This window comes from Carassius carassius, chromosome 30, assembly GCF_963082965.1.
Source record: "Carassius carassius chromosome 30, fCarCar2.1, whole genome shotgun sequence".
In the NCBI taxonomy this organism is placed as follows: domain Eukaryota; kingdom Metazoa; phylum Chordata; class Actinopteri; order Cypriniformes; family Cyprinidae; genus Carassius; species Carassius carassius.
Genome location: NC_081784.1, coordinates 22531668 through 22675846, shown reverse-complemented (window position 1 = coordinate 22675846; position 144179 = coordinate 22531668). Strand labels below are relative to the sequence as shown.

The following is a 144179-nucleotide window of genomic DNA, read 5'->3' as shown; positions in this document are numbered from 1 at the left end:
ATCCACATGTAAAACTATGTGCAGCACATTTTGCTGAGGACAGCTTCCTCAATCTCAATCAGTTTAATGTCGGAATCGCACAAAGATTATTCTTGAAAGATGGAGTAGTTCCCTCTTTGTGTGGAGAAGGCGTTGTTTATGGACCACAACCGGTAAGTGTATTTTATTATTTAAGTCGGTGCGTTTAACAGTTTCTGTAACTTATTACACAAAGGGCAACGCTGTTTATCTTTGTTAACTAGATGGTAGCACTGTGAAAAAAAATCTAATGCGATTTTCCTGCGCATCTCGTCAGTAAAAATGCTCCTGTGATTAGAAGTACATCTCCAGCATGTGCGTTCAGATCAGGATTGCCAGGTTTTCAAAACAAATCCTGCCTACTTGCTTCTCAAAACTACTCCAAAACTAGCCCAATCACGTTTCCAGGAGGGCAGCGTGCTCTAAGCTGGTGTTGAATCACAACACAGGAACCGCTGGCACAATCAGAACTCATTACGTGTTTCTAAAGGAGGGACTTTATAGAACAAGGAATTAATCAGCCCGTTTTTATGACAGTGAAAACAGCGGTATACAGATACTATGAAAAATACTGTGTTTTTTCACACGCGAAACATGAACACATGTATATTGCACCCTGTAAACACAATCAAAGCTTCAAAAAAGCACGAAAAACAGGACCTTTAAGGTATATTTTATTTGACTTTAAACGCTTGTCAGAACATTCAGCAGTACACTTTATCCATATTTCAAAGGTAAGAAAATTAAATTATGAAATTACATATAAAGATATACTTCAGTCCTACTGAAGTGGGTCAAAAAGTGCTCATATGAATTGCATTTAATATCAATTTAAACTTGCAGACTTGCAGATAATGTGAAATGTTTGGGTAGTTCATGATGAAATGCGTCATTGTCGTCTGTGTTCCTGTCCTGTAGACGGCCTGGCTGTTCCATCTGTCTGTGGCCGCGGGCACCGCAGGGGGGGAGGTGGGGACTGAGTTCGAGCAGCTGGTTGGTAAACTGCACAGCATTGAGGGAGATCCAGGTGAAAGTCTCACATCTGCAGGCATTTCATATATTACATTGTGGTGTCTCCCATCAGTCTCATAAAGTATACGCAGAAGACATGCCACCTGTCGTGGGAAATTAATCCCTGTGTGTCATTAAAAAATAATGAAGCAGGAATCTCTGTGATTGGCTCCCAGGAAAAAAAAATATATATTAATTATTAATATAAATTCTTACAGTGAAGACTATGCTGTTTTATTTTACATTCAGTTCTTACATTTCTGGCTGTTAGCTGAATACTATAACATAAAGCACTGTTTGTTTCATTTGTATCACTTTTTTCTATTGTATTTGTCCTTTGCTTTTATTATAAAAAACTAAAATAAATGGAGGAACTTTTTTGTTTGTTTTTTACTAATATTAATAAAATCTATAAATAAATCAGTCATATAAAGTTTTGGTCCTGTGGCCCACTCATAATCGTGATTATGATTTTTGCCATAATCAAGCTTTTTTGTCAATTGTTTTGTTCATTGGTTTGAACAATCCTTGTTTCTGGTTTCTCTTTCTAATAAACCTTGCATTGGGTTAGTCACTCAATTAATTCTCTTTCGCTTCCTTTCCCACCCTTCTGAATTATGTTGCATAAGTCTTAAAAAATGTCTTAAAAGGTATTAAATTGAACTCAATGATTTCTTTATATACCCTGCAAAAGTAGCACCGGTTTCAATTAGCTGGATGTCAGCTAATATACAATACAGGCATATTTATAATGAATATACAGTTATGCCACTTCCTAAAATATTTTATTGAGTAGTTGAAATTGTTATGAAAAATATTGTAATAAAATTGTTATTCTTAACCTTTATTCAGTAAATGATGAACAACTGGAAAAGTTGTAAATTGGTTAAAAAGTAAAGGAATACTAAAGAACATACAGCTCTTGCCACGTCTTCAAATAATGTTTGGATAATGGGAGGCATAGGAGTTTAAGTTTAAGTGTATCTTTTTCTGTTCTCATTTTCATGCAGTTCCATAAACTATAAGCCAACAAGACTGTAATGTAAAAAAAGATGCAATAACTAAGTGGTTTATTCAGCTGCTTATAGCCAAGCATTTGTGCTGTGGTAAACACTTGTAAATGAAAGCACTGTGGCGTGTGGGTGTGCCGCTTGAGGCCGAGACTGATATGACATTATGTTATTAAAATATGAGCATGGCAAGCATTATATCATAAATTCAGTTTATTCCAAAACTTGTTTACTTCAACCCCATGCTGCACTTTTAAACTGTAGCTACAGTATATAGAAACAAGTTAATGTCCATATTTGTCCCGTTGTTTCTCAGGGTCTCTGCTCTGGAGACACCCGACGCTGTGCTTCACTAAAGAAGGACTGTCATCTCCACTCACCACCCTTCCTTCACAGGCTCTACAAACTGAAGCCATCAAGCTCTTTAAGGTAATACGGCTTTGTTTATTACACATTTGGAGGGAATAACCCACAGAACAGGCAGAAACCCTCCTTTTCCTCACTTTACAGATATGTCAGCTCTTCATAAACGTGGCCATTGACACTCCAGCTATAGATTATCACGTGACTCTTGCCCAGTGTGCTCTACAAGTGTGTCTCACCCATCCAGAGCTGCAGAACGAGATCTACTGCCAGCTTATCAAACAGACACGCAAGGGGCAGTCCCATGAACCGCCGGAAACCCTGCAGGTCAGATGATACGTGTGATGTGAACACACAGCACTAGAGGGAGCCATTGCTTTTGGCTTGTGTCTGTATTCACCTTGGGATCTAAGCTACAAGGTGATGTCTTGACTTGTTTCCATTGTGTTGTAACACAGGGATGGCAGTTCCTGGCTCTGTGTGTCGGTCTGTTTCTGCCCACACCCCCTATTCTGTGGTATTTGCAGGTTCACCTCAAAAGACACAGAGATTTGAGGTAAATCGAAATGAATATTCCTGGAAGCCCATCCCACAGTCGCTCAGTCTCTGCTCTTTTGTTCCCAGGACGGAAGTGGGAAAGCATGCCATTTACTGTCAGCGCTCCCTGGAGCGGACGCAGCAGAAGGGAGATCGGCAGGCCCGATCGTCACGAACCGAGATCCTGTCAATTTTACTCAGAAACCCTTATCATCACTCTTTGCCCTTCAGTGTGCCTGTACACTTCCTTAACAACACCTACCAGGTGCACACATATGCAAAATAGGCTTATGATGAAAGAACAGTTTGTTTAGAAATGAACAGTCTGTCATTATTTACTCATTTTGATGTTCTCCTACATCTTCATGCAGCTCTTTTCAATAATATCGAGCAAAAAGGACAAAAAAAAAAATCTATAAAACTATTATAAAAATGCTAAATAGTTGATTTTAATTGTGTGCTATATTCCAAGTCATCTGAGATATTTGATGGATGACTTAAAACTGTTTATTGTGAATTTTGATGGGGTCTTCATGAATTATTGTGTGCTTTTCCTGTAGCTTGAAAGGTAATGCATGATGTTAACAACAACAACGTCTTGGGTTTGCTACGCAGGAAATGCAAAATCTGCTTTTCAGCATCTGCAAAATGCCTAGATTTTTAGAAAACAGCTGTGTGATGATTCTTTAAAAGTTATACTCAGCTGGGTCTTCTAAGAGCTTATTGGAGTATAATTTTTCAAATGTATTAATTTAACAAAATGCTAGACTACTTATCAAAAGTTTAGGTTCTGTACGTTTTTTTGTTTGTTTGTTTTTAAATCTTTTTGATCTCTTCTCACTAAGGCTGCATTTATTTGATCAAAAATACAGTAAAAAAAAAAAAAAACAATGCAGTGAAATATTTTTAACATTTAAAATATCTGTTTTCTATTTTGAAATATTTTAAAATGTAATTTATTCCTGTGATGCAAAGCTGAATCGCTTCTCTAGTCACATGATCCTTCATGAAGTCAGTTTAATATGCTGATTTGATTCTCAAAAAGAAAAAAAATGCTATTGAAAACAGTTCTGATTTTTTTTTCTGGATTATTTTTAGATAGTTATTAAAATGTTAATATTTTCTCTTTGCGGTCACTTTTAATCAATGTATTACATTCTTGCTAAATAAATGCATTTTATTTTAAGGAAAAGAAAATCCATACTGATCCACACAACTCTGTTAAACTATTAAATAGAAATTCTCATCCAATAGACATGAAAAACTGGAAACATCATATAAATGTATTGCCAAAATATGCAGGAATCAGATGTTCTTATTGTTTATATTCCATGGAACAAAAATACATTTCTAACATCATGAAGGTGAATAAATCATTTGAGAATTTTCATTTTGGGTGAACGGTTTCTTTCGATATGAAAACAACCAATAGGTAATTCACCATCTGTCTGTCTAAGCTAACAGTCTTTGTGTGTCAGGTTGTTAGTTTTGATGCTTCAACAACAGTGGAGGAGTTTCAGAGTCGGCTGAACCAGGACACAGGCATGAGGAAAACTGCTCAGTCTGGTTTCAGCCTTTATTCTGATGACCCCACTGACAAAGACCTGGAGCACTGTCTTCAGGGAAACCTGAAGGTCAGACACACACACACAAAAAAAAAACATTCTTGTTATTTTGGAAACTCTACTTTCTGTCTTTATCTTAACAAAATGTGCTGTGTCCTCAGATCTGTGACATTATTTCCAAATGGGAGCAGGCCTCGAAGGAGCAGCACACAGGGAAATCAGAGAATGCCAGGACGGTGAAGCTCACTTATAAGAACCGGTAGAGAGCAGACTCTTAAACAGAACATAAGCAAGATGATCTCCAAAAGGCTGTAATTTGTGACTAACTGTTAGTTTGTTTCCTCTAGGTTATACTTCTCCCAGCAGATGAGAGGGGAGACCGAGAGAGAGCGTTTGCTTCTGGCGTACCAAACTAATGAGGAAATCACAGCTGGTCACTTCCCTGTTAACAAAGAGCTTGCTTTAGAAATGGCGGCCCTGCTTGCTCAGGTACACAGTGGCGCTCCTCAGAATATTAGTGCATCTCACAAAGCTGTCAAGATCATCTTCAGGGTATATTTTACCTGTCTTTATAATTGAGTTAAACAGCCTACTAGATATCTTTAACCTCACACACTCTCGTCATCGACCACAGCGACACATCTTAACTTTCTTCTACGGATGTATACATTTTTTTTTATTAAATCTGAGCCTAATTACCAAAACTTGAGCTCTTTTCCTTTGGAGATGCTGTAAGCAATTGATTTTGGATAGGAATGGGATGGGAATCAAACAGAAATGACATAGTATGGTTCTTAACCACTTCAGCTGTTATTTAGATTTTTTGAGAATTAGGCATATGCAATATTGGACCCACCGGTGGGTCCCCAGAGTTGATGTGGTTAAAGGACACATCATTTTCATTTCCATAATGAAACATAAAAGAACATAACAATAATAATAATTTTGGGAGAAATGTGCTTAATTGTCAGAGAAATAATGTCATTATTCAAAATAACTTAATGGTCCTAATATAGGCTTCATTTAACCAAGTAAAAATTTTTTTTTGTGTCATGCAGGTGGATTTTGGGGACTTTGAGCGTCCATTTTGTAGTCCAGGTGCTTCAGGAGCTGCACAGACTAAGTCTAACCAGACCCTAAAACAGGTTCTAGAGCGCTTCTACCCGAAACATTACCGACACGAGGAACAGATGAGGTATTTATGCCTCCTGTGACATGCACTCAAGTATGAACACAAAGAATCTGTTTGGCCATCTTACGCACGTCCACACATACGTTCTCAGGCTGTTGCTGCAGAGGCTCTCTACCCGATGGGCTTCTCTGAGGGGTCGGGGTTCATCAGAGTGCGTACGAATCTACCTGACAGTGGCTCGCAAGTGGTCATTTTTTGGAGCCAAACTATTTGAGGCTGAGGTGAGTGTCCCTCTGAGGCTAAAGGTGATGTGTACAATTTCTTCTATATTTAAATACTCAAAAAAGTCTCATTATTGTTTCTTAATCTCACTTTTTTCTCCTTGTAGAGAAAGCCTGTAGCTCCGTCTCCACAGAAGAACGTGCGTGTTTGGCTGGCAGTGCATGAAGATGGAGTCAGCATGCTAGAGTTCAACTCTGTAGTAAGTGAACACATTCTCTGCAGAGTTTCATGTTATTTTAAAACACTTAATATTGTTTGTGAAGAGTGAAGATGAGTTTTCACCATGTGTTTTCTAGAAAGTCCTTGCATCCTACCCTTATAAAAGCATTGTGACATTTGGAGCATGTGGTCAGGACTTTATGCTGGTAGTAACTCTGAGTTCTGGCACCAGCACATCCAAAGATAAATCTACAGAGAAGCATCTGTTTGCTATGGCCCCGTCAAAGGTAGGTACTGTGTTCTCTTAAATTAGTCTTTTTGTTTTTGTTGTTCTGGAAATTACAACTGTGGAACAGTTGAAATAACCAGATTTTACTTTACCATTTTTTTTCTTTTTTACAAATTAAATGGACGGTTAAGACAGCTGACTTCACTGTGTGAACCTCTTTCTCTCTCTTTCTCTCTCTCTTTCGATCTCTCTCTCACACACGAGACACGCAAACCAATAACATTATTAAACTAATAACAAAACATACTTACAGTAGCTGATTCAGAAGTGCCAGATTGTCGTAGCAAAGTCAGAATTACCTCCTCATGGTCATCCACAAAATGCATTTCTGTTCTGTTGTAAGTAATCTTAAAGATTCCTAAATGCTTCTACTTTCAAAAGCCCAAATAAAGTGCTTGATGTCTCCCTGACATGGCTGCTTCAACACTAACTGGTTACTGAAACCACGCCTTCTTTCTTTGCGTGAACATTTGAGCGGCATTACGCAAATATTTCCACATAGTGACATAGACATGTGGGGGCGTGTTTAAACGAGGTGTTTTAGGGGGGCGTGGCAGAGTCTTAACTTTGATAAAGAATGCCTCTTTGCATTTGAGACTTTAGTCTTTGCAACTTTACAGATCTTCTTCATGCATCAAGAGCTTGTAGCACTCCAAAGAGAAAGAAGAAATTGAAATCGCATCATATGACCTCTTTAATACTTTTTTTCAGAAAAAAAAACAACATTAAATTGATCAAGGGTCAATGTAAAGACTTCTGTAATATTACAAAAAAAAACAAAATATATATATATGTGTGTATATATAATTATGCAAGAAAACCTCGTGCTTTGTTCATCTGAAAAATGTATTTAGACTATTTATTTAATGCGATCATGCACACACTTTAATAAAGCCAAAACCATTTTTGTGACAAGTAAATACGTTCGTTGACTTAAGACATAACACATAAGACACTCTTTTTCGTGGCGTATTTGTGTAATATGAAGAAATTGTCACTGAACGAATCATTTTGGTGTATGAACTGAAAATGAACGAAACTCTTGAAAGAATCAAAATTTCCGCCAGTTAACTGCACGCAACATAAATTGATTTTTAATTTAGTTATGTAATAAATGATTTAGTAATGATCCATCCCAACCAGCCCCGCAAATAAAGTGCCAGTTTCTTTACACACCCCAACCCGACCCGCAGGGTAATGAGACGATCCGCGCATCACTAGTATATATATATATATAATTTTTTTTTTTTTTTTTTTTTTCAAACAATTGTTTTTGTTTTGAACTTTCTGTTCAACTAAAGGTATAGTTCACCCAAAAATAAAAATGATATCATCATTTACCCTGTACTTGTTTCAAACCAAATAGTTGATGGTAGCCATTGACTTCCATATATATATATTTTTTTTTTCCATACTACAATGGCTACCGTCAACTGTTACCAACATTCTCTAGAATATCTTCTTTTGTGTTCAACAGAAGAGGAGAGAGAAATCAATACAGGTGGGAACAAGTGGAGGTAATGAGTAAATAGTGATGAGCAAATATGAGTAAATAATTAAACATTTTTGGGTAGAGTATCCTTTTAAGAATGTTGTTTGGGGAGGGGTCTGTACAGTGCCACGTGAAAGTTTACGAACCCCTTGGAGAATCTGTGAAAATGTGAGTAATTTTAACAAAATAAGAGAGATCATACAAAATGCATGTTATTTTTATTACTGTCCTGTTATTTATAGTACTTTTGGAATTTGAAGATCAAGGTAAATTGTACTTAATTTGTCTTCTGGGAAACATGCAAGTATCTTCAGTAGCTCCCAAAGGGCAGTACTAAATGGAAATATATATATATATATATATATATATATATTTCAACAAAATAAGAAAAAGTTGGACATCTTCATCCTGTTCAAAAGTTTTCACCCCCTGGCTCTTAATGTATTAGTGTACTTCCTATTCTCTTTTACACACACAGACACACACCAAAGTACACAGTCTGATGAGTCCTTCTGTTTGCTGTGTATAAACATTAGATGATGTCATCTAACCATCTGACATTTCATACGCTGCTAGAGAATTGAAATCCCACAACAGCAAACAATCAAGTTCATTTTTCAAAGCGTGAACAGCATTTCTCTGCTTTCTTTGTGTTGTTCAGGTTCGAGACATGACGTTTCTCATAACCAGCTACATTAACTGCACACAACAACAAAAAGCATCAGCGCACCACCTTTCTGCCCCAGCCCTGCTGCTGGCTCTGTCTGGAGAGGTGAAGAACAAGGATTCGAGGAGCAAGTCTCCTCCAGCCGTCTGCAGACCCAGCAAAGCACCCACCCTCCTTTAAGTGGACCGTACAGTTTGTGGTGGTGTTCACTCAGGATAGACAGTATGTCAGTCCATTCCCAGGCTAGTGTCCAAAGCCATATTTACAATATACTGTTTCACAATCTGGAAATGAAATGAGAGACGAATCTCTTTAATCATCTAATACTTCCTGTTGGGACTGAGGGTGACATGCCTGACAGTAGTTCTCAACAGTAAAGTGGATGAGATCTCATGAACATGTCATGTTCCACCCCGTAAATAATAAAAAAATAATGAAAATGACTATTATTATCGTTTTGTTTGTTTGTGACATTTTATGACATTTTCCACCAAATGGTCATTAACATATTTTGTCCAGACATTGTACTTTGTGAGTTTGGTAATGCACATCCTCAGTGGTATTCTCCATTTTCATATATATATATATATATATATATAGACAGTACAGACCAAAAGTTTGGACACACCTTCTCATTCAAAGAGTTTTCTTTATTTTCATGACTATGAAAATTGTAGATTCACACTGAAGGCATCAAAACTATGAATTAACACATGTGGAATTATATACATAACAAAAAAGTGTGAAACAACTGAAAATATGTCATATTCTAGGTTCTTCAAAGTAGCCACCTTTTGCTTTGATTACTGCTTTGCACACTCTTGGCATTCTCTTGATGAGCTTCAAGAGGTAGTCACCTGAAATGGTCTTCCAACAGTCTTTTAAGGAGTTCCCCGAGAGATGCTTAGCACTTGTTGGCCCTTTTGCCTTCGGTCTTCGGTTTTTTGAGTATTGTTGTTTTTTAATTTTAATTATGCATCATTGCAATGTTATTTTTGGTTGAAATGTGCACTATTGTCATGAAAATGTGAAAGAATTTAAATTTTTCCATAAGCCAACAATAAATAACTTTGATTTGGGTATGAAATATGACCAGAACTGTAAAACTTTTCTTGAGATTCACCCAGACACTTGGGTTTAGTTTTTAGGCAATTCATCTAAAATATAAACTCAAAACACTACGTGAACACGTTTCCTTCTATCATTATATGAAGTACACAACATATGTAGGTCATACATTGTTGAGAGATGTGCTGGCTTACTGATGTGACTCAGAATGATCGTGTGATCGCAGAATGTGTAGCTCTAGAGTTATGTAAATTTCCACACTGAAATCTCATCTCACGCTAGCATGTTGAAGCATGTAGAAAGAATGCAAGGATTACGATAAAAGCAGGATGTCCGTTACTAAAAAAACATGTGTGGTCTTTAGAAGTCAACATGGAGTTTACTGTAAGATGGCTGGGGTGTTTTGAGAGTGCGTGTTGTACTGGTGTACTGAACATTGGGTGTTAGATTTGTACAGAGATTCACTGCAGGAGAAAAAAACTAGAAGGTTTTGTTTTGTTTTGAAAACCAAAGCATTAAAGTGTATGACAGGTAATGTCATAGCAAATTGTATTTATTTATTTCTAAAGTGTAGTTTTTATAATTATTATCTATTATACAGCTTTAAATAAATGCTCTTATTCAAAAAGGACATTTTTTAATTTATATATACATCTATTTTTTATTGTAATAGATATATATTTTGGTTGAAAGAAATTCATTCAAGTACACTTCTGTTTAAATCAATTTATTTAATCAAAAATACAGTAAAAAATATAGTAATATTATAAAGTATTATTACTAACTTAAAAATAAAGGTTTTCAATTTTAAATTATTTTAAAATGCAATTTATTCCTGTGATGCAAAGCTGTATTTTCAGCATCATTACTCCAGTCTTCAGTGTCAAATGATCCTTCAGAAATCAGGATAATATGCTGATTTGCTTTGCAATAAACATTTATTATCATTATCAATGTTAAATACGGTTATACTGCTTCATATTTTGTGGAAACAGTGATTCTTTGATAAACAGTAAGTTAAAAATAACAGCATTCATTTAAAGTGGGAATATTTTCTAACATTAGAAATATCCTATCACATTTGGATCAATTAAATGTGTCCTTACTGAATAAAAATAAGCATTTTATTTCAAACTTTTGAACAGCGGTGCATCTATGATACATGCACTTCTTACGAATACAACACAGATTCAGCAATTTATGACTGCATGCCAAGCTTCTTCTTTTCTTTTTTTTTTTTATGTAGAGCATATGAATGATTATTTGGTCTGCCATCAGTGTTCTGATGATGCAAACTCATTTTACATATTACTCAAATTACTGTTTTGTTTTGTTGCCTCGGTTGCCACTCTTTCTTAATTTCCCAATCCAGTGAAATTAAAAACTGGATATTCTCCCCATGTCACAAGCTCCTACTTGACACAACATTGTTTTTATGTGATCATTTCTTCTTGTTCTAATAGCAGACTGCCTCACATCATTACACTGATTAAAATCCATATATCACTTATGCTATGTTACATGGAACCATTCTCCCTTTGAATAATATTGTAAGTTTCGTAATTCTCTACCTCCTGGTTTTACCAGCTCTGACTCATATTATTGTTACAGCAGGAATGCCGAGTATCTAGTGATCTCCATAAACACCTGATGAAAACTATGACTTATATACTCTAAAGCCAAAGATGTAACAAAACCTTCCAAATATTGACTTGATTGATAGGAATTGAGTGATTTTTAGTGTACTGCTTTTTGCACATTGCTTTAAATAACTAAATTATGTGATTTTTAAACACTGTTGACAATGTGAACTGGAGCACAGATGAAGGTGAACCGTCCTCGTGAAAACGTCCCTCCCTGCCATGGCCCACACTCTGATAGGCTTTGTCATTTGATCCCTCCTTTTCTGCCATGGAAACACTAGAGTCTGTATATGACTTCCAACTCAGGTGTATGTGTGTGGATGGGGGAGGGCAACATGTGATCCACCCAAACCTGTCTCGACTAGTCTTAGGAACAAACGCTCGAGGCTCTTAAGGGAAATATATAGGGGAACTACACTGAAAAGGCAAAGAATTCAAGGCAAGGGTGTGCCAGCCAAAGCTATTGTTTGGATATTTCTCTTCAGAAAAATAAGTCAGATTTAGTTTTGACTTTGTTTGGCCGCTTCCATAAAACCTTGAAAAGTTCCATTAGATCACACAAAATTAATGCAGCAACATCTTTGGCAAGTTGTTTTCTGTACACGTTGTAACATGCCATTTCTACTAAGAAGTGTGGGAAAGCTTTTCATTACGAATACATTGGTCATTCATCAATGTTCCTGTTAAAACCTGAGAAACTCTTCAAGCGAAACAGAATTGGAGTAAAAACAGCTTCCTGGTTCGTGGGAGGAGGTTGCGGTCTTTGTAAGCTGGAATTTTGCATAAGTCATACCACAATGATATAGGAACTTTGTTGCCTGAAACTTGATCAACAGGTCTGACCTGTATTTCAAACCGCTCCGTGCACGGCTCTCACAGGTTTAATTATTAGTCTTTCTCTGCACTTGAATGGTCTGCAGTTTCAAGTTAATAAACAGCCTCTTGGTTTTAAATTTTGAAAGAACAAAAACCGTTTGTGGAAATTCACATATTGAAGTGCTGTAGACCCTACAGGCCCTGTATCATTTAAAAACATGCACAGTCAAAAAGAAATTGGGATAATGCACATACCACCATTTGTAACTCCACTTCAGTTACCCCCCCCCAAGTATGTTTTCTGCTTGATATTGTAAGAACTGTCATTTTTACTGGATGGTCATAATCTTAGCAGTTTATAGTGCAAACAATTTATCATTTACTGCATGCTACCAATGAATCAGAAGTCTCACATTTGCAGGAAATAGTTTTGCAGTGCATAACTAAATTGTCTATTTGACACTGCATTATTTGATGTGGACAAAAGAAGGGTCACACTAAAACTAGTCTGATTCAACAAGTCACCATCAGATTTGAATTCTGTGGTGAATCTCATAAGGCAGAGAACCTGTGCAGCTCAACTTGCCCTGGGCTGAAAAGGACAAATCATGTGGTTGCAAACAAAAGCTAGGAATCGTTTTGTGCTAGGATAGTCCTTCTCATTTAGCAAGACCAATACATAGACCAACTATAGTTCAGACTGATTAACTGCATTTAGACTACTGTATGCCTGATGTATATGCCAGAGTTTAAAGAACTTGCAAGGCCACGTTTAAACACCAAAACATATTTTATTAAAAACTTAAGTCACAAACTGTACAGTGTTAAAACATTGATCCAATTGAAAATGAGCCCTCATTAAATAGCAAAAATGTAACAAACATTTAAAAACAAAAACCGTACTCCACATGTAACCGACAGTATCTCGAACATGAAAATGTCGCAAAAAAAAATAAAATTTGAGTACAGCAGGTTTAAGCTTCAGCTTGGGGCACATCCCAGTCTCAGACTCTGGTACATAAGACGTTATTAGCTTTAAGACATGGTCTCCATCTCTCTGGGCTGCAAGAACAAGATAATGGGTTACAAAAGCTAGATTTCTATTGGCAAAGAACTCACACAGTTTGGAACATACAGAAATGAGAACGAACCTGCGCTTTACTGTACTGGGCCCGCTGTCGCCGTGCTAGGAAGAACTAAATGGAGGAAAAACAGTTAAGACAAGCACCGATCAAGTTAAACGAAACTTGAAAAATGTATGGTTCTCACCAGAACCAGAAGTCCTGCAATCACAATCAAGCTGACCACCACAATGACAGCAATGATGCCACCAGTCAGCTTCTGCATGGTGAAGGTGGGTGCCACTTCATCTACATAATACACCAGGACATTCTCCATGGACACCTTTGTTCCCTCAACAGTGATGTCAAATGGTTTGCTTTCATCATAAAAGAGGGGCTTAATTTTGATCTATGAAAAAGACACATTAGTTACACATCAAGTTACAACATAACACCTGGTATGAAGATAAGAAACCAAAATGAGACTCACGTCCTTCTCCATGTAGTAAGTCATGAGGGACAGGTCTGTAATGCGCTCCCCCTTTTCCTTTTGGACATCCACAACAATGAGACGACCATCTTTGTCATACTGGAAAAGAGGAGGTGGTTCGTGTTAGGTTCTGTACTGAAAGCACCAAGTTGAGGGGTTCAATAACATCAGTAAATTCTTACCTGAACATCAGACACAAAGGTCTTTTCCAACTTGTAACGGTCCAGCAAAGCAGTCGCAATCCCACTGTAAGGGAGTAACATCAGTAAAGCAAAACATGAGCAGAACTTCATATTTTTCATGGTCCCACAAGACATTAGAAATCAATTGTTACATACGTCTTCAGTTTGGTAGCATCAAGAGCAACAGCTGTAACGTTATGCTTCAGTTCCAAACGAACCCAGCTAGAGAAGAAAACATGGTATCGTCAGAATTCACTAGTCTTGCTTACTTCCACAAACAGCAGTACTATTCAAACCACACTTCAAACTACGTGCAGCAGTCAGAAAAACACCGTTAACAGCTTTGTTAATACAACACTCACTAGGTCTCCACAGGCTCACACTTGATGTTCTTGTCTCCCTTGTCACTTCTGCGCACACCAGCACTGTTCACACACCAGCACACGTCAGTGCCGTTACACTGGATTGCCTTGAACTTTCCATTACTCTCACACTCTGGGTCATAGATGCCATCGTTGTCCACAAAGGCAGTTTCTACAGGTTTCCCACCAATGGATCTTGTGGTTAGGTTGTTCCTGGCGCGATACATCTCTGCTTTCATGAGGAAACACTTGGGAACCACTGTGGGTACAGGGAGAATTGAAGACACTTACTACACTTGATGGGAGGAACAAAAACTTAAAACCTGCCTGGTTTGTTGGTAGAAGCTAGAAAAGCTGAAGCTCAGCTAGTTTAGGTGGGGTTACCAAAACGCCACAAACCAGACTGACAGCCCAGTTAAGAAAACGTACAATTTAGGAGCAAATATAAAAGAACTCACATTTTGTACAATCAATCGGTTGCTTGATTGATGAAGAAAACTGAAGAGTACATTGGCATGGTGGTCCTTCACATCTGGCCCATTTCATTGTGTCACAAATACCTGTTGGATAAAAAAAAAAAAAACAACAAAAAGTGGTTTTAGAAATACTAAAACTTTATTAGGTAGATGGGTTTAAGTAGAAATGCGGAAGCCAGTATAAGTAGAGCTCCCCCACCCGCACACACTGAACCACACCCTGGATCTCATTGTGGTGTTTGTCTCCCAACTGCCAAATGACTACGGTTGAACAGTTTGTCACAATTTAACCGGATATAACTTGCCTTTTAAAGAATGTTTAAACGGCTTATGTTTTAATTATATCTAGAATAGCCATTACTTACATTGTGAGGCGACGACATCCACTAACACCACAACAAACAAGGCGATCAAAACCTTCATGATGGATAAGAACTGAAAAACAAAAACAGTTTCAGCGTTGTAAATCACTCCGTTAGAGGAACTGATGTTTTAATCTCCAGAATCTCTGTGCAATTCAAACTAGTCTTTAAACTGTAAAACACTGAAGTCTTCTTACCGAAGCTTCCGGGAAAACTAGAAATCCAACCAGAAAGAGTTATTCCGCTTTTAGATGACTCGAGTTTAACAATGAATAAATCCCTCTGATATCCTCTCTCCCTCGCCAAACGACTGATCTAAACGCGCAACAGGTGTCAAATTATGTATACCTGTGGAGGAGAGTGACGTCAGGTGTGAAAGGGAGGAGTTAACTTTAAAACAGATTCACCTTTTTTCCGTCTATGACCATGTATGGGGACTTGACTCATCGAGAGTGAACGCAAAACTTCCTATCTCCATTTTGGAAATATGAAGCACCAACAAGATTTTCGGTTGAAACTCCACACATGCAAACTCTGATACCTGCAAGTGAAACTGCAGTATTTGCTGCAAGGTATATGACAAAGACTAGAAACGAAACTAGACACGTTTATTTTTATAATATTTATATTGTATTATATTCAGGATTTCCCACATATGTAACTCCTATATACTACTTGCATTTAATTCACAATACGGTTCAAAGTGTCGTATGCATACATAATAGAGAGAGAGGGAGAGGGAAAGAAAGAAAGATTTAATAGGGAACTTTAAAAATAGTTTAAGAACCAAAATATTGAATAAAATTTAAAGGAAAGAAAAAGACAAACGGATAATAGTCTAATTACAGAATAAATGTCTAATAAGATAAACAACAGAACTTGTACGGATGTTTAAAAAAATATTTAAAAGGCAACAAATCATACAAAATAAAAGAACGTAAATGTACCTTAAGTATTACATTAAAACGTATCATTGTTAATATATTGTATTACAGTTGAATCTAAATCAAATTCAAATAGGTACTCTTGTTCAATGTGTATATAAGTAGAACAAATGGGACAGTGGATAGACATTTGTGAAAGTGACTGTTATAACTGTTAGGATGTTTTATGCTTATATTTCTTTCCAAGTTGATTTGCTGTTTTAATTATAATGGTTTCTGTCTTCTTACCATTTTTAATTAAAATGATTATTATGAAATGCAGGTTTGGGTGATGGCATACGACATTAATTGTTTACATTTGATCACCACAATAAATTCACACACAACAGCTAAAACACTCATTCAATAATTTACATAGTTTGAGATAAGCATAGTTCTAAACCACTTGCATGCATAGTTGATGTGGGAATATAATATGATATTTTAAGTCACATATTGTGCAAAAAATAAGTTACCCCTCAAAAATGGGTTTTCCCTATTCATGTTTATCAATATATTTAGCAACATAAAAGTTACCCCTCAAAAATGGGTTTTTTCCCTATTCATGTTTATTAATATATTTAGCAACATAAAAGTTACCCCTCAAAAATGGGTTTTCCCTATTCATGTTTATTAATATATTTAGCAACATAAAAGTTACCCCTCAAAAATGGGTTTTCCCTATTCATGTTTATTAATATATTTAGCAACATAAACAGGCCACGCCACTTATATTTCTGTCAGAAGAAGATAAGTGATAGAATAGCAATCACAATAATATGACAAATACACATACAGTGTTAATGGTCAGTAATGAGACATTCAGTGTTAAAGGTAAAGTCATTCAAGACATCAACACACTCTCTCTCTCTGAATGTGTTTCTCAAAGAATGCAGAGAAAACCAGGTGAACAAGTTTGGACAGAAGCGGCCCATCCCCCAGCCATACTTTCTGAGAATTTCACAATACTATTTTGATAGTATGTTATCGATGTTTAGAATTAAACAAAACTTGAAGCTTCTTCGGAAACTTGTGATGAATTTTGGACTGCGTCGAATATTCTAATCTCTGTCATGCGTAAGCCCACAGGCATTATGACCTCATGAGAAGCACAGCTCATGTCAAACCTGAGCAATTTGTAAAATGGACACACCCTTCCAGACTGATACCCACAACAACATCGAAACTGACGTCATGCTCTCTGTAGTATCTCTAACAACATCTCGTAGAAAACTTCATGTCTGAATTTATGCTTGTTTTGTTGTCTTTTATGTACCAGTGGCTTTGTGGATCTGAAACTTCATTTATATATGTAGCTCGATGGTTGTAAAACCTATTCTCTTGGTGTAAAGATCGACTAGACAGACAGTGATAGCGTCCCATACTCTGAATTTGTGCTCCTCATTTATCCTATCCAAGTGCACACACACAGACCGTAAACACACACACAGACCGTGAACACACACACAGACCGTGAACACACACACAGACCGTGAACACACACCTGGAGCAGTGGGCAGAAACTTTGGCTGCGGTGCCCGGGGAGAAGTTGGGGGTTCGGTGCCTTGCTCAAGGGTCTCACCTCAGTCGTTGTGTTGAGGGTGGAGGAGAGCACTGTACATTCACTCCCCCCATGACAAATACAATTTGGGCTACAAGTCCGACTCTCTAACCATTAGACCACGACTTCCCATACCAGGAAATATACCAACACTGGAAATATCTAGTGTCAGATTTACATTTGCAACCTACTTATCACTCTCTTTCTCTCATAAAAAAAACCACACACATGTCAAGATGTCACACAGTTTTGTTTTGTTTTTTCTGATCAGCTTTCATTGCTTGTGTTTGAATGAAAATATGTTATAACAATCAAACACTGTATGTTGTTTCTCTTTATTATTTTCCATATCTCCACTTGATGGCGCTCTTATTTGTTATCTTTCTGTGATCCTGTTTGTTTGTTACATTTTTAAAAGTCTTAATATCAAATGTTGTTCATACCTGGCTTAATACATCAGATGATTTGACAGATACCAGATCTTTTAATAACAGATCTCTGGCTAATTTGGTTCTTCAAACAAGTTAGCAGGTTTAATTAAAATATCTGGATTAAGTTGTCTGAGATTACTTTGTGTTGTCATGTTTATTTGAAAGGGCAGATATATCCATACTCAAAACCATGATCAGCAATGCAGTGATTGGCTGGCAGTAATACATCACATAATTAAGCCTAATGAGTAAAATGACATAAACAATCTAACTGATAAATAAAATGTGTAGCCTAACTATTTTTAAATGATTCCCTTTTTTTCATTGAACTTTGTATTTTTCAATGTCAAGATTTAAGAGTCATTTAATTTTAAAGTGGATTTGTTATACGTGACAGCATTAATCAAAGTTTCTTAATCAATAATATCCATCTTAAGACATAACAACTGTGTTTAAATGAACTGTGCATGATAAAAGTATTTTGAGATTTGAGAATTGGCTACATATCCTGCCATCTATATCAAAGCCATCCTCATGATGCACGACTCAGACAAACTGTGGGGATACGCTATGTAATGTGTGTATGACTGCAATAAAATTATGACATAATTATTCATCAACTAATAAATCTTTCAGTGAGTAAAATTGTGCCGGTCTATTTTTATGGATAAAGTAACTGCTACAGATTATGTGTAAAACTAATAATTCATAATAAAACTAATATATCATAATAATAATAAAAGTTTTTATCTAGACATTTTAGCATTTTTTTTTAACTAAAACTGACTAGAAATCATTTAGAAATGCAACTGTAACAATGTATGAATAGATTCAACTTTGTTCTGTGACACAAACTTAAAGCACCATATATTTTCACGCTGAAGTAAACTGTTTTATTTTAGAAATGCAACTGTTTTAATTATGCAAAATTAAAATAACTATTTTAAAAAATAGTTTAATAAGGTACACTTGTAAGAAAGTATCAGTTGCTGGGACTTTCAGTATAATTTTCACTTAAAATGATACAATCTATCCCTGTTTACGGGAAATAAGCGGCTCCCGAACAGGTTTACGTTAACAGACCTGCTGCTGTGACAGCAACTCCAGGATGAGCTTCCAAGAATTTAACAATCTAGCCAGGATCACGTCAAATCTTCAACAATTAAATCCAGCTGAGTAGGGTGATTTCATCAGGTAAAATGGGCCATTTAAGGTTTGAGTGTCATATCTCTTTAAAAGTTAACAGCCAATGACTGCAAAGCATTTCAAACCGTTGCCATAATAGTACTATTTAGCAAATGATTTCATTGGTCTGAGGTTGCTAAGGGGGAGGGGTAATGCCTCATTTTGAGAGCAGGCCAGAAAAAAGCAAGCTGGGTGGCCTGACATATCCAATCTTACTTCTCAATAATAAGGTGGATAATCAATAAAAAACGAGCATATTTAAAAAATAATGATTCATAACCCATTTCTTTATGGCCTCTGTGAGATTAAATGCTGATTTTGCTAAATAATCCATATATATAAAGGTTTTTTAATTACTGAAGTGTTAGTTACCTGAATGTGTAAAGATAAAATGAGCCATTCGTTTCACTTAAAATGGGCTGCCTTCTGAATTGAGTTTAAGCTAAAATTCTGGTGGTTTCACTTATTAAAAATTATTTATATATTGTATTACTGCATTTGTGACACCTTTTTCACATTGTACCTTCTAAATGTGTTTGTATGTGATGTTTATGTGTGCTCGACTATGTTTGTGTGTGTGTGTGTGTGTGTGTGTGTGTGTGCATGTTAATGAGGCATGTGTATGTGTTTTGAAGACTGTGTGGTGAAGAGAATGGCATTTTTGATGATGACCGCTTTATCTGATAAAAATCTTCAGATCGCATACACACACACACACACACACACTAGTTGATCAAGTTATTGTTATTTTTTTTTTAATAAAATCTATGTTTTATTGAAGAAAATTATTGAAAGGTTTGAGTGTCTTACCTCTTCTCTTCAAAATTATTTTCATAGGCTGTTAACTTTTAAATGGTTGATATTGTAAAAAAAAATATTAAATTTGTTTTATTGATGAAATTGATTGAAACTGATGTTTTCTTGTAATTCAGATTGATGTTCTAATGTAATTGAATAGCAATGTTACACTGGTTACATTATTATAAAATGAAATATAATTAAATATGTTTTATCAGAAATGTCTCTATTTCACTTTGCAGTTTGACTGACCCATTTTTGCTGATCAGATTCAGTTTCAAAACCTGTAGGGCCTGAATAATATTATATCATAAGAACACAGTTAAATGTCTTACATGGGTTTTTTGTTAGTGTTCCAAGCGATTAACCAAAAAGTGGCCCAATTTACCAGATATCACCCTAATCCACATATGAAGAACAGACCCAGAATATAAAGGCTGCCTACTCCTCACTATCCACCGTATTTTAACATTAAAACGGACGTTATTTTTATTTTATTTTTTTACTTTAACCATATTATTGTCTTAGTTATAAAACCACTGGTTTGTAGCACATACAGTTTTACAGTTTACTGCACTTGATATTCTTCTCAGCTAATGAACCAGAAGTCTCAGACATTCACAGAAAACAGTTTACTTCAGCGTGAAAATATATGGTGGTTTAAGTTGGTGTCACAGAACAAAGTTGAATCTATTCATACATTGTTACAGTTGCATTTCTAAATGATTTCTAGTCAGTTTTAGTTAAAAAAAAAATGCTAAAATATCTAGATAAAAACTTTTATTATTATTATGATTATTAGTTTTACACATAATCTGTAGCAGTTTCTTAAATTAACTGGTTAATATTTGTTGTAAACACGTCATGGAAACGGCACTATAAAACATCTGACCATAGTTTGAAAAATTTTCTTCATCTGAAAGAAAGAAAGAAAGAAAATTGGCTAAATGGTTAAGACAGTATACTCACTCAGAATTCACACAATCTGGAAATAAGACGGAATTTAATTTTAAGAGTTATTCTCTAAAATAGTTTCTCTTTCTCTCTCTTTCTCTCTCTCTCTCTCTCTCTCTCTTACAGATTAGCTGTTCTGACCACAGAAACTTTAGATGAGGTTTAGAAGAGCTCATATGTGGTAAAATAATGCTTAACTAATCAGAAGCATGCATGAAAAATATTGTCATTTCATTTTGTGTGAGAAATTAAATTAAGTCTTCGGTATTTGTGATACAAACTCAGATTGAGAAATTTCCAAAACTGTTGGCTAAGATTAAATCAGTAGCATATTTCAAATGTTCAATAAAATCTCCCCAAAGGAATCACTTTTTGTCATTTGACATTTAAAGAACAACATTTGTCGCTTGGAATGGGTTCAGTAGATTACTCTAGACAGGCTAAATTAACCCTAATATAACTGGTTTATTTTCATTCTTTCAGGCTGATTTTTATTCCCAGTCTATCCCTTGTAATAATAATCTAGTATTTGTGTCTGAGGTAAAGGTACATAAAACTCTGACTATTTGATTCTACTCTTTATTGTTCCAGTCTTTATTTTACACCCAGAGGTAAGTTAAAGCCCAATGGGAGTAGCCAATGCTTCTTTTGTCAACACTGCAGGCTCATTCTTCTTTCTGTGACTGTGGTCCAGGCAGAGCCGATCCTCCCTATACGCAAATACGAAAGCTCTGTAGGGCCCCCGAAACACCAAGGGGCCACCCTTGCTCTTAAAGATCATCTAATTAAATTTAGTTTCGTTTTTCAACTTATGTTATGAATTTAAGTTATGAAAACATGAATGACTATTTCTTTTAATGTGGTGCACTGCCGTAGAATCTCGCTCGATACAAAAACAAAAACCTAGTTGAAAGCAAACCGTGAGAGACACTGTTTCTCAAGCGCTTTCTGGAAGTGCGATTCGAGATGGAGTGAAATACGGACAAATGCATTTCATTCATTCGTTCTTACCACCCCTATTTACCCGTCTCTACTTACCTATAGATAGCCGAGGTTCCTCTTACATTGATCTCCTTCACTCCTGAATCCCGTACCCTCTGCAAACCTGCAAAGAAGGCTCCAGATGATAACCAGTGTAAGTCAAACTTAATCTTAAAAAGGCAGGTTTTAAGAACTGTTTCATGCTGAGGTCAATGTAAAAAGTGATTTCACTTTTCTCTGATGATTTTATTTTTATGTTAACTGCAGGGTTTTTTTTCATACAGATATTGTCTTATTTGCTTCTACATTTGGTAAGATGACCTTTAAACCAAGCCAGGTGTGAACTTTAGCAAATGCTTTGGTAAATTCAGATGAAAACTTGCCCGGAGTGGTGTAATAAATTAGCTTAAAAGGGAAATGTATATAAATAATTACAATTAATTATGATTAATCACAATTATTTATATCAGCTGCCAGTAACTGTAGCAGGATTAAATTCCCATCAACTAATCTGTTCGTCCAGCAAACATTCAGTGTAATTTAATTTAACTTTTGGAAAGGAAATTTCTGTGGCCACCGAGAATAACTTTTCTTACAGTAACACATTAGATTACAGCATGTATAGATTGTATCGTAAAGGGACACTATATACAATTGGTGACAGAACTAGAAACTAATGTAATTTGTGCACAAAAGTTTTAACATATATCACTAATACAAACTAGTCAAACAAACATACAAATCACTCATTCATGGGGAGGTTGGAAGTGGATGACTAAAACCATTAGAGAAACCAGAAAATGCAGTTGTGGAAAATGAGTCAGTTAACCACCAGAGTGAAACCATCAGCGTGTTTTATTACGGGGTCTACAACTTATCCTGAACCACTGTTTCGTTTAGTTAAATGTATGATACTTTCATTGTCTTGGCCTTGAACAAAAATGCAGTCTTGATGGTTTGGAGGTTCGGTGGTGTAGGAGTCGTGATCACCTTCTTCCGGGTTTGAAGGGTGATGAACTCCAGACAGATGTTATTCTGACTCTTTTGTGGTCGGGAGAGTTTTCTCCCAGATGAAGGTGATGAAGAACTAAGAGAGACATCGGCTGAGATCCAAGGATCGTTGGTGAATGAAAAATCAAAGCCAAAGCCTGGCACAGGCTTAAGGGTTGCAGAAGAGATTCTAGCTCACATCCTCATCTTCTCAGAAACTAACAGAACCGCAGACTGAAGGCAGGTCACTGATGTGAGCCCTTTATCTTCTATTAAGGCCACACCTCTGGGATTTGAGTGAGCCAATGAGGAATGGTACCTTTGGACCGAAACGTTGCGACCATTTGTCTGTAGCATATTGTTTCGTAAATGAAACTCGATTGGGTGTTCAAGAGAAGAATCTTCAAAATTTTTATAATAAATGTGTTGCATAAGTATCAACATATAATATACACTCTCATTTAGATCATGAAAATACAAACTCATAGATACCAAACATGGTATTGACTTGTGATCTATCATAAGCATTCATAAAACATATGCAATACGCAAATCCATATACAAGAAGGTACAGTAGTATTCATTCACAATGACCTGAGGATATGCATGATAGAAAAATTTGTCTATGAATTAATGTACTATAAGAAGTAATTTCCTATAGCAGTATGTGTCGGTTTTAGGGAGAACTGAGTAGGGAGGAAAATTCTCTCTAAATACTTTAGGTCGATCCTGGCACCCGGTAAATTAATTGGGTGAGGGGGTCTGTGATTATTTAATCAAATGAATAATTTATTTATTAAATTGAATTAACAATTGTGTGTCTGATTGGTCCAAATCCTACAGTTGGCAAAATTTGACTACCTAGTCCTAAAGGATAAATATACGTCCACATTTTTAATAACTAGGCTCAAACTTATGCTTGCAAGGTACGTAACAGATTTTTGGTCAGACAATGAGCTATATTTAGCAATCATTGTTTTAATTCAAACAATTCAACTGAATTTGAACCAGGTAATAAATGGTTTTGTTGATGTGTCAATTATTATTATAATTTGTTAATTTATTTTTTTATAAACTATGAAAAGTTTTAACTGCAGATTTAGGCCACTCTTTTAGCTGAATAAGAAAAAGTTTTTTTAAGAATAAAAAATAATAATTTTAGAGAGAAATGACTAGTAACTAAATATTCGTTTGTTTATCTACGCTCAATCTATATTGCTGTATATCATTAAACTGTTATGCCACCTCAGAAGTCTGTCTGAAATCAGTTCTGTGCATTATGCATCATGTTCTGGAAATAAATTCTTGCAAGATGTTGTGGAAACCTTTCCAGTGCAAGTATATTATAATTTTATATTAAATATTAAAACAAATAGATATTACATAATTTAGTAGTAAAACAAAGCTACCTCATATGTGGCAATTTTTTTTATGACGGGCAAACACATACCTCCGTCATTAGATGGTAAAAAACCTTGTGAACTCCGTATGAGCATGATTTTTATTAAATGTCAAGTAAAAGGAGCTGATCATATAAAACCACAATACCAAGTCTGACAATGCATCGTTTAATTAAAATTAGGTAAAAATTCATAGCCTGAATGCACTGTAAGTCGCTTTGGATAAAAGCATCTCCTAAATGCATAAATTGAATTTTTTAATTTTTAATTTAATTAATTAAAACAAAAAAGTCTCCCTAAATAGACATATGTATATATAAATGTATTACAGAGCTTAGTGGTGTGCCATGAGATTTTTCTTTTAAAAGGTTGGTAACCACTAAACTAGACATACAGTCAGCCTCTGTGTGGAGAAGGTGGGCACCATTTCATCTACATAGTACACCAGGATGTTCTCCATGGACACTTTTGTTCCCTCAACACTGACTTCAAATGGTTTATTTTCATCATAAAAGAGGGGCTTAACTTTGATCTATGAGAGATTAATTAAATTAGTTACATATTAAGTTACAACATAGCACCAGATATTAAGATAACAAACCGAAATGAGACTCACGTCCTTCTCCATGTAGTAAGTCATGAGGGACAGGTCTGTAACACGTTCCTCCTTTGGCTTTTGGACATCCACAACAATGACACGACCATCTTTGTCATACTGGAAAAGAGGAGGTGGTTCGTGTTAGGTTCTGTACTGCAAGCACCAAGTTGAGGTGTTCAATAACATCAGTAAATTCTTACCTGAACCTCAGACACAAATTTCTTATCCAACTTTTAACGTTCCAGCAAAGCATTCTCAATCCCACTGTCAAAGAGAAACATCAGTAAAACAAACATAAGCAGAACTTCATATTTCACATGATCCAGCAAGACCCTAGAAATCAATTGAGACATACGTCTTCAGTTTGGTAGCATCAAGAGGAACAGCCACAGCTTTATGCTTCAGTTCCAAGCGAACCCAACTAGAGAAGAAAACATGGTATTTTCAGAATTCACTAGTCTTGCTTACTTCCACAAACAGCAGTACTATTCAAACCACACTTCAAACTACGTGTGTCAGTCAGAAGAACAACCTCTTAACAGCTCTAATACAAAAACACTCACTAGGTCTCCACAGGCTCACACTTGATGTTCTTGTCTCCCTTGTCACTTCTGCGCACACCAGCACTGTTCACACACCAGCACACGTCAGTGCCGTTACACTGGATTGCCTTGAACTTTCCATCGTTCTCACACTCTGGATCATAGATGCCATCGTTGTCCACAAAGGCAGTTTCTACAGGTTTCCCACCAATGGATCTTGTGCTCTGGTTGCTCCTGGCGCGATACACCTCGGCCTTCATGAGGAAAAACTTGGGAACCACTGTGGGTACAGGGAGAATTGAAGACACTTACTACACTTGATGGGAGGAACAAAACAACTTAAAGCTGCCTGGTTTGTTGGTTGTAGCTAGAAAAGCTGGAGCTCAGCTAGTTTAGGTGGGGTTACCAAAACGCCACAAACCAGACTGAGAGACCAGTTAAGTCAGTCAAGAAAACAAATTTAAGAGCAAACTCACATTTTGTGCAATCAATCTGTTGCTTGTATGATGAAGAAAACCGAAGAGTACACTGGCATGGTGATCCATCACATCTGGCCCATTTGATAGAGTTACAACTACCACCTGTTGGATAAAAATAATACTAATAATGTTTGTGAGAAAAGTGGAGTTTGTTTTAGAAATACTACAACTTTATTAGGTAGATAGGTTTAAGTAGAAATGCGGAACTGCCAAGTTAATGACTACAGTTGAACAGTTTGTCACAATTTAACCGGATATAGTTCCCTTAAGGAACGTTTAAACAGCTTCTGTTTTAATTATATCTAAAATAGCCATTACTTACATTGTCAGGAGACGACATCCACTAACACCACAACAAACAAGGCGATCAAAACCTTCATCGTGGATAAGAACTGAAAAAACAAAAACAGTTTCAGCGTTGTAAATCACTCCGTTAGAGGAACTGATGTTTTAATCTCCAGAATCTCTGTGCAATTCAAACTAGTCTTTAAACTGTAATTAACACTCAAGTCTTCTTACCGAAGCATTCAGGAAAATTTGAAATCCAATCAGAGAGTTATTTAGACATATAAACTTTACAATGAATAGATCTCACATATATTCTCTCTTTATACTTAAAATTAACTTGTTAGTTCACTCTTATCACCAAATTCTCTCTCTCTCTCTCTCTCTCTCTCTCTCTCTCTCTCTCTCTCCCTCTCTCATTTAAATAAACACCCTCATTTGTTGGCTGCAGCTTCCTGTTTAGCTGTTCTGACCACAGAAACTTTCGATTGGGTTTAGAAGAGCTCATCTGTGGTATTAACATGTCACTATTTTACTAAAAGTTAGGCTTAACAAAACAGATGTATGTGAAATGTTTTGTCATTTCATTTGTGTGAGAAATGAAACAACAAAGTATAAATATATAGTTTATCATCTGTATTTGTGATACCAAGACGTTTTTCGCCTCTTTTAAAACTTGACTGAGTTTGGCCGCACAGCATACTTCTCCAGACCTACTTCCCCTTGATAGCACATGTACATCATGGCAATGTCTATTTGTTGGAAACCATAACATTATGAAGTGACAAAAATAAGGACTTTATTCAACAATTTATCTCTTTGAGTCTCTCTGCATCACCATAGCGCCATTTTGGAGAATATCCGCTGAGCACAAAAAACATAGCCTACATATAACATATTAAAGCATCTTTGGATGTTTCCAAGTTTTCTATAAAACAAAACCAGAAATCGAGGGGTTATGATGTCATTGGCAGGTGACACAAATTACATTATGGACACGGTCCAAGACACTTGTTAAAATTAATTTAAATTGTCTCTAAAACATTTGGGATAATGTAAGTACACAAGTCAGCAAAGTATATAGCACATAAAATACATAAAATTGTACACTGTGCCTTTAAACTGTTGTTTTCACTTGAAGATTGGTGTTCATCGATTTGCTATGCTTTTGGCTGTATTTTTATGGAATTCAAACATTCTGTGTTTGAGAGTAAAACTAATTATTTTGTAATAAAAAAATAAAAGATTGCAAAAAAGAAATTCTTCTTAAAGGGATAGTTCACCCAATATGTAAAATTCTGTAATTTACTCAACCCTCATGTCATTCCAAACCTGTATGAGAAACAATTGGTGGTTCCCATTGACTTCCATAGTAGGGAAAGAAATACAATGGAAGTCAATGGGAACCACCAACTGTTTGATTACCAGCAATATTCAAAATATCCTCTTTTATGTTCAACATAAGAAAGAAACTCATCCAGGTTTGGATCGACATGAGGGTGAGTAAATGACAGAATTTTCATTTTTGGATGAACTATACCTTTAATAAAGAAATTGATAACAGTTATTTGAAGTGCGTATAAATCTTTGAAAATCTTTATTTTTCTTTGTACTCTTCAAACACTTCAACGCAAAATCTCAAATGTGGTCTTCTTTTCTGTCATACCTTTTTTTGCGGGTCTACTTTGTTTGCGAGTTGAAGTTTTGCTTGCTAGTAAAGTTGTATATCAGTGGGTGATTTTTACCCACCAGGATAAAAGGCCTTTTTCTATAGGTCACTCTCAGTTAAAGTCACAGGTAGACCAAGCCCACCATGTTTCCTCAGATTCCCAAAGCGAGCGAGGTTGTATCATGGCGAGACACAGGTTGTGTACTGGGTAAGTTAACTAACTTAACATTTTAAACTCAGTGACACAAAAACTTAATTATTCTCTCCTCTCCTCTCCTCCCAACTAAATATGTAACGCTAGATAGGCCCGTTGTAGATTTGATTAGCCAACATTATAGCTATCTTCCAAGTGTCAGGCCAATATTTTCAGAGATTATAGATTATTACAGCTCCAGTGACATGAGGTGAGTAAAGCACATCATATCACAAGCCCATTTGGCAGATTATGATTCATAACCACTGTAGCCTTGCAGAGACTTTGCTTTGAAGACCTTTTAATGAACTAACTTCCACATTTCAATATGCCCCTGACTTCTAAGGGGAGTTTTCATTTGTGACTACTTAAAACAGCCTAGAATTCAGTAGAACATCACGTTTTTCTTTTCTGTTTGCAGGAAGAAGATTTGGTGTTGATAGAGGAGGGAGTATATCCGAGGCAAAACCTTAGACCTGATGCAACATCATCCAATGTTGCAATAACCTTCAGGAGGTACAGAATCAAAAGCTAAAATGAACATTGTCAATTGACATTTCCTATTTTGCTAAATTTGCCTTCTAAATTTGCAATTTTCTAAGCGGATAAAAAAATGATAACCATAATGTATGGGGGAAGAGAACTTCGCATCACTTCGACCTCTGTGCAGTAATATCATCACTCCTGAAAACTCCTCACATTAGTTGTATTGACAGAAGATAGAGGGAGGGGTGGGGGGTGGGAGATATTACTTCGCCTAGGTCAAAGTGGTGCAAATACATTATATTCATAATTTTTATCCACTTAGGAAATCGCCACTGTTTATTTTGTGTCACCATACTCATGTAACCGTCTTTAAATAGGGAAAACATAGAATTGTTTGATAGCTTTTAAATTCATCCCTGTTTGGATCCTAATGAATGAATGGTGCTAAGCTAAACACTAACATAGTGGCGCCATGCGTTACAGCGATTGAGTGCACGCACTGAGACGGGAGAGGTACGTATCAACCAGTTTCAGTTGAGGGAAGAAGAACATAGTTGAATATGTAAAAATGGTGGCATTTTCCTTTATGGAGCTGATAAATTGGTTCTTTGAACCGGTTCATTGAACCTAAATGTCCAAACGAATCGTTTCAGAGAAGTGAATCTGACTTTGCATCACTAACACGGATCACAAAAAAGGAGTTTGTAACATCACAAAATGAAAGGAGCGTGTACTTCACAAAAAGTGTGGAAATGTGAGTCTTTTTATATAGGGTATCTGCGCATGCTTTTAATCAGATGTCCAATGATTTAGAGCACTGCCAAGTATGAGTATTTTGGGATATGGATCCCCAGTGGCCATGTTTGAAGTCTGAGGTGTATGCTGGGTATTGTAGTTCCCTGACCTTAAAGTCTACAGCGCTTGAATGAGTTATTAATTAAATGTGTTCAGTTGAACACCTTTGTAAAAGAAACAGAATTGTTAAAACATACTTAGACTAAACAATTATATTCAAGAATAATATGATATACGCAGGGTGCGATTTGTGAAAAAAACAGAGTGGGGGATGTTTTGAAACCATTTAATTCATAAAATTAAATCATGAGAACATTAAATAGATGACGTCATGCGCTAATTAGCATTTTATGACGTAAGTGCGTCATATTGTATTGCCTCCCTATGCTCACATACTGCAATTAATTTAGCCATTTAATTAAATTCTCAATAAAACTGTTTTTATTACTATATTTTAATGTTTCTGTTGTCAGACAACGGAATGAATATTACAATGACTGAAACGCGGTCCATTAAGACTACATAACCAGCTCTCAAACATTACTAATGAAATCAAGTACACATAGGATAAAGTCAGTGGTTGTGCTGTGACTGATGTCGGCTATACTTGCTTGTAAAATAGAGTTAGAAGCAACAGAATATCTTTTTTTTTTACTGAAATACTGCTCCTCTCTGCGCTTGCTGAACACAGCAGAGACAGAGAGAGAGGCTCGCGCTGGGAAAGAGAGACCTCGCGCTCGTACGGCAGCACCAGAGAGTCTCAGAGACTAAATAATGATTGCCCAAAAAGTCACTAGATTTGTCGCCAGTCGCTTTTTTGGAAAAAAAAAAAAGTCGCTAAATCTAGCGACGAAGACTCCAAGTTGGCAACTCCACTGCCCAGCGGACCCGGCTTCTACCATCTCGCAAGTGTTGATAGGCTATTACTCGTGAGGTGTAACCAATCAGATAGCGCCATGGGCGGGATATTGAGCAAGTCTGCAGAGTGGTGCATACAGAGAGGCTGCGCGGCAGCCAGCCAAAGTAGCACATTTTAAAATAAAATTGACTTTAATCAAGCCACGGATCCGTGATAAGTTTTTTTGATCCGTCTCGCCACTAGTGTAGCAGCACTGATTACTTTGAGAGGGGGATAAATTTACCAATTTAGTCCCAAGGAGTATTGAAACATTACACTTACAAGTATACTACTAGTACACTGATATTTGCATACTCACTACATAAAGTAAACTTAAAACTATAAATATACTTGAACTTTAATTAAGTATACTTAATTAAATTAACTTAAAGTATACTTCTTTTTGGTAGGGGAGGTCAAGTCATTCAGCTATTTTTACTCATTTTTTTCCAACACAAATTATTCGTCCACAGAAATAAATAAAACTTCAATATCTTATTGCCATTTCCTCTGAGCCACAAGTTTGCTTTACAAAACAGAAAATAGTGATGTGTGGGCACATTGCACAACCACAGCACTTTAAGTAGAGCTACTGGAGAAGTAGCCTATGCCATGTGACCAGAAGTCTGCTAGAGTCAAGTTTTAAAAGAGTGAAAAAACGTCTCGGTATCAGAGAGAGTTTAAAAGAGAGTTGGGTGACCAAGTGACCTAACCAGTTTTTTTTAGAGCATAGAATTACATTTCATCTTTTTTCTAGATTGTGTGAATTCTGAGTGAGTATATTGTCTTTTAATTAAGTTTTGGTTGTTAAGCCGATTCTTCAGATAAAGAAAAATGTTCAAAGTATGATTGGATGGTTGTACCTAGTGCTCTTTTAATGACCTGTTTACAAATATTAACCAGTTATTAGCATATGTGTTGTAATAGTAAAATTAAAAGGTTTTATCTAGACATTTTATCTAGCCATATTAGCTATTTGTTTAATAAATAACACTGAGGAATAAAAATATTGAACTAAAGGTGACTAATAATAATTTATAAATACATTAAAACTGTAACACACATAAATCTAGCGTTTAATAAAATTTGATGAACCTAGGTGACTATAGAGGTTTGAATAGATTGAGTAACACAAATTCCACCATTCTGGTGAGTGAAGTTTTTTTTTTAGATGTAGAGAAATAGCTAGGTTAAATTGGGGAAAAATCAGAACTGCTGACAACTAACAATAGGACATATGAAAATGTGACGCAGTGTGTAGCCAGAAAATATCAGACACCGTATCACCGCAGGACAACTTATAAGAGCATCATCCAGTGAACATATTGAAAAATAACAAAGAGAAACAACATTCAAATGCATTCAGTAGTCAGTTATCACATACTTTCATTCAAACATAAGCAAAGAAGACGGACACCTGTTGAGAATATCAGCAGGATCTATTCATTGTTAAGCTTGAGAATCCACAAAAAGTGGAATAACTCTTTCTGGTTGGATTTTAGTGTTTAAAGACTAGTTGAATTGCACAGAGATTCATGAGATTTACACATCAGTTCCTCTAACGGAGTGATTTATTACGGCAAAACAGAAATGTTTTTCGGTGCTGTTTTTCAGTTCTTATCCATGATGAAGGTTTTGATCGCCTTGTTTGTTGTGATGTTAGTGGATGTGGTTGCTTCACAATGTAAGTAATGACTATTTTATCTATAATTAAAACATAAGCTGTTCAAACATACCTTACAAAGCATATACCCTACTATCTACCAAATAAAATGTAAGTGTATTTTTTTTTAAAAATCATGAAATCTCTCTCTCTCTCTCTCTCTCTCTCTCTTTAATCCAACAGGTGGTAATTGTGACACAATGAAATGGGCCAGATGTGATGGGACACCATGCCAGTGTACTCTTCAGTTTTCTCCAACAATCAAGCAACCGATTGATTGTACAAAATGTAAGTTTTCTTTTATATTTGCTCTCAAAGTTGTTAATTTGGTAATAATTATTTTACTGGTAGTTTTTTGGCATACTTTACTTAAATGTTAGAGAAATTGGTTTTAAAAGATTAAACCAGTCTCCCAGTGTGTTTTAGATAAATTTTGGTATTCACCTAAACTAAGTGAGCTCCAACTTCCATAGTTCATACCAACAAACCAGGCATTTTTTTTCCTCCCATCAAGTGTAGTAAGTGTCTTCAATTCTCCCTGTACCCACAGTGGTTCCCAAGTGTTTCCTCATGAAAGCAGAGATGTATCGTGCCAGGAACAACCTAACCACAAGATCCATTGGTGGGAAACCTGTAGAAACTGCCTTTGTGGACAATGATGTCATCTATGATCCAGAGTGTGAGAGCGATGGAAAGTTCAAGGCAATCCAGTGTAACGGCACTGACGTGTGCTGGTGTGTGAACAGTGCTGGTGTGCGCAGAAGTGACAAGGGAGACAAGAACATCAAGTGTGAGCCTGTGGAGACCTAGTGAGTGCTGTATTAACAGAGCTGTATTGTATTAACAGAGCTGTATTATATATAACTGTATTTCCTCTTCTATTTAGTTCTTCCTCTCACGGCGACAGATAGCCCGGTAAAGTAAAACACAGGTTAGTTCTCATTTATTTCAGTATGGTCCAACCTTAGTGGGTACTTCACCAATAGAATGCAAACTTTTGTATTATAACACATTTCCTTGTGTATTTGCAGGCCAGAGAGATGGAGAGCATGTCTTAAAGCTATTAATAACGACTTATGTACTTGAGAATGGACATCGGAATTTATGGAATGAAATTTGAACAGATTGAATGGAAGCATTAATATATGAATCTGAACTGAATGACTCTGAATATATGGATTGGAAGTCTGAATATATATAGAATGAAACTTGAATATATAGAATGACAGTTTGAATATATGGAATAAAAGTCTGAATATATAGAATGGAATTTTGAATATGTGGAATGGAACTTAAATTTGAATAAAAGTCTGAATATATAGAAGGAAACTTGAATGATATTAAATGAAAGTCTGAAAATATGGAATGAAATTTTGAATATATTGACAAAGTTTGAATATATAGAATGAAACTTTAATGAATGAAAGATTGAATATATTGAATGAAACATAAATATATGGAATGAAAATGTGAATATACTGAATGAAAGTCTGAATATATGGAATGAAACTTGAATATAATTGAATAAAACAAATATATGGAATAAAAGTGTGAATATATGAAATGTGCAGTGTATGGAATTAAAATGCAGTACTTAATGAATAATAATAAAGCTAATTATATCCTTGTTAACAGAGAAATAGCTTTCTAATCTGAATGACTTTCAATTCATTGCCTCAAATTTTCCAATACTTTGTTGAATTAGAAAAATACTTGCAATAGCTGGTCATATTCCAAATGATAGGAACAGTTTGTATACATCCCTTCATCTTGATTTCCACAATTTCAGACATTTCACACAGTTAATTATGTGTTAATTATTACAGGAAATTTTTATTTAGTTAGAAAATCTTTTGACTAAAATCCCATGTAGTTTTAGTCATATTTTAGTCATTTGAATTGTTTTAGTTTTAGTCCACTAAATATACAGTAGATTTATTTGACTAAAATCAGATGAGTTTAGTTAAATTGTAATGCTTTGATTAAATATTTAACTATCAAACAATTTTGTCTGTTTTTGACCATTTAAATGAAAAAAGACAGAAAATAGAGCTCAATTGAGTAGTCGTCAGGGCTCAACGCATACTTTTTATGGTTCTAGATAACTATAATAACCATAATATTTGTAAAATCTATTTATTGAAAAATATGTCAAATAATGTCCTTAGTCTTTCCTTCCTGTGACTGGAATCCCTGAAACAAGACGGAAATACACCAGAACTCTAATTTGCAGTCTGATCATTCAAGCTAAAAATCCAAGATAAATTTGTATTGAAGATAAAACCTTTGGTTTTATATGTATTAACATATACGTATATACGTAAATAAACATGTAAACATAATTATAAAAAAAGCTATTTCTGTCATTGTTCATCCACTCACAAGTTGTCCCAAACCTACAGTTTATTATTTTCCTGTGCTGCACACAAAAGAAGATATTTTGAAGAAGCTGATAACCAAACAGTTGCTGGTCCACATTGAGTTTGATAGTTGGTGGGGGGGGGGGGGGGGGGACTCTGGAAGTCACTGTGAACCAGCAACTGTTTGGTTTTCCACCTTCTTCAAAATAGAGTTTTGTTTAGCAGAAGAAGAAAACTCATTCTGTCATGAGCTGTTAAACTATAAATCAAGGGCTGATTGTAGTCCCAGCTTATCCCTGTAATAATAATCAAAAAATTGTTTAATAGGTAAAGGTACCCTTGCACTTTATTGTCACAGTCTTTATTTTACACCCAAAGGCAAGTTAAAGCCCAATGGGAGTAGTACACTTACTAGGAGAGAGAAACATAATCATAGGAATATCTGGGTGTTCCCTATTTTGCTGGTTTAGGATGTCTCAGGTGATGAGATGGGTCATTATGCTTTGTACCAGGAAAGACAAAGTGTTGTAACCAGGGCAGAAGTGTCCATAAGGAAGTTAAGTCGCACACCTTCCGAATCCTGAGAAGGACCCACTTGCTCTGTGTACTAATGTCCGCCCTGTAGGACAACCAGCCGTCAGTGAGATATGCTGTAAGTACTGATTTAAATTGATCATTTTGGTTGTCAGGTTCCTTTACAGTAAAAGTGAAATTTGTTGGCTTGTTTCTGTAAAAGTGCTGATCGCTAAATCTGTCTAATAAGATTTAGAATTTATCTCTCATGATTCATTTTAAGATTACAAATACAGAATTGAGCAAATAACAGTTTACTCTAATCATACAATGATTCCAGATGATACACTTGAGCTATTTTTTCTATTCTGGATGTGTATGTTCTGAAAGCTGAGAAAACTCATTGTTGTGGACAGTCTGGAAGATTAAAAAAAAATTATATTGCAATTATCTGAAACTTGGGTAAAAAAGGGGTAATTTCAATTCTAATCTGTAATGGTAAATATTTATTTTGGGTTATGATGTTCAGCTTTTTTTTCCAGTAAATTCTAGATGTAATTTGATTCCGATGCACCACATGGATTTCTATACAGTAGATTCCATCAGACAGACAATGACTGAATCTGACCCACATGGAAGTAAAACATTCAGCATGTAACCCTGTCAGAGATCAGGGTTTATTGTCATCATTTTCCTATTCAGGACATTATCCATGTTGACTTCAGTTACCAAACTTGAGAAACTCTTTGTTTCACACTTTTCTCAATGATACCTGTCATTATTTGCAATAGAACATTCCAAGTCAATGAATCAGTACAACTTTAGGGATCCATGCTATAATCAGAAATGCTATAATCTTGAAATTCACTTTGTAAAGTAAAAGCAGAGAAAGTTGACAATGGATATCGGAGATGACAAAATGATAGTATACAGTAAATGACTTCTTCTACAGAAAGATTTTTTTCTTTGAGTCTAATAAAGTATTTTTTTTGGTGGAATGAGTACCGTAGGTTCTTTTGAGCATGTCCATCCCTTTTGGGGCTCATGAATTGAGACTTAGAACAAAGTAATCACAATCCCTCTGTTTTTGTTATGGGTAAACTGGTTCAACTTGATACATGTAACTCTATAGATCTAAAGATATACACGCATATAAGTAACCGGTAGGAATTCACCTAATTACACTAAGAAGTTGTCTTCCTATTTAGTGAGTCATAATCATAGAAAAGATCATAGATCATAGAAAAGTCACAAATAGAGCTTTGCTGCAAAATAATTACATTTAACAAAAACAGGTTTTGCATTTTCTGAGGAAAGAGCTTTGGATCCAATTAAATGTGAGCAAAACAATGACTCATTGGTAACTGCCACCATCTCAAAAGCACATAGAGTCATTTAACCTAACAGTAAATAAAGTGAAACATTTTTTTCTTCATATTTGTTTACCTTCTCTTGCAGGAGTCTTCTGCTGTATCTGCTATGCCTGTGTACTGTGTTCAGGTACACAACTGCAGGTCAGTAACATGATCAAGATCAGAGTGTTCTATGATTGATCAACTCACAGTACAGAATACAGTCATTTTTTGCCGGACTTACCCAACTCTTACTTACCCATTCTGTCTACACAGCTGCAGATCTCAGTGACTGTGCAGCTGCAGGGAGCATATGCCACACCAATGCAGACTGCTTCAAAACACGTGATGATAGGTTTCTCTGCATGTGCCGAATGGGGTACAGGGGCACTGGAGTACAATGTCAGGACATTGATGAGTGTACAACTGGTCTACACAGCTGTCATGTAAAAGCAGTCTGCAGTAACACTCTGGGCAGTTATACCTGTTCATGTCAAAATGGTTATTCTGGTGATGGTTTCCAATGCCAAGATATTGATGAGTGTCAAACTAATAACGGTGGCTGCCATGTTAATGCACTTTGCTCCAACAGAGATGGAGGAAGAGACTGCAGTTGCAGGTCTGGTTTCACTGGAAATGGATTTCAGTGCACTGATGATGATGAGTGCGCAAGACCAGGAATCTGCCACTGGCATGCCACGTGCACCAACAACCCTGGCTCCTATGTGTGCACATGCAGTGCAGGCTACAAAGGCAATGGAAATTATCTCTGCCTTGACATTGATGAGTGTTCAGAAACTCCTGGTGTGTGCTCTGCTTTCTTTGGGTATAAAGGCTGCAGGAACCTGCCAGGAACTTACACCTGCCTCTGCAACAGTGGTTACCAAAGCAACGGACAGACATGTGTGGACATCAATGAATGTGAAATAAACACCTGCAGCTCATTTGCTGAATGTACAAACTTACCAGGTTCATATCGTTGTACCTGTCCTGAGGGATTTGTTGGAAATGGCTTGGCGTGCGTAGACATTAATGAGTGTGACAGAAAGAACAGTTGTGACCCCAACGCAATATGTACCAATTTGCTAGGAAGCTACGAATGCTCTTGCCGTGCTGGGTTCCAGGGCACGGGTACAAAGTGTACTGACATTGACGAATGTACCACCAATAACATTTGTCCAGCCAATGCTGCATGTGTCAACACTGCAGGCTCATTCTTCTGTGACTGTGGTCCAGGCTACAGCTTTAATCAAACCCAGTGTATGGATGTGGATGAATGTGCCACAAAACATTGCAGTGCTTATGCCTCTTGTGAAAACTTACCTGGTTCATTCATCTGCGCATGTCTAGCTGGTTTCGAAGGTGATGGGTTAGTATGCGAGGATATAGATGAGTGTGCCATAGAAAGGCGTTGCCATGTTAGTGCACTCTGTATTAATGTACCAGGAAAATACAACTGCAGCTGTATGGTGGGATACACAGGTGATGGTGTATTCCAGTGCACAGATGTGAATGAATGTCTTGTTGATAACGGTGGCTGCAGAAACAGAGCAACATGTGTCAACAGTAGAGGGTCTTTCTCATGCAATTGCCCCTCAGGCTTTCAGCTAGTCAATCGTACCACCTGCCAGGACATAGATGAATGCCAGCTACCTGAAAAGGCATGTGGCATCAATGAGCAGTGCTCAAACATGGAAGGGTCATATTCATGCCAGTGTAAAGCAGGCTTCAGTCGAATCACTGACAATTTAGACTGCTCTGATATTGATGAATGTGAACAGCAGAAACCTTGTCATCAGAATGCCACATGCCTGAATTTAGCAGGCTCCTTCTCATGTACCTGCAATCACGGCTTCTCAGGAAATGGCATAACATGTGAGGATATAAATGAATGTGCAATTAAGGGGATGTGCCATCTGCATGCCAACTGCTACAATTATCCTGGTGATTTCTTGTGCATTTGCCACCAGGGATTTACAGGAGATGGTTCCACCTGTACAGATGTGGATGAATGTGTCCTTTCAAATAATACTTGCCCAGACATCTCTGTGTGTGTCAATTCCCCTGGAGCATATGTCTGTTCTTGTCTGAATGGCACAGTAGCATACAACAACACTTGTGTCCTACCCAGTCGTGAATGTGATCCTGCCTGCCATCCACATGGACTGTGTCATCCTTCATCTTCAGAGTATCAGTGTGTGTGTGATGTGGGATTCAAAGGTGATGGACTCACTTGCTCAGATATCAATGAATGCGAAGAAAATGTGTGCCCAAAGAAAGAGACGCAATGTGTCAATAAACCAGGATCCTTTGATTGCATTTGCAAAGTGGGTTACACTCTTAATGGAACAGAATGCATAGGTACGTGCAGTTCACGTGCATTAATACAAAATAAATAAAACTAAATAAATAAAAATAATTTATATTTGCATAAGCCAATTTTCTGGGTTCAGTTAGCCTTAATCTTTTTTTCTCACATTACTCTTTTCCCAAACTTTCAGATCTGGATGAATGTGAATCTGGAGCCAATAACTGCAGCAAGTTTGCACAGTGTGTCAACACAATTGGCAGTCATCTGTGTTCCTGTCTCAACGGCTACACTGGTGATGGAAAAAACTGCTCTGGTAAGCCTTTCTTCCATTTCAAAATTCATATTTACACCTCTTTGCTTGCTTGAGGACTCTCTTCTCAGTCTTTTAGGGATTTTTTTTTTACCTGACCCTGTCCCATTTTGGATGACTTATAGACATTAATGAGTGCCAATCCCAACACGGAGGATGCCACCCAGCTGCCAGCTGCATTAACTCCCCTGGCTCCTACAAGTGTACCTGTCCCTTTGGCATGACCGGATCTGGGTTTGATTGCCAAGATGTGGACGAGTGTACTGAAAACTCAACTTTGCCTCATAACTGCAGCCTTCTTGCCATGTGCAACAACACAGAGGGGTCCTACATTTGCAAGTGCATGGAGGGATACCAAGGAAATGGGTTTACTTGTGAGGATGTGGATGAGTGTTTGCCACCCTCAATTTGTGGGAACAACATGACCTGCCAAAACTTTCCGGGAACATATACATGCACATGCACCCTTGGTCTAGTCTATGATTTGGGTACCTGTGTGAATGAGAAGGACTGTAAGAATGTAACCAATGCATGCAACACCCATGCTGAGTGCAAAAACATCCGTGGGTCAAACTATTGCTCCTGCATTAAAGGGTTTTTTGGGAATGGTAGAGAATGTCAGGATATAGATGAATGTACACAAACAGGAGCTTGCCCAGAGTTGTCCCACTGTTTCAATACAGCAGGGTCCTTTCATTGTGACTGCTGGGAAGGTTACCAGTACCACGGCGCAAACTGTGTAGACATAAATGAGTGCAGTGTAGGAACCTTTACTTGCCCAGACAACAGCACCTGCCACAATACTAAGGGAGGGTATAATTGTTCATGTAACAATGGTTTCCTTTACACTAACAACTCTCTGTGTTTGGATGTTGATGAATGTGCCACAGGGAAAGCACAGTGCCCAAATGCCTCCAACTGCCAAAACACAGCGGGATGGTATTTCTGTGAATGCTGGGATGGGTATACAGGCAATCAGACTGTCTGTGAGGATGTTGATGAATGCCTGAACAATTCTACATGTTCAGACCACAGTGTCTGTGTCAACACTGAAGGTTCATTTCTGTGCCTTTGTGATCATGGATTCTCCTCCAATGGTACCAGTAGTACCCAATGTGAGGATATAGATGAGTGCTCAAACCCAGAGTTTGGCACACTCTGCACTAATGGAACTTGCATTAACACAATTGGCTCATTTTACTGTGCTTGTGATATGGGATTTTGGAGCAATGGCACTAGGTGTCTTGACATAGATGAGTGTTCAGGATCAAAGAATGAATCCATATGTCAACCTCAATCTACATGTATCAATTTCCCTGGGTCTTATAAATGTAACTGCAACTTGGGTTACTTTCTAAACAGAACAGAGTGTCAAGACATAGATGAATGCCTAGCAGTTGACCCTCCCTGCACTGCCAATGCTGTTTGTGTAAACACAGCAGGTTCTTTCCAATGTCCATGTGCATCTGGTTTTGAGGCTCAGGGTCCAAAGTGTACAGATATAAACGAATGCCTTTTGAACAGAATGTGTCGTCCCGATCAGGTATGCATCAATACACCTGGATCATACAAGTGCTCTTGTCCACCAGGACATCATGAGGAAAATGGTACATGCATAGACAATAATGAATGTGCAAATAACTCTACTTGCCACTCCTTGGCAAGATGCTGGAACACAGTGGGGTCTTTTACATGCCAGTGTCGCTTAGGTTACACTGGAAATGGGACGTACTGTAAAGACATTGATGAGTGTTCCCAATCATCCTTACGTTGCCGCAAGTCAAGCCAATGCATCAACACCCCTGGATCTTATGTATGTGTATGTGCACCAGGTCTTATTGCACTAGGATATCTTTGTGTGGACCTAGATGAATGTCAGTCCAATAGGGGTGGATGCCATCCAGCTGCCACATGCTACAACTCTGTAGGTGGTTTTCACTGCCAGTGTGGCAATGGATGGGATGCCTCAACCAGAAATGGCCGTGGAATGGATGGATGCATAGACCGAAATGAGTGTCTCTCACCTTACATGTGTTATAGCAACAGAACATGCACCAATTTCATAGGATCTTACAGCTGTGCCTGCTCTACCAGAGATACCCTCTGCCCACAGCTGCCGCCAATGGGTGGGGTATTATATTACCATCATGAACACAACATTTCTATATAAAATAATACCTCTATATTCAATGTTTTCTCATTCTTTCTCTGTCTCTTTGTGTCTCTCTCTCAACCTAATCAATCATGGGAAATGCCCATGCTAACCAGCCAAACCTTGACCCCATGGGGTGCATTTGTTTTTATATATTTTCACAGAAAGTGACCTGTATCCATTTGGAGAGGAAGTAGGTGATGCTGGGTTGCCAAAGACAGAGGCAGATGGGAATACTCCATACATCACTCCTCCAGCAGGCTTTCCATTCATGGACAAAATATATGAGCGACTGTTTGTAAGCATGCACAATTAACTGTTTTAATAGCAATTTAATGGTGAGCAGCATAATATATCTGAAATAACCTAACTAATATACCGTAAACCTCTTTTTTTTTAGGAATCACTGTGGCTACTTACATTTAGGCTTACTTCTGTTTATATTTTAAAGGTTTTTTGACAAATTAACTTTTTTAGTTTTCAGATAATGGCTTGGTGCAGTTCCAGTCAGTCAGTGAGAATGAGAAACTGTTGCTCCCTGCTCCATTCCCAGGGGGTTTTGATGGTAATGAGGGCCAGCCAATGCTGGCTGTGTTCTGGGACGATGCTGACCTTACCCTTGGTAATGGAAAACTGCTATACCAGGTTAGCAATGCTAATAAATAATGCAACGTTTTGTGGCCTTGCTTCTACTATGATTTTTTAAATGAGTTTTTTTATTATTATTATTGTATTGTATTAATAATTAAAAAATATTATTTTGGAAGTACTATGATTTGTTGACCTGGTTATATAGGTACTATGCCAGTAATATAATTACTGTTTTTAAACAGATTTCACAAACATTTAACCTATCTGCCATTTGTTGTACAGATAGTCCCACCCTAAACTCACACCACCAGTTGACACAATATGTTGACTCGGTTGAGAGAGCCACAATGTTTACACTTGTTTACACAATGTTTTCACAAATGGTGTGCATATTGAGACATTGGAAATTACATTTAAAATGTAATATCTTTAAAGTTTCACTTAAAGCATTACTCCACCACAAAAATAAAATTTTGTCATTCACTTACCCCATGTCGTTCCAAACCCGTTAATGCTTCGTTCGTCTATAGATGTTTTGGATGAAAACCGGTAGGCTTGAGACTGTCCCATAGACTGCCAAATAAATAACAGTGTCAATGCTTTTCATACTTAAATTGTATTCTGAAGCCGAACAAAGCTTTTACGGGTTTGGAACGACATGCGGGTAAGTGAATAATGACAAAATGTTAATTTGTTCAGTATCTCTTTAAGTAAAACGTTCCCTTTTTGTAGAAGTATAACTATATAAGTTTGTGGTAAATACCTTGAAGGAAACTTTTAATATTCTCCATTTCTGTCCAACAGGAATACAGTCTCCTTAATATATCTGATATCTATGCTGAGGCAATATTTCAAAGAACAGCAAATGATGTTAGCAAATTTGAGACTCAAAGGGGCAAACCCCCCTTTTCCCCCTCCTGGATATTAAAAATCACATGGGATCATGTTTTGCCCGTGTCCTATCAAAAGATCAATTTCTCTGAGGTGAGTGTTAGATGAATGAATGGAACCAGAGCAACAGTAGTTAAGAATGATGGCTACTGCAAGCATCACTATTAATATTATTAATATTGTTCATAATTAGAGTTACTAATTTCAACAAACTATGTATAGAACTTTAGCAATCAACTCATCCTTCACCATGTGTGGTGGAGGATGAGACTTTGATTATGGTGTGCTATTACTTGATGTTCCATTATTTTTCAGTTTATTTTCTATTAGGTTTATTATTTTTGCCTGGAAGATAATGAAGAAAATAAAATTGATTACCATATCTAGGGGTTGTAATATCACAGAGATATGGGGACAGACTCTTATGACTTGGGTCTCATCTTACACAATTTGAAAGATACATCCTTTCTCTGACTAGATATTTATGGCCTTGGTGTAGTGTTGCTGTCCACACCCAAACCCCCACCCTGTCCTTGTTTATATTGTTAGAAAAATCTTGGGAAGTGTTTTTGCAATGACTAGCAGGCTGTTCATGCAGGACACGTTCTTGTTTTCAAAAATAGCTACACGGAATGGAATGGAACAAACCATGGTAGTCTTGAGACTAAAATACTTTTATCCTGGCAAGTAGATCCTGTTTTGAAGGCCTTTTAAATGCTTTTCTAAGCAATAATTATCCTAATGTCCTCCACAGACAAACACCTTTCAGTGCATTCTGACCACAGATGGACTACGTTCATTTGCTCTGCTCCGCTACAGTGACATGAACTGGGGTCCAGGACAGAGGACTAATCATAACGCTCTTATAGGCTACACTGATGGTAAGAGCAACTTTCACAATGAGGTTCCAAAGCCACCGGACAACCTTTTCAGGCCAGGAGGGCGTTATCGTCCCCAGACTGTCATGGGTAACACAGGAAAACTGGGGCAGCTGGTGTATGACTTTACCGGCTCCCCTGAAGCAAGCTCAGATCCTCAGAGGCAATGCCAGGTATGGGCCTTCAATGAGCCAGATCCTAAAGAATGGGCATTAGGACTGGCACCTTGTCCCTGCACTCGTGTTCAAGCACAGGAGGACCTGGCTTTTAGCCTTGAGAATCCACCATCAGAACAGATGGCACAAGTGAGGGATCTGAGAGCTCTTAGGTGGGGTGGCAGCAGGGGCCGTGTCTTTCAGTCTATCCTGTTTAACAAACAAAGGGCAGGAAAGAGATGTGTTTATGATCCAGAGGGCCCCCTGCTGGCTGGATACAGTGAACGGTTCTTCACTGAGGACAAGATGCAACTACATATAGGTAAAGCCATTCCAAATGTAATTTATTCTTATGAAGTTTGCAGAAGCATTGTAAGTTGAACCTGTAACCACGTGTCACCTGATCTTTTTTTTTTTCATGCTGTCTTTATTACTAGACAAGGATCTTTTACCCTTCCAGTGGTGCTGTGTTCAGTCCCCTCTGTGTGACATGTACTTGGCAAAAAGACCACTAGACCGGTGCCAAGGTTACAGTTGGAATAGCTCTGACAGCAGTATACCTGGGAACAGGGGAGCACCAGGCATTGGTAAGAGATCTAGGTCTCACCAACTCCCAAATGTATGACTACCAGCAGTGTAATATTTGCTTTGAAAACAATTTGATTTCATTAGGATTCCTAACTCAAGTAAAGCATCAAGAAATCTGAAATTCGTTCACAATTTGGTGATATCTGTTAGAATTATTATGGGGTGATTTAAAGTTATTTTCAAATAGTGGAGCAGAACACTGGAACTAGATTGTGGATCCAAGTCTGGTGGATTTAAACATCTGAAAGTATGTGAAGAATTGTAAATTCTTGTGTGGCCAGTAAATGATAAATGAGTGATATGAAAATGTTATACTACTGTAATAAATAAATAAAACAAATATTTTTTTGGAGTACATTTTACAAGAAAGTACTATTTCAGTCTTTCTACTTCAAAAATTCGCATTCAGTATGTATTTACCATTTATTCATAAGTATTAGTAGAATTTACTAGCAATTTCTGAGTTAAAATTGTAAGTGAATTCAACACCAAATGTTTTTCAGTGTATGAAGTCTACATAAAATTCAATAATTATCAATAAATCATTTTAAATGGCATCACACAATTAAATGTACAGTATGAAATATGGATGTAAAATTTTGAGCTTTGGTAAAGATTTCATTTATTATGAAATTATCAATGTTTTAATTAACTTAGTTAACAGTAAAGGTAATCTAAATGCAAATAAAGGGCAAATGAGCGTGCATAACTGATATGGTTCCTATATACTGTGTATCATTATCATACATTATGTAATGCATTGCATTTTCTCTGTCAGATTTGATCATTTTTACAGCCCTAATGATTACCGCTTGATTTAATATAAAATAAATAATCTGAAGCTCATACTGACAAGGAATAATCTTTAAAGAGTCTCTGTTGCACTCTCTGCATTCATCCAGGCATAGTATATGGCAGTCTCCACTTTATTACCTTTGACGGGAGTGAATATACCTACAAAGGCTTGGGGGAGTACGTTGTAGTCCGTCTCTCCTCCAGCATGGGATCAAACATCTTCACCCTGCAGGGACAAACAGCAGTTCTAGTGGTCAACAAGCAGCCCAAACTGGTGCCTGCTCTGGTACGAATAGCCGCCTACTATCAGGGAGCTGGAAAGGTGAGTCTGAAATCTCAGATAAAATACAATGTAGATCTTTGTGCATAAATGAGTGTGTCTACAATGTAAAGGTTGTTAAATGATTTCTCGAAAGGTGGAGTGGCAATGTGCCGAATCTGGTGATGGACTTAAGGTCTTGGTTAATGATGAGGTCATTCCTGTGTCTGTTGGTAAGAAGATTTTCAAGGTTTAACATGCTCAAGCAAAGAAATAATGATGTTGTCCTCCTATTTACACCACTAGTCTAAGAAAACCTTCTCCTTTATTATTACTGTTTCACATATTTTAAAATATTTATTCATCATACTAATAAAATAACACAAATGGGCATATGGCATACTATAAGCATCCTGTTTTTTTTTTCTTTTTCTTTTTTTTTTTAAATGTTCCATGCTCTTGTTCAGTGCTTTTTCTCTTTTTCTCTATCCAATACCATTTAAGTTGTAGTTTTGTAAAGAATATCATATGTGCACACCGCCTTTGAATGTTTGTATATAAAACCTTGATGAAAAAATAAATTATAAACAGACCTAAGAGACTAAACGCAATGTTTTGAAAGGCATTACATCTTGACTGTGTCTGAAAATGTATAGGCCTACACTCTAAGTAAGTACTTTTATTTATAAGTAGTTTGTGACCATTAAGAAACTGTGTTATATATATATATATATATATTAATATGTGTGTAGAATGAATTTGATCTCGACTACATTCGCCATATTGCCATAGTCGGGGGGAAGCTACCAGCTCCCCTGTGGCCTCATGAGATAGTATCGATTTAGTCTCATTCAAAGATGTGCACTTCAGAATCTCGTATGAAAAAGTACGTCATCTGGGCAATTCAGCAACTTTTTTATGAATACTGTGAATTCGGACATATTTCTCCTTTCACATGCTGTTTTTTGCCTACTGTATAGTACCCATTTGTTTTCAATATAATTATTATAAAATAATAATTGCAAACATGATATTTACATGATATTATTTATTTCTTGAAAACATACCAGGTTGGCATTTTCTATGTTTTCTCTGATGTAACCGAGCGGCCTTTACTGTTTTGACAGGAGTGGTGCACGTAAATGAGCAGGGTTTTGCGCTGCGCTGTACCTCTGTGAGCCGCTGTGCAGTGGTGTACGGCGAGGGCCTGAACGTGATCGTGTGGAGAGGTAATGCTGGGAGGCTGAGCACTCTGGTGGAGGTCCCGCAGAGGTTCTACAACCGTACACTGGGTTTACTGGGACACTGGAGCTCCAACAGGACAGACGACTTCCTGCTTTCCAATGGCCGTATGGTGGCTTCTCTAAATAACAACGTCCCCTCTGAACAGAGTCTGCTTCCCTTTGGACAGTCATGTGCGTGTACTCTTCAGCTGGATTCAGAAGGCTATTATTGAGAAAATGTTAAATATTGTAGAAACTGCTGTAACTCTTTATTTTAAGGTCCAGTTCTCACAATTAAACAGTTGCTTTTTAGCTTGCATATTACTATTATATTGGCTGTTTATTAGTACTTATAAAGCACATATTAATGCTTTATTCTGCTTTATTCTCTCTATACCTAAACTTAACAACTATCGTATTACTATTAATAATCAGCAATTTTGGATTTTGTTCAGGGAAAACTCTTTTAATAGTTACTAGTAAATATGTGTTCCCTATTCAAAAGTGTTACCGAAACTGCAACTCGATAAAAATCGTAGACTAATAGGCTACCCTTGTAAAAAAGAAGTGCGCTTAATTGTACTAAAATGTGCACTTATAGCACTTATTTTTTTGTTTAAGAAAAACTGCACTTGCAGATAATATGATATTTTCAAAAAAAATGAAAGGCCATTTGTGAATAAAAGGTGTACTTGAAGATAGACACTTTCATAATTGCGTTTCTTAACACACTTAAGTATACTTTTAAAAATCACAATTTGTCCATGTCAAATTGAACGTTTTACTTACAAGTGCAACTTAAATTATTATGATTTAATAATCTTTTGTCACACTTTAAAGCACGCTTATTTTGATGTGCTGATTAACATACTAAAGCACATGTAAAGCTCTTAATTATGATTTTAGCTGTGGTGTTATTTGGTACTGCATTTACAGTTAAAACATTTAAATTTACTAAGCTGCAACTTTTTCATTTCAAATGTATTTGAATACAGAAATTACATTTGATATTTTAGTTTACAATAAATGTTTGTCAGTACATTCAGCAGTACATATTAACCGTATTTCAAAGACAATAGAAGTAATTATGAAATTAAATATAAATATGTACCTAAGCCCTACTTATGGGTCGAAAAATACCATTTTAAGTTAAACTAATTGCCTTTAATATAAATTTAAACTATAGTACATTTTCATTTAATTTTAATTACATTTAATTTCTGTGTACTTTGTGTACTTTTTCACAAGGGTATGTATTTACCATTATTATGAACTGGCATCCTTTGATCAAATAGTCCTGTTAGAATCACAATTTGGAACCAGTCCTATAATAGAATCCTGTAAGAATCAAATAAGTTCCTACTGGATAAATCGGACTTATGCAAAATATTTTTTAATTAATTGAACTGTTTCTGAATTATTGGGGGGGGGGCTGTTTTCCTTTAAATTTCCTTTAAATTTGAATTTCCTTTGATTTCTTCACTGGTCACTGTATTTATCGTTTCTTCTGTGTCTGATTGTTGTGCACAGGGGCTGTTCCTGTTCCTGAAAGTCTTCTGCTGTCAGAGCCTCCTAGTGCTCCATTCAGTCCTGTCATGACAGAGCAGCTGATGTCCTCAGTGAGCCCAGACGAGCTGGCCAGACACAGTCAGACCTGCCAGGGCAGCATGCAGTGTGTGCATGACATCTTGGCCACAGGAAACACAAACCTCGGCCAGGATGTTCAGAAAGACCAGCAGCAACTTCAGAGCCGAGTACAAATCTATGGTTAGCTGGTCATCCACATCCTTCATCTAATGCACTAAAATATCTTGTCCTAAATTAAGACTTAAATAAACTAAAAATACACTACTGTTCAAAAGCTTGGGGCCAGTCAAATTAATGAATAAATTTAATTTAAAAAAAAAACAAATCCAAAAATACAGTTAAAACAGTAATATTGTGGATAATTAGTACTATTTGAAATAATTGTTTTCTATATTAATATATTTTAAACTGATATTTAATGTCAGCTGTTTCTAATGAGATTAAATGGAGAGCAAATTGGGAGATCACTTGTGTCTGTAATACTGCATCTTAGATTGTCCTCCTGAAAAAAAGACTTGTGTTCAGAAGACACGGTAACAATGTCTCGAACTTGGGCCAAGATTAGAAAAGAGATCTCAATATGAACTCACTCATATTAAATTCATCTAATTCGAGTGCAATAATTGTGACTGCTAAAATATTCCTCTTAGTAGTCACAGTATAATTGTTCACTCAATCACTCACTCACTGTCTCTAGGACATTTTAACAGCTCCCTCCCTTTGCTTTTGCTTGTGTTCAACAGGAAACCTGCCGCCCATTGTGGCAGAGCCATTTGTTATCACGTGTAAAGTCAATAGCACAGTTAGAGTTCAGTTCAAGGCTCAGGATCCAAACAGAGACCAAATCACCTTCTCGCTGGGCTTACCACGTTCTCCACGGGTCACCATCGGCAGCAGTAAGATTTACTGGAAAGCATCCTATTTATAAACTTAGCCTGCTTACAATAATCCTCTGTTAACTACAAAGCCTGAAAAACGAATGGCCTGCTATACATTGTGGTGCATTCATTTTTCACAATTGGTTTATTTGTGCCCTGAAGGTGATGGTATCCTTGTGTGGACCCCTTCTGGTATTCAGCCAGTCAATCTGACAGTTCAAGTGAGCGATCAAACATCCAGTTCTGTGATCACCCCTGTTCTGCAGCTCTGTAACTGTATGAATGGAGGAAGCTGCCAGTATAACAGTGTGGTGGAGAACCATCTGCAGGGAAAGTTTCAGGTAAACATGCAGAGAAACTTTAGATGGAAATCACTTGTGATGATATCACCAGTTGGGAAAATACAGTAAATCTACAAAAATACAGTAATACTGTAATTTAAAATATATATTTTTTTCTATTTGAATATATTTTAAAATGTAATTTATTAATGTGACGTCAAAGCTGAATTTTCAGCATCGTTGCTCCAGTCTTCAGTGTCACATGATCCTTCAGAAATCGTTTTTATATATACTGATTTGCCACTCAGCAAACATTTCTTATTATCACCAATGCTGAAAATGCTTAATATAAATGTCTCATTTATTTATGTGATTTAATGCATACTTGCTGAATAAAAAAGTATCAATTACTTTTTTTTTTAAATGTAATGACACAAAACTGTAATGTATATTAGTATATATCATGAAAAAAAAACCTGATTAGTTAATTAGTATAGTGCAAAATATAAAAAGAAAACATTTTAATGCATTTTAATTTAATAATTTTAATTAATTGCATTTTATTAGCTACAGCTTTATTTAGAACGTACAAGTCACAAGGGAAACTTTATGTTAATCAGTGTTAATTTGTGTTCAGTTGTGTACAGTGGTGCTGTGTATAATGGCATGTAGTGCTTCTTGAACATACACAAACATGTTTTTCTGTTGGTCTACATCTAGGTTGTGGGATGTCTTTGTCCACTGGGTTTCAGTGGCAAGTACTGTGATAACAGAGCAGATGTGTGTAAAGGCAAGCCCTGTTTTCCTGGTGTGGAATGCATAAGACAGAAAGAAGGAGACCTCTTCACATGTGGACTGTGCCCTCCTCCGACTGTATATCAGGGAAAACAAGGATACAAGTGCTTTGAAAATGGTCAGTAGTTATTTAAAAGGCACACTTATTTTGCTATTTTTCGTTGCAACAGCTTCATATGCAGATTTTAGAGCTGTTATAGTCATAAACTAAAGTTTGTCTAACCATGTCCCACAGACTTCTGCCTCCCTCCGTTCCCCTTCCCCTGTCATGAGATGGCAGACTGCACCAGCACTGGCTACAATTACACATGTAAATGTAAACATGGCTACAGTGGCGATGGAAAAGTGTGCGAAGGTATGCAACAAGAATGCACATGCTAAAAGTCACTCTCTGTGGCACACTTGCAGTCATGCATGCTTTATTTCACTCACAGATATTGATGAGTGTCTGGACCCCTCAGCCTGTCCAAATGCTAAATATGAATGTGTGAACAAGCCAGGATCAGTGCACTGCTCATGCCGTTATCAGAAGACCAGAGACACTGACGGCTGTGGTAAGTGGTTTTACTTTCACAACTAATCAACACAACTTAACATTTACTGTACACAGGTAACTAATTGAAGAAACAAAGATTTTGAATCTTTCAATCAATTAAACCAATTGCTTCATAACATGATTGACTGTTTTATTTATTTTTTTGTTTTATTTCACTTTTGTTCTGTTTAATTTTTTTAGGTGAGTCTGCTAATCCCACAGGTGAGACTTTATTTAATTGCTTTGAATGATATAGGTTTCATTATGGCGTGATTTGTTAGAAAAAAAAAAAAAGATAATCTTGACTCATGTAAAACTGTTGACCTAACACTTTCAATCTGTTGGTAGTGGTAATGGTAGTGAAACTTGCATCACCATCTAAGGTCTATAATGGGATCTGCAACCCTACTGACCAGACAAGACCAAATGAAAATATAGCTACAAAAAGCAATTAAAGGGATCATATGATGTGATTTAAAATTTTCCTTTCTCTTTTGAGTGTTACAAGCTCTTGGTGAATAAAGAAGATCTGTGAAGTTGCAAACACTGAAGTCTCAAATCCAAAGAGATATTCTTTATAAGAGTTGAGGCTCGTCCACGCTCCCTGAAACGGCTCGTTCTAACAAGCCCCCCACATCTCTACGTCACTATGTGGGAAGATTTCCATAACGCCACCCAGATGTTCACGCAAAGAAAGATTGCATATCTTTTATTCTCGTTGTAGTATTGTTTTTGCTGCCGCCATGTCGTATAGACCCTGTGTGTTTCACTGTGAAGCGAAACTACTTTGTTTGGCCTTCCAAAAGAGGATGATATCTGCTTCGTCATGCCTGGAGCTGATCTGTGCTGGTCACTGAGGAAATACATCAACTTTGCACTGTGGATCGCTGAATCAGCTTTCACCGTGGACAAAACGGCATCCAGCTGCCTCTGCTCACTCAAGGCCGTGGTGTGTGACGCTGGGACGTTTTGCCTTCCAAAAGAAAACACGACTAGAAACCATGTTTATATCATGTTTATAATGGGTTTTATGTTTTTGTCACGTCTCTCCGGCCAGACAAGGCTTCACAATATGCCATCACACGCTTGACGCATTCGGCCAATCACAACGCACTGGATAGCTGGCCAATCACAGCACACCTCACTTTTCAGAAAGATGAGCCTTGTGAAAATCGGCGTGTTTCAAAAGGCGGGGCATAAAGGAGAAATAATAATGTACAGTATGTAGAAAATAATGTGTTGTTTTAACCTTAAACCGCATAAACATATTTCATTACACCAAATACACAAAATAATTATTTTTAGCAGCATCATATGACCCCCTTAAGGTACCAAGCCAACAAAAGCAGAATGAGGAGCAAGGAGGATCAGACAAAATAAACAAATAAACAATTAGTAATTAAAGACAGTTTAAGGTCATTTTACTCAAACTGGGCTAAACAATCATTAAAAAATCAAATTGAGCTAAAATCAGTTTAATCAGTTTTGACCAGTAGGTGGCACTGTCACCAAATTGATGTGTTGTGGTCTGTGTGAAGTGACAACAGCACACATAAAGTTTGATGTCAGCATGTCAAAGCTTTGCAGAGATAAGCCTCAGATGCAGTATGGCATCATGCCATAAAATTTGTTGATGCGGTAAATGAAAACCGTTTCATCAGCTTCCAAATTTGGTGAAAATTGGACCAATGGTCTAGGAGGAGTACGCAAAAATAGCCAATTATGGCAGAATTGGCATCAATATTACAAGGAATCTATCAAGACAAGTCTCATGGCAATATACAAAACTATTCAAAAGTTATAATTGTTTTTTTTTTCATTATAAGTTTTGACCACAAGGTATCATTTGAGTACCTTAAGGTGCATGGTGCCGATAACACATTCCAAGTTTCAGAATAATACCCCAGTATTTTCTTAAAATATAGCTTTTTTCATAATTCAAAATGGCCAACATGTAAAAATGTTACTGTGCTGCAACTGCAGGTAACCTCAGATAATGGTTATCATAACACACACCAAGTTTGGTCTGAATACGCTAAAGCATTACGGAGATATAGCCTCACATCCACTTTGGTGAGCTCTTCGACAAATCATTTGACTGATCATTTGAATTCAATGTTTTTAAGTCAAAATCAGACAAATGGTCTAGAAGGAGTTTGAAAAAGTAGGTTTTTTGAAAAATTCAAAATGGTGGAAAAAAATTTAGGTTTTGAAATGGCATTATAGGGTGCATTCGTCTTGAGCCAAGAAATCAGAGGAAAAAATAGTTAATTAAAAAGTTATTGGCGCAAACATGAGTGCAAATTTGGACAAGTGGTGATGTTAGTGGTGGTGCTAACAATCTGTAGTTCATGTTCAGACTGTCCTTTATCTCTGTGCCAAGTTTCACAACTTTTACCATAGAAGAAGAAGAAGAATAACACTACCAGATAGACAGTGAAAACTGCCCCCATATCCTCACTTGAAAATTGTACCCTGGATTTCATATTTTAGGAGACACCAACAAAAAAGTATTTTTCTTTTCTTTAGGATGGAATGTTTTTAATGTGTCCATTGGATGGGGAAAGCAAACATCAGCACAAGGACTCAGTAAGGTCAGTGCATGTATCTGAGATGTGAAAATGTCAGATAAATTCAGACATGGCATGTCATTAACACTACAGATCACATTAACTTCTGCATTCTCTACAGCTGCAGGAGATCCTGTCAATGGGTTTCCAGAACAAGTTCTACAACGCCACTGCTATAGCTCCTGATTCAGCATCAGCAGGTGGGCAGAATGAGTACAGGATCAATGTGTCCAGTGACACGCCGCACTGGTATGTCATGGACTATCTGACCCGAGTCAGTCAGTACTACAGCATCCGTTCAGCCTTTGTGGATGGTAAGAAAAAATCCTATAATATTTTATTTTACGCTTAATACATGACTCAAGTGTAATGCTTGATTTTGCTCTACCAATGAAAACTATTTGAAACAAAACCAACCGCTGCATGTGATAGTAGAGCAACTGATAGTAGTTTTGTTTCTGAATGAATCAGTATTGTTTAATGATTTAACGACTCTCTCATAAATATCACCTGTTTTGTCCCTGATTGAATCTGTTTATTTTTTCATTATTATATTATTATAATTATTATTAACAAATATGTTGCATGAATGGGTGACTCATTCATAAAGAAAATTCTGGAATGTATTCAATATTTTTGAGCAAATTGCTTTAGTGTAAATAAGAAATAAGAAAATAACACATTTTATTCTTGAATGAATCTGTGTTTTTGAATTAATCATTGAATGAATGATTCAATTATTCACTCAAGAAGAAAATCACTTATTTTGTACTTGATTAAAAGTGTTTTTGAAGGAATCTTTCAGTGAATGATTCACTGACCTACTCAGTCAAGAAAGTCCCCTGTTTTGTTCCTGAATTGTCCTGTTTTTGAACAAATCCTTGAATGATTAAGTCAATGACTCACTTATAAAGACCACCTACTGGTGTAAAAAAAATTTAACTTGCAGTAAGACTCGATGAAAAATCCCCACCGCCAACACACAGACAAACAACAGACGGTATAAAGAGTGAAATCATCAGTGCTGTTGTACTGAATATCAGCCCTCTTGAAGTGCTTTTCAAACAATTATATTTTGGGAATGCAAATGAACTGTTACATACAGTAAGACATTTACCTCTAGTTCCACTGTGCTTATGTATTCTTAAGTTCCACTTCTTGTCTTTAGAATTTGTATTTCTTGTTTTCTTTAGACCTTGATGAATGTAAGACAAATGAGGCTCCGTGTTCAAAAACAGCCCAGTGTGTCAACACCTATGGGGGCTACAGGTGTGTGTGCAATGGCACTGATCTAAAGGAAGAATCACAGTCATGCATATTAGGTAAGAGCATCGCCAGAAAACAGTGTTCATGCTCTGTGAGTCTGGTCTTTACATTTTTCATAAAAAAATAAAAATAATAATAATAATAATTCTCCTCCAACTCAGACTGGAACAACATTAACCGCACAGTCGTGTCAGGTGCTCAGACTATGGATAAGAAATCACTAATTTTGGGGCTGGTTCTGGGCATTGGTATCCCCCTCCTGTTGCTGCTGTTGCTGGCGGCCCTCGCCTGCTTCTGCTGCTGCTCACGCAAGAAAACCATCTCTGGGGAGTGAGTGTCCTGATCACACATACAGTGACATTTACAGTATCTGGATGATTAGATGCTACAGTAGATCTTAACTCTCTCTCTCTCTCTCTCTCTCTCTCTCTCTCTCTCTCTCTTTCTCTCTCCATCAAGTATTCCACATCGGTTGCCCGAGTACATTCAGGAGCAGTACAACCCTCCGTTCAACTTTGAAGACCCGTCTCTGCACTACATCACCCACGTCAGCCCGCGTATCCTTGATAACCTCACACCTCAGCAGAAGCGCCGGTATCGATAACACAGGCCCTGTGCGGTTCATGCAGCATCAGTGCAGATGTACATTTGTGTTTCAAATTTATCTCAATACAATACTATTTATATTTAAAAGAGACTGCTGACTTTTAGTCATGTGTGAAAGTGAAAGAGTGCCAGACACATGCAAAAGAAACATGGAGCGATTGCCTCAGTTATTTGAAGATACTAACTCTTATGAAGAAAATAATTTGCATATGCAGTGTTCTCATCAAATTTCAACAAAATTATAAGTTTACACGCATTAAATGCATTTCTCTGGCACTGACCTTATGAAACAAAGCTATTGTTTAAACATGTTAATGCAAGAGTAGAAATATTTGAGAACCAGTTGCAGCTATTCCTGGAAATATGGTTACATTTAAGAAAAATTATGCACGGTTTAGGAACACTCAAAATTGTATAAGGTCTGGGTGCATTATAGTATTAAAAATAGTGGTAAAATGTGTTCTAATGTTTAGAAAAAAATTCAAATACCAAAAAATATGGTTATAGAAAACATTTTCCCCCTTAGTTTTATGGTTGTGCAGTACGGCATTCTTCAAGGAATTTGAAATAATAAAATCTTACACATAAGTGAATTGTTTCTCTGGTCAGAGTTATCCTCTTGAAAGCAAAGCAACTGTTTGTACAGTATGTTGTCATTAAGCAAATATATGGCACCATCAAACCCACTCAAACACTTTGTCTTAAAATACTTAGCAATGGTTATGATATGTCTATACCCACTAGTACTTTTTCCTCAAATAAAATAAAATAAAATAAAATAAAATAAAAACTTCTAGATACTAGATACATTTCTGCACCTTTTTCAAACAGAATGTGTGAGGAAACATGATTTCCACAGCATGCAGTGGGTTCTAAAAGTATGAGAGCACCAGTGAATATATTTCTACTTTTCATTCTTTTCTAATATAAATTACATTAGTAGTTTTTATTACAAATTGTGTCTTAAATTAATACTTGGATTCTGCTACATCAGGGTTTCCACTAAAATAATAAGCAGCACAACTGTTTTCAACACTGATAATAATAAGAAATGTTTCTTGAGGATCAATCAGCATATTAGATTGATTTTGAAGGATCATGTGACACTGAAGACTTGATGAATGATGCTGAAAATTCAGCTTTGGAATAAATTACATTTTATATGCATGGCTGCTGGTCTCAGACATTTTCCACTGTAAATGGCTGCATGTTGTAGGCACAAAATAAATGTTTAAATATTAGTGTTGTGGAAGTGTACTATGTACTTTTCACCACTGGGAGGCAGCAGCATCTTTCTGTGATGTGGAAAGCAGACAGTCAATCACAAGAGGCACCAGTCAGACACTTGCACTTCTGCACTTCTCTCTATGCAGTGTGTGTGTGTGTGTGTGTGTGTGTGTGTGTGTGTGTGTGTGTGTGTGTGTGTGTGTGTGTGTGTGTGTGTGTGTGTGTGTGTGTGTGTGTGTGTGTGTGGTGGCGCCTGCAAGATGAGATCATCAGTGTTGTTTGCAGCACTGCAGAGGAAGGTCCACACAGGGAGAGGGGGTCAAGGGCAGGGCAGCATACATACACTTTCCTTTCTCCCTCTCTTTATACCAAAGCACTTTTCTTTCTGTTTAAAAACACTGTGGCCTATTTCTTAATTAACACCCTTATTCTGGCTTTAGGAATGAATTCTAGGTGTTAATGCATAGTACAGTTCTTTTGTGTCACAAAGCAGATATGGACTTTCAGAAATGTGTTCAACATATTACACACTCATAAAAATAAAGGTGGTTTTTGTAGCAAGAACCATTTCTGGTTCCACAAAGAACCTTTCAGTGAGCAGTTCTTTGGAAAAAAAAAAAAAGAACCATTTTTTCTTAGTGTAAAGAATATTTTAATAATCTAAAGAACCTTTTCTACTATTAGGAAAATGTTTAATATTTAAGGTCTCTGAGACGGCCAACTAAAGTAATATGTTTCCTTGCATGTTGTTTGAAGTGAGTTATTGAGTTATCTACTTGGTTCTTCAATGTCAAGTATGATATTTGAGCCTTTAATAAACCCTTCGGGTCTCTTGAGTCCCCAAAAACAACATGAGCTTCTAACTTTCATGAGAGCAGAAATATCCTTTTACATGTAAATCTGGAGTGATCACACATACAGTGACATTTACAGTATCTGGATGATTAGATGCTACAGTAGATCTTAACTCTCTCTCTCTCTCTCTCTCTCTCTCTCTCTCTCTCTCTTTCTCCATCAAGTATTCCTCATCGGCTGCCCGAGTACATTCAGGAGCAGTTTAACCCTCCGTTCAACTTTGAAGACCCGTCTCTGCACTACATCACCCACGTCAGCCCGCGTATCCTTGATAACCTCACACCTCAGCAGAAGCGCCGGTATCGATAACACAGGCCCTGTGCGGTTCATGCAGCATCAGTGCAGATGTACATTTGTGTTTCAAATTTATCTCAATACAATACTATTTATATTTAAAAGAGACTGCTGACTTTTAGTCATGTGTGAAAGTGAAGTGAATTGAGTGCCAGACACATGCAAAAGAAACATTGAGCGATTGCCTCAGTTATTTGAAGATACTAACTCTTATGAATGCAAAAGAAGCACGAAGTGATATGTGAGCAACAAGTTCTGCTGACTTCTTGCCTCGGTTTTAACTCATGTGGAGAAACTAATGTGCATATGCACTGTATGCGTTACAGTAATAAAAATAGTGGTAAAATGTGCTCTAATGTTATGAAATAATGTCAAATTATCTTAGATTGTTGGTGAAATATGGCATTCTTCAAAGAATTTGAAGTAACGGACAAAATTTTACACATAAGTGAAATGTTTCTCTGGTCAGAATTATCCTCTTGACAACAAAGCAACTAAATGTGTGTACAGTATGTTGTCTATGAGCAAATAACTTAGCAAGGTTATGATATTTCTATACCCACTACTTCTTTCCTCAAATAAAGTCAAATAAAAATCATCAGTGCCATGGGATCAGTTTGAATTCAAATCAAGTGCATTTATCCATCTTTTATATTTAAGGTCTCTGAGACCCCAAACAAAAGTTATATGTTTCCTTGAAGGCTGTTTGAAGTGAGAACTATTCAGTTTTTCAATTTTAAATATTATTTTTGAGCCTTTAATAAACCCTTGGGGTCTCCGAGTCCCCTAAAACAACACGGGCTTCTCACTTTCACGAGAGCAGAAATATTCTTTCTTTTACATGTAAATCTGTCATTGTATTGTATAACTTGAGAGGTGTAACCTGGGTTGACGGTATCTTCCAGCTTTTCAGGTTACCTGGAAACAAATGGCTTATACACAACTCTTTATTTCCATTCAGATAAGACTCAATATGTCTTGTTGACACCCATTCTCTCTTGTTCCATTTATAGTGACATTGTTTAATGGCATGAAGTTATGTCACCTAGGGATCAAAACTGAGGCCTAGTCGAGTCTTTGTTGGCCACACAGAAGCAGTAAACTATTAAAAGAAAGAGCTATTGGCTGCCCTTATGGTCCTGCCATTAGACTCTGCACTTTGCATGTGTTTATCTCCCAGCAATAAAACTATAAAGTTTAGGATGTGAACTAAGCTCTTTCATGCTCCGGCCTTATCTCTCCTTTATGTCATTTCTGCAAGCCCTTGACTTGCTTTTTGCCAACAGTTTAATCCAGAGTTGGGCTCTGAGAAATGCTGAGTACAGCTTTTCAATCTAAGTGTAACAGGGCACTTAAGAAACTGCATGAATCCAACAACATCTGGCTGTAAATCTTTCACGAACTCGAGGGTGAAAGTATATGCTGTTTTAAACGGCCCACATCGCTACTAGACACAAACTAGCTTAATAACATTAATAGACGCACACAACTCGGCAGACATAAAGTATCGATAACAAAATGTATGTGTTTTTGTACAAAGCTCAGCACATGAGATGCGGGGAAATAAATATAAAAAAAATTATTTTCCATGACTTCTTTTTTTTTTTAATGGCCATGTTGTAGTGATTTGTTCGATTGTTTTAGATCGGTCATAGTCACATTGTAGTAAGTGTTCCTTTGTTTTTGTTAAATCATGGCTATGTTTTACAACTTTGTTTCCTTGTGTTAAATTAACATGAATATTTATGCATTCGGCAAAGCCTCTTACACTGCATTCAAGGTACACGTGATGTACCTAAAACAAACAAATTAATAAGCCATGGGAACGAATTCCTCATTTTGTATGTTAACATTCTTGAAGTAGCAACATGTAAATACAATACTACTGTACATGGATATTTTAATCATTTAGTACCATGGTACAAATCAAAAATACCATGCTATTACCATCTGACACCACCACTGCTCTCATGAGAGCTGAGTATGTGACTCGTAAGAGCTAAATATATGTCCATGTTGTAGTAATTAATTCCCTCATCTTAGTTAAATCGTGGCTACATTGTAGGCTAGTGATCTGTTCCCTCATTTTAATTTAGTTACTGTAAGTCGTGGACATGATTTACGTAAAAAGAGGAAACAAATTAGTACAATGAGACCACAATGTACATAAACCAAGGGAACAAATGAATATGTCAAAGGAACAGATTCCTAATTCATTGTCCCTTGCATGACATGAGTGGGGCTGTATTTTTTTGAGACACTGTATCATGGTATTCTTGGAGTAGTATGAAAACGCCATACTGCAAGAATATTTTAATCATTTAGTACCATGGTGAGATGAGTATGTAAACATGCAATGTGAATATTAAATCATTTAGTACCTTGGCATTACCATCTGATACCACCTCAGTACATTCTCGTAGAGATTAACATCCTCATACACTCTTGAAAACCAACTCTATCCCCTCCAGCATTGTCAGGCTTCATAAATTAAAGACAACACAACCTCCAGTTACACAGGCGGACATCTACACCCAGACACCTGCTCTGGCCTCACTATCCACTCCCACAAGCCCTATGATGAAGACTCCTGAAGTGAACAGACCTGAGCGTGCCTCGCGGTTCTCAACATTTGCCCTGAAGAGGAGAAACCCACGGTGTAGTTCCTGTAAAGAGGAGTTCATGCGATGTCTTTTGAGTGCCTGACCCTGTGTAGACTTGCCTTGACTTGCTTAGAAATGCTCAAAGTATGAGAGCTCTAATAAAGGTCTGGAATGTTCTGTGGCAGATAAGGCTTCCCTCCCTTGATGTGGCACAGTTCTGCGTGTTTCACAAGAGAAGAGCAAAGCGCTGAGACGATAATTGGGCTTGGAAAAAAAACATGGAAGAGTGAGTCATTTCAAGAGAACAACACCCTAAGAGAAGTATATACATAAATGCTTTGCCTTCACACTCCATTGCACCTATATGGTGTCATCGCATGTCAAGCAAGTTTAGGTTCACTGCGTACTGTCACATTAACTCAAAATTCTCAAGAATAGCTCGAGAAATTCTTAACACCCACAACTGGGGCCTTAATGACAATATTGCTCTCAAAAGCACACAACTTTAACTGATGCTTAATTAGATTTATACTTATTTTATCTGTAGAGAGTTACTAGTAGTGGATGTTGCTGCAGAGCGACAGGAAGCCCCTTTAGTCATATTACATATTAAAATCTGCATGTGTGTATTTTCACATCAATGAACGCTTTTAGTCTTATTGTGAATGATTAATCCATGCATGTGTTTTGACCTTGTAATTTTTTTAATTATAATAATTTTCTGGGTAAAGGACAGATGTCTCTCTGTCGTGTCTGTTAAAAAAAATTGCCCCATTTCATACAAATGAGGTATAAAACCAAGTTTCAACCTCCCTTTTTTGATAGCTAGTTGGTTTCACTTATACATGTCACAATCAGAAAGAAAATATCTGTCAGTTTCTGTTTCATTGTGACTTTATGGGAATGTTCATTTAATTTTAATTTTATTAGTAAATTCGATGATAAGGACCTGTTTATTGCAATTAAACTGAAATCACTGAACCTAAACATGTAAGCCTGAAAGTTACATAAATTTAAATTATAATTATTACATGTTAGGCTTTGGAACACATTAACATTTAGCCATTCTTCCTAACATGTTTCTTCTTGAAGACCGTGCATTGCTCAGTCTGAATCCAGCTTATCTTCCCCTTCTGATTAATATAGCAAGGCCCCTTATGAGGTTTCTCCTTTCTTTGTTTTGTAATCTTCTCTATGAGTTGCAATCTCAGTGTAGAAAAGCAGATTTGAATGAATAGACGCCACTGTGTTGGGTATTAGGAGGCAGAGATGTTAGCAAGTGCCAAGTGGACACTGAAGCAGTTACTTATAAGGATGGCTAAATGGTGTGCTTGTGCATGTGTGTCTGTGTGTATTTATGCATATGGCTGAGTGTTGATTGAGTGTTGATTGGGGCAGTCGTGGCCTAATGGTTAGAGTGTTGGACTTGCAATCCAAGGGTTGCAAGTTCAAGTCTCGGGCCGGCAGTAATTGTAGGTGGGGGTAGTGAATGTACAGTGCTCTCTCCACCTTCAATACCACAACTGAGGTGCCCTTGAGCAAGGCACTGAACCCCCAACTGCTCCCCGGGCGCTGCAGCATAAATGGCTGCCCACTGCTCTGGGTGTGTGTTCACTGCTGTGTTTGTGCACTTTGGTTGGGTTAAAAGCAGAGCATGAATTCTGAGTATGGGTCACCATACTTGGCTGAATGTCATGTCACTTTCCTGTGAATGTTTGCATTTATTTATGAATCAATAATTTCAAGTTAATTATGCATTCTGGGAACACATTGTGGTCAGTTTAAAGGGATAGTTTAAATGAAAATGATTTAATTACACTCATGTTTGCTCCAAACCAGGGATGCTTTTCCCAAAAGCACAGTTGGGCAACTATGGTGGCAAGTTCCATTATTACCAGTTTTACAATTTGGTGTTTCCCAAATCCATAGTTCCAGCTAAAATTTGCATACAGCATTGCAAAGTTGTGTGGTTGGAAGTACAGCTCTGTGCACAACCATGGTTAGAAGCAGTTCTAACCTACGTGGTTTGAACGACAATGTGTGACAAAATTTTACATTTTTGGGAAACAATCATGGCTTGCTAGTTATAAGTTTCTTCAACATGGCATCGTAGGGTACATTGATGTTCGGAAAACTCACCCCTGTATCATGCTTCTGGAGAACACAAAAACAGATATTTTAAGTATGTTTCAAGTATTTTTGTCCATGCAAAGAAAGTCAGTGGTGTAAAAAACGACACTGGTCTCCAATGACTTTCATTGCATGGACAATAAAATTCATGTTTTGCTTTGAGGCCTGATTAAGGAGCCTGTTGCGTTATTCTTAAACTGACCCCAGAGTTTCCACTCTCTCCCACCTGCAGCTTCTCTGGGTTTGGTCCAGAGACAGGTGGTCAGTGGGAGAGAGAGAGCCAGGCAGCCAAGCATAGCAAAGCAGGCCATCAGATACTACCATGCATTCAGTGAGCACAAGCAGGCCTAGCATCTACTGCACGTGTGCCCACAAACCTGCTGCTCCTTATGCCACATCTGACATATCGCTAGATGAGCCTGTCTCGGCTGATGTTACACTTGATTGCTTGTGCACAGCATGCCTAAAGCATACACACTTCAGTCACATGTGCTAATACAATGAGATGTTTTATTATCTCCATATCCATTCCGTTTAATTTCAATCAAGCAACATTTTATTCTACTTCAGTTGATTTATATACAGCAATAACGGGATCTCAATCGTCACGGGGGCATTTGATTGCCAAAGCTTCTAAATGCTTTATTCTTCATAAAACATTGTAGGAAGACTTTCTGCAAAGCTTGCAGCGGGTCGGCCTCGCCAAATCAATCTGATAAAGAAATTAAGTGGATTGCACTCCATAACTAATGTTCAAATCCTTTTAACAGAGAGGGATCGATTTAACCATTTGTTTTATTTTATTTATTACATCAATAGCAAAAATTATACACAATGCTCAGTCTACTGTATGCCCAGCCTGTACATTTAGTAATTTTTTTTAAAACACGTTCCCCACGATATTCAGATTAGTGGTGGACCTATATGTTTTTTTAATGGTTTCATTAATAATTATAAAACTTGGTATCCTGAATATGTGGTGTTTTAACCATCATTGATTCAACTTGATTGCTTTGGTGGCATCATCAGTCAAAAAGCTTCAAATTTATTGTAATGCTTAAACGCTACTCAATTTCTACAATTTGTTGCAGTGTCAAAAATGATTTTATTTTATTTTTTATTATCATTAATGGCCAATATTTGGTTATCGATTTTCAAGAACGTCAAAGCACCATAACAATTTATGTTCAGTACTTCAACCCATAATAAATGTGAAAATAATATTAGATATAAAGCATTTTAAATAGATTTTTGTGCCCTAATATTTTAAATAGTTGGTTAAATTTGTCACTTTCTATGGCATTTCTGCCACAAGCCCTGGTTAAATTCTGACCCTGATGTGTACTGTGAGTGAGTCTAGCCTGGAATGCAGCGAGTGACGCATTGCGGGTACGAATGGACCAATCGGAAGCCGCCTCTCCTGGCCATAACGTACAGTACTGCTACTGCCGCATTACACTTTAGCAGAATGTATGAGTCCGCCGGTTAGTTAGTTCCTCTCAAAACAGGTCCACCTCGCTGCATATGGCACATCTTCGCGATTTGAACACGTCGCTATCGTAGAAAAATCCACGCAACTTTGTACTGCACGCTAACATATGACAATAGTGGCATTTTGACGCTGGTTTCTGATGGGGAAGGAAGTGGCGGATGGATAGAAACCAGGGGGAGGAGTTTATAAGCGACCATTAAAGGCGCGTCAAGCTAGCTCTGTATGATTGCATCCTGTTTGTTTGCCAGCTGTGGACTGTTGTTTTGTGTGGAGATACATCTGTTAAAACAGCGCAATGGTGAGTACAAACTGTTATATGTTACCGTCACTGCTTATTTGGTGCAAAATGCAGTTATTATAGGCAACATATCTAAAATAATGCGCGCTACAGTCAGCACACAGTTCCTTGATACTGAATGGTTGTATGTAACGTTAAGTTAATTTTCTTTTAATGTACGGGAGTGATCTGGCTAAATAGCAGGTAGTATTCTGCCTTAGTTTATATAACCGTTATGCGCAGACGTATATAAACGTCTATTCACTAAGTTAAATTATTCAGTTCTTTCTGTATCATGAAATAAGCAACAGCTTGGAAAAGCTTGATAGCGAACAGATTCACAGGCGCGTCTGCTGCAAATATGGCGCATTTCTCTCCCACGAGCTCATGTTTGAATATTTGCTTTTTATCTAACACTTAATAGTTATATGGAAAGCATTTGACCTCTGTGGTCTTGTAATTAAAAATGTTTACATGAATAAAGCAGTATAAAGACATTTACGAGCAGCGGAGCAGGATTGCGCCACCTTCTGCAGTTAATATTAAAGATGGTTCACCCCAGAATTAAAACTGTCTTTGACTCTCATGCTATTGCAAATCCATACGACTGATTGACTTCCTAACTTGAAACACCAAGAGATGTTATAGACTGACCGTCTCAGTCGACATTTACTTCAATCAGGTCTTTTATGATGTCTACGTTTTGAACTATAATAGACACGTTGCCAGCAGTATTAAAGTTTGATGGTGGATCAGTATAGGCTTATTATATAGTATAGTTATTCGATGATCTTCTCTCTTTCTCGTCTGCAGGCTGACCAGTTGACAGAAGAGCAGATTGCCGGTAAGACATCCCCGTCCTGTCCGGTGGCACATGGCCGTGCGGTTTATTCCCATGGTCCCCCCCCCCCCCCCCCACCCAACAACTCTCTGTGGATTTATCTTATTTCCTTTTATGGCGAGCCTTGAGACTCGGTTGGGACCCATTCCCTGAATGAATGTACCGGTTGTTGTGATGGGATGCCTGTAACTCCAGTGTTAAAGACCAATTGAACGAGTTATTCCCAGGGCTAGGTGTAGTATTCGACGAACACACCCTCTTCTCTGTAGGAGAGCGGTCGTAACTGCAGGCACTGAGGATCAAGGGTGTGTCCCCTGCCGGACTGAACCTCTCTGGCTTTGACGTGAAGTTACCGTTTCACCAGCCGCTGGTTGAGTCCTTTATGACCTGATATTGCAGGTTCTAGTATCGTGATGGACTTGTACCGGTCCTGTGGGTGGCACATGATGTTCTTACTGTCATTATAACACATTTCCAGTGCGTTTTGCCTTAATTAGGTGACTTTAATAGCCAAGTTTTTTTTTTTTTGTGCATTTGTGAATGCACTTTTCACTTTATATCCAATGTAAGCTAGAATTGTGCTAGTGTGCTTGTATATGACGGCTATCTAATTATTTAATTTTAGATGACTTTGCGATCCCGTATGTTTCATCTGAGCGCTTTGGTAGAAAATGGATGTGAAACCCTGTCACTTTCACCTGTGGTTTTTTTTTTTTTTTTTTTTTTTTTTTTAACTTGTTTTTTTAATCGTGGTTGTGCGACTTACAGTTGAAAGCCTCAGACAGAAGTCAGTGAGGTCATTGTGGTCGGTCACCACAGTGACTGTGAGGTTGAGGTCCATTGAGACCTAGTCACTGAGGTGTGTTTCCCTGGAGAGTGTGAGGTCACGGCAGTGTTTCCATACTGCTCTGAAGTCTAGATCCTATATCACCACAATAAGGTCCCAGCATTGGGTCTCCATATGGTTTAGTGTGTCTCCATAGGGACCGAGTGAGGTCATTGTGCTGGCTCTCCATAGAAACCGTGCCTCAGAGTTGATGGTTTGCATAGAAGCAGGGTAAGGTTTCATTCGCACGGGGACAATCTGTTGTAGCAGCCAGTAGCATTTTACATAGAATTCACATTTCTCTTGTTGATGTCTGGGACTTTTTTTAATTTTTTTTTTATTTTAGTTCTTCCAAGACTTTTCTAGTTTGGGGGCCACACATGTTATTCCTGTGTGTGCCTTGTCTAAAAAAACGATAATTACAGACTGTTGTAGCAATGCAGGCGCAAATGTAGAGTTTTTGTTTGTTTTGCAATGTGGTGTCTGTTCATTATGAGTACAGGCAAACTGCTGTCTAAAATATTCACAACTTAAATCATTCTTGATGGTTGTGTCTCTGAACCTACATTTTAAAGTCTATATGAAACTTGATTTTCAACCGGTGTTACTTTCAAAATTCACTTTTCTAAGTGCAGCATGAAATGCAGTGAAGGAGAATATATCATGTTATGTTATCCATAAGGAATTGGTCGGATTGTGAAAGTGGCCAGTTATTTACTGAAATGAAGCATGATGGCTTTATGATGTCAGCCAAAAGGCGAAACCTTCACATTTATTTTATTTTTATTTTTTTCTCTTTCGAATAACAGGTGCTGATGAATCGTTCATTAAGACCAGGAACATTTTCTTAATCTAAACAAGGTCAATATGTTTCATGTTGACTTTAAATGCTCTATGGCATCGTGCTTCTTTTGCATTAATATCTGAAAGAGTTTGTGGAAGTGAATGTGTAAAGAAGGGCATCCCTTCTTCGGAACTGGCCCCACTGGTTCCTCCGTGTGTCTTTTGTTTTCAGTGGTTGTTTGTCTTTGGGAGATTCTGTTAATAATAATGAAAGTTCCTGTTTTATTTATCTGTCACCCTTTGCAGAATTCAAAGAGGCTTTCTCACTCTTTGACAAGGACGGCGATGGCACCATCACGACCAAAGAGCTGGGGACGGTCATGCGCTCGCTCGGACAGAATCCAACAGAGGCGGAGCTGCAGGACATGATCAATGAAGTGGACGCTGATGGTGAGGATGACCGCATCCATCCTTAACACAAGTGTTGAATGTTAAAAGTTCGTCTCAATACGTCTGCTTTCTGCATAGGAAATGGGACGATAGACTTCCCAGAGTTCCTGACCATGATGGCGAGGAAGATGAAGGACACGGACAGCGAGGAGGAGATCAGAGAAGCGTTCCGTGTCTTTGATAAGGTAAAGGTCGTCCCGTTCCAGAATAAGACACTAGTGCCACACTAAGTCACGTGCAGTCGATGACCTGGATATCCTGTGCTTTAGGATGGGAACGGTTACATCAGTGCAGCTGAACTGCGTCACGTCATGACGAACCTCGGAGAGAAGTTGACCGACGAAGAGGTTGATGAGATGATCAGAGAAGCAGACATTGACGGAGACGGACAGGTTAACTACGAAGGTGAGTTTTAATGTGAAGTTGACTTTAACTTGTTGGTTATTACACCGTGTCCTCGATAAAAGTGAGACCGCACAATCACAGCTTATCAGAACATGGGTTGTTTAATTGGGATTATTGGTCCAGTAAGATTCTACTGCAGGTGGGGCTCAACGCCACAGAAACCAAGTGACCAATAAAATAAGATTTGTTTCTGTTGTGGCTGTTTAGGACACGGTGTCAGGGTCCAACTTAACTTCATGTATGAAATCTTGCCATCTTTCAGAACCTGACTAACATTCTCTGTCTTCACAGAATTTGTACAGATGATGACGGCGAAATGAAGGCCTTGTACAGATCCTTTCTCCTCTATACATTTTTTGCCTTTTTTCTGTCTAATTTATCTGTAAAACGTCAAGTCCCCTTCCTCTTCCCAGTTGTCCAAAGGAACTGCATGTAAACCGCATAGGATCTTCAGTCCTCATATCCCTTTCTTTTACTGTCATCGTGTTTTTTGGAGTGGCGGTCCGGTTACACGATCAGGTGCTTGTTGCCGCGAAGAGGGGGTTGTGACATGCAAAAAAAAACACGCGTCACGTCTGTCTGCCCCCCCTCATGCGTAGCAAGAGTGGAGACCTGTCAGCTGGTTGTCTCTTGGCAGCAGCGCTGGCATGGCATCAATGTAGAGGAGTAACTCTGCATGGACTATGGACAAAGTATATAATATATATATAAATGAAATTTCTCAGCATTGCACTACTGCAAAAAAAAAAAGGAAAAAAAATGACACTGGTGTATCTACAAGACACTGGTGTATCTAAATAAACTCTTTTTGTATCTGCTGTTCTATACCAAGAACTTGTTTGAATCTTACAATGCTTTTTAATGTATTATTCACTTATTCATACTAGTTTTCTTTTTCTTTCTGTACTTTTTCTTTTTTTTAAACTGCTTAATGGCATTTTCATGCCTCAGATAGTCCATTCCAAGTTGTATATTTGTTTTCCAATAAAATTTACTATTTACGCATATTGAAAAGTTTCTTTTGTTTGTTTGTCTTTTAGCCCTCTAATTAAAAACTCTCTTGTTTAATTATGCATCCCAGAGCTGATTTTTAATTAACTGAGATGTTTACAATATTTATTGTAATGGTTGAAATGATTCATTTTGTAAATCCCTATTCAATGAGTCTCTGAGTCAGCTGGACAAATGATTGTGTACTCACAGGATAGGATTGGGGCAAGGCCTTCATTTAAAAAAAAAAAAAAAAAAACTCATTAAAGTACTATTGAATGACAATTGTTGTAGAAGTCCTTTTTCCATTGAGTTTAAATCTGTGCTATTCAAAAGTTTAGCTATGTTTGGAGAACCTAGTATTGCACAATATTAGCCAAGTTATTCGATGCCTATAAAGAAAATGCATGCATTAATCAACATTAGGTATAAAAACTTCTAGACTACCACTAAAGGAACTGTTTTTGGGCAATCCAGAACAAAAGTATGAAGTATATATATTTTTTTTCATGAGCTCATTACAATAACATCAGTAAGCCGTGAAGCGTGGCTTGGTTATTCACAGTATGACAGCTCTGACAAACCGTGAACACTGGGCTCTTCAGCTGCTTGTTGGAAGCATGTGTTACTGGTCGCCTAACAACCGAGCAGAACATTCTGCCCTAAACTCCCAGAGAGAGCTGCCTTCTCTGCTCTTATTCATGTGTGACAAACCCTTACAAACGCATGCGTCACACACCTCTCGGACACCTGGATTTGATAGATGCCGTTCAAAGTTTAGGTGATTTATTGGAGCCGTTTAACTCCGCTATTTAATTTATGATTCTTTATCAGAAATTGAATCAGACACATGTATACATAGCCTATATGAGTAACATAAGTGTAGATAACCGCTCAGATAATTTAGTCTTGATAAAAAAATAAGATGTCCAGTTTAGATTGAAATTTGAGAGTTTTGATTAGATGATCTGATGTACAAACTAATCAATTGTTATTAGTAGTATTATTTTTACAATATGTAAATAATGAATAAGAGAGCAAACAAATAGCAGGAACTTGTGGATCCAGTGATTAATAGTTAAATAGCAGGAGTCTCTAAGCAACGCCTCTTGTCCTCGAGGTGTCTGTTACAGAAGACAAACTGGAACGATAGAAGTATGACCACAGGAAGAGAGAAAACATGTAAAATGGAAAAAGGAAAATGTATAGATGGGGTAAGTTTTCAAATTTACTACGTCAGAAGAAAGAGAATATTTCTGCAGGGATCTTCTTCAGTCCTGCAGAATTTAAGGGGTTTAGCTCAAACGCTGATCAAACACACCTTCTAGTAATTTTCTAGCAATCCTGAAGACCTTGATTGATTTGTTAGGGTCTGTTTGATTTCAGTTGGTTCAATGTGCACCTAGTATATATATATATATATATATGTTTTTATTATCATCTATTAATCAATACTTTTATTTGACAAGGATGCATTAAATTGATCAAAAGTGACAGTTAAGACATTTATAATTTAACAAAAGATTTTTATTCTTTAAAACTTAAAATAATCAAAGTATTCTGAACAAAGGTTTTATTTTTCATTATGATTCTTTTTTTCCTGAAGCAGAAAGAAAGGTACACTGACAGAAGTGGCTGGTGGAGAAACACTATTAAGGTAGGTGATATTTTACAAAAAGATTTACAGCAAAGCGTTCAAAGTAACAAGAACACTTGTTCTGAAACATTTATGGCAAACACAACATAAAGTGTGTTTTGGTGTACAAGTGGCCTCTGTCTCACAAATGAGTCCTGTTTCCCATCGCAAATGAAAGCAGCTTGTATTTATTTAGGTTCTCATATTAACATATTAACTGTCTGCATAAGCAGCACTGCATAACCACAGCTGCAAGTAGAGACGATTTTTTGTACCGAAAAAAAAAATCCATTATAAGCCTACTAATAAACACAATGTTTTCAGTCCTGCAGTTTTTTACACTTAGGGCTCTATTCCATGTAAATAATAGCCATTTGGATGTAAATGTGGATCTCCTATGTTACTAAAGAACAGTGTAACTTTAGGAATCATGTGAGGTGTGAAGAGGTCTCCTCATTCTACCAACAGAACTATCCCATTCCTGGCAGTTATCACATTCGGGACTTCATAGAGGAGACAGAACTTAACCCTGTGCCTAGGACGTATGGCTTCAAAGGCCCCAAGCGAAACACCCTCATGTCGATTGTACATCGAGGGGACGTGCTATTGCCCGGGGCATATAACTTCACCGACTCAACCAGTGAGGTTCTGCAGCGCCAGGCAACTTACTCTTTTAAAAGCTGCCCCAGACCTGACATCCACACTTTGGGCCTCAGGGATAAGGTCAGTCAGTCACCCAAATCAGTGATGCCCCAGTCTGTACCCTGAACTTCCCCTGATGATGCAGTCCGTTGACGGGTCCATCTGTCCGTGGTAGCTTTAGCATTTCATTTATAGGTCTGTTGTTCACACAAAATGTATTGCAGGGAGCCGAATGAACACAGTGGAGAGAAATCAAAAGGGAAAAAATTGCACTGGGTCTTAAGATGCATGTCACAGAAAAATTGCAGTGAGCTGAACGCAATGAACACAGAATGCTTTTTTTGCCATTAAAAAACAGTTTAAATGTGGCGAGGTGGTCAAAGAGACAGTCTAGCACACGCTGACATAGGAAAAAACATTACATAGCCTGCTGTTGAATAGTACCTTTTCCAGCCAGTAGGTGATTCCAGTCTACAGGTTTGATTCAAAGTGATGAGACAATAATACAACTGTTCAGAATTGATTTCTATAGTTTATAACTTTGCCCAGTTTACAAATGTTACAGAGTTTTAATGAAGACAGCTGCATTTTAACAAATAGATGTTTTGTTGCACCCCTGACCCCAATCAGAGCATTAAAATGTTCAATGTTCCTCAATGGGTCTTATATTCCATGACATGTCTATTGGTTTAGTGTAAACAGCAGTACGCTGATGTTTCTCGGTACTTGACACTAAAAACAGAGGCAAAATATTTATCTGATAATCAGTGGCTGGAGATCTTGCTGAGTATGTGAATGGGTGTCAAAACAATTGGCTGATGTAGTGTTTGTGTGTGTTTAACACAGGATATTAACCTCTCACCCGGTCAGTATGATGTTACGGAGAAGCCTGTCCCCAAGTCACCTTGCAAGTGAGTAGAGCTCACACTCAGCATGCTTTCACACACTCCTAGTCAGAGAACATCACACACTGTAGCGCTGCGATGTTCTTAATCTCAGGCAGACCTCAACAGTAAGGATGGGCCATTGGGTTTGCATTTGTCACTCAAATACATGTTTTATGGAGACTTAACATTTGGCTTTCTGTGATATACTTACCTGAACACTGACAAATGTGAATTTATCACGTTGGATCAACATAGATGAGATTTTGTTAGAAATCGTAAGAATAATTCTGTATCATTTCCAGCTGTTTTTATTTTAATTCACCTCTTTAACACTGGTTAAACTTAGAGGAACATTTAGATCTTAAAAATATAGTTCAGTAATTATTTTAACTGTTGTGGACAACTAATCAATTGTACATCGAAGTATCTAGCCAAGACATCCCAAGTTTACTCAATTTAATTGTACTTAAAGGTTTAAAGTAAAAAAAAGTGAACACTTTTTCTTAGCTTTGGAAATTTACTGACGAAATGAAGAAGTAGTGGAGACTTCTCCACTAAATAAGAAGAAATGAGAGGAATATTATTATGTAATAATGACCAGTGAAATATGTTAGCTCAAAATGCAACCGAAAGGAGTAAAGTATGACTACTTCTTAAAAAATCCAATTGAGTAAATGTAGAAGTATTCCATTTCAGTAGTGCACAAGTTGCACAAAATAGTATGAAATACAGTTACCTGAGTATGTCAAACCCTTCTGAATTATAGAAGGTCATAAAGAAGGCAGGACAGTGCTAAAAGTGCTTTAAATTTCATGTCAACTATCCATTTTACCATGCACAAATGAGAATAAATATAAATAAACTAATTAATAGAATGCATTATTTTTGTGGTTGAGCCAATCAAATATTAGCAGAGCTAACACAGCCTGACCTATTGTTGAGGCCTGTAGTATTTCACCTGTGTCTGTTGACTCTTTCTACTCCGTTTTATTGTGTTCTCTTATGACACTGGTCTCTTATTGCAGGCATGTGATGTTCCGATCAGCCGTACAGAGGGTCAGCTTTCTCCCGGTAAGCGTCCGGTTTCATCATAAAAATCTCAACCTAACCTATTATGTGTATATTAAATGCTTTGCCTGTTTTAGTCCAGAATGTTTTCAAAAGCGTCTAGATTCCTGCGAGTGAGTTTCACTGCTGTGTGTCAGTGTTGCGCCTCAGTGGTGTGTTGGCTGGTTATTCGAGCTGTGCTGGCAGCTGTCTAGTGTTGACTGAACAGTGAGGATGCTAAATCATCCTCTGGGTCTCATTAGAGCCAACATTAGAGCTTTGTGTGGCTTTAAGAGGGTGTCATTTCATGTAGGACAAGTGTTTTGTCAAAGGTTAAGTAGCTAAGAAACCTCAAGCTTATTCTTAAGATGACAGATCAGCAGCAAACAGCCAAATTTCTCTTATACTTGTTGGCTGATCTTAAGGCTGGAATACACACAAGACAGATATTAAACAGATAATAAAACACTAGATGTCATACACTTGGTTTTTACTAGGCATCATACACTAAACGTCAAACAGTACGAGAATTTCTAGTTGTCCCAAACACAATAAACTCATGAAGAAACGTGCTTTACTGTTAGGAGACCTGTGACAAATTGAAAATAATATTTGTTCTAAAATCAGCTCAAAATGTCAGGCATGTTTGATATCTTCCAAATGGATGGAATCACAGTCTGAAGCTAAAAGATTTTCTGTTTGCAGACTGACTCTGATTTTCAGCTAGTTGCATTGACTCCAAAACTCTGTAAACAGACTGTTAATTGGCCAAAGTCAGTGAAAAAAAAAAAGTCAGGTATTGCAGTCTTTTTGAAATTTCAGTTGTTATCCCCAGATGCTGCTTCTTAATAAAAAAATCAGAATATCACATGCTGTTCATGTGATATCACAATAATACAATCGAAGATGACATTTCTTCTATTCAACATTTAAAAAAAGGTTATTATTGAGTGACTTGCATTTTAGACACAAATCAGTTCCTTGGTCTTTTTTGTTCTTCCAATAAAAATAGTTCCAAGCGAAGCCAAAGCATAATCAACCATTGTGTCCATAAATTAATCAATAATACTGCATGCATTGGTGAATGATTCAATGACTCACTCAAATTTCTTTCGATCATGGACGAGTTTGGATTTTTTAAACAATTAATTAATTAAATGACTTATTCATAGATACAATCACCAATGAATTGGTTGGGTGAACGATTAAACGACTCATATAAAAAAAGTCACTTGCCGCCACCTACTGGTCTAGTGATGTAACAGAAAGAGTCACTGAAAATTCCAAACCAGTAATGCACAGAATGAAAGTCTGTCTGCAACATACAAAAACAGACAGGCGGAGTGATACAAACTGAAATGTCCCAATGCTGTTGAACTGTAATATCAGGCTCTGTGCTAATCTCAGAACCCTCTGATAGTATTTCTTAGGAGATATAAAAATAGACACAAGTGAGACAGTTGTTGGCACATCGCCTATTAAGATGCATTAAAGTTTAGATCTTTTTCTTTAAAACTCAAGAGGGGACATTTGAGATTACCAGGGTATTTCTATCAGGGGAAAGGTATGAGAATTGTATTTTTTTTCTCTCTCATTGATATCTAAGAGAAGCACTGAGATGTTACAAAGACCTTATTTCTAATTTTTCATTTCTGGGTCATTTTGACTTTCACAGATCAAACTTAAAGGCATTTGAAAATATAATTAAACATCCCATATCATATTTTTCCTTTATTGAGTTGTGAGTAGCTGGTGTTGGACGGTGTTGAATCTGACTCTTCTGGACAGGACTCAGACCCTTAATGAAATTATAGCTCACTGCCTCTACAGACATGTGCAGTACGGCACTGCTGTCTGCTCTTATCCAGGGGAATGTCCAGCTGGCTGGCCGTCCCACTGAGGAAGGGCGCAACGGCATGACGCCTCTAAAACCATCGGAAGTTGACCTCATGGGCAAGCAGGCAGAGGGAAGCAAGCTCCCCTGCGGCCAGCATTAACACCTCCGGCATGGTTCAACCTGTTACACACACACACACACCATAGCACAGGCCAGCTGGATCAAGGCCGCTGTTGGAATCAAATGGCATATCATGATAGCAGAGCTCTTTTGTAGCACAGGCGTCTTCTAATTTAAGCCCAGCTTGATCATAAATAAATAGTTTGGCCCGTGGGACACGAAAGGAGAACATTAGCAGAATGTCCAAGCTGCTCTTTTCATAACAATGGAGGTGGATGGTGATTTAAATTGATATGGTTCAAAAGTTCCAGAAAATATCATAAAACTTTTTCCACATTATGCTTTTTGGGTGAAATACTCCATATACTGGTTAATTAAATAAAATTGTAATTACTCCTTTGTTGAATTTACTTCCACTGATGGATTTAGAAAGAGGGACCAGCACCTGGACATTACAACCCAAGGCAAAGCGCAGGCATTGCAGTCACATCCTGCTTTAGGTCTGCTGTACCACGGCTGTACAGTGTGCACTCGGTGAGCTCCATTTCTATGCCTGTTTTACATCAGCAAAGCCAGTTTTACGGCCAGAAATATCCACCGCCAGTGGATTGATCGTCATAGATGGAAAGGGCATACTGTACATGCTTTTGAGTGAAATTTTGAGTAAAAGTCTCAAAACCTTGCCATTTTGCCTTTTTCTGACAGGGAACTCCAGGACCAGGTGTGTATGAGCCCACATGGCACAGAGGTCAGCGGCTTAGCACTGATGTCAAAGTGGACTGGGCCCATGACCTCCTTTTTCGCAACATACCATGAACTTTTTTTTCTTTGATCTTCCCATATATATTCATTTAATTAAAATTTCCCATTCTTTTGTAAGTAAAGTGTTCCCAGGTTTAGTGTTGAAATAATTTTAGCTGTTGTTTTAACATCGAAAATGTTCTGCATGTTTTTTTTTTTTTTTTTAAGTTACATGTATATTAACATTAACAAGATATTTGAACATTGAAACATTGCATATTATCATTGATTCAATCTGAAAAATCAAAACAAAGATAAACAGTGGTTCAACATTGATCCATGATGTTGCTTCACGCTTGAATAATTGTTGAAATGCTGGCCGGGTTGTCTCGCAAAAGGGTACAAATCAACCAAAACTTAACTTTTTATTTTTAAAAAATCTGCTTTTCAGATTTAAGATTGAAATTCACTACTGGTTCACATTCAATAAATTTACATAACACTTTATTTTCTCAAGGGAAGGTCTCATTGATATGTCTGCTATATGAGCTGACCGCCCATATGATCCACAAAGCTTTGTGATGACTCTCACACTCACATAACCCATTCAGCCTCAACAAAGAGGTCAGTGTCACACAATAAAACAGCTGTTTACAACGCTATCACACCAATAGCTAGATTAACTCCGTCAGTAAAATGCATGCATCTCATGCCTATGGCTGAACCACTGCTATGGTGAAATAGACCGATATCACATGGCTACTCGTGTGATTTTGCTCATTTATATTGTTTTTTAAAGTCGATAAGCAAGAAGGGAAACCGAAACCATTGGTGTCAAATCAACAACTGCACAAAGTCAGTACAAAATTAGTATACCCGTGCCAAGGATAAGAAAGTGTTATTGTGCTAAAATGGTGAACATTTCCATTCTTCCCAAAATAGACTGTGAACGGGACTAGTGTGCAGTCAGGTGACACTGTAGGGATTCATGCAATCGCACAAGTGCTTTCTAAGGGTCATGTTCAGAGTCAATATCAGACGAGACAAAAGTGGTTGCAGGCCTTGTATCATTTTACATTGCAATGGACAGCTGCTGGTACTACATCACAGGTCTATTATATGACTCATAATACTTTAAAGAGGATGTTCTGGGTTCAGGTTTGTGAAATATGAACAGTGCAAATTACGAAACAGCCCTTTTTCCCCGTCCTGAGAACAACAACTGATTGAGCACACCAAATGTGAGGGTGACGACCTTGAAAAGTCATGTAGTTGTTGAAACTGATTCAGTAACAGTCAATACATTTAAAGTAGTCATATAATATATATATATATATTTAGTTTTTAACTGTCCCATCTTTTTGTTTCTGCCTCACATTATGACAGATTAATAAAATAATTAATGCTGAAATGTGCTGTATAATTGTTCGGTCAGATTGTGTTATTTTAGTACACTGTAAAAAGTGCTCACCTGCTATTTTTAAGCAATTTCTACCTGAGCTTACTGTAAAATTTAGTTATGTTGGTTGATTCAATAATGTTAAATAACATTTTGTATCAGAATAAAATTAATTTATTTTCATAATTTTTTATCAAATGATATTTTTTTTCCAGTATATAATTGAGACACTATTATGTTTTTTTTTATTAATCTTTTGAATTACTTTTTTATTTATTCATAATTATATTAACATTTTAGGCAAAGTTTTTGTAATGGTGTTTGTCATTTGTATTTGTGTAATTTTCCAGCCTTTGTACCTTCATCTTCATCATCATCATCAAAAAAAATAAAAATAAAAATAGCCTCAATCAGTGAGCAGCCAGCTGTCAGGGCTGTAACTCAGTCTGGAGACCTGACCTTCCATGACTCCAGCAGCAGGTCTGGCCTGCCACCTGTGAGTAACCATAGAGCCGGATCTTGACAAATATGCTGTTTAGTGATGACCTGCATGTGCTGATGCAATTAAAAGCGTTAACATGTAATAGAGTGCAACGGTGAACATCAACATATTTTTTTTCTTCAGCAAACTTCTCTTATTTCCCGGTAATTGTACATACAGTAATAGAGCAATGGTCATAGACATTCTTAAACACAACATTCAGGAGGATATGTTGAGCAGCACAATAATATACTAACAATTTTATGAATAATTCATAATAATTTCATTTATTTAAAGTCATAATTCTGCCTCACCATAAACAGAAAGAAAAACTAGACCTTCATAAGGAATAGAAATCAATGAATTATTCAACAATGTCTATGTATATATACTATAAATATACTAGAACAGTGGTTCTCAAACCTCTCAATGAAGTATTTTGTATGTCTCTCTCTCAATATCTGACACACCCACTTCAGGCCTTGTAGTCTCCACTAATGAGTTGAATCAGGTGTGATAGATGAGGGAGACATTCAAAATGTGCAAAAAGGACACGTTAGAGAACACTGTACTAGGACACACCTCCTAATTATTGAATCGAGATTGATTTTAATCAGACCCATAACCAGAAGTATATAAGATCAAGCAGCTAGCGATGCAGGAACAGCATGCAGTGGGAGCTTCATGGAAGGTGTTTCCATGGCCGAGCAGCTGTATGTATGCCTCACCAAATACAATGCCAAACATCAGATTGAGTGCTGTAAAGTATGCCACCACTAGACCCTGGAGCAGTGAAAACCTGTTCTATGGAGTGACAAATCATGCTTCTGTTTGGCAGATGGGTGAGTCGGGCTTTGGCGGATGCCATTTGTAAAGGATGGTGGAGGAGGGATGATGGGATGGGGCACTTTTTCAGGGGTTGGGATAGGCCCCTTACTTCCATTGAAGGAAAAACGTAATGCTTCAGCATACCAAGACATTTATATTTACGCATACGCTTTAATGTAACTTACAGTGCATTCAGGGTATACATTATAGGATCCAAGCTCTCCTGTGTTAGCCATGCAGGAACATTGCTATGTGATAAGACAGTAGGATTGCTCGGCTGGCTTGGTCAGGATAATTATACAGGCTGATGCTAGGAGACGAATAACATGACTTTATCAGATTCAACCTCTCCAAATAATCCCATGTATCACTACTGCCACCCCTACTGCAGGTCACAAGCTCTAACAGAAAGAGAATAAATACATTAATGAATACATAATAACAAATTTGTAAAAAATTAAACAAGACCTTTAAAACTTAATGCTGATACACTGTGTTTGACTATATGTTTTTCATTCTGCTTTTCTGCTTCTTAATGATGGATTTGCTGCTCAGGTATAAGATCGCCAAACTCTTCTATAGCCTACTTGAGATCCTCAGTGGTAGATCAAAAGGCAGTTTCACTGCCCTGGTCAACTCAAATTGTGAAACTTCTGCATTAAATAAATTCAATGCACACAGACTGAAGTAGTTTAAGTCTTTGGTTCTTTTAATTGTGATGATTTTGGCTCACATCGCAACAAATTAGAATACTTCATAAAACCAATAAAAAAAAATTGAATTTTTAGTGAATTTGTTGGCCTTCTGGAAAGTATGTTAAATTACTGTACATGTATTCAATAATTGGCAGGGGCTCCTTCTGCTTTAATTACTGCCTCAATTCAGCGTGGCATGGAGGTGATCAGTTTGTGGCACTGCTGAGGTGGTGGAAGCCCAGGTTTCTTTGACAGTGGCCTTCAGCTCATCTGCATTGTTTGGTCTCTTGTTTCTCATCTTCCTCTTGACAATAGCCCATAGATTCTCACTGGGGTTCAGGTCTGGTCAGTTCGCTGGCCAGTCAAGCACAACAACACCATGGTCATTTAACCAACTTTTGGTGCTTTTGGCAGTGTGGACAGGTGCCAAATACTGCTGGAAAATTAAATCAGCAACTTCAAAAAGCTGGTCAGCAGAAGGAAGCATAGGACCTTGGTTTTCAAATGAAATACAAAACTTGCTCTCATCTGAAAAAAGGACTTTGGACCACTGAGCAACAGTCCAGTTCTTGTTCTCCTTAGCCCAGGTAAGATGCCTCTTACATCGTCTGTGGTTCAGCAAATTCCTTGATACGTCTGTGTGTGGTGGCTCTTGATGCCTTGACCCCAGCCTCAGTCCATTCCTTGTGAAGTTCTCTAAATTTCTTTAATCCAGTTTGCTTGAAAATCCTCAAAAATTCTCTCGGTTGGTTGTGCATCTTTTCTTTTACACTTTCCTTCCACTCAACTTTCTGTTAACATGCTTGGATACAGCACTCTGTGAACAGACAGCTTCTTTGGCAATTAATTTTTGTGACTTACCCTCCTTGTGAAGGATGCAATGATTATCTTCTGGACAACTGTCAGATCAGCAGTCTTCCTCATGATTGTGTAGCCTAGTGAACCAAACTGAGACCATTTTGAAGGCTCAGGAAACCTTTGCAGGTGTTTTGAGTTGATTAGCTGATTGGCATGTCACCATATTCTAATTTGTTGAGATGAGTGAATTGTTTGATTTATGCTGTAGAATATTAAATTAAATGTCTACTTATGGAGGAGAGTGGGTTAAGATTAGCCATTTTTTACTTATGTGGTCCTAATGATAAGTTCAAATGATGCAGAAGTACAGTGAAAGTATCTAACCTATCCTATCATGTCCTATCCTAATGAAAGTATTCCTATAATTTTAAATGATCAGAATGTTTCTATGACAAAGTGTTCTTAAAATATGGGAAAAGTGTTCCCATGGCTCATTTTCCCCTAGGTTAGAGGTAAGTTGACCAGAGTCGAATCAATGGGTAGATGCACCATCTGGGTATAAAATGACCATCTGACCAAATCTGATTCAAACCCATGTGAAATAAATAAATAATAATAATAAAACAAAAAAAAACTAATTTGATAATTTCCTTTTACAAACAGTCATATTTATTTTCATAAAGTTAATTTAACATTAACAACATAAATCCAACCAAATGCAGTTTCAATTTCAATATTTCATTTCATTTCTGAAACAATATGTTGAACACCAAAGTTGTAGCCTTCCTAAAAACAGATTAAACAGAGTTTGTTGGCCATTAGGGACTTCGGGTGGAAAGATATATCAGATTATAATGTGATGAAAAGCATTTTCTGGTTCTTATCAGAGAAGGATTTGGTGCTCTTTTACAATGCCCCATTTATTTATTTATTTATTTATATGATAAATTAAACCAGAAATATCTCATTAAAATACCAGTTTATAATTCAGAGATTAAACCTAACTACAGTGCCTTATGATGGGGTACGTTAAAAATGCTGACTTGATTTACCCCACAACATTTGGCTCACTTTTCCCCATAACTGCCATTTTGGGAAAAAAAATAGCTCTGTTGCTTATCAGTTCAGGCTAATACTTAGCTAAATGATTTGCATGCTTTTATATGTTGCTAAATCACCTACATATGTGTATCATAAACATATCTAGACCTGGAAAAATTTGTTTCGATGTAACAACCATTATAGTTGTTTTGCTAAAATTGTACGTTGACAAGCCAAAAACGTTTTTTAAAGTAAATGGGTGCTCTCCATTCCCTCCATGTGTTTCTCCTTTTCACAGTCTGGGAGAAGTGATGGGTGGTTCCAAAATACATGGTCACAAGAAGGGAGTGGGTCAATTTACCCACTGGCTCAATTTACCCCCCTCTCCCCTACTTCTATTGAAGATGAGGCAGAAGCAGGCTCAGAGAGTGAGGGAGAGAACACTCTAATCAAAACATCTGTAATGAAGTCTAGAATTATTACAGAGTGTGCTGTCTTCTCTGTTAATTGTATATTTGTAACAACTGGATTATTTGTATTAACATGCACCCACCCCCCAAGTGCACCTTTTTTTGGTTCGGGCCACTGCCCCTCAAAATGTCTGTGCACAGCCCTGTTCCATAGTCATTACTGTCCACATCAGTCCCCTCAGCTGGTGATTTTCTACACCGAAGTTCCCGAAGACATCGGAGGAAGCAATGGAGAATGGTCGGGTGTTGTACCCAATTTAGCCAGATAATTTAGGAGTAGGTGTGGGGGAGGGGTTGGGAGTAGGGGTGGGGTTAGTTTTAGGCAATCAGGTAACGACTTCAACGAGGGGGGTAATAATTTGGCAAGGGTTTGAACCGGGATTCAGGTGAAGTTGAGGCTGTCCTGGAAGGGAGGAGTCGTCTAAAAAAAGACACCTTTAGCCTCTATGTATTCTGCCTGTTTGTGGAATGATTCTTCTCATCTACAACTGGCAATGTCAGATTCTCCTGTCTCCATCCCATCTTCCCAAGTACGTTTGTGGAGACCTCCTCTTAGGGAAATTGGCCTAAAGAATATACCTTTATTAGCCTGCTGATAATTTCAGGCCGTGGTTGGGGGCTGCCATGTTTAGAGACATTTTTTCTTTCTTTTTCTGCAAGGTAGTTGATAACGGGTCTTTCTCTTCCTTTGAATTGCTGAATGATTATGGTTGGTAGTACCGACTGCTTTTTATTGTATTTTAATTTGTCGTCCACCTGGTCCTATTTACCCCTTCTTAGATGATTTTAGTGAATTTTTTATCACCTATTCTTAAGCTCTCTAGAATTGTGATTGCTGGCAATTTAAACATTCATATTGATGATTTATTTATTTTATTTTATTTTTGATAAATTTGCAACTTTATGAATATCACTGAGTCATTTTATCTTACCAAACATGTTACTTGTCTTACTCGTATAAAAGGGCATATTTGTTTTTAGTTTTGGTTTAAATATTGGTTATTTTGTGTCTTTTTTGTGATCTTTTTATTTCAGGTCATAACTGTATTACTTATAGACTTATTTTTTATTCAGATTCATCATCATGCAGTAAGGTAATTAATTCTCACATCCTAAGTAACCTTTCTGAAGAAAAATGTTGTGCTGCTTTTGAAAATTCCTCCATTATTATGTCAAACAGTTGTGTTGATGTTCAAGATAACTTTTTAATGAGTACTGCTTTTCAATCTTGGATGAAGTTGCTCCAGTGAAATCCAGAGCAGCCCCTCTGTTTAACTCCACCCCTCGCTCTTTTTAAACACACCTGCCATAAAACTGAGCATTTGTGGAAATCTGCTCGAGTTTAAGCATTTAAGATCTTCTAGTGTGCTTTTCTAATCTCATATCTACAGTAGTAGCAGACATAATACCAAAATTGACACCAGCCATAACATCATAAAAAAAAAAAAAAAAAAAAAAATGAAGTGACATTCAGCCAAGTATGGTGACCCATACTCAGAATTTGTGCTCTGCATTTAACCCATCCGAAATGCACACACACAGAGCAGTGAACACACACACACACACTGTGAGCACACACCCGGAGCAGTGGGCAGCCATTTATGCTGCGGCGCCCGGGGAGCAGTTGGGGGTTCGATGCCTTGCTCAAGGGCACCTAAGTTGTGGTATTGAAGGTGGAGAGAGAACTGTACATGCACTCCCCCCACCCACAATTCCTGCCGGCCCGGGACTCGAACTCACAACCTTTCGATTGGGAGTCCGACTCTCTAACCATTAGGCCACAACTTCCCCCGACTTCCCCCATCATTTCTCCTCCATCACCTACGAACCAAATCTGGTCAGTTGATGAGTGCAACAGTTTACTCTCCTTCTTTGTGGATAAGATAAATCATATACAAGATAATATTATTTCTTTTCCTTCTCTTCAAATACCCTGTACTTCCAGTTTTATTTATTATTCCTGCTGTTAAAACATGATTGTTATGCAGAAGCAGTACTGTAACAAATAAAGCTCTATAAAATAGTATTGCTTTGAATCACATCCACATATCAAAACAAATTTGAAAAACCTGTTTCAAACAATAGAAATGGGAGGATGAAAGAAATACCATTTAAAGAACATTTGTTCAACTGTGCCAGGAGAGCATGCATACTGTAGATGTGTGAAAGTACACAAGAATCCCACTTATAACAATTACATAACTCTCTGCGTTCGTTCAGTGCTCTCCTTAATTAACATCTTGATCACAAACAGAATCAGCTAAAATAGCACAGCGATGTTTTCCATGAGGCATTAAACCCACGTGCTGAAGATCCAACAGCCTCCCCAGAAACTCATACAAGGCCCGACTGCTAGGCAACCACATCCGCCCCAGAGAAAGAACACCAAGGCTTTCACCAGCAGCACTGGAAACATTACATAAGATCTTAAGTGTTGGAGCTACAGGACCGAAACTGATATGGAATGAATACAAGAGAAAACAGTGACACTTGGATTGCAAAATCACTCTTTATCAGAAAAACTATTTTTAAACAACAAATAGTACAGACGATTATTAGGTTTATAAATACTAAAGAATCTAACGTAAGCTAAAGAGTCTAGAACTCAACAGATTTTCCCTGAGAAACAAGACTATGGACATCTTGCAGCATATTTGCAAAAAACAATTGTATTCAGTCATTCTGTGCTGTGTTTATGTAGATATGTGTTTTGGTCACAAGGGCGGCGCTATTTTAGTCCTATTAGCTATTTTTAGTGTGCATACAGTATTATTTTATAATAATAGACATTTTACACTACACATAACCCTGGGCTAATGTATTTTTTCTTTACGCTAAAGTTGCTGTAAAAGATGTTAGCTGTTTGTTTAACTTCTGCCAGACTAAGGGCCGGATTAACTAAACAAGGCAAATTAGTGCAAGAACGCAATTCCAAAAAAGTGCCGATGGGAGTGTAAAGTTCTGTAGATGATCTAATGACAATGCACAAATTAAAAAACACAGACGTGACAACTCATTTCCTTAATGATCAACGCAATCTACCAAGAGCAACACAAATTAGCGTAAGATTGCACACAAGCAGATCTCACATTCCAAACCTTCTACCACGCTCTCTGTTGTCTGTAGTACCTTCTCCTGGCAGCAACAATCACAGCCATGTCAAGAGCAAAATGGGTTCAAATATGCTTTTTACAGGGCGGTAAATAATGGAGCAAATACCAGTAAATTGAATAATGCAACCTTTAATAAAATCATGTTGCGTGATTCATTTAAATGATCTCCTCCCATAAATTTAAAGTCCTACAAATGCACATGCAATAAGGTCAGCAACAAAAACAACTCTGTCCACACCAATTCATCACTAATTCTTCACTGTGCACCTTTAGTAAATCCTGACCGTACTTTTTTAACGCCGACAGAGGGTTTTACACTGGTGCAACCTGTTACTAAATCTGGCCCTAAAGGTGCGTTCAGATTTACCACTGTTCAAACAGTGTAAATTCAGTCATTATAGCAGAAATCCGATTGGACTTTTTGACAAGTAAAAAACTAAAATGTTCACCATTGCACATTTGCTTGTGTTGATCACGCAAATTTGCTGCGTTGACTAACAAAACGCTGCTTGGTTTGAAAGGGACAGTGTGTTTAAAGTCACATTTACTATTGCTTAGTTAAAATTCTTAGGCATTTCAATAGAAGTTTAGGAATTTTGTGTCAGGGCAAAAACAAAACATTTGCAGATTTTTTAAGTTTTTCATGTGAATTTAGCACATTGCTTGAAAGTTACTTCCTCCGTGAGCAGTGCTTTTCTACACAGTTCACAATGGACTTTTTACGCCAATTAAAATTTGTTAATGTGATCATGCTTTTAGCCACTGAATTGATGTGCGTTCGTGAAATTTTGCAGGTGAAATCCAGTCGTTTCCACATGAATCTGCGCAATTTGCAAGTTGGAAAATTATTCAAATTGGTCATGCGAATTCATCATGCCGAACAACAAGAAGTTGCATGATTTGAAAGACATATCTGTGTAATCAATGCTTTATACAAATCTATTGACAATGGACTTTTCTTTTGCCTATAAATATATAACTGATATTTGCTAATGTGACCATTGCCTTTCAATAGAATAAAAAGCCTAAATGTGCAAAGCTATTGTTTTACAGTATGTGTCATTAAAGTGATTGAAGAACAGCATTCGCTCCACTGAGTCATACACACATCTATGAGTGTGTCAGAGTTCTCGGGGGATGATGGTGAAGGGCCGTATAGGGCAGCTGGACTCTAGCTCCAGTGCAGTGAGGAAGCAGTCTGGAGCCTGTGCACTGCCTCTGCTCTGCAGTGCCTCCCCTAGACCGCCCCAGGCCTCATGTGCCGTGTTCTCCACCTGTATCGCATCCCTCAGCATCTTCTCTCCAAGACCCACACGGCCTGTGTGCACCAACAACTTCCCCTGTGGACAGGAAGAGAGGGAGAGTAAAGCAATTTTTTTCTGTCATGTGAGATTTTCACAGAACTGAACATTTGACTGAGTGTGGGGAGTTTATAAATGTAAATTTGAGTGACAATGTGCTGATGTCACTATAGATAAAAGTGTTTGTATGGGTCAGTGAAGAGGAAAGTTTTAAACTTGTAATCAGTGCAATACAGTTTCATGGTACGTTTACACAACAATAATGGAAATAGAAAATTTTTCTGTTGCGTTTTTTGAAAAGTTTTGCAGACAGACAACAAAGCTGTCAAAACAATGCCTATTCGGACAGATCCATGATAAAGACTAAAAATTCTGTATTATTCATGCCAGGCCAGTAGATGGCGATGTCACTTTGTAATGCAACACTAGGCGCATGCGCATTTATGCATGCCTATGGACTGAACACATAAAAAGTACACGCATGACGTCTCACGTTTCACAAATCCACCTTTTTTAAGTTTACAGAGTATCGTTTTCAAAAACTTGCACTTTGAAACCTGTTTTCAATTTCAGGCCCCCAAAATACTTTGTGTAAAAAGGCCCCTCAAACACATTAATTATTCAAAAATGTATACATATACAGTACATACATGTAGGTAGGGCTGTCTGTTTGAATGACCTGATTCCAAGCTATTTGGTAGACTACATTAGTAGTCTCTGAACTTCTTGCTGACAGTTAGGCAGATGCAAAAAGAAATCCCATTATCACTGTAATACGTGCAGACATATTTTGTAATTTTGTGTAATTCCCAATATACATTTTGTTATTCCCATTGTCCTCAGTGGCGATAAACTCTGTATTCTACACTACTTTGTACTCTACACTACTAAACACTCAATATCAAGAATGCAGTGGGTAGAAAACAATCACCTCCCTTTAAAATAATCACATTTCATTGCTTTGCAGCCTGAAATGAAGATGGACTCTTGGTCGCCTCTCTGAGCAGTTCACTCCGGCGCTTTCATCCAGTTTGGAGCGACGTCCTGATCCAGGGAGGGTCTGTGTTGTACCAAATACCTTCCACTTCTCAATAATAGACTTCACTGTGCTTCTAGTCATTGATAAATTGAAATTGTTTTGTATCCATCTCTTGACTTGTGCCAGAACTTACACTATGCCTATGTCACACATTGGAACGTCACTCTCTTGTGAAAGAGTGTGCAACAGTTAGTGGATGCTAGAGATTGTGGTTTATAAAATTTTAAATACACCAATGGATCAATTCACTTCAGAAGGCCTTTACAAACCTCTGGAACCATGTCAAGTACATTTTTATGATGGATGAATGCATTTTTCTAGGCTTCAAAATCTTGACTCCCATTCACTGACATAATAAAGCTTGGAAGAGCCAGGACATTTTTTAAATATAACTCCGATTGTATTTGTCTGAAAGAAGTTATATATACAGGATGGCTTGAGGGTGAGTAAATCATAGGGTCATTTTCATTTTTGGGAGAACTATCCCTTTATCTGGCAGCAATGGCTTTTTAAAGAAATTGGTTCATCTAAAAAAAAAAAAAACACCTTTTAAGCCATTTGGAGGTCAAACACATATCAGAATATATCAAACGTGGCCAAAGGTTGAAAAATGATGAGAATTATCAGCTTCCTGAAACTGAAATCTCAATGTAATTTATACTGTGAATTAACTTACTGCAATGTATGTTAGTGTGTATGCATATAGTTAAATTCTGTTACTTTCCCTAATCCTGCCAACAACAGCATAAATTACAAATTGCAATTACATTTCATCATACCCTCTTTCAGCACTCACACACACACATCAAGGCAGAGTTTTATTTCTGGGCACATGACTGCTGATTATGCAGGCACTTTAAAAGCACATCAGAGAGGACAATGACTCCGCTGAGGAGAAAGAAAAGCGAGAAGGGAAAAGCGAGGCACAGAGGGAAAGAGCCTCTCACAGACACAAGTGAAAGAAGCAGCAACAGGAAGGGCATGATTTGAAATAACGATCATAACACAGCTGCAGGAATACACTGACTGACAGGCCTATGGACCAATCACAGCTCAGTAAGAGGCTGTACTGGTGACTGGTGTTCATGAGTCTTATACCTGAAGGACTGAACAGCAAAGCACAAGCAGTAAGTTTTAAAATGTAAATAGACTTGAGGCTAGCACATTTAGATATAAAATAGCTCATTTTCATATAGTGATGTAGTAGAGATGCCTCTTGAAGAACTGACGTAGGGTCACAGCCCTGCATCTGAACTCTATAAATCCAACAGGATATTGATCCCATCCAGCTGGGACCAGCTCCGATTACAAGTGTCACTTACTAGACCGACAATACACACACAGAGTGCAAACACTAATTCATGTGTATTCAAGCAGACTCACCATTGATTCATGTCCAACTAGATTATCAGAAAAACACAAAAGCCAGAACATTCTCACATGCAGAGACTCATATTCTCACTGTTGTTTCTTGAATTGAAATAAAAATAAAATAGCGATATGACTTAGCGCAATTATCAAAATGCAAAGGAAATTTTAATTAAATATATTAGCCACGAGTTTTAAAACAAAGTGTGGCGACATTGTGTTCATTTCTACATGTGAACTGACTCGAGTTAAATAACATGACATTTCTGGCTTTTGTAGAGCTGCTTATTACCGAATTGTTTCAAAATTGATCAATTTTACACTGTTTTTGATCTCAGCACTGAACAGACCTGAGCTGAATAATGACATCATTCTCTTTTTAGAGCTGCAGTACAGCAGGATTTGAAATGTCTCCAAAGTTAAGTTCCCATAATTGAAACTGCTATTTTATGAAATTGTATAAAGCGCTGTAGAAATAAAAGTAACTTGACTTGACATGAGCAGCTCACAATCCAGTGTTTTCTGGTACTTTTACAAAAGTACTATTTCTTAATTTAATATTTTTATTTAAAAAAAACACACACACACTGATAAGAATAAGAATAATAGAATAAAAATGCATTTTAAATAGCTAATTTCATTTTTACAATTTGCAAAATTGCAATTAAATTTCTCCCTCTGATCTTTGGAGTGAACTATGCTTACCAGATGGTTCCCAAAATAGAAAAATACAATAAAAAGCATTCTAGCATGCCAAATGCAATATGTTACAACATGGTGACTTAGTGTACGTGCATGATGACCAAAGCAAAAACATCAGCCTATGAAAGCGTAAAGCGCACTCATGCCACGTCTCATATGAAATGGCCTTAACACTGGTTCTGTGTCTCATTATCAGCTCCCTTCCACCGCATGATACAACTGCCTGGTTGCTAAGCATCCCATAAAGGCCTGAGAAGGAGTGAAGTGTTATAAATAATGTATTTGCATTATCTAATCAGCTGACAGGCCAAAGCAAGAGAGCCAGAAATAAGAGCGATAGAAAGAGGGAAGGGAGAAAGCCACAGCAAAACAGAGAGGTCCCAGAAAGAGAATAATATGAGATGCAGAGTCACAGCTCAGTGTGGCTAAACTCACCTCAGCTGACATCCCTAAATTAAAAATACTCAACCAGATGCCTTGAGCAGTGACTCAGACACACACGTCCGTGTGGATCCCACAGCAGCAGATTCATATATGCTGTCAGCGTGATGTTTTATGATGTGACCAATTGAGTTGTATTAAAATTGGCATGAATCAAGCAGAGGTCCTGTCCTCCCATCCTCATTTAAAGGAGTAGTTCCTCAAAACTGACGTTGTTGTTGTTTTATGGCCCATGGGACATAAAGGAGCCGCGTTTAAAGCCTCTCCCACATTTTGGATATATTCTTCTGTGTTTAATGAAATAAAGAAAAATACCTGAGCCCAAAATAAAAAATAACTGAAGAAAACAAATTCTATTTTTAGTACCACAGTATAACTTCTTTCTTTTTTTTCTTTTTTTTTTATAGCATTGTGACATTATAATTTTAAGGATGCCCCCTCTTTAGCACAATGACAAAGCATTATTATAACTATAAAATAAAATAAAATAAAATAAAATAAAATTGATAATATTGTTTAAGTAACAATACAATTTAAAGTATTTTACATCACTGTAGTATTGATTGTACTTTGGACTGGTTAGACTGACTAAAATAATGATAAAGGACAGCTTTCTTTATGAATTATAGAAAAAAGAAAAATACTGTAATGAGATCTTTATTTAAAATAAATGGGAAAAAAAAGTGGTATTTTTTTTCTATTTTAAAGTTTGCATGAAATGGCATTTCCTGAATGCATGCTATTTTTTATTATAAATTATTCATAGTCATCTTTCTTTTTTACATTTTAATTGCTATTGTGTTTTATTATAAATTATTCATAGTCGTCTTTCTTTTTTACATTTTAATTGCTATTGTGTTTTATTATAAATTATTCATAGTCATCTTTCTTTTTTAATTAGATCTGCTCCCATCCAATCAACAACCGATGGATTTAACCAAGTCCTGCCCTACATGTTTTTCTTTTTTAATAGTCTTTTCAATAATAATAATAATAACAATATACATCACAATAAGAAAAAAAAGTTCTGTCTCTACTTCAGTTACATCACAACATTATGGAGAACTTGTGTGACTTGGAAATGTTTCCCTGAGATTGAACCGGTTTTGGAAAAATGTGTTTATGTGAACAAATAAATAGTCTCAGAGGAAGGACAGAAGTAATGAGAGCGCTGCTGCTCTAGTCACAGGTGTCACGAAGAACATATATGTGTAACCTCTCCTCATTGGATCCAGCTGATGAAAACCTCAATACTCCGCATCGGTTCAATCATAGCTGCTTAATCCTGAGAAATCAGTGCTTCACAGTGATGTGTGTGTGTGTGTGTGTGTGTGTGTGTGTGTGTACTATGCAGGGCATCACCAGCTAGATCAGAATTAGTTCTCATCAGCTCAGGGAATAGATATTGTACGCCTTTTGTCCAAAAATAGCAGGGATGTGTGCTCTGATTGGCCAGATATAGGGAGAAAATGGCCTAGCTTCACTCGGGTTACTCCAGTGAAGATGAGAAATGAAGGGCCTGACTTCATGCAGTCACAATCAGAGGCAGAGCTAATGTTAGCACACTTCACTGTGGGTTGTAAAGATGTATGTACTGAACTGTAAATACAGTAATTTGCATATGCAATGACTGAATCATCATATCCCAGCACATCAGTGGTCTTTAAAGCTTTTCATGTTGACTAACATGAAATATTGCTTAATGTGAGTTTATAATATCTTAGTATTTGTTTTATGTCTCTTTTGCTTTAATGACAGCTGCACTAGAGATGCATGAACTCCAGAAGTTTGTGTGAATCATGATTTGCGAATGATCAGAAAAAGGTCATGAGCTTCAATGGAAGCAAGGAATTGTTTTGTCTGTACAAAAGGTCACAGGATCACAAATTATTGACAAAAAGCCAGATTTTCTTTGTAGTATCAGACTTATGGATTTTGAGTCATGTTATTTTAGTATTATTTGTATACTATTACAGCATTTATTATTATTTGAATTAACTCTTCATTTTATATTTTAATTAGTTTATCTTCATTTTAGTTTAGTTTAAGTTTAGAGTGCTTTTGACATTCATATTACTTTTTAACACACACAAATATATATATATATATATATATATATATATATATATATATATATATATATATATATATATATAGTTTTAGTTTTAGTTATTTTAGCACTTCAACTTCAACTTATTTTGGTTAGTTGTCAAGGCAACATTTAAATCTTTTGTAGTTTTAACGTTACATTTTTCAAACTTTGTTTTTCATCAAATATTGTATTTTATTTCAGCTTTATTTCAATTACTAGGCAGTCATTTCAGACATCCATGTGATCAGAATTTCATGTCTAAAAAGGTCTAAAAATTGTATTAAATATATTTTTCTTAATTTAAATAAAGCTCCAATAAATAAAATAATATAAATATTGAATGAAAAACATAAACTTAAAAAAAAAAGTTGCCTGAAAACGAAGTGCTAAAATATAAACAATAAAATGACAAAAAACAACAAAATTACTAAAATAAATTACATATTTCAAATAAATAAATAAACCAACAAAAAAGCTAACACAAAGTATTATATAGAGTAGTACAATAATGTTGTGATTTTTGTGTTTTATACATGTATTTTAAGTTTTTATTTGTCATTTTATTTAATGTTTTGTAACTTCAACATTAACTTATTTCATTTAGTTGCAAAGGCAACATTTTTTATACATCTAAAATTAATATAATTTAATAAATAATTTATTTAAAGTATATAAATAATATATAAATAATTTCAGCTTCATTTCAAAGAATGAAAATGACTTAAGTTATTGTTCTATTTACAATAACAACAGTGGTATGGGTTGAAGATGTTAAAGAGAGAGAGAATGTGTGTGTGTGGTGTGTGTGTGTGTGTGTGTGTGTGGTGTGTGTGTGTGTGTGTGTGTGTGTGTGTGTGTGTGTGTGTGTGTGTGTGTGTGTGTGTGGCGTGTGTGGCGTGTGTGTGTGTGTGTGTGTGTGTGTGTGTGGTGTGTGTGTGTGTGTGTGTGTGGTGTGTGTGTGTGGTGTGTGTGTGGTGTGTGTGTGGTGTGTGTGTGTGTGTGTGGGTGTGTGTGTGTGTGTGGCGTGTGTGTGTGTGTGTGTGTGTGTGTGTGTGGCGTGTGTGTGTGTGTGTGGCGTGTGTGTGTGGGTGTGGTGTGCGCGTGTGTGTGTGTGTGGCGTGTGTGTGTGTGTGTGTGTGTGTGTGTGTGGCGTGTGTGTGTGTGTGTGTGTGTGTGGTGTGCATGTGTGTGTGTGTGTGGCGTGTGTGTGTGTGTGGCGTGTGTGTGTGTGTGTGTGTGTGTGTGTGTGGTGTGTGTGTGTGTGTGTGTGTGTGTGGTGTGTGTGTGTGTGTGTCACTCACCAGGTGCAGCAGTATGTGGTGTCCTCTGGGGTTGATGGCGAGAGCTTCATCATACAGGCTCTTGGCCTCCGTGTCGTTGCCCCTGAGCTCGGCCACGCGGCCCTTGAGCAGCAGCACTGAGTGTGAGGCGGGGAAGAGAGTTCCTGCCTCCTGCACACAGAACTGAGCTTCCTTCATCCGTCCGTCAGCCATGAACAACTCTCCTGCTCGGCACCACACCACAAAACATACCAGAATATTATGAGATCAACAATAATTGCATGAAAAATTACATTATTACAGTTACAACTCTCCTCTTTCAATGACTGATTTGTCATAATGTGTGATTCTCTTATTGGTATCACTGAGTGCATGATGATTCATCTTTATGAAACATCTCTGACTTCACAGCCGTGAAACAGCCATCTGGAACATCAACACTTTCAAAGACGTATCTGCTGCTACAGCATTAATACTCACTCAGAGTAAAGCACTGAATACCAACACGCTCCGTCATTTCAGACAAGCTTTGTTCAACCAGGAGAATCGAACGCATGTAGTGTTTTCTTCTGTCAAGATGATTTAGAATGCAGCTTTGGCAGCATATTTTGCGATTGCAGATATGTACTGACCTCCCACCTCCACCCATTTATATGTTCATGTCTAAATAAGGCCATGTGTGGAGCGCTGTGTAAGCATCAGCAGCTCTACTCTGGCATTTAGGACTCACCACAGCAAATAAACTGTGTTCACATCACCCGCTGTCTGTTGTGTGTTTGTGTTTGTTTACATACAATCACTGGCAGGAAAAACTAGACAGCAACTACGCCAAAAAAAAAAAAAGCTTGTTACAAACCAAAAATGGCGTACATGTTCATTATAGTGTTTCAAAGACGGCAAAGTTTTCTTCACATTTATCTAAATGAATTCAGACTGAACTGCTTCACACAGAGACTCTGTGCATACTCATGTTTTGTAGATCATATGAACAGGAATCAATGCGATTTGTGACCCTGGACAACAAAACCAGTCTTAAGTGTTTTTTAGTTAATTAAAATATAGATGAAATTTGATCTATATACACAGTATTATATATTATGTATATACAGTATAAAAATTTTGCAAATGTGTATTTATGTATTTCATACTTTTGGTATATTTACGATAAAGAGTTTGCAAATTTCCCACAGATTTTGTTGAACTGCTTAACATTCAAAGTGCAACTGACAATGATGGTGTTATTGTAATATTTGCATACTGGTCGTCTTTCTAATAATTATTTGCATAGTGAGCTGTGATAGGCCTTTCTTACATGTATTTAAAAGGCAACATATGTTGAGTATCATGATAAACAATAAAACAATAAAAAACAATAAAAACAATAAAAAAAATTGATATATATATATATATATATATATATATATATAAATATACAATACATATTAAAATATTGAATATTATTTATTATAATATGCTATTTTGACCCATAGTACATAACAACATTGACACATTACAAATGATAGCTGAAGTCACAATGTTTGCTGCATGATGGACTGTGTTCATTGGGCTCTTACTATTTTGAACCATCAGTATGACATTACATCCATTCTTTATGATAATGGACTGCTCTGCTTGTGCTCTCACATTCACTCATTTTACAGAATCAGGATATGTCCCATTTTAGACAGGAAATGAACCCATGCCAGAGGAATGCTGGGAATGGGAACAAGAGGGCACAAACACCCAGTGTCAGATCCCTGGGAAACGCATTTCATTCAGAGCAGCATATAAATAATGCAAAATAATGTCATACGTCAAGGACTTCTCACATGTGCTAAGGTCAACATTAAATAATGACTGACCTCAAGACAAAAAGACAACAACTTCTGAGCACGGCTATTCATGCCCTTCTAAGTACAAAATTATTAATTTATTCCTGGTTAACATTAATAAAAGTTACATAAATAATAGCTTATAATGATATAACACAAAAGGTAGAGTAACTGCTACACTTACGACATACCTGCTTGCAGCCAGATGCGTTCCAGGGTGGTCCAAATGTAGGCGGGGCCATGCCTGTGGGTGGATCTAAGGGCCGACACCTCGGACATGGCCTGCTCCAGACGGGACACAGCTAGAGACGGGGCGCTCTGAGACCCTGGCACAACACGACATGTCTCAGTCACAGAAACACACACACAATCACACTCACTACTCATGATACACACCGGTGTCTGTCTCCTGGAAGTCTGGGAGCGTGAGATGGAGGCCGCTGGGTTTCCTGCACAGAGGGCCTGGATCAGGAGGAATGCTGCTAGTGTCATCCTCCTCACTGGAACAGAGAGCAGAATGATTGAATCACAAAATGCAACACAGACACACCTGAAACACTCACTCACACATGCAGCACATTACCTGAGACGGCTGACATCATAGCGACTCTGCCACAGCTGCAGCATTTCTGTACAGGTCTGTAAAGCAGCAGCGGGTCCCAACAAAACCTCCTCCAGCTTCACTTTGGTAAACAGAAGGCTAAAACACACACAATAGAGAAGAGTTTTTATTTATTTTAGTTCACAACACTGGGCCAGGAGAACTGGACTAAAGGTCAGGGAGCAACTGGAGATCAGGTGCAGGTGAAGTCAAGGGGACATTTCCTCATTTGAAAATAGATGGACAGATCACTTAAAAGCACTAAAAATCTAATATTCAAAGTCTACATGAAATTAAAATTTACACTTATTTTTTTAAAGTTATGTCAGATTAATTAAAGAAGTAAAATAGGTGATTAAATGATAAACAAAGTAGTTTACATGCACCATGCATCATTCTGCCTCCTCTCATACATCAACAAACAGAGTTTCTAGACAGCTGAGATCTCTGTTTCCAGTGATAAAGTGTTGATTGTTTTCTTCGGAGGCAGAGGTTTTTAGAATGAGACGTGTGACAATATGACCATTGTGAAGCACAATGGATTCAGTGTGTTTGTGTGTGTGAGAGGCTGGGGTCTTTACACACTCGTGTGTGTTACTCTGATGTAAACTTGATCCTAATTATTTCCTCTCCACTCTCTTCTCGAGTGCAACACTGACCCCACATGGGTACGTAAAAACTGAAAATATTCGGAAGATGTTAGTGGATCATGCGATGAAATATAAATGTAGTTACTCGCTGCATTAAAGTCTAAAATAACTGCAACAACAGTTGATTACAATTAAGGAAATAAAGAGATGCAGTTCTAAAGAAAGATTCTGCAGTTGCGTTTAAATGCCACTACGATTGATTATATGCTTTTTTTAGAGGGATAGTCGTGCAATTTTTTTTTTTTTACATTTTCATCATGTTCACCCTTAAGATGTTTCAAACCTGTACAGGTTTCTTTCTAGTGTGGAACATAAGAGAAGATATTTTGAAGTTTAGTAGGGATATAGTAGGAAAAAATGGAAGTCGATGACCACCAGTAACTGTTTGGTTACCAACATTCTTCAAAATATATATTTTTTATGTTCAACAGAAGAGAGAAATTCTTGCCGCTTTGGAACCACTTGAGGTTGAATAAGTGATGACAACATTTTCATTTTGGGGTGAAATATCCCATTAAATATTCTAATGCAGCTCACTGGAGGCTGCAGACAGATATATTAAGGCATACCATTTAATCAAACTGCTAAACAAAGATCTTATAAGATTTAAGACTGCGATAGTGCAATAATACTGCAATATTTCACTGGAAAGCTGCTTTGAAAAAAAAAATACACTATTTCAATCATACTTTGAAGTCCCATTGTCTGAATGTCAAGTTGACATTCAGACAATGGGACTTCAAAGTATAGCTCACCCAAAAATGAAACTTTTCTGCTGAACATGAAAGAAGATATTTTGAGAAATGTCTCAGTATTTTTATCCATTAAATTTTTATCCATCTTTAGTTCCCAACATTCTTTAAAGTATCTTCTTTTTGTGTTCTTGCGGATGATGAATGGATACCACTTTATTCTGATAGTCTCAACAGACATGTCAACTTTTCTACTAGCCCTAACCTAAACGTCTACTAATACTCGAATGAGAGTTAGTTGACATGCAGATGCAAAGTTAATTATACTTAGTGTAATGTCTAATGGCATGAGGTTCAGTAAAAGATGACAGAATTACATTTTTTGGATGAACTATCCTTTCTGAAGTAGAACAAACACCTAAAACATACTTAAAGTTGTCCGGGTGCTGGAGAATGGTGAGTTTAAGCGTATCAAGGGCGTGTTGGTAGTGTTTCTGGGCACTGAGCAGTAGAGTCAGCAGGTGTAGAGAGTGCAGATCATCCCCATGAATATTCAGAGCCAACTGCAACGACTCCATCGCTTCTGACACCTACCGCAAACACAACAGGTCACATAGAGTAGATAGGAATATGATGAGATAAAGATCTAATCACACAATAACATGACCTTGACCATCATACTGTGTGTGTAAACAAAAGCGTGTAAACAAAAATCCACAGTCGTGGAAAATTGGAAGATATGAAGAACAGAAATCTGATATCCTGACCTGATTCTGCATGTAGTCAGTGAGATTGATATGTTAACGTGCTAACCTGTCGGACCAGAGCGAGCTGCAGAGAGAGGTAGAAGGAGATCTGAGGGTCCTCAGGGTCCAGTGCATGTGCTCTTAAGTCAAAAAACAAGTCTATGTGAAGTGTGCATCACATTAGCACCAGGATGACCTCTGCCAGTCATCTCACAAGTGACTCTTCACTAAGTGTGCATGCAGGAATTAACTGTGACACTGCATTTCTTCAAAGAAATTGTAAAACTGCATAATAATGTGATTTACAATTCAATTCGAAAGCATTAGCATTAGTGTAAATGAAGTGATTGAGAATCAGGTTTCCATAACACATGAACTATAACCAAAATATCTGTCAAACATTTGAGATATCAATATTAACAAAATATGCTTATGGTAAATATTATTTTTATCTTGAAACTCAGCAAATTTATGTATCACCAGGTTCAGACTGATCAATAATCATGAGATAATTTGTGGTTAAATCTGTTGACAGCGCTAGTTTTTGAAAGAATATAGATATACTGTACTACTGTGCAAAAGTTCGGGGTCATTACCATTTTTTTTAAGAAATTGATTTTTATTTGGAAATTTAATTTTGCATTCAATTCATAAAAAGTAACAGTAATGTCTTTTACATCATTTCATATTTCTATTTCAAATTAATGCTGTTCTTTTGAACTTTCTATTAATCAAAGAATCCTGAATAAATCATGGCTTCCATATAAATATTAAGCAGCACAATTTCAGCACTGCAAATAAGAAATGTTTCTTGAGTTACAAAACAGTTATTTTAAATTGTAATAATGTTTCAAATAAGTGCAGCCTTGGTGAACATACAAGACTTCTTTCACAAAAATTAGACAAATCTTACAGACCCTAAACTTTGAAACTGTGGTTTTAGCAGCTAGTTTTAATCTAAATAAAAGGCATAGTATAAACTGAAACAATTCCCACACAAAGTGGGTGGCTGAAGCCTCTTGAACACAATCTGTGTAAAGTAAACATGAAGCGTACTTCTGTAGTGACTGCAGCGCTCTTCTGTTGAACTCATCGCGATCAGCTTTCAGCGGAGCTGCAAACACAGAGTGAAAGAGTCACTGCAGACATGAGGGAGCAGAGAGCAGCTGAGGACAGGATCATTCTTTAGGTTCACGGTTAAAGGCCGGGCTTACCGTCAGAGGCCTGCAGACTACAGCACAGACCGATGGCCAGATGAGCTCGAGGAAGAGACTCCCCAGCACACTCTCCTAATGCAACCACTCCTGCTGAGAGGGACACTGCTTCCTCCAGCTGACACACACACATTTACACGTGCATTAGATGTTTGGATGATTTCTATCAGTGCTTCTCAACTCACAATCAGATATACTGCTGCAGTAGTGTAGCGGTTAAAGATCTGACCAGGAAACTTCAAGGTTACCGGTTCAAACCCAACAAGAAACTTTCCAAAATGTATCATCGGTGACCATAAACTATACTTTGGAACAAGCATAAGCTAAATAAAAAATACGATTTCAGATTTAAAAATGTGCTTGGTAATAAAAACTGTTCAAAATGTTTTTGAAAGCAGTCTACTATGCTCGCAGAGGCTGTATTCATTTGATCAAAAATACAGGAAAACACTAATATTGTGAAATATTATTACATTTAAAAGAACTTTTTTTTATTTTGAAATATTTATTCCTGTGATTACTCCAGTCTTCAGTGTCACATGATCCTTCAGAAATCATTTCTAAATTCATTATTTAAAAAAATTAAATAAATAAAAAAAATAAAAAATGTGCTGCTCAAACAGTTTCCACAAAAAATATTAAGCACCAATAAAAACCGCCTGTTTTAAACATTGATATACATTAATCACAGGAATGCACCACAAGAATAAACTGCAACTTGAAAACAGTCATATTAATTTTTAATAACATTTCACAATTTTAATATTGTACTAAATTTCTGACTAAATAAACAAAGCCTGGGTACACAAAAGAAATGTTTTAAAAATATATAAAAAATCACATTTATTCTAAACTTTTGAACGGTAGTGTATAAAAAAAAATTTGTTAAGGTCATAGAAACTGCCTAAGCATATAATGTAAGATTGTAACAACTCATTTTGATGAATAATGTAATCATGACTACATTATATTCCTTTATTTAAATGCTCTACATGCTGACATGAATCAGCATCAAGGACAAATGCTTGAGGACAAATCCCCTACTCTGTTTTGAAGCTGTGATGATAAAGGGCCGGTCTGAAGTGTGACTGTGGGATGGCTTGCTATCGGGCATTAAAGCCAGATGTTGTGCTATAAGCCTCTCATGGTGTGCTGTCTGTATTCAGAGCTACACTTCCAACAGATGTGCCATAATCTGTCAACAGTGCTGCAGGGTGTATTTGATTGATAGTGTTGTGACATTGCATTGTGTCTTATTAGTATAACTAGTACGGGCATGTTACTAATGTAAAACAGAGATCACCTATTAGCCATCTGAATCTAGAGATCTTCTAGAACAGAGCAAAATGTACTGCACAAAGAGCATTTTAAATCTGAAGAATACAGATTTAATGTTCCTTTTACAGTTGTAATTTCATCTGGTCATTTCTAAATTAATAATACTTTGAACATGGCTAGTTTTAATATAAAAATATTAGGATTATATAGGATTTATGGGATTAGGATTTAAGGATTTATGGATGGCAAAGTGAATATTTCCAATGAATTTTCCTGAAATGCACATTGCTATTTTCATTCATAGCCTAAAACTTATGTATTCATTGGGTCCGTTTTTTTAAGAAGTCTCTTATCCTCACCAGAAATACAATAGAAACTGCAATATTGTGAAATATTAAAGTTTTAACGAACAATGTAAAATTATTTTAAAATGTAATTTTTCCTGTGATGCAAAGCTGCATTTTCAGCATCATTACTCCAGTCTTCAGTGTCACATGATCCTACAGAAATCATTCTGATATGCTGATTTGATTCTCGCATTTGATACAATTTTGAAAAAATATTTTTTTTTGAACATTTTTTGTTGAATAAAAATAATTTAAACGAAGTATTTTGTAACTTTATTTAATGTCACTTTGGATCAATGTAATGCATCCTTGCTGAATAAAAGTATTAATTTATTAATATTATTATTATTATTTTAAATCTGTACATTTTCAGACAGGAACTCTTTCAGCTTTAACTTGAGCATTTATTGCTTTTAATTGTTCTATAAAACACAACTTTTTGCACAGCACTTGTTTGTTTTTGTTTTAGATTTGCTGAATGATTCTGTATATTGTGCACATGTGGTTTTTGTGTTTCTCTCACCCAGTGCAGCTGGTTGATGCACACTTTTGCTGCAAGCAGTGGTGGGATGGGGTCCTGTGGTCTCATTGTCACACACTCTTTAAACACTGAAACTGCACCCTCATTCTGTAAAATAACATTAATATTAAAGCTTTCCAATTCATATATATATATATATATATATATATATATATATATATATACATATATGATATTATATGTTGATATTATGATATGGTAAGTGTTCTGCATTCATGTAAACACCACGGAAGAGGCATGAACCTTTACTCAAAAAAAATTATTAACCCAGGATCATTTTGGATTATCACTCAGTACATCCCTAAACCCTGGATGAGCATTCTCATTTGCATATTTATTAGGTTAATAACATTGACTGGACAAGTAGATTACACAACAAGAGCACGACCTGTATTAATAACTGCTTGTCTATGTATGGAGATGTCACAAATAATTGTTCAGGTTATCTTAAAACTTCTGAAACATAATACAAAAGAATGACAAAACACTTTGGCGTTTGCTCCTGCACCTGTACAAAGCTCATGAATATTCAATGAGACAGACAATGAGTCTGTTTATGATTGGTGGTCTGTTACTATACCAAACGCTCTAAAGCATTGCAATGCTTTACATAGTTCTAAAAGGATAGTGCACCGTTTTTTTATTCAAATTTATTTATTTACCCTTATGTCCTCCCAGATGTTTATGGCTTTTTCTTTCATCTGATTAACACAAATAAAGATTTTTTTGAAAAATAACCCATCTGTGTAATCACACAAGTAAAGTACCAGAGTGTTGACACCTTAAAAAGCACATACAGTCATTATGGCTGTAGTTCATAGGACCCCAGTGGTTGAATCAATGTCACACAACAACAGGTGCATTTAAGAAACTAATATATGCTATATACTGTGTAGTACATCCTACTATTATTTTATAAATATTTCTTTGACAATCAACCATTGCTTCTGGTCAAATGTTGTAAACACATTCGTGTAAGTGTTGAGAATGCAAGCATAAATGTCTGTCATAAAGCGCGATGTTCCATGCCACTTCCTGCACTCACATAATGCTTCAAAACGTGCACCTTTATTTTTGTTTTACAGCTAACTGAAAACTTTAATATGTTTCAGTAAAATAATAATAATAATAATACTTTGGTGCATCTATTATTTATAGTTAAAATGTTTAAAATAAGAGCAATTTCTTGCACACGCCTATTGTTTTGCTTCAGAAGATTTTTATTCATCCACTGGAGTTGTATGGATTACTGTAGCAATGAGGGAGAGTAAATGATGAGAGAGATTTTAATTTTTTGGATATCCCTTTAACCCTCTTTTTTAACATGTCTAGTTAGATTTCACCCAAAAATTTACATTTTGTCCTCACTTACTCACCCTCAAGTTGTTTCAAACCTGTATGAGTTTAACAAGAATATTATTAACGGTAGCCATTCCATAGTATTTAATTTTTTATATACTATAAAAGTCAATGGCTACCATCAACTGTTCTTCAAAATAGGAAGAAAGAAACTCACACAGGTTTGAAACAACTTGAGGGTGACTGAATGACAGAATGTTCATTTTGGGGTGAACTATCATGAAGCCTTTTCAATTTAACTTAGATAAAACCTTCAGTATCCTCTTTCTTTCCGTTACTAGAGCATATTTATTGAATCAAAAATAAAGCCAATTATAGCAACGGATGACTAACAAATGAACAGAACAACGATGATGACAACAGGACATGAATCTCACCTTCCCACTTGCCATCAAAGACAAGCCAAGCTGATACCAAAGATGAAACTCACTATAGGAGAACTTCATGGCCCGCTCCAAACACTGAAGACAAACCACATCACAGTCAGAAAGAAACTCAGGGAAGAAAATGATAATGCGGCTGACATTGTAAAATAATTCTAGGAAGGATCTTGTTGTTTTCAGCACGGATAGGGGATTGTGTGTATCCTGTACACATCACATCATGGCACATGCATGAGAAAGTGAGCTTAAATTTGATGAGAAAGGGATTTACATTCGACATACACGCAGGCATGAGTAATGGCAGTGGGGAACCAGTGAAATGATAGATTCAGTTGATATTAACTGAACTTAGATTCAGATTCACCTGAGAACGTCTCTGAGTAAACGCTCCCCATCACACAACAGCTCAACTACTGAAACAACCTGAAGGACAGGACGAAGGAGGAAGGGGAAAGAAGCACCCATACAACTGGGAGAAGAGGAGAGAGAGAGAGATCGACAGACTGAAAAAGGCGACTTATGACAAAGAAGCTAGTACATAAAATCCAGGTAACTTGCTCCTGTTTGCAAAGTGTGTGGTGGACAGGGATCTGTGCTGACTCATCTCACCTCTGACAGCAGGGCGTACTGCCCCCTCCTGGCCATGGCGATGCTCAGCAGGTCATAGATGGAGGAGATGTCCTGCATGCTGCTCTCCCTCACCTCCTGATGCTCCGGTGAGCGGCTGATCACCACCTCGCCGCTGGCCTGCAGGGGACAGTGAGAGGGTTAGATGGCTCTCTTATCTGGCGCGTTTGATTCAACCCATCAGCTCAATAGTGAGATATTCAGTGTCAAATAGACACAAAATGTGCAGTGTAGGGTTAAACAGCCATATGTTAAAGGGATAGTTTCACCCGAAAATGAAAATCCTGCAAACATGTATTTTATTTTTTCGTTCTTTTTCCATTCAACTATAAAACAATAATGCCTAGCATTTGTGTTGTCTGTTGCTTTATCTGACAAACAAATTCAATTCAAGTTTATTTGTATAGATCTTTTTACGATACAAATCATTGCAAACCAGCTTTACAGAAAATTAAGTTTCTATAATATTTAGTAGTAGCTTATCAGTGGTGACAAGCAGATTATGTGCAAATGGCAGAAATTTTTGGAAAAATTAATACAAGACGTAGTCAACCAGACGATGAAAGCTATTAACAGCAATTATTATATGATGCAATCAAACTTATAGCAATATAAATTTTTAAAAATGATTTTTAAAAATAAACATAACATAATTACTATGTTAAAATGTTCTAGTAAAACTGTCTGGGTCTGTAAATAAAATAACTGAACCCTATGTGTGTCAAAATTTGCTTTATATCTTGAAAAACAATGTACTGTACGGTTCAAAAGTTTGGGGTTGGCAAGGCTTTTGTGAATTCATGTTTTGAAAGATGTGTCTGACTGAATTTATCAAAATACTGTACATACAGTAAATTCATGAACTATTAATACAATTCAAAATAACTATTTTCTATTTTAATATATTTAAAATATAATTTTTTCTTGGAGTTATGATTGATGATCAGCTGACTTTCTCAGACCACACTGCTAAATGTGGCCAACAAAAATCTACAATTTTCATAGTCATGAAAATAAAGAAAACTCTTTGAATGAGAAGGTGTGTCCAAACTTTTGGTCTGTACTGTATATATATATATATATATATATATATATATATATATATATATATATATATAAGACCTCTAACACTAGCTTGCTCTATTCTTTTTCTATTCTATCGGTTTTCTTTTTATTATATTATTTAAAAGCCCTTGCTACGTGTACTATGTTAAGCTAACTGAGACTTGTTATAGCACTTATATATCATTGCTCTTCTGTTGTTTTTGATTGCTTCCACTGTCCTCATTTGTACGTCGCTTTGCATAAAAGTGTCTGCTAAATGAATAAATGTAAATAAATGTAAATGTAAAATATCAGCAGCCATTGCTCCAGTCTTCAGAGTTATTATCTTTTGAAAACAGTTGTGCTGCTTAATATTTTTGAGAAAACCCTTATACATATATATATAGGATTCTTTGATGAATATGAAGTAAAAAAAACAGCATTTATTTGAAATAGAAACCTCTTGTAACATTATAATTACATTTACTATCCCTTTTGATCAATTTAATCTATCCTTGCTGAATAAAAGTATCAATTTCTTTACAAAATTCTTACTGACCTCAAAAGTTTGAACAGCAGTGTATGTCATAAGATGATTATGGGTCAAACTGTTTCCATGCCAAATGCTGTATATTCAGCATACGGTGGCATCCAAGTTCATCCACCTTGAATAACAGTCCCACCTCCAAACAACAATTTAGAGGTCACTCTAAATTTAGTATAGAATAGATGTTCCACAGAACAAATAACATCAAATGGGTTTGAAACAACATGAAGATAATTTGATGAATAATGTCAGGTTTTCCTATTTCCTATAATATAATTATGCAATAGTTTTCAATATGCAGCAAAAGAGAAGGGACGTCACAACACAGCATGTTAAGGAAGAAAGTATGAATGTGAGGAGGACTGTCTCACCATCGATTCTGTGATGAGGAGCAACAGCACCGCCTCTTCAACCACGTCCTGTGGACAGAAAGCTCTGCAGAGTGGCAACAGGAAAAGAAAAAAACACGTCAACAACGTAATGTTTGTGTGTGTCAGTCTGTAACTGAGCTTCCCTCCATACCATCTGGAGTCCCATCATAGTTTGCTACTAAGCTGCACCAGGAATGTAAAACTGGAATATTTTTATCATCTGTTCTTATATCTGTTATTCAGATGCATTGTCAAAAGTCTCTCAATCTCTTTTCATCTCTGTTGCATTTTTCCTTTCTCTGCTCGCCGTCTGCAGACTCACAGGTACAGTTACAGCATTCTGCCGTGACCTGAATATTAAACCGGGCAAACAAACCCCAGTGCTGTCCTCTGCTCATCTTCTTGTTCATGCTCTCTGATTCTAGTGATCGATCAATACTATCCTATGACTGATGTGCACAATAAAATTTAAAGAGCAGTGAGATTTACTGCACATGAAACTGCTAAAATTAACACTTATTTTTTTGACAAAGCAAACTGATTTAAGATTTTCTTAAAATTACTAACATTTTTAAAAAAGTAACTCGTCCAAACCAGGCTCAGCTTTTTAGGAATTTCTCAGTGTGCTTTTTTTTATGACTGATCAGAATTAACGTTTTCCTGTATTTGTTTCATCATCTGTCTATCAACGTGTTAAATAATGCTAGTAATGCGCTACAACATGTTAGTAACACGCTAAAGCAGGGGTTTTCAAACTGTGGGTCGCGACCCACTTGTGGGTCACAGAATGGAACAAGGTGGGTCACACAAAGTCACTTGGCTGCAGCTAAATTTGCGTTTCAATAAAAACACACACACACACTCACACAGTTCAGTCTAGGGCTGCACGAATGTGACGAGTGGGGCGGGGCCGAGAGCCGTGGAGTGATTGGGAAATGAGCGACACCTGCAACACTCACCGGTCTCGAGAACCCCGGAGGAGATAGGAAGTATACAAAAGAGGAGCGACGACAGTGAAGGACGAGAGAGGCCACTGGGTGGCGTCTGTACTTCCCGGTCAGAGAGCACCTGTCCATCAAAAGCTCACTATCCAATCAGAGTAGATCACTGTTAACACCACCCCCATGAGATGTTTGTGTCAAAACACCAAACGAAAAACTGCGAAACGTAAGCGAAATCTGTAGCAATGAATTCAGAATCCACGATTAGCGAAAACGAATCTTTGAAAAACATTAACAAAGAATGAAGCATATTTGAAGAGCCTGTTAAATTTGTGCGACTGAGTTAATTTTTTTTCATTTTCATAGTGTTTTTCTTCTTTTGTAATGGCATATTTTTGATAGTTTCTGAAAAAGTTACGTTCAGTTTTATAAAGTTTCGTTCATTATTATTGAAACAAATGTAATTCCATAAGCAGGGCACAAATGCAGGATTAATTGTAACACTACAAGATTTAAACATTTCCACGTAACAAAATGTACAAAAGTTTGCAATATTTCCTTGATGTATCATCTCTGTTTAGAAAAAAATTTGCCAAAGTTCAGAAGTCTTTTGAAGATATTGCTGAACATTTATTTAACCATCACAAAAATAAATATATTTTTTTTATTATTATTTAAAATGAGACACATCTGTTTATTATAATTTTTTACCAATTTCACAATTATTTTAATCTCAAAACTGTGTTAGATAGCTCTGCTTTGCTTCTCATGCTTTTCTAAATAAGTGTTGGATTGTGCTCCGTTCTCGCCGACACAAACGGAAGATCATGAATGTATTTTCTGCAACAAAACACAGCAGCGCAGATTACAGTTCACTAGAGTGAGCCTGCTTCACGTTTTTATGGACACTACATATTTTAACGTCTGTAAACAAAAATTAAAACTGAAATATTAGTAGTGAAAATTTTTTATTTTTATTAAATACTTAATTTCTGTCATCAAACTTTTAAGATTAGGCTTAAAGTAATGTCAATCGTTTTCTTATTTTTTTTTATATATATATATTTTGGTGGGTCGTGAAATAGATTACACTTGTCTAGGTGGGTCGTAGAATGGAAAAGTTTGGGAACCACTGCACTAAAACATGCTAGCAGTGTTTAAACATGCCAGAAACTTTTTAAACTATCAAAATGTTTATAAATATGCTAGATGTTAAGAAATGTTAAGAAATGCCAGCAATGTGCTAAATTATGGTAGCAACTTGCTGGAACATGTTAGAAACTGTTTAAAGCGCTATATAATTAAATGTGACTTGACTTGCCGGCAAACAGGTTAAATCATGCTAGCAATGTGCTAAAACATTTTAGAAACATGCTAAATCATTCTGGCAAAGTGCTAAAGTGCTTAGCAACATGTTCAAACATTGTAGCAACATACTAAATCATGCTAGCAATGTGCTAAGATATACTAGAGACATGTTAGCAGCATGTCAAAAATGCTAGAAATGTGATATATTTTACAATCAACATGCTATCAACATGTTTACCATACTAGCAATGTGCTAAATGTGTTGACAACATGCTAGAAGCTTGTTAACGATGTTACAAAGTGATATAAACAAGCTAAAAAAAAGATAACAATACTCCACATATTAAAGCATGTTAAGAAAAATTAAGAACATTCTATAACTCCCAGAAGCATGTAAACAATGCCAAGCAACAACCAAACCCAGCCTAAACTGGTTGGCTGGTCTTAGCTGGTTTAAGCTGGTCTCCCAGTCTGGCTGAGCTAGTCAACCTGCATATACTGGTTAAGTATGTTTTAAAGCTGGGATGCTGGTTAAAGCTTTTCATTTGCTGGTTTATGCTGGCCCTCAGATGGTCATGTGCTGATCTTAAGCTGGTCAGACCGTTTAGGAACAGTACATGACCAGCTAAGGACCATCTTAAACCAGCCAAGGACCAGCATAAACCAGCTCAAACTAGCATCCCAGCTTCAAATCATACCTAACCAGCATATGCTTTACAACAGGTCAAGCTGGTCTAATGGGCAGTGTTGAGGAGTAACTAGTTACATGTAACAGCGTTACGTAATTTAATTACAAAATAAATGTAACTGTAATCAGTTACAGTTACTAAGATAATTAGTAATTAAATTACAGTTACTTATGAATTTTTTAAAGATTACAAAGGGGATTACATATGAATATTTCACACATCCATAATCCATAATCCATAATTTCCGCGATGCAGAAACATAGTCTGGTTCGTAGAATCCAGTCATAAAAACGGGATTGCTATTGCCTAACGCGGACAGAATATGCCACATTTTGGACAAATAAATCAAAAGTAGGTCAGTAAACTTGAATCAAAGCATGGACTAGTGTCTGTGAATATTAAGCTGCAAAAGACATTATGAATCCTGCACGTTCTGCGTGTCTGTGGAAAACAGGCGCGGACCGGACATCCGGAGAACCGTGACAATTCCCGGTGGCCTGGCAGACGATTTGTCCCGCTATTTTAATATTATTATTGTATAATTGCCTGCCGAATGTACTAAAGCGATCATTTCCGAATCCGCTATTTGATAATTAAATCTCTAATAAATCATGGATCGGTTAGTCGTGACTGGCGTGCTCTCTGCACCTCAGAGACCGAGTAATCAATGCGAGAAAGAGAGACCGGAGTGGACTGAAGCGCACAGCTGGACCAGAGAAGCGACACTTCTGTTCAGGGTTCCATCTGTAAAGATGCTATTGTAGTTTTGTATTTGTTCACTTAGCCAAAGAGCAACAGCACATTGATCACACTCACTCAAAATACTGTATAAACGACATCAATATTATCTATTGTAATGTTACAGTAGTAATTTAGCTGAAAAATAATGATATTTTATTATAGGTTTAGGGGAAGCTACGACAGACAACTACACCTAACGAAAATTAATGTTTTAATATTTTGCTATAAATCCAGAGACAAAAGGTTACTATTGTTAAACCATGCCACAAATTAAAAATTATTTTACTAATTTATTTTATTTAAAAACAAATACAAATGGTAATCCATTTGCAAATAAATAAAACACGGTTAATGTACTTTTATATAATAAAAGCATGGTAAATTTTTGTAAGGGAAAACATGATTAGGATTAGGATTTTTCTATAAATATATTGAAGTGATGCACTCACTTTGACATGTAGGCAATTTAGAAAGTATAGTTTTGTGAAGAGAAAAATGGAAGTGAAGGTGCAGTTCAGGAGAGAACCTTTAATTATTTTGCATGTCCCCAAACTAAAGATTTTAAACTTTTTTTATGTGAGGTCCATAAAAAAAATAGTGTTGTCCATGAATTTGTTTGTATGAGTTTGAGATTTCCTGGTCTGAATTTTTTTTTCCAGTCCACCCCTCATGGAAATTGATGCAGACATGCGGTTTCATTTACTATACATAGGCCTACTGAAGCTCGGAGTGTTTTCAACCTCTGCCGTTTCGATATATTAGTACATGAACACATAAACACAATCTCTATCATGAATCACTTCATGAGCATTTAACTTGTTTTGAGAAAACTATCATCATATACAAAGAGCAGCAATGTTTCAGGATTTTAGTACACAGAATAGGAGGTATGCTTATTAGATAACATATTTGAGTTGATGTATATGCTTTTATTTATTATTTTTTAATTAACTATTTTTCTTTCCAAACTATTGTTAGAAGCAGTGTTTCCTGTAATTATGCATAGATTTGGTTTAAAAAAAGTTTCACTAAACAATTTCTTATGATTTTAAATTTGCATTGAACTTCAGATCAATCTTAAAGTAAAATGCAGAACTAAAGTCTGATTGTGTGGTGGATGTGTTCAAATTTGATCATCTTAATTCAAGTGATGAAGGATGGGGAAATCTGACAGTATTGAGCTCTACTTTAAGGGTAAACCTGCATGGTGTAAATGTTTGAAAATTATTAACAGTTGCAAATAAACATTTATTAGAGATTTTTAAAAGTAATCAAAAAGTAATCAAAAGTAATCAGTTACATTACTTTAAAAAAAGTAATTGAAAAAGTTACACTACTATTACATTTTAAATAGGGTAACTTGTAATCTGTAACCTATTACATTTCCAAAGTAACCTTCCCAACACTGCTAATGGGGTCTGAAGTCTAAATTAGTTTGTATTGGACTGACTTATTTAATGTCTTATCAGAGTAAAACATTCAAACTTCAAGCTTTTAAAAGTTATTGTAATTTATCAAGCCAACATCAAAGTTTGTCATCAAATTTTACTTGTTTAGTTGTTGTGCTTTTTTTCTTACAAGTACATATTGTTTCATACATGAAAACTTAAATTGAATATAAAGAGAATGGAAAAGGAAAGAGAGAGTCAGACCCCTCAGTGTTGTAGCGCTGTGGTGGTCTGGATGAGGGGTAGATGGCGTCTTTGGGATATGTGGCTCCTTCTCGCTTCAGCCAGCCGGGTGGTGGAGGAGACAATGGACCCCAGTACGCTTCCTCACACACTGATCCCAGTAACACTTCTGCAAGCCTGCGTGCTACTGTCTGAACAACACGACACAATAGATAACAACCACTGACTCTGACACTGCTGTGTGATTGTGAGCATCAAAAATCTTGTTTATCCAGATCTCACCTTACGAAAACTCTGGGACCCCCGAGTCTCCAAAGCCCTCATGACCCGCCGCAGCTGTTGTGTCCCCTGAGCCAGGTGACTAACACACATGAGCAGAAGTGATTGTGGGAAGAAAAATTATTGAAAAATAAGATGTTGATTGACTTAACAGGTAAAACTGATGATTATTATACAACTACTGTACAAGTGAGTGTGTGTCAATTAATAAGAAGAAACAGAAGGGGAATGAGGATGAAGGATTATGATAAACTTTAGTTTTAAATGGTGTGTCAGTGTCCTGCTCACTGCAGACTAATGGTGCAGGTTTTAACCTCATGGAACACTATTTTGGAGTGATTTTGATTTTCCACTGGAAGGCGATTGGGCTCGTATTGAGTATCAATTGGGCTGGTTTTGTTACGCAGACCTGGCAACCCTAGTGTAACAGTATGGCTTTTTATGATCTCGGAATTGTAATACATTCACATTATACTAGATAAAATATAGACCGTAATAATGGCTATATTATTAAAGTGGCCATTATTACAGTGATTCGCTGCAAAAACACTTTTGTTACAAAAAGACTAAAGTCCAAAAATGTGGGTAATGATATGATATTGCATTATTGTGAATTTGTTTTGATTGATTTTGGTGTTTGCATTTCACCTGTGTTTTGATGCAGTTTGAGAAATATAGAACTGTATTTACAGCATTTACAGTCACGGATTTCTGTCTCAGAGCACTGTGCGGAAATCTACCGCTGTTCGGTGTCTTTATAGACTACACTGCACATATATGTGACCCAGGACCACAAAACCAGTCTTAAGTCGCTGGGGTATATGTTTAGCAATAGCAAAAAAAAAAAAAACCTTGTATGGGTCAAAATTATTGATTTTTCTTTTATGCCTAAAATCATTAGGATATTAAGTAAAGATCATGTTCTATGAAGATATTTTGGAAATTTCCTACCGTATATATATATCAAAACTTAATTTTTTATTAGTAATATGCTTTGCTAAGAACTTAATTTGGACAACTTTAAAGGCAATTTAGGCTATTTTCTCAGTATTTTCTTATTTTTGTACCCTCATATTCCAGATCTCGTCCAAATATTGTCCGATCCTAACAAACCATACATCAATGGAAAGCTTATTTATTCAGGTTTGTATTTATTCAGTGATGTATAAATCTCAATTTCGAAAAACTGACACTTAAAACTGGTTTAGTGGTCCAGGGTCACATATATTATAGGCTATATGCGCACACACATTCCGTATCATACATACAAACTGACACAATTGACATGTTATTTTGCATTCTTTCTGGAACTGGAAAAAAATAATGTTGTTTAATATATTTACTGTTAACTGAATCTATTGACAGTCCTAATATTTTAAAGTTGCAGTCTGTCAGTACTCAATCTCAAAAAAGATGATTGAAACGACTGTAAACAAGACCCGACATAAAATCACTTGTGTTATAACACTGACACCTGCTGGACATGACTGGCACATCCACACGTCACACTGGTCATGTTGACACAAGAATACCAGCGGTGTGTTTACACAGTGCCAGTCAAATATTCACATGGAGTTCATAAATGGATTCAGTCGAGCTGTGCTCTGAATACTGTGTGTGCATGGCTGCATGAGTGCTCAATGTAGAGGGCAGGGAATTGTGGGTAAAGAGTCTGAGATTAGTAGCATATGGGCTCACCCTTTCCTCAACAGTGACAGGTATGCGCTCTGAAGAGCTGCCTGCAGGAATAAACCTAGGTCCAAGTCAGAATGAGGGACTGATGAACCACTTTTAGCTGTTTTGGAACTTGGCGTGCAAACAGTCTAGTGAAGAAAATACGTATGCAATGTAACTTACCAATTTTATATATACACACACACACAAATAATGCATTCTTGCATTCAGAGTCAGTGCTTATAAAAGTTTACTGTCTCTTTAAATTTGAATCACTAATGCACGCGGTGCTGAAAATGCAGTTAGACATGCCAAGACAACAGTGAGAGACATGTCTACACAAATAAATATGTTCTGAGTGAACCAACCCTTGACAAGATGTAAAACACACACCGACCTTGTCAAGCTCTTGCAGGTACAGCAGGCCAGCATCACAGGCCATGAGGTAACAGGACAGGCACTCTTCCTCTCTCTCGGACAGTCTAACACGGGAAGCACCTGACATAGACTGATGGTCCAAAGACAAACCTGAACATTTATGAAGAACAATTAGGTTAAGATCAGATTATAGTAATTTGGGAGAGAATGAAATATAGTTAAGCATGGAGCCCAGACATGCTAAATGAATATAGCAATGCAGTACATCTCCAATTACAGTACTGCTGATTAGCCTTAATTAGACACGTGCGACGAGAACGGATCCCTGTGTTTGGTGCGGTCGATTCCTAATCGATATGTGCCAATTTGAGAAACAGTAGGAGAGCAAGTAACTGTTTCTCAAACAAACAGGTCTTTTCAAATGACTTTATCATTTATTCAGTCTAGAACATTGAGTCTTGGTCTCATCCATTGCTTCAGCAGGGCAAGAAAAACAAACATTTGAATCTCCTAGAAAACATTATATTAAGGACATCCTAATAAACAGATCATTTTCTGGGTTACACTTTATTTTAAGGTGTCCTTGTTACGGTTTAATTATGCAGGGCTCGACATTAACACTTGTTTTTGATTTTGTGAAGGGGCAAGTGAGAGAATATTTTAATTGCCAGACCGGACAAGTAACCTGATCAAAATTTTGAAAACAAACAATAACTAGGGCAGCACCGAAACTTTGGCGAGAATGATTCTGATTTTATTACTTTAACGGATAATGCATTGACCATAGACTGTATAAAAACATGTATTGACAGTATCAAGGTCGCGTCAGTTGAGGCTCATGCAGCCGGTCTGACTAGCAACTATAAACGTAATAGCACACATGAACAAACATACTGCAGTAGAAAAATATATATATGCAACTCTACACGACCAGGAGTGATGTTTTCCCGACTTTCAGCTCGATTGCTAATGTGATATTGATTTTATCCAGCTTTAGTTAAATAAACTACTAATATTAACTGACTTACTTTTTAGACAGTTTTTGCTCCATTTTCGATACAAAAATAGTCCTAAGCAAAGCCACAGCAGAACAGTCACATATCTGCGAGAAACACACAAGTTTTTCGTTACTAAATGATTCATTTTTGAACAAGTCAATGATTCAGTGAGCCATTTATAAAAACGGTTACTTGCTTCATTTATTGAACGAATCAGCGGTTTGAACGAATCGGTTGAATCAATGGTTCACTCATTAAGAAAGTGACTTGCCACCACTATTAGTGGTTTAATTTCATATTTAAAAGTATCATTGCATTTTTCCAACATTTAATATTTGTATGTCAAAAAAAGTAAAACATTAATCTAATAACATTATTTATGCATTTTGACAGATGGAGTTTGTTGATACGGATTTCATTTGAATATTAACAATCATATAGTGTCTTATTATTCTAACTTAATGTATTGATCACATGTAAGAATTCAACGCAAATGCGGACATGTAAAAGACAAAACTCACATCTTACTGATGATGCAAACTATATACAGACAGATGAGGATATGAACGCAAGTTACGGAACAAGAAAAACTGCATGTTATATATATATATATATATATATATATATATAACATTAACGTCTTTTATTGCCTCAAGATATTAAATTATTAAATTCGGCATCTAATTAATACAATATATTACTGTATATTATGTATAATTAAGCAGATGAGCCTCACAAACCACAAAGTTTCACCAAATTTAACCTTTTTTTTTTTTTTGGAAAAAGTAAACCAAGCGCAGTAGTTTTATGTTTGATATTTGCCTAAGATCCTTTAGGGACCATCTGCAAATTTACCTCAAAACGAAACGTAGTACAATAATATATATAAATTAATCAGTTTACAATAAATTAATAATTTACTCAAACTCACTAAATATATATGGCCAATAACTTATTTCTCTTTATATGGACACTACACAAATATCTTTTTAAGAAAAAATTACAATACTTAAAAAATGGGGGTTTTCGTGTTCAAATGGTTGTATGTTACTAGTATGTTGCTAGTGACCAGACTGACTTGCTCCAGTTGAAATTTTGCCAATATCTTCCTCACTGTATATACAGTATATAATAACTCATAAGAAATTACTGTAATTCACATAATTTTTATTTTATTATTTTATTATGTTCCAAAGGTTGTAGTACATTCCTAGTGACTAGACTGACATACTATAGGTAAATTTCTGCTAATACCTCCCTTGCTGTACATAAAGTACATTAATTTGAAACATGAAAAATCCCTTTTGGGGTCTTACAGATTTTGTTTTGTTTTAAATAATTGTGAATGGCACATACACTATAAGGCAGATATTAGCAATTTACATGAACTACGTAACTAACAACATACTAGTACAACCTGTGAAACATGAAAAAATCCCTTTGGGTAAATGTTTTTTTTTTTTTTTTTAAAGAAATATATGTACTGTACGTAATGTAAGGGCGATATTGGCTAAATCTAACCTGTAGTAAGTCAGTCTTGTATCTAGCAATGTGCTACAACTGTTGGAACAAGAAAACCCTTTCCAGGGATCTTTAATATGTAAATAATTGTATACCGTAAATATATGAAGGGAGGTATTGGCCAAATCTGACCTGTAGAAAATCACTATGAGAAATACAAGATTAAGAATTTGACAGTGTGTTATTTAAAATTGTAATTAAAACACATAGGACCTTTTAACCCAGTCAGTGGAATTGTCAGACGGTCCCTTGGGTGCGGTAGCATGTCAATAATTTCTTCAGTTTAAATTTTCTGAATTAATATACCTAGATTGTTTTTAACTCATTTTTTTTTTTGTTAATATAAATTGGTTGCATATTGTTAAAACTAATCATGGTATTGATATCTTTGTGGGACTGTCGACTTTATAGATCAGTGGTAATGGAAATCAATTATAAAGAAAATGCAGCGCATTGGATTCTTTTTGACCTCATTTGCTTGCCTCTATATAGTTTGCATAATCATCAATAAAATGTGTTCTGAGATCTGAGGTCTTATATCACAGTATTAATTGATTGAGAAGCGTTACTCGTCGTTGGGGAATCCTGGAGTGTGACGTGAGGGGATCCCCGGTATTACAGCACAGCGACGCACAAGCCATGACACAAAGTTACGAAACTAAACAACCGAAAGCAATATATGTCTTCCTTAGATGTAATGTTAGTTCTGTAATTCAGCGTTGGGTAAAACACCATTATAATCTCCTTTGAATGCTGCTTACTTGGTAACAGAAAGATGTTGAAATAAACATACGCACAATCAGCTTTTCCACATGCCCCGATTATCAAAACTTCTGCCTAAATTTCTGTAGATCAGTTTTTGTAACTGTATTACTTAATCCACCTGTTGCTTTGGCCTTATTTAACAGCCGCTTGCACCACCTGCTGGTGAGCAACTGACAGCAGATGGAGATCATGCCTCTGTGCTCTACTGCTATTCCTGCAGCTCCCGGATGTGAAAGGGTGAATTATCTGCCGAATTTTAACCACTGAATTTGTGGAAGCGAATTTGGAAAGTGAAATAAAATGGACCGAAATTTGCCTGTCGAATATTATACATCGTATTTTTTAAACGATTTAATATTTTGGAAGTGAATTCTGGAAGGTCAATATGAATTATTGATTTTTTAATTATAAAAAGGTGTGTGAAATATTTTGAATTGAAATATTCACAGCTTAAATGAACATCTATATAAAATTTCAGGACCTAACAATGCAAGCCCTGGAAATTCAAGGCATTAAAATGCAAGTACTGTTAATGCAATGCATTATTTTTCAGTTAGTGCTATTCAGCATGCTTTTTTGTTTCAAAGACATGTCATTATTTTACTTCCATAGAAAAACATCATCAAAGTAGTCCATGTGACATCAGAGGGTCAGTTAGAATATTTTGAAGCATCGAAAATACATTTTGGTCCAAAACTACGACTTTATTCAGAATTGTCTTCCGTGTCTGTTGTAAGAACAGTTCAAAACAAAGAAGTTTGTGATATCCGGTTCGCGAATGAATCATTCGATGTAACCGGATCTTTTTGAACCAGTTCACCAAATCGAACTCAATCTTTTTAAACGGTTCGCGTCTCCAATACACATTAATCCACAAATGACTTAAGATGTTAACTTGTTTAATGTGGCTGACACTCCCTCTGAGTTCAAACAAACCAATATCCCGGAGTAATTCATTTACTCAAACAGTACACTGACTGAACGGCTGTGAAGAGAGAACTGAAGATGAACACCGAGCCGAGGCAGATAATGACTCGTTCACGAGTCAAGAACCTTTTCTGTCAGATGCGTCCGATTCGAGAACTGAGGAGCTGATGATACTGCGCATGTGTCATTCAGCGTGAAGCAGACCGACACACAGAGCGTCTGAACCGAACTGATTCTTTTGGTGATTGATTCTGAACGGATTCTGTGCTAATGATATGAGCGCAGGTAAACCGAAGGCTTGCAATCATCGCCAATGACGCCATTACGTCGAGCGCAAAAGAACCGGTGAACCGTTTTCTTCAACCGGTTTATTGAATCGAACTGTCAGAAAGAACTACTGGTGATCCGAAAACTGATGCAACCGGTTCTTGACTCGTGAACGAGTCATTATCTGGCTCGGCTCGGTGTTCATCTCTCTCTTCACAGCAGTTCAGTCAGTTTATTGTTTGAGTAAATGAATTACTCCGGGATATTGGTTTGTTTTAACTCAGAGGGAGTGTCAGCCACATTAAACACGTTAACAGCTTAAGTCATTTGTGGATTAATGCGTATTGGAGACGCGAACCGTTTAAAACGATTCAGTTCGATTTGATGAACTGGTTCAAAGAGATCCGGTTACATCAAATGATTCATTCGCGAACCGGATATCACAAACTGCAGAGTTTTGAACTCTCTCACAACAGACACGGAAGAGAAGACAATGCTGAATAAAGTCATAGTTTTTGCTAGTTTTGAACCAAAATGTATTTTCGATGCTTCAAAAAATTCTAACTGACCCTCTGATGTCACATGGACTACTTTGATGACGTTTTTCTTACCTTTCTGGACATGGACAGTATACTGTACACACAGTTTCAATGGAGGGACTGAGAGCTCTCGGACTAAATCTAAAATATCTTAAACTGTGATCCGAAGATAAATGGAGGTCTTACTGGTTTGGATCAACATGAGGGTGAGTTATTAATTACATAATTTTGCAAATTGGGCGAACTAACCCTTTAAGGCAAATATCAAAAAGCAAAAAGTAATACCTGATAGAGCAATGATGAGACTGCTTTAGAATAAATTACATTTGTGCCAAAAAAACAAAAACAAAAATTTTTCCCCGGACAAGTAACTTTTGTACTCGGATAAGTGAACGATTGATATACTTGTCCGATGTACAAGCTCATGTCAAAGCTTAATGCCGAGCCCTGTTATGCATTTAAGTACTGAGTAATATTAATTGACTACATGCACTTATATGGTTAGGGTGAGGATTAGGGTTTGGCTTGCATGTAATTATGCATAATTATTTGCTATTATAATAGCAAGTGCATGTAATTTGTAAAAAGGACACCTTAAAAGAAAGTGTCAGCATTTTCTGAATTACGCAGACAACCACTGACTAGGGGTTTGATATCTCAGATTTACCCAGACTTGTACCTACAGTACACTGACTTTTCCCAGAAATCACTAGTTCCAGCTTTACATGAGGAAGTACACAGAGGAGAACTAACAATGAGGAACTACACAAATTAGGGCAACTTAACAACATCACTACTGTTAAAAAGAGTTCCCCATCTATACAGTTCTGAAGAGAAGAGTTGTATACAGCAACCAAAATGAACACTTAACAAGTGCTTATACAAGAGAAACTGTTTTTGAGTCTGGAAAAGTCTGAAAGTCTGGAAAAGGCAACATTATACAAGATGATAGATAGATAGACAGACAGACAGACAGACAGACAGATAGACAGATAGTCAAATTTATGAATACTTCAATATGTTTTCTTTACTGTTGGAGTGCTGATGTTGTCAGGTTTATACACATACACATACCCCTGGGACCACATACTTTTTGGTACTTGTTAATAGTGTGAGAGAATGTTCTGTGTGAGAAAATCATGGGAGATTAAAAAAAAAAAACATGATGGACATTCTACAAATGCAGGATGTGATGCACTGGAAACCCCCTTTTTTAAAAGGCAACTAAAATTATATATTTAGAAGCTTCCCTGTAGACAAAGACGTAAAACTGCCTCTTTTTTACTTCTGTTTTTACATTCTGTCTATAAGGGTATGAAAAAAGAAAACACACGCTCCTATCAACAGACTTCTCTGTGATTGCAATGCAGAGCCTTCTTTTTTTTTCACTGTACACTTTAGCTTGGGTACGAGTCCAACAAAAGCATGCCTGAGGCAAATGCTCAGTGGAATGGAGCAATGAAAATTACAAAATAACTTCATAAATGCACATTTAAATTGCTCTAGCAATTATTATGGCCATGCTGTATAAGTCACATAGTCTTTTAACTTACGCGCAAAATTCATTTAGAGATTTTTTCCAATTGAGACACACTAAACTTGAGAGAACATTTACGTTTTCACAAAATTAATATTGTCAAAATCTTAAAGAGACTGTTTCGATGCTGAACGGTTGCAGGAAGCTACAACACATTACTTTATGCATTACTGTATACAGTATGTTAATTGCCTTGTGATAATTTAATTATACAATAATGAGGAAGGATTCATGAGCTATTAGTGATCTCTCAACTGTTTATACCTTTAATGACAAAGGCCTCTGCCAGCATGCGTAGCTGGTAGACAGGCCGCTCGTGGCGGGTGAAATCATCCAAACCAGCTCTGGCACACATGCCCTGGGCGTCCCTGTAGCGTCCCTGAACATAGTGCACTTTAGCCAGCAGGAGCAGAGCTTCATTCAGGTAGTGCGGCTACAGGGGAAGAAACCAAAAATCACCGATAATTAGGGCTGCACGAAAAATTGTAATTGCTATTAAAAAGTGGTAAAAAAAAAACTACATTTTATCTTTTTTTCAACCAATATCAACCAATCATCAACTTTTCAACCAATATCAACTTTTTATCAACCAATACTAATAAATGCACAAAGAAATAAATCTTTTTTTTTAAGCACAAAGAAAAAAAATGGCTCAGAAACATGAAGTTTTGGGTAAAACCGTTGCACCATTGTTTGCAAACACTTATAATGGTTTGATATATCTAACTTAAGTTACTAAAACTGATGGAATTTAGGTTGTTCACAAAGCTAAACTAAATCCCCAAAAGTGCTTGTTCTTGTTCTCAGAGATGCTTAACTGACAAGAGAGAGACTGTGCCAGACCTCCAGGCGTCCTCTGCTTAGGATGCTGTTGAGGTGAGCTTTGGCTCGGGATAGTTTGGGCTGCGAATCTTCAGTCAGAGGTGTAGAATTCTTCAGCAGGGTCATGTTCTCAAGCAGACATTCCTCCAACAGAGCTTCTGCCAGCAGCAGTGTCCTATAATCATCTACAGACAAACAGAGACGGAAGCTGGGCAAAGGTTGAAGGAGAAAGACTAGAACATGCTTGACGTTGGCTGATTATGGTGGACAGTGTTTCTTTGGGTTCTTTTAAGGATAAAATGTTCACTAGCATTACAAATCTAAAATAGTGGTTTTTTTTTTTTTTTTTAAATGTCTTCATGGCATCATGTCATTTTTCATCCAGCAGTGAACTTTATCATGACAGAATGGCTGATAAACATGTCTAGATTGCATATTAATCTACAACAGCATTCTGTCCAGGTTTAGAGAGTTAAATGTGTTTGTTTCAGCTCAAATATACAGTCCGACAAGAAGGTGCTTTGAAAATATTCACTTTGCCTTCATGCATATTTTGTGTAAACACTGTGGATGAGTTATTTCCTGTTGGTTCAACTTTTCACTCCCCTGTGAAGCCAGACTTTTGTTATATGTCAAGTTAATGTATGACATTTCCCTTACTGAATATGAAGTAACTGTACATCGTTCAAAAACCCTTGGTAGCATTTGAAAAATACACTGAATAATATGTTCTGTGGCCACCTTTTACTGACTTCAGTTTGTTTCCCCACTGGGAAATTAGTGTCTGAGAATTTGCAATGGAGAAACAAGACGTGCTGGGTCAGAGATCTGATCTGGACAGTGGTGGACACACATCCTGGGAGTGCCTTGTGATAACCTATTACTGCTGTTTATTTAACAATGAACATGGGACATGTTTAAGCAGCATGTTTATCTTTGGGAAATTGAGAAAGTAAAAAGACTGGGTTTTAATTCTAAATCTTAAAGGGATGGTTCATCTGGAAAAAAAAGAACATTTATTTACATTTATTACACATATTTTATTTGATCGCAAATGCAGTAAAACAGTAATATTTTGAAATCTCATTACATTTTTAAATAATTGCTTTCTATTTTAATAGATTTTAACATGTGTTTTATTCATGTGATGCAAAGCTGAATTTTGTCCTAGTGCCACATGATAAAATTCTTATTTGGTGCTCAATGATAATTTATTATTATTATCAACATAAAAAAAGCTTAATATTTACTTCTAAGGAAACAAACTCTGGATTCTTTCATCAATAGAAAGCATTTGCAGCATTTATTTGAAACATATATCTTTTGTAACATTACAAAGGTCTTTACTGTCACTTTTAAACAATTCCATGCATCCTTACTGAATCTAAATATAACTTTTTTTTTTTCAGAACCAAAAATCTTACTGACAGTAAAGAAGGGTGTCCATAAGTTCATGCATGATGTGCATCAAATGGTGGACACTCTGCTATCCCATAATGAAACAAATGCCATAAAAAAAATAACACAGAAAATGAAATGGCTAATGTGTGAGTTTGTTGGTTTTTTCAAGTGCAAGTGTATAAGTATCAAGAAAGTCGTTCTTTGTAGTTAAACGGCAGGGTTGTTGTTATTGTGTCTTAGGTCAAAGAACAACCAGGTCAGGCCAATGCCAACAGTCTAAGGTCTAGAAGAGTATTCATAGCTTGCTACACACCAGCATAATGGTGGAGATATAAACCATCAAATTCAGTGCATACCCTAAAGTGAGGGCGACTAAATGATGACACTATTGCTTTCTACCTGTATTAACAAGGGTGTGTGCACACATTTACATCTCTGATTCACGTGAGTAACTGGCTTTATAGGTACAGTCTCTCTCTCTCACACTCTCTCAGAGTAAACTTGATAAAAAAAAAGTAGACTCAAAAAGTGCATGCCAGTTTCTGTTGCTGATATCAGCGCACATTAGTAAATATGAGAGTTTAACAGAAAGGTGCAAAGTTCATGCGGAACAAGACTCTTTCAACACTCTCTCACTCACTCATCAATGCTGGCTCTGCTCTATTCTGTTCTCTTGTGGCACGCGCACTTACCATCGTCATGCAGGCGCGCGGTAGCGAGCTGCTCCAGTAAGGACGGTATTTTGTCCCACTGACACTCCGCGCGGCAGCGCTCGACCTCCGCCTCTAAGCGGTACTGAGAGAAGGAGAGCCGCGAGGACATCCCGCCCGAGTCTCTGTGACCGCGCTCCGCCGACACCAGAGGAGTGACTGCCGACTGACAGCGAGAAACTCACTGAGCATGTGCGAACAAACATTACGGGGCTTTGCCCATTGCAGTGACTGAAGACTATTGATTATTCCTGTTAATAATTCAATAACTAATATTCCTCTTTAATGCTACATTTAGTGACGTTTTCCTTCACAGTTGCACCCAACTTTGTAAAACTCATCAGCGTTCCCACCAGGTTCCCACATATTTTGACCATATGATTATATTTTTATTTTATTTAAGAATTTCTAAATCTCATCAGCATCTCTTTACACTAAGCAGTACATTTGAATATATATATATCTATATCTATATATATATATATATATATATATATATATCGTATATCGTGATGCCATATCCTATCAGAACATCTTTCATGCAGAATTTTTTTTATTTAAGTATGAATGCATTATCATAATCACGTTGTCTGCATTCGATTGAAATAACTGATTTGCTTGTGACGTAGCCAGTGGAAAAGGTCTTGTTTCATGCAAATAGCCACATTTTCTCATATTCACTGCGGGTATGCAAAATTAACGTTTTTGCATATTTTACAAATAGGCTATTTTAGAGCTGAGGAAAAATTCCATGACTTCCTAGTCAACCTAATCTTGGTCAACCCTGGAAATTCCATTCCCTGATATATTCTCAGGTTACTGAACCCTGTTATCAAATAAAGTCTGAGATTGATTCCTTGTTACAAAAAAAAAATATATATATATATATATAATAGTCCTTACAAAAATATATAAATTACAATGCTCTTAAAACATCTTAAATCAGTCCAGCTGACTTAGGCTAAGTGATCTTTCCAGTCTGACCATGATGAACATATTCGGAAACATTTTTATATCACTTGCTCACCAATGGATCATCTGCAGTGAATGGGTGCCGTCAGATTGAGAGTCCCAACAGCTAATAAAAACATTACAATGATTGTCTTGTGAAGCAAAAAGCTGTGCTAGTATCAATCAATCAAGATGCTTTTAATGTTCAAAACATTGCTTCCATTTAAAAAAAGAGTCCTCTATCCATAAAACTGCTGTCTCCAGTGTACAAGTCATCTCAAGTTGTCTGAATCAGAAGAGAAATATGCAGAGATCAAACACCGTTTACAAGTAAAAAAAACAGTATATTGTTGGATTTTGGTGTGAGAGGACAGCGGGGGGTGGACTTTTTCCACTGAAGGAAGTGTTATTATGGATTATGGGCAGGTATTTTGACCAAAAACAAAAATTTAAATTTACATCATAATGATGGATTTGTGTCTTACAAACAAAGAGCTTTTTACTTTATAAGATGTTAATTGATGGACTGGAGTCATGTGGATTACTTGTGGATTATTGTAATGTTTTTATCAGCTGTTTGGACTCTCATTCTGACGGCACCCATTCACTGCAGAGGAACCATTGATGAGCAACTGATTTATACATTTCTCCAAACCTCCTCCCATGAACAAACAAACTCATATACATCTTGGATGACCTGAGAATAAATACATTTTCAGCAATTTTTATTTTATATAGCCTATTTATTTATTTTTCATTTTTGGGTCAACTATTCCTTTAAAAATAAAGGGAGACTCACAAAACTATGTCTCAGTCTTATAAACCCAGCAAACACCATTTACTGGGTCACAACACGAATGTGTTAACTGTCTGTTAAGACCATAAGTGTAGTTTAACAGGTTTAACAGGACATGTCCTATGTCCCATTTCCCTGAAATCCCTCCACTGAGATGACTAAATCTATTTAACCAGTTATATCACCTAAACTAGCTGTTTCCATCATAGTCTGGAATGAGACCAAGTCTTTGAGTCTGTTTAGATGAAAATACTGACTAATTTGATGCAAACACCTGAAACAGAACACAAATGGCAGTCAAATGAGACACCTGTCCTCCAAATACCGAGACAGTGACGCCATCCAGTGGGCGATATAGTGCTTGAAAGCTTTGATTGAGCGAAACCCACACAAAAAAAAGCCAATAAAATAGACTGCACTTTTTTTCTCTCACGACATTTAGGCTATAGCCTAGGCCTATCAGTGATTTCGTGTGGGTAATATGGACAAACTTTGAACTCCAAAAACTTATTAAAAGTCAACCGTTTTTTAAGTAGTTCATTAAACTGATATAGTTTCCAGCTATCAAAATAACATGGCATTAAAAAAAATAAACTTTCACTGACCGACTGTAAAATCTCCATTATCCACCTACCACGTGCTACAGTTGCTACGTCTATCCTAAAAGTCACATTTCTACGACACCAAGAACGAACCAGCCGTTGGAATATAGCTTTGGCCCTCTCATTTTCTTTGCAGAAGTTTGCCATGCAGAAGACCGTGGTGACTGATTAAGGAGGCACACACACAGTAACCATTATCAGAGAGCTGTAGCTGTGGATCATTACTGAACAGAGCGCATTATGACGCAGCACTCAAATCCGATCAGCGCGCGGCCTCGTCCTGACCTGGAGAACATACTGCTTGGTTTCAGGTTATTCTTCATATCTCTTTGAAGTTTGACAATGTCGATAGGATGCATAAAAAATACATAAAATAATAAAAATAAAATATGTGTGTGTGTATGCAAATAATATCCAAACATCGTGTCCACTTCAGACGCGACGCGACAGAATCACTCAAATATATAGATATAAACATAACAATTTAAATTTCTCTTGCTTTTACGAAATGTATACTTATATATATATATATATACACTACTATAAATATGTAAACTAGCATTTATCACAAAATATTTTAACGTTTTTATTAATGCTGTAAAGCTTTTAATGTAGTGCATTTTTCTTCCATATGCAACACAATGTATTTTTAATGTGCTGACATCACATAAAGCATAATGAAATGTAAAAATGTAACATTTAACAAAATATTTTATAAGCGCAAAACATATTTTTACGTTTTTATTATTGCAGTAAAGGTTTTAATGTAGGCTAGTGCATATTTCTTCCATCCCGATATGTAGCACATTGTATTAAAACATAATGCAATTTAAAACGCTGTAATAAATAAATAAATAAATAAAATGCTTTCGCGTCCAATCAGAGTTTAGCTGTCGTGTCCATGGGATGAAAGGTAACTACGGCAAGCTGAGGCGGTCAGAAAGAGCGGTGCTCAGTAAACACCAGCAGAAGTTCACGGTGTCTGAAGAAATAAAACGAATATTCAAGCGTCGTCTGTGGTTTACAGCAGGTGAGTAATATACACGTTTATGTTGTAATACTGGTCTAAGCTGCATTAAGAGGGAAGCAGAAAAGCTTTCTGTTGACAGTATAACGGGTGACGTCTGTATGATTCTGACTGCTCTTCCTCTAATATTTCAGTATTCATATCTAAGGATATCTTTTTTTTAGTCTTCCACATGGTTAGAGTCGGTTATATTTAATTTCTGATAGTAACGATGTGATTGGACTTCTGTTATTTTTCAAGTTCTTCCATATGTCAGTCACATGTCTCATTCTTCTTCTTCTGGTGATCTCAGTGTGATGAGATTGAAGCTCATACTGTGGAGCTGGTTCCTGCTGTGCTCCTGCTGTGTGCTGTCTGTATGGGCTCATGGAGGACAGCATGGAGGACAGCATGGAGAACAGCATGGAGAACCAGCTGCTTCAAATCAAGAGCCTCCTCCAATCATCCGGCTGGACAGGAATATGGTTCAGGATAAAGAGTGAGTAGTTTTCATGACTTTAAAACTTGTTTGGAGCCTACGCACATATTCAAATAGGTGAAGCTGTTCGTGTGATAGATACTGTATTGATAGATACTGTATGTCTATAGTGTTTGTTGAGCTTTTGATACATTAGCTTTGAAATGCACTCTTTGGCAAAAGACCTCTGAACCAGTGCAGTCTGTCAGTGCATGTCCGGCTGTCCTCCAGCAAATAACATGTCAGGAAAACAAAAGGTCAGGCTCAACCCATCCACAGAACTTTTTTTTTTAAATACTACACCTTAAAATAATTTTTCTTCGCCAATTTAATAGCAATTAATAACTTTTTTTTTTCAGTTTTTGTAATAATTGGTCAATGAGTATATAAATATTGTGTATTACTGGTCAAAAGTTTATAATGACTAACATTTTAAAAAGGTTTTTGAAAGAATTTGATCAGAAATGCAGTAAAAACCATAATATTGTGAAATATTATAATTTGATTTAAAATAGCTATTTTCTATTGTAATACATTTTAAAATGTAATTTACTCCTGTGATCAAAGTTGTATTTTCAGCATCATTACTCCAGTCTTCAGTGTCACATGATCCTTCAGAAATCAGTATAATCATTCAGAAATCACAGCATGCTACAATTCAAAGGTTTGGTTTTTTGGAGTGGGCACATAGATATTCGAATATATTCGAATACTTTGCATGATATTCGATATCCGTTCGTATTTGATTTTTCTCAAAAGTGACAGCCCTAATAGAAATATTAATTGTGCTAGATTTTTGCACCTCACTAAGTATATAATGTTACATATATATATATATATATATATATATATATATATATATATATATACACACACATACATAATTGTTTGTTTTTTACCTGATTGTTTTTAATCAAAATTTAATAACTGGATCTTCCACTGAAAACAACAGACACATTTCTCCAATCATTTAGTCTTAATAAAGCCGCCTCTGCAGGTTCATCTGACTCACCCACATCTCAACATCCAGCCATAAATCTGATGGACAGAACCAAGTCCCTGACCGAACATCATTTCTTTCTTTAATATGATGCATTTGGATGTTTGTCACAATGCAAAAGAAAAGATCTGTCGCTACTTCCTTTTCTTCGTAACTTGTAACCGAAGGTCACAGTTATTGACTGATGCAATCATCTCAAGGTGACTAAATCCACCTGTGTGCGATTGAACCTTTCTTTTGTTCTGTTGTAGCCACATCATGGAGCATTTAGAAGGGGTGATTGAACAGCCAGAGTCGGACATGACGCCTCAAGAGCTGCAGCTTCACTACTTCAAGATGCACGACTACGATGGCAACAATTTGCTGGATGGACTAGAAATCGCCACGGCCATCACTCATGTTCATAAAGAGGTGTGTGCTTGAATTTTGAACTAAAAAAAAGTTTGGACATACCTACCCATTCATTATTAATCATATTTTTATGATTTGATAATAAAGAGGTTATTTTTTTAATTTTATATGGGATGTTTAATATCTAATTTAAGTTTAATTTTCACTAATTTTTGTAATCTAACACGAAGTACTCTCGTCCAAGCCTCTCCTTCTATCTATTTATTCCATTTAATTAAAATTAAAATTGTCACCTGGTTTCCAGGAAGGAGGAGATGGTAGCCAGCCAATGAGAGAAGAGGATCTCATCACCCTCATTGATGATGTCCTCAGAGACGATGACAAAAACAACGATGGCTACATCGACTATGCAGAGTTTGCGAGGTCTCTGGAGTAAAAGCCGAGAGGAAGAGCCCATGCCTTACTGTGAATGCAGATTACCTCTGATGTCCAGATCTCCAGCACATTTCTGTGTGTGTGTGTGTGTGAATTCATTCATGCTTCAATATAACCTCTATAAATGTTAGACGTGAAGTGGTGAGGGTCATAAAGTGACGAGAGATGTTTTGTACGGATGCCATCAGTGTATTCATTGTTGCACTCACATCTGCATATGTCTTGTCACAATTGACCTTGATGTATAAACTGCCAAATTTATCCACTGTAAACAAGCATAAATTATGTTGTTATTGAATAAATCCTTTGCAGTGACACTCTCCTGCAAAGCTGATTGTTAAATGAAGCTAAAGTGGAGTATAATAATTGCTGCTCTGCTCATGAATGATGGCAAACATATGCTCTTTCTGCCTTAAAGGGATTCTCACTGTCACTGTCGGTATAAAAATACTCATTCAATGTGTTTTGAGATGACAGAATACTTTATTGGTTAGCACACAAAATCAATCTAGATTTGGGTTTATCTTGATTTATATATAAATGTGCAGTGTGTGTTTGGACCTGTACATCTTTAATGAATCCCTATGTGGCTCTAATGTTAATTTGGATGATGTTATATACAAATGGCACAATTCTAGAAATCTGTTTGATGGTGTTATGCATTTCTAAAACAGGGATAGGAATTGGTGCACTGATTCTTAGCTTGGTTTTAGAGCCTGAATGTACACAAAATGTCATATGGGCCAGTGACATGATGCTCATTTTGTCAGAATTTATTAGGAAATACTATTAATAATGTTTTTTGCATATAGTGACTTTAATAAATTTCTATTTCATGATGTTTTTTTTTTTTTTAATAAAGAAAGAATTTTTTAGGGCATCATTTTAAAATATATTGAAATAGAAAACAGTTATTTTAAACTAATTATATTTCACCATATTGTTTTTACAGGTCTTTCATCTAATCACAATGACATAACAACTAAAATGCAGGAAAAAAAAAACGTTCTTGAAAAAGGTATAACATTTCAATTATAAGTAACCAGTGAGAATGCAGAGTATTGTTTGTTTTCAACAACATTCTTAAAAGTTTGTCAATGACCCATGTTTATTTGCCTAAAATGGGAAGAACAGCATTTGATGTAAGCATTTTAATTTATTTCTACCAAATCTGTAAACTGTTATTGATGACTGAAAGCAAATGTAATTCAAATGTTCAAAGGGTGTAGTGCACATTTCCTTCTGAGATCTGAGAATTGTATATTAGTTCATAATAGTCCTTATTTAAAGTCTACAGTATGTTCAGTGTGAAGTGAACCAAGTTTAATCGTCAGTGCAGTGTTGACAAAGGAAATCAGCATAAATGTAATATTTTTTTGTCTAAGTAAATATAGCAATATTTCAGAGATTATGTTCTGTGTGACTGGAAATAAAGACAGAAAACGCCAATCTTTGTCATTGAAAAACTTTATCCTTTGGACTGTACCTTCTTGTATAAATGTAAAACTGCAGCGTTTACAGCTCTTCCTCTTGTTCCAGTGACTAGTGGTTTGCAGTGAGAGCACTGTCTGGTGGCTTGAGACGGAGCAGGGCCGGAGGAAGGCTGGAGGGGGTATCCTCCAGGGGGCAGCCCTGAGCAGAATTGGGGGAAATGTGGCAGTGAATGAGAGCACTGGTGCTGCCGGCCCATGGAGGTGGAAGACACACACACATACTGCTGAAGAGAGGCCCTCGTCCTGCCACCATTCCCACCGGCAGCACTTTGTGACAGATACGATCCTGCTTCCGCTGCTTGGCTCGCCGGTTCTGTAACCTTACCTGCAGCCAGCAAAAGGCAGTAAGATACTGTCATCAGACAAGGGAGACGAGGTTTGGCTAATAAGTAGCCTAATATATAAATAATTTGTGTAAATAATAAGTAATTGGCTAATAAGTAATATATAAGTAATTTGTGTGGCACAGCCAGTTAACATACTTAATGTGAGAATATTCAAAGTTTTCAGATTTAAAAAAAAACAACAATTGTATACAAATAAAATTCTTCATAACTGCTATTTTCTTCATATTTCCTTAAGACGTGAGAGTATTCAGTATTTTAAATCTCAATAAACTCCTAAAAGCTAGGATATAACATCCAACTGGTCTTAAAACAATAGAAAGAAGAAAAAAATAAAGAGTTTCATGAATTTATTAGGTTGTTTTAATTATTTAAAATCATAAACAACATTGGTAATATATATAAAGAATTATTGCTTGAAATATTATTTCAGTCTTTCTACTTCAAAATGTTAAGTTTAATTCAAAGTGTTACTTACTAATTCTTTGTAATTCTTTGTAATAAAAAAGTACTAGTAATTATATACTAGTAATTATAATTATACTAGTAATAGTAATCTTTTTTTTTTGTACGTGTAAATCAACTCAACTAGTGATCTCCTTTTTAATTGCATTGTTAATTACGTAATACCAAAGCCAAGAAAATAACTATAATACTAATAATTTACGAAAAATACTACTTTTTAGAAATTTTTCAGAAATTCCATTTAGCAACATCTTACAATTTTCTAAAAAAAATATCTCAAGAAATGTCTTAACTTATTTTAAGAAAATTTTCATGAATCTGTCCACAAAAATGTGGACAAATGTAGAAAGCATTATGAAGCGATGCTATCATTCAGTGCTAGTCACCGCTGGGTTTCCATCCACATATTTTGCTGTGTCACTGTAACTCACTATCAGTGTGAACAATCTGAACACCCATGGACTGCTTAGTGTAACTTAAACCTGCAAGGGAACATTTAATTCAGCTATATGTTACTGTATCAGTTCAACAGGTTCATTAGCATGTTAGCAGTTAATCAGGTGAGTTACCTGTATGCGAGCCATGTTGAGTTTGGTGGCTCTGGCGAGCTCCTCTCTGTAGTAGATATTAGGATAGTGATTCTGTTTGAAAGCTAGCTCCAGCTGTTCCAGCTGCTCATTGCTGAAGGTAGTTCGGTGTCTCCTGCGGGATGATGAAGGGTATGGTCTCACCCGTCCTCGGCCGCCACGGATGCTCTCAGATGTCCCAGAATCTTTTCTTGAACAAATTTGTACATATACATCCAATAAGGTGAAATTCAAAGAGGTGAATTCATTATGAGTAGACCTCTTTGTCACAAACAGAAAGAGTCTGGACTCAGGTCTCTCTCTCTCTTGTTAAAAGCGATTTCCTGTTGACAGAGTTTCATCAACCACTGTGGCAGATGCTGGATTTGTAGGCACACATCTCTCAAATGATGTTCACTGAAGACGGAGGATTTAAGAGCCTCAGTGCTTCCAAACAAACATCCAGGAACTCAAAAGAAAGCAGGCTTTGCCACCTAAACTCAATATCGTGAGAGAGAGGCATGCCAGGGCCCAGCAGATTACTCTCAGCTTAGGCAAACAATGGGCAAAAAAAAGTCACCAATTTGTCAAATTGTGAGACTCTTGGTTTCCAAGGCCTGTTCACAACATTAGTGTAAAGTGATTTGATTTTTGCATGTCACACTGCGCAGTGTTATTCTTGTATCACTAATATATAATAATATAGTTTATACTATTATAGTTTATAGGTTTATTTTATTAGCTTTTTGTCCATTTTTTTTTTAATTTATTAAGTTATAATTTTTTTTTTCTAATTTAAGATGTTTAAAACTTTTATTTTAAATGTAAAATTTTATAATTTAAATAAATCAGTAAATAATAATAAAAACAAATAATTGTTTATATATATATATATATACACTCTTGTGAATTGTTATTGCAGTATGATGAAATTCTTGTGATGCTCCTAATTTGTAAGCTGCTTTGGATAAAAGCTTCTGCTAAATAACTGAACGGTTTTGTATCAGTATTTTAAATGCCATATTCTTACCTGCACTTGAGCTAACCGTGACCTCAGAGTAATTTTCAGAGAACTGTCGCTGAGGTTTGTTTGTGTCCATTTCAAACTCTCTCTGGTCTGCAGGCAGGATTCAGGTCTGACCTGCGTCCTGACCGAACTCTGCTTTTGCACCACTGTCTAGTGTGACATCATAGAGCAGTCGCACCTCTCATCCAGCTGCTCATTGTGATGCTGAAGCCCACGGTAACATGTACCTGTTAGTGTCAGCATCAACTGTAAAATAAAACTGACATTTATTTAGTACTGTTGACATAATAACAACAAGTAGTTGTATCTGAGTAAAAACGTTCCTAATAAATCTGGGTCTCAGTAGTGCAGTGACAAATTGGAATGTGGAATACTGGACTTGGAATTCTGAGAAGACAATTGTAATTGACTATTTTCACCACCAGAGGGAAAGTAAACAAAAGAAATGGACACAAGAGGAAACGGTCTCTGGATCTCATGTGAGCACAAAATCAGTACAAGCAAACTAGTATTTCATTTTAAACAATAAATATTGAATCATATTTGGGATCTGAGACCATAGCTTATTTTGATTACTTCATTTTATGTCATAATCTCACATCTTTGACTCATAAATAAAAGTGCTTAAAATAAAAGTTTAGTCCACATAGCAGCATATTCTGATTAAAGTAATAGTTCACCCTCCAAAAAAAAAACGTGCTGAAAATGTACTCACCCTCAAGCCATTCAAGATGTAGATGAGTTTGTTTGCTCACCAGAACAGATTTGGAGAAATTTAGCATTACATCACTTGATTATCATCCTCTGCAGTGAATGGGTGCCGTCAGAATGTTTCTCATAAACATGCAGCTTTTAACTGATGGACTGGAGTCGTGTGCATTACTGTGATGTTTTTATCAGCTGTTTGGACTGATTCTGACTACCTTTCTGTCTACTTTCCCCGAAAAGTGGTATGTTTCTGCATGAATCAAAACATACATTTTCACACAAATTCACCACCAGTTTGGCCAAATGTAAAATAGTTTAGAATTTCCATTGGAATGCGTTCCAAAATACAGTTGTATTCGTTTTAATTAAACATTTAATCAGACTATTTGTTTGTCGAGCATGAATAATCAAATTGGTTCTGCAAGACCAGACTGATAAAAGTCAGTCAGGCCTCAGAGTCAGAGACATGGCAAGTATGAGCCTCATCTTTGCCAAGGTGGGTGACTTAGTGTTCCCGAGAGAGTCTACAGTCAACCAGACCCGGATTGCTTCCTTTCCACAGCCCAAACATGATTTATTCAAGAAGAAAAGAGAGAGAGTTGAATTCACATGCTATTCACTCACCTTAACATAAAACCTTAACATAAGACCTCAGAGTAACCTCAGAGATCACTGAGGGGATGATGACTGAATATAGACACACCTGTTCTGCAGAGAACCAGACCTAGATGAAAGTTTGAAAGCTGAATGATACATTTATTAAGATACGTACGATAAGTGCATACTTAACTATGAAAGCACATAATGTTAACATGTTCTTGTTTTTTTAATAGGCCTATATAGACACATTCCGCTGTTCAAATTGAGTAGAATTAGTAAGACTTCTTCTGTCCTAATGCCTAATGTCTATGACTGTTGTTAAGCTTTTAAGCCTCGTGATGAAAGAGCTGAAATGAAAAGGAAGCAGATGGGTGTGTATGTGTAGGCAGGGTCAGCCCAAGGGCCTGCTCCCAGAGCTGGAGAATCACAGGGACTAGCCAAACTCTGCAGACCCCCAGAATGCTGTGGCCAGCCCAGTACAGAACTGGAAGGAGGTTATGCCTGTGAGGCCCAGTTTAAACACCACCATACATTCACATGCACACATACACAAATATTGATACTGAGAGAGGACCTTCTCTTCTCCCAATTTCCTGGGGCTGAACTAAGAGTGACCAGCCTGGCTATCCTTCAGCCCTGATGGAAGGAATGTAACCCAACACTCTCTGCCCTATCTTGGTGGCTTGCATGTCTGCGTATGTGTGCATGCACACAAACAACAGGGTGATGGACACACAGATTCACCTTTTTTCCATTTACTAAGGAAATAGCTACAATAAAAAGCGATATAAAGGTGGTTATTTTCTAAAAAACACATTAGCCATTTAAGAATGAACATTACTTTTGACAAACATGTTTAAAATGGTGTTCAAAATGTTGTTTTATTCTATCAACAATGGCCTCCTACAAAAATGTCTACTATAATATAATGAAATCGCAATATTTATGTTGCTTGAATAAAATCGTCTGTCAGAATACACAGCTATTTTTTTATTTTTTAACTTTTCTTTTACATTTTAAAAATGTAATATTTATTTTCTTATTTTCTTTTCTTATTATTTTTTATGGTGTTGTAGCTACCAGCCAAACTTAACCCCCTAGTTGCCCCTCTGGTGTCTGCCATGTTAGGATCACATGACCAGCTACATATCACTCATTTAATCTCGGTAACCATTACTGGACCCTTTGATTTGGGGAATAAACTACTCAAGGGAGGCAAACATGCCTGTGAGAATAAAGTACTTCTCCAATGGTATTTGAATACTGGTATTGGCTAGCAATATAAAAAAAAGACTTGTTAGAGAATTGGAGACTGAATGTTCTTAACTGATTACAGTTGTTTTTGTGGTTTGTGGAAATGTTATTTTCGTGCAGTCTCGCACACATGGTCTTCATGAAAGACGTCAGTGCTCTAGCATCAGATCTTTGAACCAGACTGGACAGATTTGTGTCTTGCCAACATGTATCTCTTTGGTGACTCTCCCATTTGTTTGTACATGAGACTCGCGTGCAAGGTGAAAGAGAAAGTTTTATCAATGGAGACTTGTGCGATAGTAAACAGTTTTATATCTATAAAGGAGAACTTTATTAGCCTATAAAAGCTGCTCCCAGTACAGCTAGACATTATCCAGCTGTCTGCGTTCCCCTCCCACATAGTATACACTTCTCCAGGCGCGAGAGGGAAAGCAGATGTATAGTCTGCTGAGGTTTGTTAGTGATGTGCAAACTCTTGTGTCTGGGGCACGAAATGCTGTAAGTGAGTGGGATAGTGGAATTTTCACTTGTCCCAGCAGCATGACCTCTCGGTATATCCTTGTGGCTGTCTGGAGAGAGAGAAGAGACACAGGTGCTTCCACGGGATCTCAGATGGGACTGCACGAAACAGGACACCACCGTCACTCCCAGTCCCAGACATCCAGACAACACAGCGGCAAATCTACCCAGCCAGACAAATGTGCCAACAATTCACACACACACATACACACACACACACACACATATCACGCTAGCTCCGGCTCATTTTCAGGCACTTTCCAAAACAGAAAAGTTTTTTTTTTTTTTTACTCATTTAAAAAGCCACCACCACAACACCAAGTTGTTAGATGGCCTGGATCAAAATAGCCCTTCCAAAAACCTCTATAGGACTTTTTGTGATGTTATTTTATAGTCCAGCAACCAAAATTTCTACATTTGAACACTTAAAAAAGTAACAGCCCACTTCTTTTAAACAAGCATTTCATGTCCATAGCACAAAATGGTTGAGATACATATCAATTTTGCATTCAAAGACAATTGTGTCACTGCGGCACAAGCTCTCAGAAGTGTTCGAAAGAGCATACTGTCAGAGAAGGTACTACATTTGATTTTGAACTTAATTTGCGACCTTTAAAAAAAGTATGTACTATAGTTATTAACATGTGACCTACAGTGCCAGCTGCCATTCATAACTCCTCTCTTGGCCTCATGGGAGAGTAAAGTGTCCATTAGGTGTGCACTTCAGAATCTAGCTGGCCATCTGGGCACATTTCGACTACTATTTCATCTACTCACAGGTACTGTAGAGTGTGGAGGTTATACCTTTTAACACATGCACACTTTTGTTGGGTCTTCTTTATCCTAGTTGTCTTAGTGTTTATACTGCCGCCTATAGGTGTGGATGAATGCAGCTTGATTATTAAATTCTGCTGGTTTACAGCAAAGCTGGTTGTCTTTATCTTTATATCTTTTCTCTTTTTTTCTTCTTTTCATCTCTTACTACACAAATTAATAAAATGAACCTTCTTGGCTCAATGTTTCAAAAATTTTGTGTTTCATGCTGGTGATGTTTCTGTTTCTGACTCAACCTCAACATGTTTGGTCTGTTTGGACTAATCATGGATCACATAACTTCCAAGTAGGGGTAACTGCAGCCTGGAGCAATGGGCTTGCCAAAAGGTGGGCGTGTCGAAAGGTGGTTCATTGGTGGAAAGAAAGGTAGGGGGCGTGCCAAAAGGTTTAGCGAAAACTGGCTGTTCCGCCTAAAGGCGAGCCATACTCTTAATCGCTATTGGCCTATAGATTAATAGACAGTGATAAATTAAACACATAATCCTATAAAACCAATTCAATGTATTAATGACAACAGTGTTAATGATGTAAAGAATATTATTTTAAATTACTTTCGAAAGTACCTTCAAAACGGCTTACTGACGTAATCACCACCGCACGTTTAGATCTTAGTTTATCAATAATCAAAAACAGATTACAATTATTTTTGAGAATACAAACGTCTCTTAACACGGTTAGTCGCACTTGCTGTTCTTAAGTTAAAGTCATTTAAAGTCAGCTGTATTTGTTAACATTAATGAACTAACAAGAACAAACAACGTACAGCTGTATTTTTATTAACTAACAAAGTTTAATAAATACTGTATCAAATGTATTTCTCATAGTTAATGTTAGTTAATACATCAGTCAATAAATGAAACTTGTAAAGTGTTACTCTAGAAAACTGGGTTTTGCCTGATAAATAAAATAAATATGACAAAACCATTTGTCATGAGTCTGGTTCTTCTCTCTGGCTTTTCCTTTCCTTTTCCCCCCTCTATTGGTCACTACCTTGCTTTTTCCCTTTTTCCCCCTTCAGCTGATTCTCATTAGCTGTTATCTCGCTTAATCGTTTCACCTGTTCTCTCCTCTAGCCCGCTTGCTATTTAATGTTCCCTGTTTTATTGCCTTTTGCTGGATTATTTCATTAGAGTATGATGCTGGTGGCTATTTACGAACCCTGCTGTATCCGTCTTGTCTTGTCCTGTCCAAGTCCTGTCAACAGTCTGGTTCAGGTCAGCTAAGCCATTCCACTGTCTATTAACCTTCTCTTCTACTCTGTGTCCAGCCCTCATGCTGTCGACGAACGCCCTGAGCTGTGTTCTACGCATTGCTGCCGCTCAGTACATGGGGATGAGAGGTCTAAAAGTCTACTAGCCGGTCTCCCTGATTATCTGCTGCATTCCAGCCACGAACGAGAGAGTTGCGAGGGAGCTGCTGACCCGTTTATAGGTGACCTTCTTCTGAGTCTGACCTGTTATGCTTTCTAAAGTCTTCTGCTATCCACCTGTGTTCCTGTTTGAAGAGACTATTTATTTTGCATAACCTGCAGCTTCCTGTGTTCCCGTTTGAAGAGACTTGCTCCCTCAATAAACTCTAACTTTCATTTGCATTTGGATCATATCTCTTCATTACTATAGAATAATCCGGCCAAACTGATGGATCCAGCGAACGAGAGAACTATTCACACGGCTGTTGAACTGCAAGGTGCTATGTTTGGAAGACACGAAGAGGAACTTACCGCAACTCGTCGTGTGGTCGAGACGCTGGCTGCTCAACTATCTGATTTGTCCACCCAAGTTCAGTTGCTCCGGAGAGATCCACTGCCTCCTCCAAGGTCGCCTGACGCACCGGGGCCGCGTGTCAATAATCCCCCGTGCTATAGTGGAGAGCCCACTCAATGTCGCTCGTTCCTCACGCAATGTGAGGTGGTTTTTTCCCTCCAACCAGTCACCTATGCCCGTGAGCGAGCCTGGGTGGCCTACGTCATCTCACTACTGGGCATGCCCGCAATTGGGGAGCTGCTGCGTGGGAAGCAGAGGCTGAATATACCTTGCGCTTTGACAACTTCAATGATGAGATGTTGCGGGTATTCGATCGTTTTGCCCATGGTGAGGAGGCTTCCCATTTGCTTTCTTCACTCCACCAGGGAGGTCGATCCGTGGTGGATTACTCCATAGAGTTCCGTACTCTCTCGACCACCAGCAGTTGGAACGAGACAGCCCTTGCAGCTCGCTTTCTGGAGGGACTTAGCGCTCATGTCAAAGATGAAGTCATTGCCCGCGAGCTGCCTACGGATCTCGACCCACTCATTGATCTCGCTATCCGGGTGGAGAAAAGATTTGATCTTCGCCGCCGCGTCAGAGGCGCTGACTCCACCTCCTCTTCTTCGGTTGCAGCGTCTTCTCCTCTGATCTCCATTCCTGTTCCAGATCCTATGCAGCTCGGCGCTCTGCGTATCTCTGCCAAGGAGAGAGAACGACGCCTCGTCAATCGCCTCTGCATGTACCGCGGAGCTGCCAACCACTTTGTATCGAGCTGCCCTGTAAAAGCCAACGCTTGCCAGTAGAAGAGGGGATACTGGCGAGCGCGACTTCCTTGATCTCCTCGTCCACGTCCTGCACAACCGTTACGATAGCCTTGAGCTGGGCTGGTACCACTGTTTCATGCAAGGCTTTAATAGACTCAGGAGCTGAGGAGAATTTCCTCGACGAAGCTTGGGCTCGAAGACAAGGTATTCCGTTGAGGAGCCGTAAACAGACCACACCCCTTTTTGCCTTAGATGGAAGCCCCCTGCCCAGTATTGATCTTCAGTCTATCCCTTTAGCTCTAACTGTTTCAGGAAACCATCATGAGACTCTTTCCTTTTTAGTTTTTCATTCCCCCTATTCCCCGGTAGTTCTAGGTCACCCCTGGTTAGTCAGACACAATCCCCACTTTGATTGGTCCTGTAATAGTATTCTTTTATGGAGCCTGTCCTGTCATGTCAATTGTCTGTTATCCGCTAATCCTTCTGTTTCCCCTGTCTCTGTTTTTCAGGAGGAGCCGGCCGATTTGACTGGGGTTCCGGAGGAATATCATGATCTGAGGGCGGTCTTTAGTTGAACCCGGGCGACTTCTCTTCCTCCACACCGCCCCTATGATTGCAGTATTGATCTGTTACCCGGCACTCCGCCTCCTCGTGGTAGTTTGTATTCTCTAACGGGTCCTGAACGCAAGGCGCTTGAGAGTTATCTGTCTGATTCGTTAGCCGCCGGCACTATTGTCACTTCTTCTTCGCCCTGCAGGTGCGGGGTTTTTCTTTGTAAAGAAAAAAGACGGCTCTCTTCGACCCTGTATCGACTACCGGGGGCTAAACGAAATTACCGTTAAGAATCGTTACCCCTTGCCGCTTATGGCATACGCGTTCGAGCTTTTACAGGGGGCGAGGGTCTTCACCAAGTTAGATTTGCGTAACACGTATCATTTAGTCCGTATCAAGGAAGGGGACAAATGGAAGACTGCTTTCAATACCCTACTGGGATACTTTGAATATCGGGTTCTTCCATTCGGCCTCGTCAACGCACCTGCAGTCTTTCAGGCATTAATCAACGATGTACTGAGAGACATGCTTAATGTCTTCGTCTTCGTTTATTTAGACGATATTCTGATTTTCTCACCGTCTCTCCGAGTTCATTTCCAGCATGTTCGCTGTGTCCTCCAGCGCCTCCTGGAGAACCGTCTGTTCGTAAAAGCAGAGAAATGCATGTTTCACGCCCACTCCGTCACCTTTCTTGGTTCTGTTATCTCGGTGGAGGGGATAAGCATGGATCCCGTCAAGGTACGAGCCGTTACCGAGTGGCCCATTCCTGAGTCTCGAGTCGCGTTACAACGTTTTCTAGGATTTGCCAATTTCTATCGACGCTTTATACGCAATTTCAGTCAAGTAGCCTCGCCTCTTACTGCTCTCACCTCGGTCAAATCGAGTTTTAAATGGTCAGAATCTGCTCAAAGGGCTTTTGATCATTTAAAGCATTTATTTACTACCGTGCCTATTCTCGTGACTCCTGATGTATCCAAACAGTTAATTGTCGAAGTTGATGCGTCTGAGGTGGGCGTTGGGGGCGTTCTTTCCCAGCGCTCAGACTCAGATAATAGGTTCATCCGTGCCGTCTGGGGTATTGAGAGGCTCGTTAAGCGCGCTCTGTCTTATTCGATCGCTCCGCGTAACGTTCCTAAGAACCTCCTTTTTGTCGCGGTTTCCAGTCTTTCAGTGGGCTCACTCTTCCAAGTTAACTGCCCATCCCGGCGTTAGGGGCACGCTAGCTTCGATCCGTCAACGATTTTGGTGGCCCACTATAGAACGCGATATTCGTCACTTCATTGCCTCTTGCGCTTTTTGCACTCAGACTAAGTCTGGTCACTCTCCGCCAGCCGGTCTTCTTAGACCACTTCCCATTTCGTTGCGTCCTTGGTCCCACATTGGTCTTGACTTTATTACCGGCCTCCCCTCCTCGGCTGGTAATACTGTAATTCTAACTGTGGTAGACCATTTTTCCAAGTCCGCTCACTTTATACCGCTTCCAAAACTCCCTTCCGCCAAGGAGACAGCTCAAGTACTGGTATCTCACGTTTTCAAGAACCACAGGCTTCCCTCTGACGTCGTATCTGATAGGGGACCTCAATTCGCGTCCCAGTTCTGGAAGGAGAGCAGCTCTGTGTCGTTCAAGGATTCGCATTCTAAGAAATGCAAAAACGTCGTGTCAAAAGTCCTAGGTATGTGTGTTGTCAAAGAGTGTGGCTTTCCACTGTCAATTTGCCTCTTCAGGCACCGTCTCGTAAATTAGCTCCCCGTTTTATCGGACCTTTTCAGATTTCCCAGGTCATCAATCCAGTCATGGTTAAGTTGAGGCTTCCTCCTAAGCTCCGGCGCATACACCCGGTTTTTCACGTATCCTGTATAAAGTCAGTCATACGCGTTCCTTCTCGTATTTCTGTTCCACCCATTCAGGCCCACACATCCTGGACCGCTCTCTCATTGATGATTTCCTTCTGAACCGCCAGGTTCCTCCCTCGGGAGCGGAAGGGGGCACTCGCTGAAGGGGGGGGGGGCACTGTCATGAGTCTGGTTCTTCTCTCTGGCTTTTCCTTTCCTCTTCCCCGTTCTGCTGATCACTACCTTGCTTTTTCCCTTTTTCCCCCCTTCAGCTGATTCTCATTAGCTGTTATCTCGCTTAATCGTTTCACCTGTTCTCTCCTCTAGCCCGCTTGCTATTTAATGTTCCCTGTTTTATTGCCTTTTGCCGGATTATTTCATTAGAGTATGATGCTGGTGGCTATTTAAGAACCCTGCTATATCCGTCTTGTCTTGTCGTGTCCAAGTCCTGTCAACAGTCTGGTTCAGGTCAGCTAAGCCATTCCACTGTCTATTAACCTTCTCTTCTACTCTTTGTCCAGCCCTCCCGCTGTCGACGAACGCCCTGAGCTGTGTTCTACGCATTGCTGCCGCTCAGTACATGGGGATGAGAGGTCTAAAAGTCTACTAGCCGGTCTCCCTGATTATCTGCTGCATTCCAGCCACGAACGAGAGAGTTGCGAGGGAGCTGCTGACCCGTTTATAGGGGACCTTCTTCTGAGTCCGACCTGTTATCCTTTTTAAAGACTTCTGCTATCCACCTGTGTTCCTGTTTGAAGAGACTATTTATTTTGCATAACCTGCAGCTTCCTGTGTTCCCGTTTGAAGAGACTTGCTCCCTCAATAAACTCTAACTTTCATTTGCATTTGGATCCTATCTCTTCATTACTACACCATTAAATTATCAAATTTAAAAATTAGTCAGACGAGTTTAGTAACCTTGTTTTAAGTGACATTAACCAATTAAGCAAACAGACACAGCTTTATCCACTAAAACATTTATTTAGCTTTAGCAGTTACAGTCACCAATTCAAGTAAAAAGACTCTTTGTCTGAATAGAAAGCTCTGAAGAAGATGCCCTTCTTTCCAAGACCACACTTTCTATAGCCATCACACATCTGCTGAGCTCCAACTCCACTCTGTATGTCTTCCTCACATCTGGACTGACAGACTTCCAGTCAACCATACCTATACAAGAGAAAAACAAATGTTGAGAGATTCAAAAAAGAAGTAACCAATAAGTAGAATAAAGAGTGCAAGTCTGCAGCCAGACCCTTCTCCATTATATTATAATACAACTGTACTGCTGACTCTTCACTGAGTACCAAAAGTACATATGCTTCCTGTGCATGGTTTCTAAAAAAATGGAATCACAAAAAAGTTGACTGGCACTCATCTATACCACAGGTTATGCTAATATTTACATTTACATTTATTCATTTAGCAGACACTTTTATTCAAATCGACTTACAAATGAGGACAGAGTGGAAGCAATCAAAAATAACCAAAAGAGCAATGATATATAAGAGCTATAACAAGTCTCAGTTAGCTTAACACAGTACACGTAGCAGGGGCTTTTAAATAATATAATAAACAATAAGAAAACAGATAGAATAGAAAAAGAATAGAGCAAGCTATTTGGTTAATGTGCATGTACTACAACTCCAACATGTTGGATTAACTTCAAAAGAGTGAATGTCCTTCGAGTGCATTTTGGGCAATGGTACAGTCAAGGCATGAGGATCTAATACAAGAGGCTAATCATTCAGAGTAAAGTTACTGACAGTGCTTGTCTCCATCTTCTAATGTTGACAATGTGCCTCTGAAGAAAAGTCAGTGTCTTTCTCAGGTGTGGTGGATATGCAATGTTGAAAACAAAATACATCCACAAGGCTGTTATGAAGGCTTCATTAAGGCTGGTGCACTGACACACATCTGTTCCATCTTCTGTCACCACACTGAGCCCTCCTCCTTGACATTTTACAGTCAGTATCCATCAGGTGTATGGTAGGAAAGGTGTAGCAGGGTCCCCCTACATAAAATAAATAAATAAAAAGAATAATAACAACAATAATAATAATAATAATAATAGTGAAAAAAAATTAATTATTCATATATAATATCAGATTAATCAGATTCTGTTGCATCCTCTTTGGCTCAGACAGTGTAGCTACATACACTGCAGAACTGCAGAAACAATCAGAAGCTAATGTATAAGGTTCACAATATACGATGCATTTCATGTTCTTGTATACACTGATAAATCTTACATTGTTTTCTAAAACTATTGCTTTACAGTTTTTAACAGATGGGCTAAAAAGGTACAGAAGAATAAAATATTACCTGAAAAGATCTGAAACAATATATTTTACAGTTGATGAGTTTTTTTATTTTTTATATATACTTACTCCAGCAGGTGTCCTTAAGTATGTGTATTTTTTGAGTACATCCTCCACAGACATTCCTTCCGTGCTTTCTCAACATCTCCAGGAGAATGTTCCTGTCGTGTGGTCTCTGACACTCCATGTGTCTGGATGTGTTTTCTGAAACTCACTTTGTAGCACATTCACATGGGCACCCAACACAAGCTTCCCTCATCAGAACAACAGAAACAGATCATGCTTAGACAGTGACAGATATGAAAAACATCTAAATACTTACTTAACAAGGTGCTTTAGATATAAAAAATAATAAAAACATTGAACTGCATAAACATTGAGATGATGGTCAGGCAGTGAAGAAGTGATGTACATACAAAAATGATTTAAATATCTGTAGTACATTATCTTCCTTACATTAACCTGCACTAAGTGAAAACTGTAAAATTTATTAACAGTGCAAAAATAAATTATGCATATGGCAGTGTGCTTATATATTCTACAATAACCTGCCAGTGGAGCACGTTCTGCTTTACATTTCAGGTTTAGGGATGTGTCAGATGTGCTTAAAACACAAACTTGACTGATTGTCATTTTCCAGCAAATAAAGATTACAACATCTTGTTACTACAATATTGTGTGTGATTATGTTGATAGAGATAAATCAATGGGTTAAAAACAATTGAACTTACACAGTCATTTCTTTCTTTATTTCTCTGGAGAGAGTTCTTCACAACCAGTGTGTTGGCAGCTTGAATATACTCTGCATTAGTTGGACACCTGGCAGAAAGGTAGAAACAAACTCTAAATTAGAGTTTTTTTATTTTGTCTAATCGTCTTCAGATTGTGAATTGATCATAGTACAGTTGTAATAGCAGAGGTGGTAATAATTATTATACTTACAGGATGTATTCTGTACTCTATTGTACAAAAAGGACGCAGATATAAACTATCATCTCTGAAGGATTCGCCGTCGATGCGGTCATCGTTTTGTCTCACTGTACATATGTCTGTCAAAAACAATAAACTAATTACTAAAGCTGCAAGATATAATGCAAAGGAAAAATTATGATTGTATTGTAACAAACTTATCTTAATATACATATTTGTGGTATATAAAGTATAGATAAACGTATAAACGATGAATAATTACCTCACGTCTTATCGCCGCCACCTTGTCTAAGGTAATTATGTAAATGTATATTTACTGTTGATTGGCCAGCACAGTAAAACTCCTTTCACCAATGAGAAACCTTTTGGCACGCCCCTACCCTTCGGCACGCCCATTGCTCCAGGCTGCAGCTACCCCTGTCTCATAACTTCAGCTGCACTTGAAAATGTAGCTTCAGTTTGCTCACATTTTCTCCAAGTGAAGATATGGAATTAGTTTTATGTCATATATGTTCATAAAACAGCAAACTATGCTGGTTCTGCAGACACCTACAATGTCAATCACATGATTGGCAATAAGTAAACTTTTCACTATTTAGTCAGTGATAGAAACAAGTTGTTGTGCAAGTCCTGTGTAAGGCCACTTGTTGTGGTATTTGTCCTTGCTCTGTGGGTCGTTTGTTTCATCGCTCCGTCGGGGACTGCTTGTTTGGACATTTTATTTTTTCATGCTATGATTCAGATCGTAGCATGAGGCATGCACAAACACGACCACAAACAAAAATATTCGCATGCATAAACATACACAATATCAAACACTGTTGGAAATGGTTTGTGAGCAGACGGAGCATGATGAAGACAAGCCAAGAAAATCACACAATGCACTTGTTTATATTTGCATTTGATTTCCATTTGTTCATGCACAGACACATAGCTCTCTGAACGTGTGTGCAATTGTGTTTATTTCTCAATGAAAACATTCCCAATTCACTTAAAGATCATAGGCCATATTTTTTTCCACCCTCAAAAGCCCTCGGTATATTAGAGTGAAATCAGCCCAGAGGACCAGGGTATGGCGTGACAGTAAGCCATTTTAAATTTGCAGTCACAGCACAGGCCTCTGCGGTGAGTAAGTGTGTGTGTGTATGATGTTTGTGTGTATAAAAGGGACAGAGAATGTGTCATTGTGGTTACTCACTGGCTGTGGGATTAATTAGAACAACATCTTCATTTTTGTGCAAATCTCCCATCATGCCAACCACCACAACTGCACACTCACAACTAAAGGAAGACGCAAAGGTGATAAAGACACATTACACATACAATCCTACATCTAAAATATAATTAAACACAGAACAGGCCCCCAAAATAAAATGATGTACATTTTGGAACAATCTAATTTTTG

At 37.2% G+C, this 144179-nt stretch overlaps 9 protein-coding genes and 2 pseudogenes across 10 annotated transcripts in view; 7 read left to right on the top strand and 4 right to left on the bottom strand.

Moving 5' to 3' along the window:
- Positions 1-9075, top strand: part of LOC132110925 (pleckstrin homology domain-containing family H member 2-like) — a 46016-nt gene extending 36941 nt beyond the window's left edge. The window contains exons 18-30 of the mRNA XM_059518030.1: positions 937-1045; positions 2356-2468; positions 2550-2729; positions 2861-2958; positions 3027-3204; positions 4418-4573; positions 4666-4763; positions 4852-4993; positions 5563-5699; positions 5788-5917; positions 6025-6117; positions 6215-6364; positions 8520-9075. Of these exons, the coding sequence (XP_059374013.1) occupies positions 937-1045; positions 2356-2468; positions 2550-2729; positions 2861-2958; positions 3027-3204; positions 4418-4573; positions 4666-4763; positions 4852-4993; positions 5563-5699; positions 5788-5917; positions 6025-6117; positions 6215-6364; positions 8520-8705 (1770 nt within the window). The 3' untranslated portion in view covers positions 8706-9075. The remainder of the gene's footprint in view (positions 1-936; positions 1046-2355; positions 2469-2549; positions 2730-2860; positions 2959-3026; positions 3205-4417; positions 4574-4665; positions 4764-4851; positions 4994-5562; positions 5700-5787; positions 5918-6024; positions 6118-6214; positions 6365-8519) is intronic.
- Positions 9076-12980: 3905 nt separating this feature from the next.
- On the bottom strand, positions 12981-15316 carry LOC132110924 (epithelial cell adhesion molecule-like). Its single transcript, XM_059518029.1, has 10 exons — positions 15183-15316; positions 14989-15058; positions 14606-14707; positions 14148-14406; positions 13942-14007; positions 13786-13849; positions 13604-13702; positions 13322-13522; positions 13204-13248; positions 12981-13114 (listed from the first exon to the last, which is right to left on the bottom strand). The coding sequence occupies exons 2-10, from the start codon at positions 15044-15046 to the stop codon at positions 13088-13090; spliced, it is 921 nt and encodes a 306-aa protein (XP_059374012.1). The 5' UTR covers positions 15047-15058; positions 15183-15316; the 3' UTR covers positions 12981-13087.
- Positions 15317-24297: 8981 nt separating this feature from the next.
- Positions 24298-26167, bottom strand: LOC132110349 (epithelial cell adhesion molecule-like; annotated as a pseudogene).
- A 5809-nt stretch (positions 26168-31976) lies between these two features.
- LOC132111193 (tumor-associated calcium signal transducer 2-like) lies at positions 31977-32640 on the top strand. Its single transcript, XM_059518350.1, has 2 exons — positions 31977-32104; positions 32367-32640. Exons 1-2 carry the CDS (start codon positions 32017-32019, stop codon positions 32624-32626), a joined length of 348 nt encoding a protein of 115 aa, XP_059374333.1. The 5' UTR covers positions 31977-32016; the 3' UTR covers positions 32627-32640.
- Positions 32641-35793: 3153 nt separating this feature from the next.
- Positions 35794-50315, top strand: si:ch73-105b23.6 (fibrillin-2). Its single transcript, XM_059516887.1, has 18 exons — positions 35794-36203; positions 36318-38402; positions 38543-38665; positions 38788-40788; positions 40979-41112; positions 41292-41459; positions 42210-42389; positions 43051-43651; positions 43767-43916; positions 44820-45034; positions 45129-45204; positions 46099-46386; positions 47725-47961; positions 48525-48677; positions 48822-49000; positions 49661-49853; positions 49971-50090; positions 50170-50315. The coding sequence occupies exons 2-18, from the start codon at positions 36407-36409 to the stop codon at positions 50313-50315; spliced, it is 6960 nt and encodes a 2319-aa protein (XP_059372870.1). The 5' UTR covers positions 35794-36203; positions 36318-36406.
- Positions 50316-52788: 2473 nt separating this feature from the next.
- On the top strand, positions 52789-57286 carry LOC132111192 (uncharacterized). The gene is made up of 6 exons (XM_059518349.1): positions 52789-52864; positions 52962-53154; positions 54034-54162; positions 54268-54436; positions 54566-54700; positions 56959-57286. The coding sequence occupies exons 2-6, from the start codon at positions 52980-52982 to the stop codon at positions 57101-57103; spliced, it is 753 nt and encodes a 250-aa protein (XP_059374332.1). The 5' UTR covers positions 52789-52864; positions 52962-52979; the 3' UTR covers positions 57104-57286.
- A 6193-nt stretch (positions 57287-63479) lies between these two features.
- On the top strand, positions 63480-67909 carry calm2a (calmodulin 2a (phosphorylase kinase, delta)). The gene is made up of 6 exons (XM_059518027.1): positions 63480-63611; positions 64404-64434; positions 66347-66490; positions 66569-66675; positions 66760-66895; positions 67187-67909. The coding sequence occupies exons 1-6, from the start codon at positions 63609-63611 to the stop codon at positions 67213-67215; spliced, it is 450 nt and encodes a 149-aa protein (XP_059374010.1). The 5' UTR covers positions 63480-63608; the 3' UTR covers positions 67216-67909.
- A 1130-nt stretch (positions 67910-69039) lies between these two features.
- Positions 69040-74993, top strand: stpg4 (sperm-tail PG-rich repeat containing 4). Its single transcript, XM_059518348.1, has 7 exons — positions 69040-69099; positions 69492-69542; positions 69990-70244; positions 71010-71074; positions 72076-72121; positions 74484-74588; positions 74760-74993. Exons 1-7 carry the CDS (start codon positions 69043-69045, stop codon positions 74868-74870), a joined length of 690 nt encoding a protein of 229 aa, XP_059374331.1. The 5' UTR covers positions 69040-69042; the 3' UTR covers positions 74871-74993.
- Positions 74994-84260: 9267 nt separating this feature from the next.
- LOC132110916 (tetratricopeptide repeat protein 7A-like) lies at positions 84261-121443 on the bottom strand. Of its 2 annotated transcripts, XM_059518020.1 has the most exons (20): positions 121186-121443; positions 119114-119277; positions 118535-118703; positions 111736-111866; positions 111363-111487; positions 109668-109746; positions 109407-109576; positions 104076-104139; positions 102096-102233; positions 101481-101564; positions 99727-99831; positions 97579-97696; positions 97421-97478; positions 96432-96504; positions 96048-96208; positions 94259-94375; positions 94072-94175; positions 93867-94001; positions 91865-92067; positions 84261-84960 (listed from the first exon to the last, which is right to left on the bottom strand). In XM_059518020.1, the coding sequence occupies exons 1-20, from the start codon at positions 121313-121315 to the stop codon at positions 84742-84744; spliced, it is 2547 nt and encodes an 848-aa protein (XP_059374003.1). In that variant the 5' UTR covers positions 121316-121443; the 3' UTR covers positions 84261-84741. The 2 variants fall into 2 exon arrangements, with proteins under 2 accessions (XP_059374003.1, XP_059374004.1); XM_059518021.1 differs by lacking the exons at positions 109407-109576; positions 109668-109746; positions 111363-111487; ... (2 more) ...; positions 119114-119277; positions 121186-121443 and adding an exon at positions 104227-104812.
- A 3009-nt stretch (positions 121444-124452) lies between these two features.
- On the top strand, positions 124453-127168 carry LOC132110921 (multiple coagulation factor deficiency protein 2 homolog). The gene is made up of 4 exons (XM_059518026.1): positions 124453-124582; positions 124872-125057; positions 126288-126447; positions 126692-127168. The coding sequence occupies exons 2-4, from the start codon at positions 124876-124878 to the stop codon at positions 126821-126823; spliced, it is 474 nt and encodes a 157-aa protein (XP_059374009.1). The 5' UTR covers positions 124453-124582; positions 124872-124875; the 3' UTR covers positions 126824-127168.
- Positions 127169-128290: 1122 nt separating this feature from the next.
- On the bottom strand, positions 128291-131854 carry LOC132110347 (homeobox protein prophet of Pit-1-like; annotated as a pseudogene).
- Positions 131855-144179: the final 12325 nt, after the last annotated feature.

Excerpts from the sequence above, each read along its gene's own strand:
- si:ch73-105b23.6 (XM_059516887.1), top strand. The coding sequence starts at position 36,407 with ATGTGCCGAATGGGGTACAGGGGCACTGGAGTACAATGTCAGGACATT. Across the intron at positions 43,652-43,766 it reads CAAGATGCAACTACATATAG|ACAAGGATCTTTTACCCTTC; the intron begins GTAAAGCCATTC and ends CTTTATTACTAG. Across the intron at positions 49,001-49,660 it reads ATCTGCAGGGAAAGTTTCAG|GTTGTGGGATGTCTTTGTCC; the intron begins GTAAACATGCAG and ends GTCTACATCTAG.
- LOC132111192 (XM_059518349.1), top strand. The coding sequence starts at position 52,980 with ATGGGTTTCCAGAACAAGTTCTACAACGCCACTGCTATAGCTCCTGAT. Across the intron at positions 53,155-54,033 it reads CCGTTCAGCCTTTGTGGATG|ACCTTGATGAATGTAAGACA; the intron begins GTAAGAAAAAAT and ends TGTTTTCTTTAG. Across the intron at positions 54,163-54,267 it reads ATCACAGTCATGCATATTAG|ACTGGAACAACATTAACCGC; the intron begins GTAAGAGCATCG and ends CCTCCAACTCAG.
- LOC132111193 (XM_059518350.1), top strand. The coding sequence starts at position 32,017 with ATGAAATGGGCCAGATGTGATGGGACACCATGCCAGTGTACTCTTCAG. Across the intron at positions 32,105-32,366 it reads ACCGATTGATTGTACAAAAT|TGGTTCCCAAGTGTTTCCTC; the intron begins GTAAGTTTTCTT and ends CTGTACCCACAG.
- calm2a (XM_059518027.1), top strand. Across the intron at positions 64,435-66,346 it reads GACAGAAGAGCAGATTGCCG|AATTCAAAGAGGCTTTCTCA; the intron begins GTAAGACATCCC and ends CACCCTTTGCAG. Across the intron at positions 66,896-67,186 it reads CGGACAGGTTAACTACGAAG|AATTTGTACAGATGATGACG; the intron begins GTGAGTTTTAAT and ends CTGTCTTCACAG.
- LOC132110924 (XM_059518029.1), bottom strand. The coding sequence starts at position 15,046 with ATGAAGGTTTTGATCGCCTTGTTTGTTGTGGTGTTAGTGGATGTCGTC. Across the intron at positions 14,008-14,147 it reads TGTGAGCCTGTGGAGACCTA|CTGGGTTCGTTTGGAACTGA; the intron begins GTGAGTGTTGTA and ends TTTCTTCTCTAG. Across the intron at positions 13,850-13,941 it reads GATGCTACCAAACTGAAGAC|TGGGATTGCGACTGCTTTGC; the intron begins GTATGTAACAAT and ends ACTCCCTTACAG.
- stpg4 (XM_059518348.1), top strand. The coding sequence starts at position 69,043 with ATGACCACAGGAAGAGAGAAAACATGTAAAATGGAAAAAGGAAAATGT. Across the intron at positions 70,245-71,009 it reads CTTTGGGCCTCAGGGATAAG|GATATTAACCTCTCACCCGG; the intron begins GTCAGTCAGTCA and ends TGTTTAACACAG. Across the intron at positions 74,589-74,759 it reads GGCTGTACAGTGTGCACTCG|GGAACTCCAGGACCAGGTGT; the intron begins GTGAGCTCCATT and ends TTTTTCTGACAG.
- LOC132110921 (XM_059518026.1), top strand. The coding sequence starts at position 124,876 with ATGAGATTGAAGCTCATACTGTGGAGCTGGTTCCTGCTGTGCTCCTGC. Across the intron at positions 125,058-126,287 it reads AATATGGTTCAGGATAAAGA|CCACATCATGGAGCATTTAG; the intron begins GTGAGTAGTTTT and ends GTTCTGTTGTAG. Across the intron at positions 126,448-126,691 it reads TCACTCATGTTCATAAAGAG|GAAGGAGGAGATGGTAGCCA; the intron begins GTGTGTGCTTGA and ends CCTGGTTTCCAG.
- LOC132110916 (XM_059518020.1), bottom strand. The coding sequence starts at position 121,315 with ATGTCCTCGCGGCTCTCCTTCTCTCAGTACCGCTTAGAGGCGGAGGTC. Across the intron at positions 109,747-111,362 it reads CTGTCACTGTTGAGGAAAGG|TCACCTGGCTCAGGGGACAC; the intron begins GTGAGCCCATAT and ends CATGTGTGTTAG. Across the intron at positions 104,140-109,406 it reads CAGCGCTACAACACTGAGGG|AGCTTTCTGTCCACAGGACG; the intron begins GTCTGACTCTCT and ends GCCACTCTGCAG.